General features: G+C 40.7%; 8 protein-coding genes and 1 long non-coding RNA gene across 11 annotated transcripts; 6 read left to right on the forward strand and 3 right to left on the reverse strand.

Annotated features, from left to right (window-relative positions):
* Positions 1–3,185: 3,185 nt before the first annotated feature.
* On the forward strand, positions 3,186–9,652 carry gapdhs (glyceraldehyde-3-phosphate dehydrogenase, spermatogenic). The gene is made up of 11 exons (XM_072460033.1): positions 3,186–3,226; positions 7,484–7,543; positions 7,642–7,738; positions 7,832–7,938; positions 8,047–8,137; positions 8,217–8,335; positions 8,396–8,477; positions 8,559–8,710; positions 8,776–8,938; positions 9,012–9,109; positions 9,206–9,652. The coding sequence occupies exons 2-11, from the start codon at positions 7,515–7,517 to the stop codon at positions 9,273–9,275; spliced, it is 1,008 nt and encodes a 335-aa protein (XP_072316134.1). The 5' UTR covers positions 3,186–3,226; positions 7,484–7,514; the 3' UTR covers positions 9,276–9,652.
* A 3,080-nt stretch (positions 9,653–12,732) lies between these two features.
* Positions 12,733–18,464, forward strand: LOC140374524 (transcription factor 7-like 2). Its single transcript, XM_072461455.1, has 5 exons — positions 12,733–12,767; positions 16,891–17,280; positions 17,383–17,491; positions 17,937–18,041; positions 18,262–18,464. Exons 4-5 carry the CDS (start codon positions 17,943–17,945, stop codon positions 18,451–18,453), a joined length of 291 nt encoding a protein of 96 aa, XP_072317556.1. The 5' UTR covers positions 12,733–12,767; positions 16,891–17,280; positions 17,383–17,491; positions 17,937–17,942; the 3' UTR covers positions 18,454–18,464.
* Positions 15,510–15,973, forward strand: LOC140373591 (uncharacterized). The gene is made up of 3 exons (XR_011929037.1): positions 15,510–15,563; positions 15,636–15,755; positions 15,823–15,973. It is a non-coding gene; the product is annotated as an uncharacterized lncRNA (long non-coding RNA).
* An 11,330-nt stretch (positions 18,465–29,794) lies between the features above and the next one.
* On the forward strand, positions 29,795–30,720 carry LOC140374317 (lymphocyte antigen 75-like). Its single transcript, XM_072461175.1, has 2 exons — positions 29,795–30,137; positions 30,427–30,720. The coding sequence occupies exons 1-2, from the start codon at positions 29,844–29,846 to the stop codon at positions 30,613–30,615; spliced, it is 483 nt and encodes a 160-aa protein (XP_072317276.1). The 5' UTR covers positions 29,795–29,843; the 3' UTR covers positions 30,616–30,720.
* A 3,701-nt stretch (positions 30,721–34,421) lies between these two features.
* On the reverse strand, positions 34,422–56,602 carry sult2st3 (sulfotransferase family 2, cytosolic sulfotransferase 3). Of its 2 annotated transcripts, none has more exons than XM_072461218.1 (6): positions 56,459–56,602; positions 36,132–36,340; positions 35,685–35,811; positions 35,320–35,414; positions 35,060–35,240; positions 34,422–34,657 (listed from the first exon to the last, which is right to left on the reverse strand). In XM_072461218.1, the coding sequence occupies exons 1-6, from the start codon at positions 56,589–56,591 to the stop codon at positions 34,542–34,544; spliced, it is 861 nt and encodes a 286-aa protein (XP_072317319.1). In that variant the 5' UTR covers positions 56,592–56,602; the 3' UTR covers positions 34,422–34,541. The 2 variants fall into 2 exon arrangements, with proteins under 2 accessions (XP_072317319.1, XP_072317318.1); XM_072461217.1 differs by lacking the exon at positions 56,459–56,602 and adding an exon at positions 47,228–47,428.
* Positions 56,603–59,963: 3,361 nt separating this feature from the next.
* On the reverse strand, positions 59,964–64,137 carry tmem147 (transmembrane protein 147). The gene is made up of 9 exons (XM_072460444.1): positions 64,061–64,137; positions 63,593–63,691; positions 61,877–61,946; positions 61,523–61,588; positions 61,301–61,437; positions 61,128–61,212; positions 60,938–61,059; positions 60,422–60,551; positions 59,964–60,376 (listed from the first exon to the last, which is right to left on the reverse strand). Exons 2-8 carry the CDS (start codon positions 63,667–63,669, stop codon positions 60,431–60,433), a joined length of 678 nt encoding a protein of 225 aa, XP_072316545.1. The 5' UTR covers positions 63,670–63,691; positions 64,061–64,137; the 3' UTR covers positions 59,964–60,376; positions 60,422–60,430.
* A 12,843-nt stretch (positions 64,138–76,980) lies between these two features.
* On the forward strand, positions 76,981–82,742 carry ncam3 (neural cell adhesion molecule 3). Its single transcript, XM_072461219.1, has 16 exons — positions 76,981–77,125; positions 77,298–77,369; positions 77,442–77,639; positions 77,762–77,899; positions 77,978–78,121; positions 78,197–78,314; positions 78,807–78,961; positions 79,030–79,163; positions 79,664–79,799; positions 80,480–80,647; positions 80,775–80,894; positions 81,362–81,489; positions 81,640–81,808; positions 81,881–82,076; positions 82,163–82,291; positions 82,487–82,742. The coding sequence occupies exons 1-16, from the start codon at positions 77,062–77,064 to the stop codon at positions 82,527–82,529; spliced, it is 2,112 nt and encodes a 703-aa protein (XP_072317320.1). The 5' UTR covers positions 76,981–77,061; the 3' UTR covers positions 82,530–82,742.
* Positions 82,743–83,317: 575 nt separating this feature from the next.
* On the forward strand, positions 83,318–109,568 carry mroh1 (maestro heat-like repeat family member 1). 2 transcript variants are annotated; one of them, XM_072460018.1, is made up of 45 exons: positions 83,318–83,468; positions 94,346–94,417; positions 94,493–94,638; positions 94,935–95,066; positions 95,186–95,348; positions 96,053–96,151; positions 96,233–96,384; positions 96,518–96,661; positions 96,747–96,839; positions 97,202–97,280; positions 97,513–97,626; positions 97,770–97,843; positions 97,963–98,085; positions 98,205–98,312; positions 98,398–98,542; positions 98,632–98,672; positions 98,738–98,879; positions 99,155–99,207; positions 100,227–100,334; positions 100,440–100,559; positions 100,636–100,758; positions 101,516–101,662; positions 101,782–101,808; positions 103,056–103,178; positions 103,253–103,332; positions 103,446–103,587; positions 103,651–103,746; positions 103,856–103,960; positions 104,039–104,174; positions 104,720–104,832; positions 105,148–105,300; positions 105,376–105,432; positions 106,178–106,275; positions 106,363–106,528; positions 106,613–106,779; positions 106,933–107,070; positions 107,144–107,258; positions 107,338–107,484; positions 108,006–108,072; positions 108,179–108,300; positions 108,375–108,524; positions 108,607–108,741; positions 109,132–109,234; positions 109,343–109,408; positions 109,481–109,568. In XM_072460018.1, the coding sequence occupies exons 2-45, from the start codon at positions 94,396–94,398 to the stop codon at positions 109,555–109,557; spliced, it is 4,911 nt and encodes a 1,636-aa protein (XP_072316119.1). In that variant the 5' UTR covers positions 83,318–83,468; positions 94,346–94,395; the 3' UTR covers positions 109,558–109,568. The 2 variants fall into 2 exon arrangements, with proteins under 2 accessions (XP_072316119.1, XP_072316120.1); XM_072460019.1 differs by lacking the exon at positions 101,782–101,808.
* Positions 109,569–111,660: 2,092 nt separating this feature from the next.
* ccka (cholecystokinin a) lies at positions 111,661–115,553 on the reverse strand. Its single transcript, XM_072460476.1, has 4 exons — positions 115,419–115,553; positions 113,671–113,750; positions 113,428–113,593; positions 111,661–112,179 (listed from the first exon to the last, which is right to left on the reverse strand). The coding sequence occupies exons 2-4, from the start codon at positions 113,746–113,748 to the stop codon at positions 112,040–112,042; spliced, it is 384 nt and encodes a 127-aa protein (XP_072316577.1). The 5' UTR covers positions 113,749–113,750; positions 115,419–115,553; the 3' UTR covers positions 111,661–112,039.
* Positions 115,554–143,129: the final 27,576 nt, after the last annotated feature.

Here is a 143,129-nt window from a genome sequence, read left to right on the forward strand (position 1 = left end):
AATTTTGTGTTTCCAACTCTGACATCCGGCCCAAACTTCTGCGCATTAAGATCAATTTAGGACATTTGAACTGCAAGTATAAGTTAAATGTTCTCCTGCGTTCTCAAGAACGAGTACCTGGTGGGGCCTTGGGTAATGCGAGGCACGGTACACGTCTGCCCTCTACTGACCCCAAAAAGTAATGCATGAGGATTTCTGTGGCCTTATACAAAAATTCCTACCCTCGCCTTAACAGTGTCGTGGTGACTTTGGACGAATACATCTTGATTCACTGGGTCTCGATTTAGTGTCTTGGCCCGGTGTGAATTCAAACCCAACATAATGAATGGTTGGGTCTATACGAGGCTTGAAATGGTTTTGTAAAGCTTTTGTTGCCAAGTTGGACCCTTTCCAGAAAACTTCATGGGTAAAAGAAAGGGATAGTGTTTCCACCTTTCTCTGCGCCGTTAGAGCCCAGAAGGGGCCTTGCAGGGCCAGTGTCTATTCTGCTGCGTCTACTCAACAGAACCTCAGAGAGATTCTTTTAAAACCCCAAGGGTCTGTCTGGGTTTTTGCTCTTTTACAGAAGATGGACGTGAGTTTCGTCTTTTATCCACAAGATAGAGCCAGAGTCTCTATATTCAGTGGCTGGCTGCAGTGTCTGTGGGTACAGCATGTTCTTGCAACTGCACAGTAAAAATAGACCTGCATGAGAACTGTACATTGCATGGATTATAAAGGCAACTCATTCCTTTATTTGTCATTATAGAAAATATACTTGTTTCAGAAGTTGGTAGTTCCTATAGTTGCTTCCTATAGTGTGTATCTGTATCCTATATGTTGTCAGAGGGCATATGCTATATATAGGCCTGTTGTATTTTTTACAAGAAACTTACAATTAGGTTGGTGTTGTGGGCAAGCCTTTTAATATGGCTTATCAACCACTGCCAGAAGCCAGTACAAACTCAAAGCAGATAGGCTACTTCTGTGCTATTATTATTTTATTTATTTTATTATTATTTTGTGTGTTTATAGTATGTATGTATGTTAATAGAAATACACGACACGCCAGATTGTCGCCATGGGATAATTTTCATGTCCCGCATTCACTCTCACACCACACCTTAGTTTAATAGATCCACGCACCACTCTCATTCAAGCACCTGCACTGCCGCGGGTGGCCGCTGGAGAGAAGTGATGCCTTGTGGCCTCTAGTGGTCGCTGAGGGCACTGCAGGGATTTCCCGCGTGAAGGGTGATGACGCTTCTCTGACGCTTCTCCGTATTTTCTTTTCCCCCCTTTATTATTGTAATGTGTTTTTTAAACAAACAGTATAACAAACAATATAACAGCCAAAGCTTAAACAATTATATTTCATACATCACAAATATTTGGAGATATATAATTTCCATAAGTAAATATGTTTTTTTGGTTAAACTTTTGGATATGGTGAGCAAATATGCTTCCATTTATTTAATAAGAACAGGGGGGAAAGGGATACGAATAACAAAAAAATACTTTTATGAATGTATTGAATTTTATGACATTTATGAATTAATTCCACATTGTGTCATGAAAATCAAAAATGATTATTCAAATTTTAATCTAAAGTTGGAATCAATGTCAAGTATTATAAATTCTAAAAAAAAAATCGAAAACGTTTTTATAATAGTGCGATCTAAAAAAGACGACTTGTTGTTTCAGTATATCAGTTAAGGTCAATTGTTTTAATATATCTTAGCATACATTGATTAGTGTGGTAAATTTTATGAATACATTTAAAAGAGACATTTTTCATCTTATTGTTTATTTAAAAAAAAAAAAAAAACATTGATTCAAAGTCCATCCTTTTTTCCATATAATGTCCGGTACAAAGTTTCTCCTGTAGAAAATAGCCGAGGGCACAGAGACTACTGCTTGTTGAAATAGAGCACGTATTTTTCTGTTGTTCTCGGTGTGTTACTGACCCACCAGTAGGATTTTGTGGCAAACCAATGAGGATTTTTGTATAAGATGTATTTGTTATTCCAGATTAAAAAAAAGTTAATAGGAGAAAAATTATGTTTGTATACAAGTGTCTAAGCAATAAGTGTCTGTCTGTGGAATGCAGATGATTTCAGTGGCATTTTGTCCAGCTTCTCTGTCCGATCTACGCGGAAGTGCCGCACATCTCCGACGCACACGGCAGCCAATCAGAACGCTTGCGGCTCTTGCCCTGCAGCGTACGTCACGTAGAGGTGCCGTGGACCACAAGGGCTGTGATTGGTTGATCCACACGGACTATTTGGAAAACTAATTAAATACAGCTTAGAACTGCTAAGGGGTGGCACAGCAATGTTTGCATGTGAGCCTAATGTGATTATCGCGCCAGTAAATATATGAATGCAGAATAACAAGTAATTCCCACAACGCACCTGGAGTCGGATGAACTCCGCAGACGCTGGAATGATTCAGGTCTGCGTGAGCCCGGGTGCACGTGACTGCTGCGAGATGAGGGAGAAGCATTCATGAGCCTTTACACCCGGTTTACACCGCAGTCGCAGTACGCACTCTTCCTCACGTAGCCCTGATGTCATCCCCACACGTGCTGCAGCATGAGAGGGCAAACTGGCCCCATCAGCATCACGCATCCAGATAACAGCAGCGTGGACATGGGTCTGGGTTTAGGGTTTAGGGTTTAGCCTGTACGAGGGCAATTGGCCCAATTGTTGATGGGTAAACTGAAGACCAGACTGTCTCCATGGAAACAGATGCTTAGCTAAGTGGGCTCATTCAGAAAAGCAGACAGTGGGAGAATTCATTATGAACCCTATGAACTCAAGAGAGGGTCCACATTGCGCCATCGGACACAGTAATGAATAACATTAAATGTAATTAAGGCTACCACTCCCCTAATGGAGGCTGGGTCACATTCTGTGGAATGCTAACACTACGTCCATTGAACTTATGCAATGGATACGTTTCTCAAAATAATCACATGGTTCTTTAAATGTTTCTTATGTTATAATTAATATGTTGATATGTTTGTAAAACCAATAAGGGGCATTGAGTAAGGCCTTTCATCCTCTGTCTGTGGCCTGCCTATGAGCCGCCGTGACTCCGGCCTCGTGTCCAATGGCACGAGCTGCGGAGGATGTGGTGACGTCACGTTACCAGGGTGACCGTCCTCCTGGAGGCACGTGGCCAGTATAAAGCCTGTCCGTGGCTCCGTTTGCTGCGCACACTCGTAAGACGTGTCAGGAGAGAGGTAAGTTCTCATCTTTTCTATGATAGAAGGGTCTATATTGCATCATACGCAGACATAGGAATCATATCTTATCATAATGTTGTGAACGAGGCTTTTTGTCACTGCGCTTCAGCTTCATGAAGCAGAACAATGAAGATTCCTTTCATCCGTGAATTTGACCGGCAATAGCTGCGTTGTTCTGCGAAATGATGCACATTCCACCGCCTTTATTCGTCTTTTCTGAAATGAAAAGCACATCCAAGTGCGCAACGTGACATTTGTGAACATGCAGGGATCTGCTCGACTTAAAGCAAAACCTTTTACCTGGTGAAAATGACGCAGTTCTTAGTGAAGAGCTCAGATAGGGCCAGCGGCACCTCGTTTACAGGACCGACTGTGCCTCTGAACAGGAGGATGACGCTGCACCGTGATGTGCAGGAGGCCTCAGTGACTGGTGCTGTGGTGTAATGCAGTATCCAGCCTTTTCATTGCATCATTTATCAAACCATCGTCAAAGCAAAAGCCTCCATTAGTACAGGGAATGCAATGAAATGTCTGTCTAAAATAAGAAAATGGCCGCCGTGAGGCTGAAGCCTGTCGTGACATTGGAGGAGAGCGAGCAGTGGATTAACGTTATGTAATCACTGTCTTGTACAGCGCTGTTTTACTTCGTGTATATCCTCATTAGCATATCTGAAGCTGTGCTAAACAGAGGTTAAAGCATCTAAATGTGATGTTTTGTTAAATGGGCCCCTCTCACTGATGCAGTCTGGTTTGTGTCTACATCATAGTGTTGTGCAGGTGGAGCAGGTGGAGGAGGCTACGTGACTCTGTGATGAAGCCACAGCTTTCATATATAATCTGATGAATGATGGGCTGAAGTTGGTCCTTGACGGTTCACTAAAGCTGAACTATGAGTAATCCCGTTTGGACAGGGTGAGGGGTGTAGCTCTGCTTTAGTCCTGGTGCGTTTGAAGGACACAGGGAGCGGCGGAGAAAGTGGTGTCGCATGATTCTGCCGCAGACTCCACACAGACCTGTTGATGCGTCTAATCTAGCAGAGGACTCTACTCAGTGCACACTCACTGCACGGTTCTCTAACTAAACTTATCATGTAGAGTCATCTTAATGCTGTGGTAATAATATGAGGTAATCTCATTTATCAGAGTTATGTGACATTGTGATATATGTGACATTAGAAGTGCGTCCTAAATGCTATTTTTGTTCAATTAATGAAATGACCCTTCACTTCCTGGATGTGATGCCGCCATGTCTGGCTCCTGAAGGTCATCACTGCGGAGGGGGAAGGTCACAAAAGGCTTGGGCTTCAGGATGCAGCACATCACTATGACATAACATTTATGCTGAAACAGTATGCCTAAACACTGCATACTGCATTAATAAGTAGACTGATAACAGACTAAAACCATTCAGATTAAGATCTTAGAAATAAATATTTATTGCACACATTCATTTAAACTGTGGGGGCAAACGAATAGGGAATACAGTTTGATACACTAAATGTATCCTACATACATAATAATTGCAGATGACAACATTGACTTTTTTTCAATTGATAGCTTATAAATCTGTTGTCGTGTTGGTCACATGAGCCAATCACATTTACCTCAAAGCTTTTGTGGATGTTGGAGGCCTAGTTGGACGTGATACAACAAGATAAACACAGGACTAACATGTGAAGGTTTTGCTATGGAAGCCATCTTATTCTACTCATTCAGTTCAGGATGTGCGTCCCGTGACTCAGCTAAATGTTCCCAACCAAAGGCCCCTTGTCATGGAGGGGAGGTGGTCTTTACAAGGGAAATCATTATTAGACCATGAGACACTTAATCAATATTGTGATACATTTAAAGCATTTTTAAACCATGGGCTTGATAAACAAGAGTGTCTGTCCAGCAGTGCCCTTGTCTGTGCTACTCAATACCCTCATTATTTATTCATCACAGTTTCTCTCTATCAAATTCATTATAAGTGGCAAAACCATAATGGAATAAGGGTCATGTTAATATATTTGTATTCATGCTTCATAAGCCTTTCACTGAGGTGAGATTCTGTATTTCTGTAGTCAAATGTGTAATATGATTGAGCGTGTCTTTTATGTTCTATTGTGTTACTCATGACGTTAAACAGAAATGACAGCCAGACCCCCGTCTGTGCCACAGTCAGCAGGGTAACACCACCTGTCCAGCCTCTGGTGTAGTTTTTGCCTATACTAATACTTCAAACGTGAATTCTATACTATGGCTCAATACTGATTTTGATACCGTAATGATAAAAAACAAAAACAAAATGACAATAGAATTTACTTTTTAACACAAAAGAATATTATTTTCTAATATTACCATGTGTTTTTTACTAGTGTTTTACTATTCCCAATTTTATCCAATTAATTTATACAAAGATTTGATCAATCTTTGTTCAAATTTGTTTCTAGGTTCAATACTAGTTTTAGTGTTGATAAGTATCTGAGTATCGAAAGAGCATTGAAGGAGTAATGCTGAGGGAAACAGAGAAATCTTGTTCAAATTCTACAAAAGTTGGAGGTGTGCAAAAAGCAGAAATCTAATTGGCTAGTCATTCTGGCTCTTGGCCAATCATGTTGTTGCAGTTGAAAACTTCCCTGGAATGTTAGAATAAGCAACAGGCAGAGAGACAATGACAGCGGGCGAGAAGGGGCTTGAGGCCGGAGGGAGGAGGGAGTCAAAGAGTTCATTGGGCACTGACAGATTTCCAATACTCACTCTAAAATGTACTGAACCAGAGCAGTAAAGCTGCAGAGACGTGTGGATGCTAACAGATACATGAGAACGTTCAACACAGGCACAGCAACTCAAATAGACAACACCACAACTGTAATCTCCACATAAAGACCAATGAGATCCATGATCAAGACACTGAAAGGAGAGGAAGGGCATCTGGATTAAAGTCAAACCTTGACTGTAAGTACCTAAATGAATAGCTATCAGCTGAAAGAGTCAATCACTTAACCAGAATCGCGCTTTATGTCATTTGGTGCTTCTCACTGTGTTAAATAGATAGAAGCCTAACTATTTGATGTCATTCAATTCTAAAATAACATTGCACATTTAAACCTTCGAAACTTTTTCAATGGTTTGGCCCCGTCTGGTCCGTTGGTTGAGCGCCATCTTCTTCCCGATGCACAAACATGTCTGGCAGCTCTGCCTCTCTACAGCGTGCTTTTTGTTGGGTATAATTGGGTCAAAGCTTTTGGGGAGGGGTGTGTCAAATGAGAACAGCGAGGGGGACAAGCAGAGCTGAATGTCAAGTGGCCTGGCCTGATAGAAACAATACATCTGGTTATTGCAGAGATGTACATGCAAACTATTAGAAAAAGAACTGTAGAAACTCATCACTGCATTGATAGATAAAGGGTTCAATATGGTTTTGTTGTATGGACATCACCAGATGGAACTAAATCTGTGTCTAAACCGATTAGTCACTGTGTACTTGATTTTAGGAATAGGAGCAACTTACTTACTGTTAATTATACATCTAAACTGATTAGATCATTTTGCGGAAAGGGAAGGATACATAGACCTCCTATAATAACTTTAAATTATTGTCTTATTGTCTGACCTCAGTGACCTAAATGCAATTCATCCGGAACGTGTGTAAAACATCTTCTGCCGCTAAAGAGAATAAAGAAAGGTGTTTTTAGAAGACTCAGCATTAAAAAGTCCTGCGAAAGAAGAGGGAACCAAACTTTTCCAGGCCAACAGCGTCACACCAGTGTCCTTTAATGGTTTTGATGAGATGAGCTGTTCCAGTTTTTACTTTTGTCTATTTAAAGTGCTCCCATAATGCATTTCACCAGATCGACAGCGTGCACTTCATGACCCATGCTCAGTCTCACACACAAAGAGATTAGGAGATTACAGTCGTGTACTACCAACCAGTTGCAAGGACAACCAGCTGGATCAAGTTTACTGCCCTACAGCAAAACAGTTAAAGTAGTGTTTGAGCATCTTGTTGCTTCGTGCCGACACTCAATGAGACTGCAATGAGACCAACAACTCATAGTATATCAGAGCAATTTTGCTGTTAATAAAAATCAACAACTTTTAAATCTGGGAATAGTTTGGACATCATTCCAGCACATTCATGTGTGAAAACATGGCAGAAAAGTCACAGCACTTTCACCAGGAGGAGATTTATGCTCAATATGTCTTAAACTTATCTAAAATGTTATGGGAAATGTTATGCATATCTAATGTAACATAACTTTTCTATTTGCAGATAACGCACACCACCCAAAGCAACAGCAATCATGTCAGACTTATGTGTTGGAATCAATGGGTGAGTTAATAAATGAAAAATGATATAATTTGACGTCCTGTAAGTTTACAGTTTTTCTTCATGATCCACTCCAACAATGGCCTGTTTTTTTTCTACAGCTTTGGCCGCATTGGTCGCCTGGTTTTGAGGGCTTGCCTTCAAAAGGGTATCAAGGTTGTAGCCATCAACGACCCTTTCATTGACCTCCAGTACATGGTGATTAGATAAAATATTTGTATTACTCAAATCGTCTGTATGTTTTCGAAGCTATCATCTGCTCAACCTAATATTTGAACCTTTTGGTTTTAGGTCTACATGTTCAAGTATGACTCCACACATGGCCGCCACAAAGGAGAAGTCTACCATGACGGCTCTAAACTGTTTGTGGATGGTCAGGCCATCAGTGTCTTTCAGTAGTAAGTGTAATTAATAGTGATTTGTGTTGGCTTTAAACCCCAGTTTTTACACTAAAATATAATAACAACAACAATAATAAATCTAACCAATGCATGATGTCCTACCAGTAGGGCACCAGCCGAAATCCCATGGGGCCAAGCTGGGGCCAAGTATGTTGTTGAGTCCACTGGTGTGTTCCTGAGTGTGGAAAAGGCCTCTGTAAGTACATCGTTTACTCAGGTTAAAGTCACTGAATAAAAACAGTCATTAAACCAGTTCTCTCCTCTGTCATTCTAAGTCCCACATCCAGGGCGGTGCTCAGCGTGTGGTGGTCTCTGCCCCCTCCCCTGATGCACCTATGTTTGTCATGGGAGTAAATGAGGACAAATATGACCCATCATCTATGACCATTGTCAGGTAATCACTTCATTACTGGAAATGTTAGTTAGGGTGATTTTAATGTTCTCTTTTTGGTAGCAATGCCTCTTGCACCACCAACTGCCTGGCCCCTCTGGCCAAAGTGATCAACGATAACTTTGGCATTGAGGAGGCTCTCATGGTGAGTCAGACTCTTGTTCATTGACTGTGGTTTTTGTCTGTGTTGATAAATGATAATTAAGTAACTTGCTCGTTCCTGTAGACCACAGTCCATGCATACACAGCCACTCAGAAGACTGTGGATGGTCCCAGTGGAAAGGCCTGGCGTGACGGCCGTGGTGCTCATCAGAACATCATCCCCGCCTCCACTGGAGCAGCTAAAGCTGTGGGTAAAGTCATCCCCGAACTCAATGGGTAAGAGCCTCATCAAACAAAGCTATTTAAAACACACAAGACCTACATTGTTCATATCTCTGCAGCAAGCTGACAGGCATGGCGTTCAGAGTGCCAGTGGCCGATGTGTCAGTGGTGGACCTGACCTGCCGTCTGAACAAACCTGCCTCTTACGCTGAGATCAAGGAGGCTGTGAAGAAAGCCGCTCATGGGCCTCTGCACGGAATCCTTGGATACACTGACGACCAGGTAAATGCATTCATTCATTAAACAGCAAAGATGTTGATAAAGTTTTTACTAAAATCATGTTTAAATTGTGTAGGTGGTGTCCTCGGATTTCATTGGTGACACTCACTCCTCCATCTTTGATGCCGGTGCTGGAATTTCTCTCAATGACAACTTTGTCAAACTTATTACTTGGTTAGTGTTAAATCTTTTCATTATTAGATACATTAGACTTTTTTCTGGTTTAAAGTAAAACATTTTGACCTGTTTCTTTCTGATCTCCTCCTGCAGGTATGATAATGAGTTTGGCTACAGTCACCGTGTTGCTGATCTGCTGCTCTACATGTACTCAAAAGAGTAGAGAGTTTAGCAGGGAAATTAAGTAAAGGGACCACCCAATATTTTTGCCCACCTCCCCTCTCTTTTACATACACCTGCCCCGCCCATAGCACAGTTATAGCTCTACTATTGTAAAAGTAGGCTGCGGCACCAGTGTTTTTGAGTGTTCTGAGTTTATGTCTTGTTCCTTTAAGAGACAATGAGTTAGTGATGGTGTTTGTGTCCGTGTGCCCCTCCACCTCCTACTGCCACTAGATGTGTTGTCATGGCTCGGTACTATGAAACTGCTGTATCCATCTTCCTGTTGGTGTAATTTAAAAGCTTATCACGGGCTTAAGGATGATGAGAGCTACTGTAACGCTTCAGAGTAACTAAAGAGAAATAAAACATTTAAAACTCGACTTCTCCATACTCACTTTTTTAATACATTTTGGGAGCATTTGTTCTTTGTTGCTTGAATTTAATGAAGAGGTAGGGAGTCTGTCTAGTCACTCGTGACGTAAGAGGCTGCTGAAAGTAACATTTTAATAGAATATTAAAACTATATTTTTAAAGAAGACAGTTAATAGAACCAATCTCTAAACAAGCGCTTATGTGAGGTGGCAGGCACATGACATCTTCATCTGTCTGCCTCAGGGCAGATGTGGTACAAAAGTACCTCACCAAAGTGACTGAGGAGAAAGAACTTTCCCGTAGATGTGCACTTCTGAGTCATGTATTTATTCTTTTCACCTTATTCCAGAAGCCCGTGTGGGCGCCGCCATACGCCACGTAATCCTTCTTCCAGTTGTATTAGTTAACTTAGGGCTGCAGACCTCCAGAGAAAATAAGTTCTACACAGACTAAAAAGCTGTTTTCGGGCCGCCCAGGGAATCGGTGCATTGTTGACTTGTTGGTCACGTGAACATTGGATATTTTACACAAATCAATCTACTTTATAGCATATTTTAGACTTCCCTCGTTCTCCTTTTAAACGTAAGGAGTTCCCGCTGGATCGGAAGTGTCATTACAACAAAAGTGCCGATCACGTTGGAAAAGAGAGAAAAGTGGGCGGGGCGGAATAGGGTCAAAAAGAGGCCTGGTTTGTTTGAGAAACCTCATATTACCTGATATGGACAGAACAGAAAGTGTCATTGTTCATAACTGAAAACAATAAGAAAAAACTATTTAACATACATAGTAATTTCTTACAATGAACACATCAACCTGTGTTTGGCTCCTGCTTTGTTAAAGTTGATATAAAACCCAGTATAAATGATCAATAATCAGTAGCTCGATTGTCACTGCAGCAGAATAATCCTGGTTTAATTATTGCTCTCAGACAAACATACTTGGAAAATTTTACAAGCAAAGCAAATGGAGCTGGGTTTCGATTCAAATTTCAAGAATCGATTCGATTCCGATTTTTACATTTCAAAATCGATTTTTTCCGATTTTCTCAGATTCCATCCGATTCGATCCGATTTCGATCTGATTTCCGATTCGATCAGATTTCGATTCAATCCGAGGGTTAATGTTATTAAAAATGAAAAATGGATTTGAACCGTTTCCTTCACTTCATGACGCAACATATTAAAACTAGTATTATATCAATATTAAACAGCAAATCTTACAAGTATTGGTAGTTACTGATGGCTGGAAGACTGATGAAAAGGTTAAGGGTCAATCTACCTTCAAGAAAGATAATTCAGGACAATAAATGGAGGACATCATTGAGGTGACTACATCTGCAACAGTGGATTCCTACTGGGACACTAACCAGTGCATTATTATTATGCTTGAAAATAATTAAGAATTCACCCAAAAGCGGTCCCAGGACAGGTTAGGGTGATGCCGCCGCAGATGATTCTTTAAGTGCTTTACCTCAATTCCGCACTTTTTGCAGACCGCTTTACTTTTGTCCAGCTCGTTGGTCCCTTCTATTTCCCGGAACCCGAAATTCCTCCAAATCTGCGCCTTCAGTGTCTCAGGTGTCTCAAGTGTTAAGGAAAAAAAAAAAAATCGATCTTTGGACGTTCGAATCGATAATCGGTCATTAATATGCGAATCGATTAAAAATCGGAAAATCGATTTTTTCAACCCAGCTCTAAAAGCAAACATTAGCATTGAGCAAACAATTGATTATCTTTTGACAGTTGTACTTGAGAGGCTGGTTCATGACCTACAGGGACGGATCAGTTGCCCAGGAGCCGAATGATGCAGTTTCTTGAACTTGTCATTTTCACCAGAAGACTGTGCAGGCCTGGAAACCCTGTGTCCTTGTGGAAGGTTGCTTTCAAGATCTGCTGGAAACAAGGCTCTGCTTCTTTACAAACTGCAATGCTCTGTTGGCTTCTGCAATCCTCCTCGATTCTTCAGGAGAAGAAACGAATGGACGGGGGTCTCAGATGTTATCGTATCAGTGCATGGTGTGTGAAGATGCTTTTTCTTGATTTCTTTTCCGCTTGGTACTCAGAAACAGCATCAGAGAGAGTCAGTTGCCTGTGCCAGTCTTCACCTGATGCTTGACAAGAAGACGTCGAGCAGCTTAATCACGTGGCAGACATCTGAAACTACATGGACAGAAGAGTTGTCATAAGAATGAGGAAAGGAGGGATGGAGAAATGGCACGATGAGCCATCACAGGTTAATGAAAATATTCTTCCCCCGATGCTGTGCAGGCCAAAGAGGCATTCCTTTGCCACTTTCTTCACCTGTTGGTGAATCTATGAAGAAATGTGCCACTGGAAGTACCAGTTTTCCCATCACATGATAATCACACCTTCAAAACAGTTGTTTTGTGTAATCTAGTTAGAATTGATCCCAATCATCAATCAGAAGTCAAATCTGTTCATTGTGAAAATGAAGAATGTCAGTTGTTTATGTTGTCTTTTATGCTTACTTGACTTAAATACTGAGCTATTCAGTAGTATTAATACTAAAAACAATAATAAGCAGTACACAGAAGACTCCAAGACTCCTCTTAATAAGGGAGGCCCAAATTATAGCTTTAAAATGCAACTCAAACTGTAGATAAACTCAAACCAGTCATGTGATCATTTCTTTGTGTTGTATTAACCTTCTATTTGTATGTTTTATTGTTTTGTTCCCTGCCTTAAGGACTGCAGATCAAATTGGAGTTGTAGCTATTATTCCACAGAAGTTCATTCAAGTTCATGATTCCTATTAAATAAATTAATAAGCAGATATGATTTACATTTATTAAAGATTAAAGACAACAATTCATAGCTTTCAGCTGGAAACAGCATTGTCCAATCCACATCTAAAGATGTTGCATTTTTAAACGTAATCAACTAGCTTTTAAATATTGTGTCCAGAATCGTACAGGGAGACAAACTTACAAACTGCATAAATGGTAAAATAGTCCAGCAGCAGAGCAAGAGGCAGAAAAATGGCCAGGTCAGAGTTGAGAGGATTATTGGTACTTGCTGTGCAATGCAAATATCTGTTGTTGTCAATGTGTTATTTTTCTATTTGTCCACAGAGGGGCGCTGCAGTGCTGCTGTTGTCACAGGTATATGAGCCAGGTGAAGACAAGTTGTTAGGAGGGGTTGGCTTACCAGATTTTTGGCCCTGTGTTTATGTGCATTTTAATCACTATGCAATAAAATGGAAGATTTCACAATGTAACAGTTCAATGGATTAACTGGATGAATCGTTGCAGTGGCCTGTGGTGGCCTATGATCCCTTCTCTTCCGTCTCTCACTCTTTGCGCTATGGCCCAAACATCCTATAAGAACAATTATTAAAAGTTCATATTAATACAAGTTTTAAGTGCAGGCATGTCTTTGTAATTCAACTTTGTATTGTGTAAATGGTTTGAGTAGGAATAGTATGTCTGAAAAAAGGCACAATCAAATGGGGCAAAGCAAGCAAGCAAGTCAGTCATTTCTGTGAAAGGTCACACTCACTTTGTCAAGAAATGTCATTTTAAACATACGTAAATGGGAGAAAACACTGCCCTGTCAAACCCTCATAGGCTATTAGGTGAGTGTATTGGACCTTCAAAGACTGCATTTTGCACCAGTCCATTTGTTTGTTGGTTATTTAGTTTATATAGATTTGCATGGCACATTTACGCTGTAAAGGTTTTGAATATCAGCTTTCTCACCTGGTTCTAGAGTGACCTCTGCACTCTCCAAATGTTGGCCCATGTCGCCGTCCTCTTCAACGCTCCCTCTTTGTGCTCTGATGGAAAGGGTACAAAATTTTGTACCCTTTGAATTGATGGCGAAAGTAATCATTTTTGTTTGTTAAATACCCATGGCGGGCCAAACTATTTTAAATAAGTGTATCTGTGTAAAACTTACATAGTGAATAGGGGTAAAACAGAATTATGGGAGAGTTATTTTGACTGTCAGCCTCATTTTGGCCTGTGTCTGTGTCTCCTTCATCTCTCCCTCTGTGTGCTAATCAGGCATCAAAACAATACATATCTTAGGCAAGGTAAATCATAAATGTTTTTACACAAAACATACACGACTACCCTGCAAGCCATTAAAATACTGCACTGCAAAATTCTGATTGCTTAAAAAGTATTGATGGAATAGCCAAGAAACAATGCTAATGCTAGCCAATGCTAGCCAAACCAGTGTTAGCTTGACACTGGTCACGTTGAATAAAGTTTACAAACTCTCACAAACTGATTAACCACCACGAGCTTTTGAGTGTTTAAGCTGTGCCTGTCTCGTTGTTAGCCTAAACTCTCTGGAGCGGCGGTGTGCGCTGGAGCCGTTGCCTTGCCCTGTTGATATGATCTGTGCCCTGTGTTGTCCAGATCCACTGGACTCTTAAAAGACTATACATCCACGCATAAAGAACTGACAAACTGTGTTGTTACCTAAGCCTGTGTTAAAGTATTTATTAATTTAATAGCCTGTTAAATAAATTACATGTGAAACTGGAATCTGCCTCTGTATAATCAAGAACGAATCTGTGTGTCCTTTTAGTTAGTTTCCGGGTGTAAGCCCGGTGGCGTTGTTGGTTTTATTTTCTTTATTTTTATTTAATGTAAATTAGTTTAAAACATTTATAGTACCACCGGAATGCCACGTTTTGGCGTACGCTGGCAGGATCTTTGATTTTAAAAATACAGAGGCAAGGTTTCCAGTGTATATTGTTGGTGGTGCTATCCCAGTGAGCTAAATAGCCTGACTAGAGTGTTTGTACATGTGTTGGTCTAAACCTGCATTGATCGTCAGTGTTCTGTTTTTCTTTTGTTTTCAATGTGTACATTTGCATGCATTTTCATGTTTGGTTTGTTTTTTTGCTTTAGTTTAATGTACATTTTGTTTTCAATAGCCAAAACATGTTGGTCATTTGACATGGTTGCTTTATCTGACACTTGTGGAATACTTGAGCTAAGGTTAAAGTATAGCTGTGTAGCTCAAAATTGGTAACCTGTGTAACTTTATTTGTGTCGTGTTTAAGGGCAAGGCAACGGAGGAGTGGTCGTGGACTGTGGGAGTGTGTGGGTCACAGCAGCTTTGTCCAAGCGGCAAGTGCTGTGCCTGGCGGCCTCCAGTGGGTGGCTCATACCCCCCAGCAGTGGTATGTGAGATGAGATGAAGGATGCCTCGCTTACGGTCGGCGACAAGCCAGCTACTGTTACAGTTTTGTCAGAGGGGAAGAGCCTGAGTACAGCTTTAGCAAGTATGGGGCAAAGTAAATTTTTAGGGTGTGTAACGTTGAACCACTGGGGGTCTTAAGGACACTTCATCTAGCTCCAGGAGTGAGTAGAGGATGAAGAGGCGGCTAGGAAGCTGTACCAGTTGGGGTGGATGTCTTTGTGAAGTGTTTAGGGCTGAGCAACCGTTGCCTTAAGGGAGGTAGCTCACTGCGCCCAAATGTCACCCAGGTCTGTGTGATCTGATTGAACCGGCCATGTCATTTCAGGTGCTGGCTGAGTAAAGTTGCCGTCAAGGCCCCTCATCTGTATTGAGAGTGTAAGATGAGGTAGCTGTAGCTTACAGCTTAGGCGGTTGGAGAATCCGACTTGCGTCATTTTAAATGTTTTTAACCTTGCAGAGGTGTATTTGACAACCCTGTTCCCGTTCGGTTAGTTTAATGGTTATAGTTGACCTATGTGTACGAATTTGTGTGTGTGTGTGAGGCCTAAATATCGTCGGGACGCCGATTAAATGTTGGGGGGATAGATGTGGCAGTATGGCCTGCGGGCAGACCATGCCACTTCCTATTGGCTGATCATTAGGGCCGTTGGCCAATAAAATGTTGTTCCGTTTTGTCATTCATCCTCTGACCTACGCACTTCCTGGGTCTGGGTGTTGCTCCACGTACCTCCGCTCTCCAGGTAGTAGTTGTCCCTTTTGATAATGCGATTTGATCGTGTAGTTTTACTCATAAAATGGTTTCTGTGGTTTAGTGCCGTGGCCTGTCACCTGGCGCCGCTTTGTTAACGCTCCGATGTGATCTCTGCTGACTCGGGATTGTTGTGGTCTCGCTGTCATAGCCCCACAACGCGTGGTCCCGGGCAGCTAACGTGGTACGTCCTGAGCGTGATATCCCGGGAGCCTAGTGTTCAGGTTAGCGTTAACCAGGTCTCTTTTCAGATGTAACCTAAACTCTCTGGAGCGGCGGTGTGCGCTGGAGCCGTTGCCTTGCCCTCTGTTATGGATGTCTGTGCCCTGTGTTGTCCAGATCCACTGGACTCTTAAAAGACTATACATCCACGCATAAAGAACTGATACAAACTATTGTTACCTAAGCCTGTGTTAAAGTATTTATTAATTTAATAGCCGGTTAAATAAATTACATGTGAAACTGGAATCTGCCTCTGTATAATCAAGAACGAATCTGTGTCCTTTTAGTTAGTTTCCGGGTGTAAGCCCGGTGGCGTTGTTGGTTTTATTTTCTTTATTTTTATTTAATGTAAATTAGTTTAAAACATTTATAGTACCATCCGAATGCCACATTAGCTAACTCGATGTGCCAATGGAACAGCCACTTTCAAATAAATAACTGACAGGTTCAGACCAGAATCCGCTCTCATCTCATGAGCAACATCTGACAAGAACTCCTCCATCTCAAACATACAGTTCCATCTGAGTGTGATTTGGTGAGGACTTATTTTAACTACTGTTTTCAGTTCATTTTCTTTTCTTTTTTCAGTCTCCAAATGTTTATACAATTGTTTCAAATGTTCAAGTAGTTCATCCTTTTCAATCACCAGAGTTGTGAGGGTTCAAAACGCTGCTCTTGATAATTCATTAATGTTGTTCTAGCGTGTTTGTCACTGCTTGAGGACAGGTCAACACATGCTTATTGTATGACATTGTGTTCTGGTAATCCGTCAACATAAAAGATAAAAATGAACCGTAATCAAAACAATGTAGAACAAATATGAGAAGGTTGTTTGAGTTGAAATTAGTAAAATGTGATCATGTTTTACTTTTGGGGATTTTGCAGACAGACAAGGTTAAGACAACTTCAATGCAACATGCCTTTAGAGCAGATTTAAAAGACTTATCATGGACATAAACTGTTCCACAGTCTGGGGCCAGCCACGGCAAAGGCCTAGAAACCAAATATTAATCATTACGAACTGAGATTGACATTATTTGATATTTTGTGACTGTTTTCTTCCCATAAACAGAAACAATACATTTATGTTTTTCCAGTTTTCCAAATATCTCAAATATGGAGTCAGCAAGCATGACGGACTTCAGTATGGGGGACTTCATAAGTCTTTGGAAAGACGTCCATCACGTTGAGGACCCGGCATATCTGGATACGCCTGTGACTCCATCTGCTGCACTGAGGCGCAAGAGGAACCATCATGTGACCTTCGTGTGGCTTTGGAGGACTTTTTAGCCACAGCGGAACTCGTGCCAAATGAGTCTTTGTTTGTGGAAGAGATCTTTGTAGATGTTTTGATCGCTTCTGACCCAGATGAAAGCGACTTGCGTCCCAGTCCACAAAAGAAGAGCGTGTCAGATAGCCGGCCGACCAACCATCAGGACACGTGTGCAGTACCCTCCCACCTCTGCTACAGACGATGCAGCTTCAAGGTAAATAAAATTTTTAAAAAGTGAATATCATGATTAGTCAGTGTTCATATTAACATAATTCTCCTTTTTATATCGTTCTAACATATTGTCTTGTATTTGTAGGAAGAGGAAACTGGATGAGACTGAGGGCAAACCCTACATTAAAAAGCCTCCCAATGCCTTCATGCTGCTCAAGGCTGATTAGAGGCACAACGTGGTGCTCGGCCAAAGGGTGAGTAGACCTAGGACTAACTCAGGTCATTTACAGTGGTTTTACTATTGGAAGGTTGGTGGGAAGATCCCAGTTTGGACTATTGTATAATGTTGTGTCCTTGGGCAGGATATTTCACTCACTTTGCACAAATGTGGTGTAAGAGTGACTGACTCCTCCAACACTCACACAGCACATCATCAGGTTTAGAGCCATATGAGACTGATGGTGAAAAAGGACTTTTAAGGGCCACTTGTTCAGATGTTTATCAGGATGTACATTCACATTTGTGCGGATTGCTTTCAAAACATTGTTGCTTCTAAACCTTTTTTAAATTATCCTTTTTAAAATCTTTACCATTATTTTATGACCACAATAAGCATGATAAAAATGTAACTGATATGTCATTCTGGGTATTACATCCTCTGGAACACTTTAGTGAACATGCTTCTTGTTTGTTTTCCAGTGGAACATGATGTCAGACCAGGAGCAGGCGCCATATTTTGAACATGCTCACCGAGAACGAAGAGCTCACCAGGCCAAGTACCCGGGATGGTCCCCCAAAGACAACGTAAGTGCTTCAATACACCAACACACAAGCTATGCTTTTAAAGATGGTGTTTGTACACATACTGTGGATGCTCTCCAACAAACACACACACACTTCCAGTATATATTTATTATATCACAAAAGAAAATAACTAAATTAATCACCTAATTAAATGATAATGAATACTAAAATACTTTAAAAAACAAAAACAAATGATTGATTTCATCTCTTTTCATTTTAGTGCAACAAGGCCAAGAGGAGGAAAGCTGAGAAGATTGCAGTTCCTCCAAACCACCACCACTTTGCCATTCCTGCCAATCAACAGCCTGTGAGCCAGAAAATCCAGATGCCCTTCCATGAACTTTCCACGGAGACCATCATCTTCAATGGCATCTCCATCCCCCTTGAGGCCTTTTTGATCTTGCCTCATTGATGACCTTTTATATTGAGACTTTTAGCCTTTTTATAATATAGTGTATATTTAATGTAATGTATAATAAAAATATTATTTTTATAATGCATCCTTGCTTTTGGCTCTTGGCTTCTGAAGACCAGGCATCTGTCCAGCTCCTTTTGGACCAGTTGAGTGGGCACTATTTTTTTCTTATAACCATTGGATACTGGAATTTAATAAAAATATTCACCAACTTCTCTGTACATGGTTGCTGTGTTGCCGGTATCAATATTTTGGAGCAAAAAAATTACATTTGAACAATTTGTCTTTCCCGTCAATCTGTTAACGCATATATTATAGTATTAGGCAGGTTCAAACATAATTCAGACAAATTCACTTGTAAGTAGCTTAGTACCGTTTTACAATTCAAACAACCCAAGATACAGGCCATTTTATTTATGAAAAGCATTTCGGGGCAATTTTACGACCGTAAACCTACAAACCTCATTGGACTAGTCAAATTGCTTGTATTTTTATTGGTACTATATTCATAAAAATAAAAAAATACGTTCCTATTAACATGGATAATTTGATGGTCTACCTACACTACAATGTTTTAAAACTAAATCTTTTCCCTGTAAATGTAAAATGGATGGAAAGGAATAAACCGTGCTTCCCGGTGGTGGAGTAGTTAAAGTGTAGCGCCCATGCCAGACTCCAAGTGGAGCCGGCCGCAGTGTCGTGAGTTTGATTCCCGGCTCCGACAATGTACTGCATGTCCTCCCAAATCTCTCATCCCAATTTAACAATAAAAGCTGTCCGTTCTATTAAAGCCTACAAGCAAAAAATCCTTAGGAAAAAAAAAGAAAAATAGGAAAGGAATAAACCAATATAAGGCCGGATGACTATACATACATATATAACACCTATATTTTTCCTTGAGTCATAAAAGGTTCAGGAAAATAGGAATACACGGTTTCAGCATGGTGTAAATACTGACCATCTTTATTTAAAACACTGTGTTCACCCGTCTGTTCAGTTTAGCATTTACAAAGCCAAATCTGAAATAAAAAATCCAGAGTGAAAAAGTACAAACAGCTGAGCAGTCCAAAATCAAGTGGCAGTTTGTGAAGAAAATTTGACAACTAGAAGCTATTCAAAGGCAAGAAGCAATTGCGAGTGACTGCGTAGTGCATGGCTGTATCCTAGTTGCCCTGGTCATTGAATGACGAAAACACTGCATACGACAGGTACTAGAAGTAGTTCACCCTGGAGAGACTCAGACACAGAAAGCAGGAAAGATGTTTTAACAAACTTTATTGCAAAGTTTATTTGGCGCCCTGTGATAAAATGTGAATATATGATTATATTTCTGTCATGTATTTTATCTGCATAATAGTGATATTTTATCTGCATCATTAGTCTAAGAGAAGAACGGGTGTGTGACAGCATTTGTTTGTGAAGGTCGTAAAGATGGGATGTTTACCCGAGGGGGGGTGACAGCCCAGAGGAGTTTGGGTAATGAAGCCTGCGTAAATTCAGCCTGGAAGACCTAACTCCATCCATCTACGTCAAGGCCTCCATGGAAGGATCCCTCTCCCCAGCGCCATCATCGCACTCAAGCGGGCGCCCGCCTGTCCGTCTGTGAGAGTCAGATCCCTCACTTCACCATGGACTCTCCCAGGTTTCTGCGCTTATCCCAAAGAGGTTATGCAGTTTTTCCTGGCCAAAGAAGTAGGGTGAAAGGTCAGGGGGCGTCTGTACCATGGCCCTCGCACCTGCTCCTCATCCCCAATCAACGCTCCCAGTGACTCCTCCCTGCTCCCAATCAGCGCCCAGGCGGTCGCATTTAAGCCCTCAGGCAGATGGCTCGGCCGCTCAAACCGTACTGCGACCCACCACCTCCCCAGCTCCTCCTCTACATTCCCCTCATCCTCTACCTTCTCTTCACATCTACCACCACCAGTCTCCAGGCTCCGGGGGGAGACGTCTAATACAAATAGATCATGGAGTGCCCATGATTGCAACGTCTTCCGCCGGGGTCTGAGCGCCAAATAACTCGCGAATAAAGCTTGCTAAACAGTCCATTCTCGTGGTCTCTTTGTCTCTCCAGGGTGAAATGTTTACCCAAGGCTTGATCTCTAGGAAAAATACCAAGTGCCTTGATGTGAAGCTGACCAATGAGAAATGTGACCCGCCTATTCCAGAATATCTAATAAAACCAACCAGCATGGGAAAAAACGGGGTGAGACACAGGAGGATCACGCAGGCTGCGTACCACAGCTTGCGTGATCAGTCCCCGCGTTTTCTCCCAAGCTTGCCATATAAATGTCTGATATTTCTGTGCCGTTTCGTATTCTAAGTTGAATTGTGTTCTCGATGTGTTACGGAATAGCATCGGTGTATGTCTCATTCCATGACACGCTCAGACCCCGGTGGAAGGCATAGCGATCATGGGCACTTCATGATCTGATTGAATTAGATACCTTCCCCCCGGAGCCTGGAGACTGGTGGTGGTAGATGTAGAGAGAAGGTAGAGGATGAGGGGAATGCAGAGGAGGAGCTGGGGAGGTGGTGGGTCGCAGTACAGTTTGAAGCGGCCGAGCCATCTGCCTGAGGGCTTAAATGCAACCGCCTGAGGGCTTAAATGCGACCGCCTGGGCACTGATTGGGAGCAGGGAGGAGCGACTTGAGATTGTTGATTGGGGATGAGGAGCAGGTGCGGGGCCATGATGCAGACGTCCCCTGTCCTTCCACCCTCCTTCTTGGCCGGGAAAAACTGCAAAAACCTCTTTGGGATAAAAACAGAAACCTGGAAGACTCCATGGTGAAGTGAGGGATCTGACTCTCACAGACGGACAGGCGGACGCCCACTTGAGTGCGATGATGGAGCTGGGGAGAGGGGTCCTTCCATGGAGGCCGACGCAGATTTAAGTTAAGTCTTCCAGGTGAACTTACGCAGGCTTCATTTCTACTACTACTATTCTGCCATTCTAAATGACAGGAAAAATTGCAACTTTGACGATGAATCCTGAAAAAACTACAAGATAGAATACCAAAAGTAGTAACACCCTTGAGACGTAAAATATCTACAGAAAAAACTTTGAATAACAAAAATCGGATGAAACGCGAGTGTCTGCATTCTTCCGTAAAAGTACTACATGTGTGTAATAAAAACTCTATTCTTGTTAGGCTTGAGCCAGGGAAGGGAATGTTCATTCCATGGAATGCTCGGGTCTATTGTTCTTCCCCTGGTTTCTTATTCCTATTATTCCTATTCTTCATGTTCATACTCTGACATTTTTGCCCCCCTGAACATTGATGAAGGTCACATATGGGACATAGACGCGATCGGCTCGGCCCGACTCGAATAAAATGGAGCTTGCCGCGTGGATCCACACGGCCCCCCGGCGCGCCGTACTCCCCCGCAGGGCCGGCCCAGCCTATAAGCGAACTAAGCAGCCGCGTAGGGCCCCGAGGCGTTAATAGGGCCCCCAATCTGGCAACCCGTCTTATGAGAAGTGCAAGCGCAGCGTGCGCCACTAGTGTAGTAGCGCTGCTGGCGCGGCAGCGCACACAGCGGTAACATATAACACACAAACCGCATTTATTTGTGATTGACAATCTGGCAACCAAGACACCAAACCTGCGCTGATTGGGCAACTTCATTGTGCGCGAGGAGCTCGAGAGCAAAACATAAACACAACAGAACGTGGTCCCTGCGTGGTCCTCATGTCCAGAGGAATATATCCCCCCGATGCCGAAAAACGAAAGAAGAAACTTCTTGACGATGTAAAGAAACTGCAAACTCAACAACACTCTCCAGGTATTGAACTTCTCTTACAAAGAGACGGTTAATGCTGCTGTTTGAAACAACACGATTCTGTCACGTTAGTTCGCTCAGGCTGGAGGCGACGAGAGCTCTGCCCCGCGCACAATAATATGTCTGAATGAAAGATAATAAGCTTAACATTTACACCAGCCCGGTAGTGTCAGCTGCAGGTGAGGCCGGTGAGGGGCGTCCATGGCCCGGGTCACTAAGAGGAGATCCGGTCTGGACGAGCGCCGTCTCGTCCAGAACCTCTGACGTGAGACTTGTGAACAGTGTGCGGCTCCTGTCCCGGGCCCCTGTCCCGGGCCCCTGTGCAGCCTCACTTAGAGATGAGCGGGTTTGAGTTTGCGTCCCTCTCTCTCACATCACCATGTGTGAGATCAATCGTGACTCGTGATGTCTGTTTTACTTTGACTTCTTAACGTGGATTGAGAGGAACGTAAAGGTTTATGCACGTGAGGTCCATCAGCCAATCACATCGCAGCATTGTTTCATGCAGGAGTCCAGTGTGTGGTGTTCTGATCAGAACAAACATTTATATTGTAATTCACTTTTAATAGAGCAATAAAACATTTAAATTTATTTAAAAAGCATCATTAGACTATTTGTTATAAATTAGAATAAATTGATAGTGAAAAATAACCAGACATATTATGATTACGTCTGTTATAGAATAATACTATATATTTTTATATAAAAGTGGCAAAGTTGCAGAAACGCAGTCTCTTCACTATAGCGAGGTTTGGACCTTCACTTCTTGTTCTGTTCATTCTCTGGGAATAACATGTTTGTTTTATCAGTGTTAATTGTTAATCAGGCAATGCTTATGCCATTTGTTTAATTTAATATAACTTGTTTTGTCACTTTAGCAAGAAGGAACAGTTGGGAGCTGTAAAAGATAAATTAGTAAGGATAACTATTAATTTTACATTTTCAGTTAAAATGAATCAATTTGATCATAATTATTTTTCATAGCCAATATTGTATTGAGTAATTAAGTACACTAATGTATTAATAACTGGCTTTAGTCATATTCTCCTGGCACAGTTTCATCACATCATCATTTTATAGCATTACAACCTCGACATTTTACTCTTACTTTAGCCGGCTGGACCACATTAAAATGCAGCAGAAGACCCAAAAAAGGTCTGAAAATCTCTGGGGGAGAGCCCCCAGACCCCCCCTGTTCATTAATTTAAACTAATGTGTTAATGTGGCTGTAGACCCTTAACGCCCAAAAACATATCTGGGACGTGTGTTATTTGTACAGGGAGTAGAGGTGATGTCAGCGGAATACCAATTTGTATTGTGGGATTTAAGTTATCAATATTTGAGCTTGTGAGGTGCTGAGAATAAACTAACTGGCAAACAGATGCCCTGGAGTTTTGGTGCGCTTTGTTTGCGTTGAAGAAAGTTCCCATATGTGAATTGTTTACTGACAATGGCAATAAAACTGATTCTGACGACGTGGTGAGGGGCCCCCAAAATTTTTTTTCGCTTAGGGCCCCCTGAAGGCTTGGGCCGGCCCTGCTCCCCCGCATGGGACACGGCGCGCCATGCTCCCCGCACGCACCCGCACCCACGCACCGCGCACCGCACCCCTCCTCCCTGTAGAGACGCTAAGCATTAGCGTTAGCGTTAGCATTAGCATTAGAAATTTACTTTTGTAAATACTGAAAAAAAGTATGGTATGTAAAATGTCAAAAGCAATACCCCCAAAAGCGATCGTAAAGAGGTATAACTTGTTGAAATCGGTGAAAGTGTTAAAGGCGTACACTGAGGGAACTATATTATGATAGATCAATGCGCGGTTTAGACATGCGGAAACTGCTGCTCTCATAGGGACTCTCATAGGTGAGCACGCGGCTGCAGGTGAGCGGTAGGTGCGTTTTATGATTGATATGTGGCAGGACTAATCGGGAGTCCACGCCACGAGGAAATGAGACTCAGATTTGGGCCAAAAAAATCATCCATTCAACCTTTAAGGAGTTGAAACGCGTCAAAAATCCTACAATCCAAAAATACAAGAATATATAGTGTCTGCTTTATGACATAAGCAGACGCTCAATAATAAAGATCTTCAACAGAGTTCTACAACAGATTACCATAATAGATCCATGCAGAGTACCTCCATCTATGTCATTAAAAAGTGTAATCGCACAAAAAATGCAGAAACAAAATAAACGTGTGGTCAGGTGTAATTGCTTGTCAAATCATACTATTATGATTTAAATGGATTTTGGCCCTTGTTGTGGAATTACCTCCACCTATGTCGTATTTTCTGCTCATGTCCAACCAGGAAGTAACATTATAAACGTCACTAAAATTGCAAAAAAATTAATAAAAATGTTTTAATTATTACAAGGTACAGGGCAGAAACAACGTTTTTGTTAGATTGCTATCCACAGGTTTAATCCCCTCGATCTCTCTGGTGTACTCACTTTCTGCCACTAGGGGGCGCGTGAAAGCCAAAAATCCCGGTAAAACACTTTCAGTGTTTGCCGCCCGGTTTGCCGACAATCTTTGCGTTGCTGAACTGATAATATAATGGATCCATGTGCTGAACACAAATTACAATATCAACAAGCAAAGTAAATGCAATGAAACACATTGGTAAAACAAAAGGAGTGAATGACCAAAAGCATCAACGCACAACAAAAGAACTCAATAGTGAACTCAACAAAATAGTGGTGTAGATTTTTTTTTTCTCAAGTAATGTGTATAGTCAAGTAATGTGTGTGTGTATATATATATATATATATATATATATATATATATATATATATATATATATATATAGTAGTTCTAAATAGCTATACACTATATATACTCGATATTTTAAGTTTTTAGATTTGAAGGGATTACTGTATTGCACTATTTTGTTTCAAAAAGATATATATAGATATTTATTTAGCAAAACCCTACACACAATTAGCACAACCTCAAACCCAATTAGCAAAACACTTTAGCTCCTTTGCAAAATGAAACACTCTTGTAAAAAACTTTACACTAATTTATCAAAACCATATTTTCTTACCATTTGAAACACACACGTTGCATATGATTTAACTATGTTTGCACCAGTTACACGCTGCTGTTGAAAACCTTAAACACTTTCGGCTAATTCTGCTTCTAAGTGCATAGAGTCGTATGGGTGAAGTACACCGTGAATTTGCAAAACATGGCTCGGATTTGCACAACTGTAAACACAATGTCTGCTCACACTTTGCAAAACAACACACACAGTGAACACTACACACACTTGTGTGCATGACTGACACCACACAGGACACAAGACGAATGCTGTTGACAACGTCATTTATTTTTTTTCCATATACTCAAGCCAACATGGCGAAAAAGAAAAAAAATCCCAGTTTTCATGAACATTACATTTTATCCAGAACAAAAAAGAACACTCCCAAACTCCTCCCCCTCTTCCTCCTGCTTGAAGTCTTCCTCTTCCTCTTCCTCTTCCTTTACCCCTACCTCGACCTCGACCTCTGGCACGGCCTCTGCCTCCTTCTTCTCCTTCTCCTCTTCCTCCTTCTCATCTTCACTCTTCTTTTTCCTCTTCCTTCCATTTTGGTTCAGTTTGGTGAACTCACCTGCTGCATTTTTATAGTGCTTAAACCTGATTGGTGTGTCTACAATTAAGCGATCTTGTGTTTGGTCACCTAATGACAGTGTTCAATAGATTGACACATGGGTGTGGTCATTTGAAAGTCAGTGCTTTAGAATTGCAAAGAAGTGACATCTTGATAAACTTCTGTGTCTAAATGCACAAGTGTGTTCAGAGTTGTAAATCACTGTGTGTATTGTTTTGCACAAAGTGTGAACTGACTTATTGTGTTTACAGTGGTGCAGATCTGAGGCCGAGTTTTGCTCCTTGAGTGTAAGGTTTTGATAATTGGGCTAAACTTTAGATTTTAGTGTTTATTCAATCGTAAAAAACTGTAACAATGTAATTTATTTTTTTCCGTATATTCAAGCCAACATGGCTTCCCAGTTTTCATGAACATTCTATCCAGTACAAAAAGAACCCCCAAAAAAGAAAACACAGTACAGTTGGACCTCTTCTCCTTTCAGCTTCACCTCCTCCTGCTTGAAGTCTTCCTCTTCCTCTACCTCTACTTCTACCTCGACCTCAACCTCGACCTCGACCTCTGGCACGGCCTCTGCCTCCTTCTCCTCCTCCTCCGATTCCCCCTCTCATCCTCACTCTTCCTTTTCCTCTTCCTTCCATTTTGGTTCAGTTTGGTGAACTCACCTGCTGCATTTTTATAGTGCTTAAACCTGATTGGTGTGTCTACAATAAGCGATCTTGTGTTTGCGCGCCTGATGACAGTGTTCAATGAGCTGGCACATGGGTGTGGTCATTTGACAGTCAGTGCTTTAAAATAGCAAGAAAGTGACAGTTTGATAAACTTCTGTGTCTAAATTCATACAAGTGTGTTCAGTGTAGTAAACCACTGTGTATTGTTTTGCACAAAGTGTGAACTGACTTATTGTGTTTACAGTGGTGCAGATCTGAGGCCGATAATTAGGCAAAACTTTAGATTTTAGTGTTTATTCAATCGTAAAAAACTGTAAGTTTTACTCCCCCCCGATTTACGAAAGTATTTTTTCAACTGCAACTGATAAAAGTATGATACATTTTTCTCACCAAACACAATTTGTAGGTATCTGTCAGTGGCGTCCGGTCAGGCCAATAAAGGCAATCAGTGTTTGACCAATAACATCTAAAATGGCCGCATGTCACAGTTATATTGAATTGTTTAGCTCAGTAGGAGAGGCATTTGCCCTTCACGTGAGAGGCTGGTGTTCAAAGCTCCATTTTGTGTAAGTATAATTTGTTTTTACTAAAATAAAATTATCCATAAAAGTCACTTCTATTGCACATTTTATGAGATCTGCTGAAATGGCTGAGGGGTTAATTTTATAGCAAATTCATAGTGACATCTCAGCTGATGGCAGATTGAGTTAAAGAGTAAAAAAATATTGTTGACTAGATCAAACCAACAAGAAAGACCTAAAATCAAATTTTTTTCACAATTCAAGACAACTACATTTTAACCTTTGATAGCTCTCAAAATATTTGTGAAGAATTACAAAGTACTTATTAAGTTACAGTATTGAGTATTTACAATGAAAAATGAGTTCTTGAATGTAAATACATTGTAAGGTTAGACTGGGGCCTCATTTGCCGGTGGAGCATGAAAAGGACAATTTTGAATGTTGAGGATTTGAATGAGCCACGCGACGTTTAGAGTTACTGTCTGCACAATTTGGTTCTGTTTTGTTTCTCATTTGTCATTTATGTTGACTGTCAGATACTAAACAAAAGGCAAATATTTGTGATCACAGATACCGGTGCTCTGAATTGTAAGGCGCCTGGCTGAAACCTTCTGTGGAAATTTGAACCTCTTTTGAATGGACCTTATTGAGGATGATATGCACAATACTCTTTTATTTAAAATCAACCAATGATACCATTGGTGGCACTAAGAATAGTTGTTTTAGGCAATAGAATAAAAAAAAAAATGGAAGTAGAAACATTATGTAAAAAGTTTTTGTAATGAAGAATGAAGTACAATCTGCATACTTGCAAATACAGATATGATTAAAAAAAATGTGATAAATGTTTTAAAAAAATAAATAAACAAATATATATATATATATATATATATATATATATAGATAGATATATATGTATATATATATATATATATATATATATATATATATATATATATATATATATATATATATATATATATATATATATATATATATATATATCCTTTATACCCTTCTTTTAAGTAATACATTTGAAATAATCTCACTTTAAAGTTGGCCTGACTTCTGACCATATCACATGTTGGTATGCTATTGTGCTTTACAAATAAATATTTAAATAATCCTTTTTTCTTGTAGAACAATTTCTTTCTTAATGCCCAAATGACACAGAAAGTCAGTCGTTTTTATATTCACAAGTCATAATGGGTAAAATTAAACTAATTTTGAGAGAAACTTACTCCGTCCATACTTCCATACTTAAATTACAAACAATGTTACAAAAGTAATATCAATCCTTTTCTACTCCAAAAGAAGGCTTATAGAACTATATCACACAGACTATTTTGCACCAACAAGGTATAAAACATTATTTTTTGAAAACCAAACTAAATGATCCATGTATTTTGTCTGTATAGAGAGTAATGTATAGCGTTCTATGTGATGTCCTGTTGATGCTGACATGCTGCTTCCATGGAATTCTGTGCTTTAAAGTTAAATAGGGCTCGGCATAATACATCTTTATTACTTCAGCCTAAACCCTTTCAGTCATGTCTCTTATGATTGCTTTGTACATTTTAATAGTTTCTCTTTTTGACTTATTTATTGTTCATTGTTTTATGTTGTACCGAATCACAAACCTTGTAAACCTTGTTTACTTGTATTGGTGTACTACTACTACTACTACTACTACTACTACAAAAAAAAAAAAAAAAAAGCATTAACATTTGTCATATAGGCCTATACCAACTAGTAGTCTACCTTGTGGGAGGGGCAAGTGTTTGCAACTATAAAAGAAACACTGGAGCAGTTGGTCTCTACTTTTGGCTGATGGTGGAAAATCCTGATGGAGAGACAGCTCCTTCTTCCTTTGCTCATCACTGCGATGATTTGCAAAGCATCACACGCTATAACACATGGGTATTATTTGTTGGTGGAGAATGTCGCAGACCCAGAAACTCAACCTTTGAACATGACTTGGTCGGAGGCATTATATAAGTGCAGGACTGGCTACAGTGACATGTTGACTTTGGACATTATGACGTCTTCCACTCTTAACTCTGTCACTGACGGACTGAGTGTGGTCTGGATGGGTCTGCAGAGGGACAAGAGGAACGACTCAGAATGGCACTGGATCGACACTACGTATGTATATAAAATGTTGCAGTTACTCAAGAACAACTCGGTAGATAGAATACAATGGAAAGAACTGTCAGTAATAAAACTTAGTGAGAGTAGGCCTAATTCAATATGTTGCTAATATATTTGTGAGGGGTTCACAGAGAATGAAAACTGAAATGTAAACCTGAGTTTCAAAAGAGGGGTTGAACATTTTTTTCAAGCCAAAACCAGACCAAAGGAATGGCCTTAATACCATTGTGTTTTTTTTTTTGAGATCGCTTATGAATATTTGCCTGATGAATTTAAATTTTGTTGCTAAATCATTCATTTATTTGCATTTACTTACTTACATTTCAGAATTGCAAATCCAACCACAGATGATTTCTCCCAGAACCTTGAATGGACTGACCAAGGCAACAGCAGCCACTGTGCATATGTTAACTCTGATTCAACCTGGTCCAGCAAAAGATGTGCTGAAAAACACCCCTTCTACTGCACTTCAAATGACATACTATACAATAGGGAAAGTCTCTCCTGGCAAGATGCACGAAATTTGTGCCATGATAACAAGGGCGAGCTACCGACCATCACTGAAAATAGAATTGAATGGGAGCATTTTATGACAACAGAGAAGGTTAAGTCTGGGTGGATTGGGCTTTATAGAGTAGGAGGTGACACCTGGATGTGGGCTACAGGAGAAATATTAAGTTCTGCTGCATGGGGAATCGGGGAACCAGTTACTAATGACTGTGGAGCATTTGATGGAGTCAACAAAAAGTGGCAGAGCTACCCTTGTGACACGCCTCTAAACGTTTTGTGCTTCGTGGACACGCTGGTGGTGGTGCATGAGAGGAAGACGTGGGAGGAGGCTTTGGAGCACTGCAAAAGTCTGGAGATCCAACATAACCTCGTGACAGTGGAGAGCGAGCTTGATTACATTCGTGTGGGAAAGAGGATCTACATGGCAACCGAAGAGGTAAGACCAGTGAATAGGTTACAAAGACAATATGCCAGTCGTAATGACGCCAGTGTATTGCCAAGTATTGTTGTGGCTAATATTAAGGCTTATTCTGGCTACAGAAGATTCGGTAGTAAACATACATTCTTATATTTAGCTTATCATTGCAACAATCCTGCATCATACCTTTCAAAGAAAAAAAGGTTTTATCAAAGAAATCATTCAGTCATTTGATAAAAAAAAAACACAAATGCACACTATATGATTGATAAATGATGTTTACTGTGTCTATATTTTGTTTCCTCAGGTTTGGACTGGTCTTCGGTTCCTGGGGGGGCAGTGGTGGTGGGTGAACGGAGAGCCGCTGAATAATCAAATGTTACCAAGTTGTCCAGAACCTCTGAGCCACTGTGGGGCCTTCTCCAAAACCAACAATGACATTTTGCTCATGGACTGCACAAAGAAACTCCACTTTATCTGCCAAAGAATCATTTAAAAGATTGTGGTTTAAACATTTCACTTGTGATTGCTTTCTCCCTCAATCCCCCAAATAGAAACGCATTTACAGTGTGAGAATATAGGCTACATTTACTTGTATTTGACTATTGTTCTTGTTGTTATGTTTGATTATGTCATAATATTACCTACCGGGTTAAGAAAGGGTTTTTCTTTTTTTATTATAGTTTTTCTTCTCTGATGGAAATGTTTAATCAATTTGTGCTAAAATTTATGCTAGCATTTTCAGTTGTCTTACAAAGCTTATAAAATCTGTTAAGTGAATGCTGTTCTATAGTAGAAAAAGCTTCAGTTATAGTCATCTGGACTCAGTTTGAAAAAGTAGACGTTTCGACTCTCATCCAAGAGTCATTGTCAATAACAGAATTTAGGTCGAGAACTCCGATATTAATACTGTTCTGTGGTAAGACCCGCCCATTGGGCGGAGCCTTCCTGAAGTAGAAAGAGTTGTATGTTTCAACAGAAACTCCCCCCTTGTATCTACCGAGCTAGCCTATTCAGAATCTTAATGGGCTATTAGAGTCCTCTTTGTCTTAGTGAGACCCTGGCTCAACCACCCTGAGTACCTGATTAGCATCTGAATGTCCTGGTCCTTTACCTTTCCAGGGGTTCAGTAACCCATTATAAATAACAGGAAGATTAAACCTAAGCCCTCCATTTCTGTTTAAAGAAGGTCTTTCTTTTTTAACAAAAATAGCTTCCTTAACTCCTCTTTCAAACCATCTTTTCTCCCTGCTTAAAACCTTCACCTCCCCGTCTTCAAACGAGTGATTAGAGGCTTCAAGATGGAGATGCACGGCGCTCTGAGGTCCTGAACTAGTATTTCTTCTGTGCTGATAAAGCCTCTTGTGTAGAGGCTGTTTCGTCTCACCTATGTAACGTTCTTTACAGCTTTCTTTACTGCATTGGATCGAATAAACTACATTGCTCTGTTTTTGAGTCGGCAATTTGTCCTTTGGGTAAACCAGTTTTTGTCTTAAAGTGTTTCCTGGTTTAAAATAAACAGGGACTTCGTGTTGTCTAAAAATTCTCTGCAGTTTTTCCGACAGGCCAGACACATAAGGGATAGAAACACCCTTCCTTCTCTGTTCAGTTTCCCTTTTGTCCTGCTTCTTGGTTCTCTTCACTCTGTTGAGAGCCCAAGCGGGGTAACCACAGGCTGAGAGGGCATTACGGACATGTTTTTCCTCTTTCTTCTTGCCCTCTGAGCTGGTGGGCACACCTTGAGCTCTGTGTTGTAAGGTTCTGATCACCCCCAGCTTGTGCTGTAGTGGGTGGTTGGAACCAAAGAGCAGATACTGGTCCGTGTGTGTAGGTTTCCTATATACTTCTATTTGGAGTTTCCCGTCCTCTCCTCTGATCGTGGAACAATCAAGAAAGGCCAAGCGATTCTCCTTAGCGTCTTCTCTTGTAAACCTAATATGTGGGTCCACAGCATTGATGTGATCAGAGAAGGTTTCCAGCTCTTGTTTCTTGATTGTTACAAAAGTATCATCGACATAGCGGAGCCACAGTTTTGGAGCTATGCCTGAGAATGAGGACAGTGCCTTCTTCTCAAAGTGCTCCATGTACAGGTTGGCCACTATGGGAGAGACGGGCGAGCCCATGGCGCAGCCATGAATCTGTCTGTAAAATTGTCCCCGGAATTGAAAGTAAGTGGTGTTCAGACAGATGTCCAACAGTTTACATATGTGTTCAGGTGTCAGTTTGGTCCTTTCCTGTAGGGTGGTGTCTTCCTGCAGTCTGATCCTCACCGCTGCTACTGCATCAGAGGTCGGGATGCAGGTGAACAGGGACACAACATCATATGAAACCATGAGGTCATCTGGGTCCAGTTGGAGATGTTTCACTTTATCCACAAAGTTGTGCGTGTTTTCCACATGATGTTCCGAATTCCCCACAAGCGGAGCCAATATAGTTGTTAAATGCTTGGCCACATTGTAAGTGATGGAATCTGTGCTGCACACTATGGGTCTGAGTGGAACCTCCTTTTTGTGTATTTTTGGAAGGCCATAAATGCAAGGCATGGCTTCACCAGGATACAGTCTGTAATACAGAGGCCGGTCTATCACTTCCTCTTTTTCCAGCCTTTGTAAACAGTCTATCACTTTCTTCTTGTAACCACTGGTCGGATCTCTTTTCAAGCGCTCGTATGTGGTCGTGTCCTCGAGGAGGTTGTGGACTTTGGCTTCGTAATCAGCTGCGTTGAGAATCACAGTGCAACGTCCCTTGTCTGCTGGGAGGATGTTGATGCTATGATCTTTTTCCAGTGCTGAAAGTGCTTTTTCTCTCTTCAGATGTGATATTTGAAGGAGGTGGTTTGGCACTCTTCAGAGTCGCTGTGACACGTAACCTCAGGTCTGCAGCCTCCGATTCAGTCATTTTGTTGTTTCTAATTGCCGTTTCAGTGGCTGTGATGTAGTCCTCTGTAGGGATGTGTTTAGAGGTGACAGAAAAGTTGAGCCCTTTAGAGAGCACCTCCTTTTCTGCCTGTGTCAGAACACGATCTGATAGGTTCTTAATCCAATTGTTTTTGCTGGTCGCTAATTTGTCTGTCTCAGTCCTAATGTCTAGCTCGACCTCACCTGCATTCTTTTTGTTCAAAAGAATGTTGAACTTCTTGATTTGGCGTTCTTTGCTCTTCTTGTGCTTTGCTTCTTGTGCTGTCTGTGTAAAATCCAGCACTCTTTTGAAAGCTTCTTCAGGGAGTATGCTGGTTAATTTCTCCTGTAAAGTTCCTGTTCTGCCTTTCAATTTATCAATTCTGACGTTGTTTTCCTGGATCCTTTCACTGAGCATCTGCATAAGGCTCCCGAAACGTCTACTTTTTCAAACTGAGTCCAGATGACTACAACTGAAGCTTTTTCTACTATGGAACACGCCTGGACGAATGAGGGATTACACTGAATGCTGTTCTGTTACAATGGTTTCACTGAATGTATACTGTTGACTTCTCTTGTTCTAGAAATGCTGAAATTACAGAAATGTTATGGTCTTACATTTAGAATAGACTTGAAATAAAGCTTAAGAACAAGTTTCTGTCCGTAGCATGTTTTTTAAGTAGCATGAAAATCCACAATAATACAAAATACAGTACATTTGATAATCATTTTATTTACTGAGTCAACTTGTCGGTACATGACTATCCCTAAAGGGAGTGCATTTGCCCGTTGCTGCTGCTGCTGCTGCTGCAGCATGAATGTTGAAACATGTTTTGACTTGTTTACCAACTCACGTGGCCCTGAGTCATGCTGAAGTCATGCGCCAAGGTTTAAGTAAATGAGACGCAGCATAGGTCTACTAAAGTGATTCCTCCCTTATTTTGACCTAAAGGAGTAAACTGCTGGTGACACAAAATATCGGCAGATCCGACCAAGAACACTATTTCTAACCCATGTTGAAAGTCATAGAGAAACAACATGACAGAATGATAGGCAGAGTCAGGTTTTGATGGTGACTGAGCAAAAATAAGCCTGACATTCCACTTTAAAATTATTAATGTCCACAAAAAAGATTCTTTCAAAATTCTATTTATTTAGCTTACCCAAATGTGTTAAAAATAAATATTATAATAGATAAAACAGAGGAGGGATAGAGAGGGTTCAGAGGAGGAATAGAGATTAACTAGAACAAAGGAGGAGAGAAGGTGGTCAAAGACCTACTGCAGCCACCTCCAGGTAGAGACTTCTCTCCTCCGTCTTTAGGGAGGCCACAAGATGGAGACAACTCTAACTCTAATATTAATTTGACACAGTTGAAGCAAAACATCCTACAGTGTGTATCATCATCTCAAAAGGCTCAATAGAAAATGTACAATGTAAATGTACAATGTACAATACTATATTGTGAATACAATGTGAAAAAGTGACAGAATCCATTTAACGTAATGTTAAATATAATTTGTGGTTAGTCGAGGCTCCAGGGCAGAGTGAAGCTCTCTCCCTCCAGATCTTTGCTGATGATGGACCTGAAACGACTAAGTTGCTCAGAGGTGAAGTGTTTTCTCCAATCTCCAGCAACACCTGAAACACCAATAGTATTTATAAAACTTCAGTAGGATTAAGAAATAATACCCATATTTAAAGCAAATATATGCGAAATGTGATTCACTTTTAGCTCTTTTTTCTTTCTTTCTGAATTTCTTTTTTTCTGGTGTTATGGTTTGAATATTCTCATTTGCTCAATCAGTTACTCTCTATATGGTTATAACAGAAGAGAAGATTAGGCTGATGTTAATGGTCACACAATGTGTTCACGGTCTCTGCCTTTACTGATGCTAAATCACAGTTTCCTGACTTAAATGTTCGAAATCTCAATCCTCTGCTTTACATTTATAGGTTAACACATGTTTTCCTTATTTTGTGTCTAAAATAGATTCAGGCTACAGTCATTGAAATTGTCTTGGTGAAGTAGTATTTACTGACCTTTTCTGAGAAATTGAGACTTGTCAGAGTCCATGTAAACCTTTGGTACCAAACTGAAGTTGGACATGGGATTGTTTTTCATGGCATCAAAGCTGCAGTGCTCTGCTATCTTATGGATCACTTCCTCACTCAGATTCTTCCCTAAGAAAGTGGACATCCTTCTCACAGCAGCAGGCAGATCCTGAGACACATGAAAAGGTAAATACTACGGTAATCAAATTATATTGTTTTGTTTTTCCTTAAGAAGCAGCATCCTTTACCTCCTTCATTTCTTCAAATGAGATAAACATGATGCGATCTCCCAGTTTGGCGTTTTTCCAGCTTTTTACGTGGTCTGTCCATTTCCCAAATGCCACTTAGGAAAACACATACTGGTAGTTTTTCACAAAAAGTGTGAAATAACATTTCATCAATGGGAGTGTCTACAGAGCTGCGGCGCGCGGCAAAAACTGCTAGGCTATTTGACCGCGCCGGGTTAGGGTTAGGGTCAGGGTCAGGGTCAGGGTCAGGCTTAGGGTCAGGGTTAGCCATGAGGCTATGGCCGTGCCACGGCTCCTGAAACTACTGGGCCATTTGACCGCGCCGCGGCTCTGTAGCCACGGCCTTCATCAATTGATCAACTTACATTTTCCATCAAGAAATTTGTCCAAAAACTCATCAAATGTTCCTGGATCCTCCAGAAAGCCAGCCATCTGATGGAAGTAATAGAATGAAACAATGACGTCTTTGGGGTTCCTCATCACATAGATGACCTGTGATGGAGCATAAAATTTAACAATGAACGGGTGGTTTTAATGAAGTGGTTCTCATATTGTGCAGCTTGTTATTGTGCACCAACATTCATTCTTTGCCTCCTTTTTTCAAAGACACTATATCCACTGCTGGTCTTCTCAGTTATAATGTAATACATACCATACTTTTATCACTATTTAATGCACAATCAGACTTGAATTGTCAGTATCGCCACAATATGTAATAACCACATCTCTTTGTCTTCTCTGTTTAAACTAGGACTCCAATGAACTACATTTCTCAAGCAACTCTAAAAAAATGTAATACCAAACAGTCTTGCCTTTGCCTTGGACTGATGAAAGGAGGCCGGCATGAGGTCATAGTGGAAATGTGTAACCAGCCCTCGAGGTGGTTTAAGTTGGTCCACTACGAGAGATAATCTAGTCTCCTCCAACCATGGGGTCCTGTCCCAGTTGGGGATGGTCTGGATTGGGGTCAGGTCACCATCATTCAGGATCAGAGGGAGGATTTCCTGCATCCAGACTGTACCTGCGAGAAAAAATCAGACATTCTAATTATGACTCTAGCCATTTAATCACAGTGGAGTTCTCTACGTAAACAGGCGCCATTACCAAGGAGAAATGGTATGTTTTACCGGTAGTTCTTATATAGTTCTATCACTTAGACATATACTGTCTAAAGTAAACTATTACTATTATACTATTATGATTAAATGTCTTTTATTGAGTGTCTGCGTGATGTCACGCAGGCACTATATGTTCTTGTATTTCACGTATTTTTTATTATTATATTTTCCATGATTTTCCATTTAGCCAGTTTCAACTCCTTAACGCTTCAACCGATTTCAACATGTTATACCTCATTATGATCGCTTTCACAGTATTACGTGTGCTATTACTTTTGACATTTGAACAACTTGTACTTTTTGCAGAATCTTCAAAAGTATTAGTACTTACTAGACTATACTAATTAGACTATACTGTACTAACAGTACAGTATAGTCAACCATGTATCAAAAAAAAGAACAAAGTCATTAATTAAGTCATTAATTAACGAGAATACTGTCTAATAATTAATTAAAATACTCTCATAATTGATAAAGAATAAAGGCCGTTTCACAAGTTTCACTTTCAGCACCAGGGCCAGGACGCAAATGGCGCTTGACTTGGATGGGTTAAAAGTTAAAACAAAAGCCCACAATAGATGTTGATCTTTGTAGTATGCGGGCCTTTTAGACATCACAAATCAACATAGTGCCATAAACACATATGTTTATATATTTTTCGCCACAATTTGTACATTTATACGCATAGACAACAGTTTTTTTTAGGCCCGAGCCCCAGCAGGGCGGAGGGCCTATTGCTCCCGCAACGCTGCCGAAGGCAGCGTTGCAACTGTCTGACCAAACATGCGGGCGCAGCCCGCATGTTTGGTACCCCGTCGCCCCTGGCAAGGACAGTGAACTAGCCCATGCCGAAGGCATGGATCATGCATACTTACTCCTGCTATGACAGAAATAGTCAACAATTAGTGAATGGGCGTAGCCCATTCCAAAAACCCTCCTGGCATCGTCCCGTACGCGAGAATCCATGCCGCAGGCATGGGCCATGCTTGTATCTGCTCAAATCAATGGAAGTCTATGGGGAGTGGGCGGGGCATCCCGACGGAATAGGGAGTGACGAGCGCGTAAGCGCTCGTAATGATGATTCCACCCCATGGCGGCATCGGGAAGGCTTAGAGCTTTCAAACGATGTATAATTTGTTGTTATAGTGGAAACGGCTATATTGTTTTTGCTAAAAATATTATTATTTTTCTTGTTCTTCTGCTTTTTGAACTCTAATTTGACCCCCTGAACATGCTCAAAAACTCACCAAACTTTGCCCAAAATTCAGAATCGGTGAAAAATTTTGTTTTTTCTGGGCCATTTTTTTTTTCGTTAAAAAATGGCGCGACAGCGCCACCGACAAAAGTCAAAATACATTGCGCCTATGGGAGATGCCCCGAGGTCAACTTTGTCGTAAAGCTACGAAATTCGGGACACGCATTCCTCTCATGAGGACAAAAAAAAAAAATCATTGTGGCCATGCCCCCAGACTTACCCTATGGCCGCCATCTTCCTTTGAAAATGAAAACACGCTGTGTTAGCCATTTTGTTCACGTCAAACTTTGACGAACTCCTCCTAGGGCGTTTTGCCCACCGACTTCAAAATCGGCGTACGTCCTCTGGACAAGTGGGGCATCTAAAGTTATCCAATTTTTTGAGATACCTTTTACGGTCTGTGTGCGGCGCAGCCGCAAAGTTGGACAACTTATTTTGGAATATTGCAGATCTAAAAATTGCTCCCATTTGATCAAAACGAGTCCGATTAGGACCAAATTTGAATCAGTTGTTAAACTTTCTAGTTTGGACCAGTTTATGATGACAAAATTGAAATGGGCGCGATAGCGCCCCCTACAGAGTGACCTTTAAATTAACATTGAAGGTCAAAAATTAGTTTTACCAAAATGTTCTAAACTTTACCCAAAATTCTATTTTGCCGTCCCGATCAAAAACCAATCAGACAAATGCCTTATTTTTTACGGCGTAGTCGTAGCGATGACAGAAACCTCCCATGTTATCCCTATGGGAAAACCGCAAAATCTCTCAAATATCCACATTTTTATGTTTCACACTTTAACGAACTCCTCCTAGTGCGTTTTGCCCACGAACCTCAAAATCGGTGTACGTCCTCTAGACAAGTGGGGCATCTAAAGTTATCCAAATTTTAAGGATAACTTTTACGGTCTCTGTGCGACGGAGCCGCAAACGTTTCCCAGAATTCTGACTATTTGGCCTTCAGAGTGGCCTATAAACAATAGAGCTTTTCCAAATGACATGATATTTTGAACAAAATTCTAATTTGCCATCCTTATCATAAAAGTATGAGCGCCAAAGTCATATTTTGTACAGCGTAGCCGTAGCGATGACAGAAACATCCCATGTTATCCCTATGGGGAAACCGCTAAATCTCTAAAATGACCACATTTTTACGCTTCACACTTTAACAAACTCCTCCTAGGGCGATTACCCGATCAAGTTCATATTTGGGGAAAATCATCTACACAAGCGGAGCATCAAAAGTTATCCATATTTTGATTTTAAGTACTAGGGTCTCTCTGCGGTAGAGCCGCAAATATATGTCACAAATGGGAAAAACGCCAAATCCTTGAAATGTTCACATTTATGCTTCACACTTTAATGACCTCCTCTGTGGGCAATAGCTCGATCAAGCTCATATTTTGGGGAAAATCATCTACACAAGCGGAGCATCAAAAGTTATCCATATTTTTATTCCAAGTGTCACGGTCTCTGTGCGCTGGAGCCGCACATTTGACCGACATTTGTGTTCATTTGCACTGGTTAAGCACAGCATTGTACATGTCCAATGTGTCGCTGTCCTAGTTCTTAGACAATTGCGTTAGCGCCATCTCTGTAAAATGCAGAGAGCAGAGTCGGAAGGCCGGCGGCCCGCGAGGGCCGTTGGATGCCGCTTGCGGCTTTAATTTCTTCTTGCATCACAAACAATCATTTCCCTGGTGCAGTTTCAGGAGCCGCGGCGTGGCAATATAGCCTCATGGCTAACCCTAACCCTGACCCTAACCCTAACCTTAACCCTGACCCTGACCCTGACCCTGACCCTAACCTGGCGCGGGTTTAACCCGGCCTGGTCAAATAGCCCAGCAGTTTCAGGAGCCGCGGCGCAAAATAACATGGCAGTTTCGGCCGCGCGCCGCGGCTCTGTAGACACTCCCCCCATGCCCGGTCCTGGACAGGACACCGGGCAGGACACTCACCGCACTCAGACCGCAGCAGGCGAGGGAGTCTCGGACCATTTTCACCAATAACCTTTGTACAACGTCACTGTGCATTATGTGTAACATGACGTACTCCGGTGTTGGTGCACTTGTGTTGGAGCTGCGCTCATGCCGTGGCCATACGCACTATATGTCTTTATAGTATCTCTCATTGTAGTCATCAGCCTGGGCTACATGGCTGTTTGGCTGGAGTTGTGTTACTCAGCTGTAAGAGGTGGAGTGAGTTGTATGGATGATGCGTTTGACAGGAGGAGCTCCTGGGAGCGCAGACTGCAGACAGATGTTTTGTGTTCGATGAGAATAAAGTTTGGCACAGTCAAAAAGCGATGTTTTACGCACATTAATTATTGACAGGGGGGGTTGGCCCTACATTATAACTTAAGATGCGTAATTTTACATTATTTCACAACATATGTTACTTATCACAACATATGTTACTTACAGCTGCTAAAAAAGCTGCAAAAAGTAACATACTCTATCATGCAGCCTGTCCCAAAGGTCTTGTAAGCGCCATTTTATATGGTTTGATATTTTACATTCTTAATTTTATGTTATTCATAATAACTCATTTGTGTTTTATTTAAAAGAAGTTTGCATGTGTGTGAATGTCCTGGACGCTTGGGGGCGCACTACTGTTACCTGTCATGTAAAACAGGTGAAGAAGTTTTGTTGTAAAACTCTGTTAATAAAGAGAGATGGCTGGAGCAACACGGTCGTTTTACCGTGCTGCGACTACACCAGTGGTCCTACGCGTAAAACAGGCTCATGCAGTCATTATTTTCCGAAGAGGTTAAAACCAAGGAACAAAGAACTAGGATTAGCCTCTACATTAAGTAAAACGACCTCGCTCAACCAGAGCACGAGCCGTGGAGGAGCCCAACATCGTGGCAAGATAACAAGAAAAAACTACGAACTGGTAACCTGCGCTACAACAGGAATGTTGTAGTCTTTGTTAGATGACACTCAAGAAGAAAGCAAAGCACACTTTGTGTCATAGACTACTTTATTTGAACTGCTGTTGATTGCCAATGAACATTTGCAGGCTAATTTGAGCCAAAATGGAGGACGACATGACGCAGGAAACGAGTGAAAGAAAATGAGTGCAGTGTCGAGGATGTCCACAAGAGGGCGTCAAGGTACACGGAAAAAGGGTTGGAGGACGCGCCGCACAGACAAATGAACGCAAGAAGAGCAAAGCTTGCTCAATTGACTGCGAAAATGAACAAGATAAGTACTATGATGAAAAATAGTGAAAATCCTGACACAGTTGATGAACATTTAAACGAGTTTTCAAAACTTATGACTGGACTTTGTTCAGTCAAACGAAAATGTACTTCAGCTGTTGTGTGAGGAAGAAAAGGAAGCTGATCAGACATACTGGTTCCTACCTAAAAAGGACCAGTACAACAGTTTCACCATGGAAGCTGAAAACTGGACTATTTCTTCAAGACAACTGAGACAGGACGACGTGGGTCCAGATGACGGCGCATCGATGACCAGTGTATCAAGGAAGCGGCGACCGGGATCCTGCGTGTCCGGGACCAGGGCCAGCTGTTGCGGTTCAACTACATCGTCTACATCATCTACATCTGCTGCACGTCGTAAGGAACAAGCAGAACGAGCTGCTCTTGTTGCTCAAGCAGAGAAGCTCAAAGAAAAACAAGCTTTGGAGTTTGAGGAGCTGAAGTTAAAGGCCAAGAAAGAGCAGCTAGAAATGGAAACTCAGATTGCTGCTTCTACAGCAAAGATAAAGGTGCTGGAGGAATGTGAGTATGAAGAAGGTGAAAATGGAAGTGTAACCAGCCAACGTGAACACTCACCTAGGGGTTACAAGAAGATCAGAGTTCCCTCTGTTGTGACTAATAATGAACAGCCAAATGCTCACAGCTTAAATAGACCTCAAATGTTTAAACAGGAGATCCCCACTCAACAAGTAGAAATGGACAATACAGTTAACTTGTGTGAAGTAATGCTAAAACAGAATGACGTTACAGAAATGTTGGTAAAGCAACAAAGACTCACAAACTTACCTCAGAGAGATGTGCCTATTTTCAGTGGTGATCCTTTAGAGTTCAAACCTTTTCTAAGAGCATTTGAACACACAATCAGTAGCAAAACTGATGATGACAGTGACAGGATTTATTATCTTGAACAGTTTACAAGAGGTGAACCAAAAGACTTAGTTAGAAGTTGTCAGCACATGATGCCTCAGCTTGGGTACCAAGAAGCAATGAAACTTCTACACTATCACTATGGCAATGAGATCAAAATTGCAAATGCTTACCTGAATAGAGCTGTAAACTGGCCTCAGGTAAAGGCAGATGATGCAAAAACTCTACACAGTTACTCTCTATTTCTTACTGGTTGTAACAATGCAATGCAGGACATTAATCACCTTGAGGAACTTGACAACCCAACAAACCTAAGAGTTGTAGTTTCCAAGTTACCTTACAAGATGAGAGAAATGTGGAGTCTTTGCCTTTGACATTCAGGAAACATCTGGGAGGAGAGAGTAAGTTTTCAGATCTAGTTCGATTTGTGAACAGACAAGCTAAATTAGCTTCAGATCCTTTATTTGGTAACATTAAAGATGCTGATGACAAAGTCAAGCAAAACATAAATCCAAATAGGGCATTTAGACCAAAGGGCAGTGCTTTTGCTACTAGTGTGGCACCTGCAACAAGAGAAAGCATGCCAGATGCTAATAAAGGCAACTTGCGTCCTACAGTTGATGCGTTTCAAAAACCATGCACGTACTGTGAGAAAAGTCACTCACTAACAGATTGTCAGAAAATAAGAAAACTGCCTCAAAAGGAAAGAATAGAGTGTCTTAAGGGAAAAGGAATCTGTTTTTCGTGTTTGACACAAGGGCATATGAGTAAAGACTGTAAGAAACAAATCCAATGTGACTATTGTTCCAAGAGACATCCAAATATGCTTCATTACGATAAAACAGTGGATGAAGCTGTACAGGACAATCTCAACAATGCCACTGTAAACTCAAGCACTGAAGTCACGAGTCCTATTCCAGTCACAGGTGGTACATGTGGTGCTACCGGGGCCGGTAGCAGCAGTAGAGTTTTGGCGGTTGTGCCAGTTCATATTAAGCTTAAGAAAAACAACAAAACAGTAGAAACATATGCATTTTTGGACAATGGCAGTGAAGCAACTTTCTGCTAAGAGAAACTTATGAGACAACTTGGCATAGAAGGAAAGAAAACACAAATCCTTCTTCGCACCATGGGTCAGAAAAAGGTAGAGCCTAGTTTTATAGTTTCAGGCTTAGAAGTTTGTGGTGTAAAAGAGAATGTGTACATTGATTTACCTGACACGTACACTCACAAGGACATCCCAGTTTCTAAAGAAAGCATTCCTATGCAACAAGACATTGAAAAGTGGCCACATTTGTATTGTGTAGAACTGCCAGAAGTAGATGCAGATGTTGGACTTTTGATTGGAGCAAATGCTTACAAGGCTATGGAACCTTGGGAAATCATCCACAGCATAGATGATGGTCCCTATGCAGTTAAAACAATCTTAGGCTGAGTAATAAATGGCCCATTGAAAGGAAATGAAACTGACCAAAGTGCTTCTGTAAATCGCATTTCAATGTCAGAAATAGAAACCCTGTGTTTGAAACAGATTAATCACGACTTTCCAGAAAAAGCCTCTGATGAGAGGCAGGAAATGTCTCGTGAGGATTTACAATTCACGGACTTTGTTAAGGACACTGTTAAAAGGGTTGACGGTCACTTTCGTGTGGGCCTACCTCTAAAGAACAAATCTGTCAAACTACCAAACAATCGCTCAGTAGTTGTGCAGAGAGCAGAAAGCCTTAAAAGGAAAATGCTCAAAAACAATGATTTACTCAAAGAGTACAAGGCATTCATGTCTGACCTAATAGACAAAGGATATGCCGTTCCTGTGCCACAAGAACAAATTGATCGTGACGATGGACAAGTATGGTACATACCTCATCACGGGGTGTACCACCCACAGAAAAGAAAGCTGCGTGTTGTTTTCGATTGTACAGTCTCATATCAGGGCAGATCACTGAACCAGGAACTCTTACAAGGTCCTGATTTGACTAATACACTAATAGGAGTATTAACTCGATTCAGACATGATCACATTGCTTTGATGTCAGACATAGAAGCAATGTATCATCAGGTTAAGGTACAGCCAGAGGACACAGACATGTTACGCTTTCTCTGGTGGCCTGAAGGAAACTTGGATAAACCCCTGCAGGAGTTTAAAATGACAGTGCATTTGTTTGGTGCAACATCTTCACCCAGTTGCGCTAATTTTGCCTTATGGAAAACTGCAGAAGACGCTACAGAAGAAGTGGCACCCATGGCTGTGAGTGCAGTGCAGAATAACTTTTATGTAGACGACTGTCTCTTCTCAGTGTCAAATGAAAGCGATGCCTGTACCATGGTAAAAGAACTGACAGAACTTTGTGCAAATGGAGGCTTTCGTCTCACTAAGTGGAATAGCAACAGCAGAGTTGTTTTGGCCTCCATACCTGAAACAGAAAGAGCGTCTGAGGTCAAGACATTAGATCTCTGTCATGACAATCTACCGGATGAACGAGTTTTAGGAGTAATCTGGTGTATTGAAACCGACTCATTTAAAATTAAGATCAATGCAAAGCCAATGGAAAAAAACAGGCGTGGCATTTTGTCATTTGTGAGTTCAATCTATGATCCATTAGGGTTCCTGTCCCCAGTTATTCTCCCTGCAAAAATTATCTTGCAAGAACTGTGTGGACAGAAATTCTCTTGGGATGAGGACATACCTGAAGAACTTGCTCAGAAGTCACAGGCTTGGATATCAGACCTTGAAAAGCTACAAGGTTTCACAGTTGACAGGTGTTTCAAACCAGTCGGATATGGCAATGTTACATCTGCACAACTGCATCATTTTGCAGATGCGAGTGAACGTGGGTACGGAGTGGTTACATATCTTCGACTGACAAACGAAAAGGGCGAAGCTCACTGTTCGTTCGTAATGGGCAAGTCCAGAGTATCGCCTCTGAAACAAACAACGATTCCTAGGTTAGCGCTAACGGCTGCTGCTGTGGCTGTAAAGATGGACAAACTAATGAAAAATGAGCTACAAATGCCATTGAAAGAATCAGTGTTCTGGACTGATAGTACTACAGTGCTAAGGTACGTTGCAAATGACGGTCTCAGATTTAAGACTTTTGTTGCAAACAGAGTGTCACTTATCAGAGATCATTCCAATGTCAGTCAGTGCAGATATGTGAACTCTGAGTTGAACCCTGCTGACCATACTTCGAGGGGCATGAAAACCTCTGAGTTCCTTTCAAACAAATCTTGGATTGATGGACCGGACTTTCTGAGTAAAGACAGTACACACTGGCCTGTGTCACCAATAATATCAAAGGACGTTCAAAATGATGCTGAGGTGAAGGGTATGAGTGTTAATGTTGACATTGTGCAAGCTGATCCAATCAGTAAACTTATCAGTCACTACTCAGACTGGCACAGATTAAAGAAAGCTGTTGCCTGGATGCTGAGACTAAAACAGCTTCTTTAAAGAAAAGACTCAAGAGAGAAAAGTTAGTGATGTTCAATGTCCAAGCAAAAATGTCACAAAAAGCAAAGGCTTAAGTCAAAAACGATCAAACGTTATTTGACAGTAGCAGAATTGGAAAATGCTGAGATTGAGATTGTGAAGTTTTGTCAAAGTCAAAGCTACAAAGATGAGATACAAACTTTGCCAAAGGGTGAAAAGGTTAAAAGAACGAGTCATATTGTCAAACTAGATCCTGTATTGGACAATGGTGTTTTAAGAGTTGGAGGAAGGTTACATCAATCTGCATTACCATTCAGTATGAAACATCCTGTAATACTTCATCAAGACCACTATGTGTCCACTTTGATTTTCAGACATGTTCACAAACAAACTGGGCACAGCGGTAGAAACATAATGTTATCCAAACTGAGAGAAAAATATTGGATTCCGAAAGCTGATGCAGCTCTAAGAAAAGTATTGTCAAAATGTGTACAATGCAGAATGTTGTCAGATAAACCTGGTGAACAGAGAATGGCTAACTTACCACATGACAGACTTGTCCCAGACAATCCCCTTTTCACTAATGTAGGGATAGACTACTTTGGACCTTTTGATGTGAAATGTGGCAGAAGTAATGTAAAAAGATATGGTGTTTTGTTTACATGCCTTACCACAAGAGCTGTTCATATAGAGGTGGCCAAGTCACTTGAAACAGACTCTTGTATTAACGCATTTAGGAGGTTTGTTGCAAGGAGAGGTCAGGTTTCTGTAATGAGATCAGATAATGGTACAAACCTGGTGGGTGCGGAAAAGGAAATGCGTGAATCACTTAAAAGTTGGAATCAGTCAAAAATTGCTGAATCTTTGAGTCAAAAAGGTATCACATGGACGTTCAATCCATCAGCTGGATCTCACTTTGGTGGCATTTGGGAAAGACAGATACGTTCTGTAAGGAGAATCCTTATCCAGTTATTGAGACAGCAGACTCTTGATGATGAGCGTCTCCACACTTTGTTTTGTGAAGTGGAGTCCATTATCAATGATAGACCGATTACGAGAGTCTCTAACGATCCAAATGACATTGAAGCATTGACTCCAAATCATTTGCTTCTCCTAAAAAGAAAACCAGTATTTCCACCTGGTGTGTTCCAGAAGGAGGACTTGTACTCAAGGAGACGTTGGCGTCAGGTTCAATACCTGTCAGATATTTTTTGGAAACGTTGGACCAAAGAATATCTCCCACTTTTGCAAGAGAGACAAAAATGGTTAAATGCCAAAAGAAACCTGAAACCCGGTGATGTTGTTCTTATAGTAGATGATGAGTGCACCAAGAGGTTCATGGTTGATGGGAAAAGTTGAAAAATCTATCTGTGATTCCAAAGGTCATGTGAGAAGGGTTTTGGTAAAAACTAAAAGCAGTGTTTTGGAAAGACCAGTAGACAAACTGTGTCTGTTGCTTGAAATGGAGTAATGTATTTGTGTTTGTTAAAGCCATAAATATGGTATGGATGAAACAAGTTTCATGTTTCAAATGTTTATTTACAGACGAAATGTCGCTTTGTATTTTTGTTTTGGTAATTGTTATTCCCCAGAAGTAACAATTAGGGGCCGGAATGTAAGCGCCATTTTATATGGTTTGATATTTTACATTCTTAATTTTATGTTATTCATAATAACTCATTTGTGTTTTATTTAAAAGAAGTTTGCATGTGTGTGCATGTCCTGGACGCTTGGGGGCGCACTACTGTTACCTGTCATGTAAAACAGGTGAAGAAGTTTTGTTGTAAAACTCTGTTAATAAAGAGAGATGGCTGGAGCAACACGGTCGTTTTACCGTGCTGCGACTACACCAGTGGTCCTACGCCTAAAACAGGCTCATGCAGTCATTATTTTCCGAAGAGGTTAAAACGAAGGAACAAAGAACTAGGATTAGCCTCTACAGGTCTCTATAAAACGTTTGTAATAAAGTTGAAACTTTAATTACATTATATCTAGATTGCGGCATATGGATCACTGACCTGACTTCGGAAATGTAACAGCTAATACATCGTCGTCTTCAAACTTGAATTCATGCACAAAGTTTAAACTGTCCACTGACTGCGTCTCTCTCGGCAGGACCAGTCCTTGAAACTGAAGGTAAAATGTATCAAGGGACATGATTGCTTGGTCCTAGTACCGCGGTTAGTTTCACGCTTGACGTTGACAGCTGGACGTTAACACAACTGCAGCGGTAACTTGCTGTGTGTTCATCATGGTGTTCATAGCCCATGGTCCTGGGCGCCTCATGCCCCGCCCCGCGCCCGCAGGAGCACAGAGCGAGAAGCTGTGAAGTGCCGCTTGGTACGCCAGTTAAGGACCGTCTCTAAATAACTGTTGCAGTGGCAAGCATTTGTTTAAAAATGTGTTGTCTTGAAAAATATCATACACATTGATGAAACAACAAAACAAACAAACAAAATTAAGTGTAATCCTTGTTAATCCTAGTCGCTAATTTCCTTTTCGTTTCTCAATTTAACCTTTATGGAATTTTAAGTAATAATCTTGAAAAATCAAGGATTTCAATCACAGAAATTTCAATCCAATTCATTGTTGTAGGTTTAGTCTACAGGTATCTCTCCATTTCTCTTCTCACAGTGGAATCTCCAGGAGTGCCCCCTGCTCTGACCCAGGATCATCCCATCTAAGGAATATCATCTGGCACCACAAGCAAAAATGCATGTAATAATAATGTTTTTAATGTAGGCCAGTCATTTTCTAAGTCTTCTTAGTCTCAGTGTTTGTTCTGGTGGTAACGCATGTACAGTAAATTATCATCATACTACCTTTATAGCAAGTAAGTTGATTTTATTTGTGTAGCACCTTTCACAGACAGAAGTCACAAAGTTCTTCACAAAACAGTTAATAGACAAACAATCGCATCTCTCGTCTCCATCCGTCGCGCTAATAAACAAATGAGGCAACAAGGCTGTTGTGCGCTTCCGCACGGGGGTGAGTGCGCATGCGGACTTCCGCTTGAGTTCGCTAATCGGGGAAAAATCCTCCATTATTCCTTTAACTGTGTTTAAAGTACACATTTAAAGCTTAAAGGCGTAATGGACGATTTTTTGGCCCAAATCTGAGTCTCATTTCCTCATGGCGTGGACTGCTGTTTAGTCCTGCCACGTATCAATCATAGGATGCACCTACTGCTCATCTGCAGCCTCGTCCCCAGGAGAGGAGCAGGTTTCTCTGTGTCTAAGCGCATGGATCTATCATAATATAGTTCCCTCAGTGTACGGGACAAAATTAAGACAGAGAAAGACAGTTCGAGCTGTCTCAGAAGAGACGGAAATATACGGAGACGAGAGATGCGATGTGATCCATCGCTCTAATAAACAAACGCACGTCTAGCCGCGAGGTTTTCTCTGCTTCCGCACGCCGCTTGAGTTCTCAAATCGGCGAAAAATCGTCCATTACGCCTTTAAACTCAGACAAGACTGAAATAATCGTTTTTGGCCCACAGAAACTAAGAGAAAGTGTCAGTGGTCACCTCCAGAGTCTCGCTCTAAAACCTACAAACCAAGTTAGAAATCTGGGGGTAATAATAAGATAAGATAATCCTTTATTGTCTCACATGGGGAAATTTCATTGTTGCAACGCAGGTAGATACAGAGGTAGATAAAGAAAAAAACAGATAACTTATAGGAAGTCTGAAAAAAAAAACTCTCAATAGAAGATCTCTTATAAACAAAAACTCCTATAGACAAAACCTCCCATTTCCCAACAAGGGATGAGGGGAAAAATAATAAAGATAAAAATAAATAAATAAATACCATTGCATGTGATCACGACAGTAATTGCACATGAATATGTGTCACGACAATAATTGCACATGAATTGCACAGTAATTGCACATGAATCACGACAGTAATTGCACATGAATATGACACTATTGCGAGTGTTCAGGACTAACAGTGTTTGTTGTAAAGTCTGACAGCAGCAGGAAGGAAAGACCTACGGAACCTTTCCCTCACACAGCGAGGGTGGATCAGTCTCTCACTGAAGCTGCTCTCCAGAGCGGACAGAGTGTCCTACAGGGGGCGACACTCATGGTCCAGCATAGATGTGAATCTAGCCAGGACCCTCCTGTCCCCCACCTCCTGCACCGAGTCCAGAGCACAGCCCAGGACGGAGCTGGACTTCTTGATGACTCTGTCCAGCTTCCTCCTCTCCCTCTCTGTGATGCTGCTGCTCCAGCAGGCCACACTCCTGTACGGACTCAGACTTGAATAATGGACTCAGACTTGAATTTTAACAGCCACATCAAATCAATAACATCAGCAGCTTTTTACCATCTAAAACATTGCCAAAATCAAAAATATAGTGTCTAAACCAGATTTAGAGAGACTTATCCATGTGTTTGTCTCCAGTAGATTAGACTACTGTAACGGCCTGCTCACTGGCCTCTCCAAACGAGCTGTAAAACAGCTGCAGTACATCCAGAACGCTGCTGCTCGGGTCCTGACTAGAACCAGGAAGTACAATCACATTAGTCCTGTTCTCAGGTCTCTGCACTGGCTCCTGTGGCTCAGAGAATAGACTTTAAAGCAGCTCTGCTTGTGTACAAGTCTCTCTATGGCCTAGCACCAAAGCACATCTCGGACATGTTAGTGCCATATGAACCATCTCGGACTCTGAGGACCTCAGGGACCGGCCTCCTGCTGGTGCCAGAGTCAGGACTAAACATGGACCGGCCTCCTGCTGGTGCCAGAGTCAGGACTAAACATGGACCGGCCTCCTGCTGGTGCCAGAGTCAGGACTAAACATGGACCGGCCTCCTGCTGGTGCCAGAGTCAGGACTAAACATGGACTGGCCTCCTGCTGGTGCCAGAGTCAGGACTAAACATGGACCGGCCTCCTGCTGGTGCCAGAGTCAGGACTAAACAGGGACCGGCCTCCTGCTGGTGCCAGAGTCAGGACTAAACATGGACCGGCCTCCTGCTGATGCCAGAGTCAGGACTAAACAGGGACCGGCCTCCTGCTGGTGCCAGAGTCAGGACTAAACATGGACCGGCCTCCTGCTGGTGCCAGAGTCAGGACTAAACAGGGACCGGCCTCCTGCTGATGCCAGAGTCAGGACTAAACATGGACCGGCCTCCTGCTGGTGCCAGAGTCAGGACTAAACAGGGGCCGGCCTCCTGCTGGTGCCATAGTCAGGACTAAACATGGACCGGCCTCCTGCTGGTGCCAGAGTCAGGACTAAACAGGGACCGGCCTCCTGCTGGTGCCAGAGTCAGGACTAAACATGGACCGGCCTCCTGCTGATGCCAGAGTCAGGACTAAACATGGACCGGCCTTCTGCTGGTGCCAGAGTCAGGACTAAACATAGACTGGCCTCCTGCTGGTGCCAGAGTCAGGACTAAACATGGACCGGCCTCCTGCTGATGCCAGAGTCAGGACTAAACATGGACCGGCCTCCTGCTGGTGCCAGAGTCAGGACTAAACAGGGGCCGGCCTCCTGCTGGTGCCATAGTCAGGACTAAACATGGACCGGCCTCCTGCTGGTGCCAGAGTCAGGACTAAACAGGGACCGGCCTCCTGCTGGTGCCAGAGTCAGGACTAAACATGGACCGGCCTCCTGCTGATGCCAGAGTCAGGACTAAACAGGGACCGGCCTCCTGCTGATGCCAGAGACAGGACTAAACATGGACCGGCCTCCTGCTGGTGCCAGAGTCAGGACTAAACATAGACTGGCCTCCTGCTGGTGCCAGAGTCAGGACTAAACATGGACCGGCCTCCTGCTGATGCCAGAGTCAGGACTAAACATGGACCGGCCTCCTGCTGGTGCCAGAGTCAGGACTAAACAGGGACCGGCCTCCTGCTGATGCCAGAGTCAGGACTAAACATGGACCGGCCTCCTGCTGGTGCCAGAGTCAGGACTAAACAGGGGCCGGCCTCCTGCTGGTGCCATAGTCAGGACTAAACATGGACCGGCCTCCTGCTGGTGCCAGAGTCAGGACTAAACATGGACCGGCCTCCTGCTGATGCCAGAGTCAGGACTAAACAGGGACCGGCCTCCTGCTGATGCCAGAGACAGGACTAAACATGGACCGGCCTCCTGCTGGTGCCAGAGTCAGGACTAAACATAGACTGGCCTCCTGCTGGTGCCAGAGTCAGGACTAAACATGGACCGGCCTCCTGCTGATGCCAGAGTCAGGACTAAACATGGACCGGCCTCCTGCTGGTGCCAGAGTCAGGACTAAACATGGACCGGCCTCCTGCTGGTGCCAGAGTCAGGACTAAACATGGACTGGCCTCCTGCTGGTGCCAGAGTCAGGACTAAACATGGACCGGCCTCCTGCTGGTGCCAGAGTCAGGACTAAACAGGGACCGGCCTCCTGCTGGTGCCAGAGTCAGGACTAAACATGGACCGGCCTCCTGCTGATGCCAGAGTCAGGACTAAACAGGGACCGGCCTCCTGCTGGTGCCAGAGTCAGGACTAAACATGGACCGGCCTCCTGCTGGTGCCAGAGTCAGGACTAAACAGGGACCGGCCTCCTGCTGATGCCAGAGTCAGGACTAAACATGGACCGGCCTCCTGCTGGTGCCAGAGTCAGGACTAAACAGGGACCGGCCTCCTGCTGGTGCCAGAGTCAGGACTAAACATGGACCGGCCTCTTGCTGGTGCCAGAGTCAGGACTAAACATGGACCGGCCTCCTGCTGGTGCCAGAGTCAGGACTAAACAGGGACCGGCCTCCTGCTGGTGCCAGAGTCAGGACTAAACATGGACCGGCCTCTTGCTGGTGCCAGAGTCAGGACTAAACATGGACCGGCCTCCTGCTGGTGCCAGAGTCAGGACTAAACATGGACCGGCCTCCTGCTGGTGCCAGAGTCAGGAGTAAACATGGACCGGCCTCCTGCTGGTGCCCAGAGTCAGGAGTAAACATGGACCGGCCTCCTGCTGGTGCCAGAGTCAGGACTAAACATGGGGAATATGCATTTCAGTTTTATGCAGCTAAAATCTGGAACAGTCTTCCTGAAGATGTGAGACAGGCTTCAACTCTGACAATGTTCAAATCTAAGCTAAAAACAGTTTTGTTTAGCTGCGCATATGAATGAAAGGATTTTTTCTTTGCACTCTTCTCTTTTGTTTGTGATTTCATTAGTTTAGATAATCAGTTGGACTGATTTAAAAAGGATTTAAAAAGGAGTTGGACTCCAAAAACACGTGTTGCTTTGTGGCTAGGTGTTCTTTATTTTATTTTTATTTTTTTATTTAGTAAATTTTATTGTATTTCTGTTTCTGTAATTTATTTGTGATTTGAATGCATTTTTCCTGCTGTGTGAAGCACTTTGAATTGCCTTGTGTATGAAATGTGCTCTACAAATAAACTTGCAAAAATGAGATATGATGGTATTTATTTGTAAATATATTTACCAATCTAAGGTAAGACATAAATATATTTCTCTAGTGTTCTTCTGACAGTTCACAGTTCAGTTTAACTGATAAAAACACAGTAACTGTGCAATGTAAGGCAGTCAAAGGTAATTAAATGTAACACCTAATGTCCAGATACTAAAGGTCTGCAGGCCGTTGTAATATCACACGATGCGCGAAGATGAACTTTGTGTTATTAAGATAGGACAAAGTACAATGAATCTGTCATGACCCTAATCTATCAAGGCCTTGTCCCCATTTACTGGTGTTAACTGGCCAGCCGAGAGACATAGTCCCTCCAGCGTGTCCTGGGTCTTCCCCGGGGGCCTCTTCCTGGTCGGACATTTCCAAAACACCTCCCCCAGGGAAGCGCCCACCTCAGCTGGCTCCTTTCGACATTGAAGAGCAGCAGCTCTACTCCGAGCTCCTCCCGTATGACTGAGCTCCTCACCCCATCTCTAAGGGAGCGCCCAGCCACCCGGCGGAGGAAACTCATTTCGACCGCATGTATCCGCGATCTTGTCCTTTCGGTCATTACCCAAAGCTCATGACCGTAGGAGCGTAGATTGACCGGTAAATCAAGAGCTTGTCTTTCGACTGAGCTTCTTTTTCACCACAACAGTCCCCTGCAACGACCTCATTACTGCAGCCGCTGCAACGATCCGACAGTCATTCTCACGTTCCATCCTTCCCTCACTCGTGAACAAGACCCTGAGATACTTGAACTCCTCCACTTGGAACAAGGACACCCCACCACCTGGAGAGGGAAAGCCACCTTTTTCCATTTGAGAACCATGGCCTCCGATTTGGAGGTGCTGATTCTCATCCCAGCTGCTTCACACTCCCAGTGCATGTTGCAGGTCCGGGTTTGATGGAGCCATCAGGACAACATCGTCTGCAAACAGCAGAGATGTCCCAAACCGGACACCCTCCGACCCCTGACTGCACCTAGAAATTCTGTCCATAAAAACTATGAACAGAACCGGTGACAAAGGGCAGCCCTGGCGGAGTCCAACATGCACTGGGAACAGGTCTGACTTCTGGCGAACACAGATCCTGCTCCAGTCATACAGGGACCGTACAGCCAGTGCCAGTGTCAATTAACAAAATTCACAAACATAGGAACTTGCATTGGTCATTCAGGGCAAAATATTAATTAAAAAAAAAAAAAAACGCATGCATCAAAGAAAAACTATTTAGATTCACTATTAGATAAAACTACAGTAATCTAGCTCTCGACACCTTCCAGCTAAATCCATACTTTGCATATTTGTAGCTCTCTCTGTCACCGGCCCTGTGCACTGCTGCCTCCTTCTGCTGCCTTAACTGTCTCAGCGTCCGTGTACTCATCCAAACTATCTGTGGCCGCTCCCAGTCTGTAATATCCAAACATGCATGTAGCTGCCTCATTGGTCCACTTCTTAGAAGTCCTAACTACAGGTTTGGAGAGCTTCAGCCTCTATCTGTACGTGAGGGGTACGTGCACACTGTAAACTAAAAAAATCATAACGATTGGACTAAAAAGAACTCAAGTTTTCATTTTTAGACTTTCAATAGAAAATCCTTCCAAACTGAATTTCGTCCAACTTGCTGATCCAGTAACAAGGCTGTTTTCAGAGATGAGGGGCGGCATCACATGTTGGGCAAATCTTTAAAGTTGATAAAATATCAAGAATAATAACTACAGCTAAATAAAATTGAAAAGAGGAAACTGTAATTGTACTGTAAAAAGAAAACGGTTGTTGTTAGCAGGCTCCAAGTGCAGCTGGCGAGTTAATTTACTGCATGTCCTCCCTTCTCTCTCATCCCCATTTCACACTCTTCTCTCCTCTCTAATAAAGCCAATGGGCAAATATTATATATTAAATATTATGCAAAGCATCAGAATCTATTAGTTTCTCAGGGTAATCTCAAAACATTACAAACATGAAATAGGCCAAGTAAACCGAGCTGGTATAAAGTTAATTACTGAGTGTTCTGCAGATTATTAAAGATTGAGTTGTTTTGATGAACAGCAAACATCAACATCAAAAACTTGGTACAATTCAGGTTTTGTGATTCCAGACAGGACCCTTACTGTCCCCAATGTTGTCACAAAAATATGTGTTTATACATGAAATAAATCTTTAAGTCTTTCAATAGAAAATCCACAACAGAAGTACAACCAAATCACATACTTGCTTTTAAAACTTCTAGTCTGAAGTGTGGCTGAATGAAAAAGCACGACCTGATTTGGGAAATGTCACAGCAATTGCCAAGTTCACTGAACCGCCATGACATCTGCCGGCACAAGAGAACATTGACCGTTTAAGTTTTCATTTTGTTGTTGTTTTTTAGCGGTTGGTATCCAAGTGTTACATTACCGCTAGACTTTATTCTTTAGACTTCATTTTTCAGAGTCCGACCGGCTTTATGTTGTTGTTGTTTTGGTTGTTGTTGTTGTTTTGGTTGTTGTTGTTGTTGTTGTGGTTGTTTTGGTAGTAGTAGTAGTATGGCGATTGGCATCCAAGTGTTACATTACCGCCAGACGTTACTCTTCAGACTTCATTTTTCAGAGTCCGACCGGCTTTATGTTGTTGTTGTTTTGGTTGTTGTTTTGGTTGTTGTTGTTTTGGTTGTTGTTGTTTTGGTTGTTTTGGTTGTTGTTGTTTTGGTTGTGGTTGTTTTGGTTGTTGTTGTTTTGGTTGTGGTTGTGGTTGTTTTGGTAGTAGTAGTAGTAGTAGTATGGCAATTGGCATCCAAGTGTTACATTACCGCCAGACGTTACTCTTCAGACTTCATTTTTCAGAGTCCGGCCGGCTTTATTCCAGGGTTGACGCTTCTTCATCTTCCTCTCCTTCCTTGATGTTCGGTACAGCTTCATTCTTTAGGCTGTCGTTGCTTGGCAGCCGTGCATCTACTAGAGTGGGCAACCTACCGAACCTACCAGTGAAGTGATACCATGGCGATCAAACTTTCTGCGTTGGTCACGTGAGTCGTGACTCAAACTGTTAACTCTGATTGGCTGTCCGATAGTAAATTCGTTTGCTCAAAGTTTGGCCACCAGAGGGCGCTCCAGGGTAACGTAAGGGTCGAGCACTGTCTGCGTTTTGTGTTATATGCTGCATACGTTCCTAAATATAAATATACATATACAAACATATTACTACCCGCATTCATTTATTTACCGCATCCACCCACACACAAGAACTTGAGGATGACCACGCGTTAATAAAGAGTGGTAAAGTAAACACTGGCGTCCTTGTTCTGGCCGAACAGTGGCGATTGAGGATTAATCAAGTTAGGCAATATACAGTCCATTCAAAGGTCCCAAGGTTGGGTTTCCTTCCAAACACCTCAATTACAGCCATTGACGAACGAATGGTGGCTTCAAAGGCTTGAATTAGTTTCAAGTAATGTTTAAAGAGCTAACCTGTTCGATGAGACTTAATGTTTGTCCTCAGGCAAGCCCTAATTATTTATTCAGTATAAGGGACAAGAAAACAAAGCATCAGAATCTATTAGTGTCTCAGGATAATATCAAAACATTACAAAAAATAAAATAGTCTAAGTAAATGCAGCTGGTATAAAGTTAATTACGATTGAAAAATGTAATTGAATTAAATCAAAAACGATTTTTTTAAAGTTTTATTTGATCAAACTTGTTACAATTCTGGTTTTGTGATTCCAGACAGGATCATTACTGTCCAGATATAGTCACAAACATATCTGTTTATACATGTCATTCTTTAACTTCATTAGAAAATCCACAACAGAAGCACAACAAAATCACATAAGGGCACATGTGTTAAAACGTCTAGTCTGATGTGTGGCAGAATGAAAAAGCATTACCGGATTTGGGAAATGTCACAGCAAATACATCCGTGTCCTCCACTGGGAAGTTTTCAGCAAATTCCAGGCTCTCTTTGGTGTGGGCCACTGGAGGCAAAAGATAATATCGATACTTGACATATAGTACAGACATGTTGACTTTACAAACAATTCTCCCAACTGCAGACGGAGCTGGAGGCTCTTTCCTTTTGTCGTCAGGGGCCGGGCTAGTCAGGGACTACAGTACAACAAATTTGAGTCAGATTATGCAGGACCTACGGGAATGCGAGCTTTCCCTTTGCCCGTTGAATCACATGATTGGCAAAGCATTTTATTTCTTATATTAAAATTATTTTCGATTACATTTATTTTTGTAACACCCAAAATCTCAACAGCATGTGCCTCGGAGGACGAAAGTGAAAAAGGGATTAAACAGTGTCCATAGGGACGAGAGGTCCCCCTGAGGTCCCCTGTCCTTAGACCCTCCTTCTCAGCCAGGAAACGCTACAGAAAACTTGATTTTTGGGTGCCCGGACTCTCACACAGAGACATCCAGGACAGATGTGATCTATGTAAATTAAACTTCAAAATGCTGCGTAATTTATTACAGCCCAACTCATATTCACTGAAACATTAATCTAATGAGGAAATGCATTTGGACGCGTCTTAAACGCCACATTTTACACGAGGAGCGCGAACATACTTGCCTGACCAGCCATTCCCAACACGTTTTGACAGATTTAGAATGTGGGAGGCACTGGCGGGTCAGGCAACGAACATGATATAAAGTAGTGAGTATTTTATAATCCGCCCTTCAATGAAATGAGAATTTCTAGACCCAAGGGCAGAGAGTATAAGGGCCAACCAAACAAAAATAAATGCGGGGCACTACGAGAATAAATTAATGACTTTATTCTCGTTAAAAAATCTCAAAATTTAAAGAGAATAAAGGCTGATACGCGGTTCACTTTCAGCACCATGTTACCCCCCCAGTGTTACATAATGGTACAGTCCAGGAACAGCCGTGTTTAGTGTGAACTGTGTTTAAAACTATGAAGCTGATCTGAGTCAGATGCATCTGGAGTCTTTATTACACAAACACACCACCACCAGGACGCAAATGGCGCTTGGTTAAAAGTGAATACAAAAGCCCACAATAGATCGATCTTTATGAAGCGGGTCTTTTAAACATCACAAACAATCATGTCCCCGGTGCAGTGTCCCCATGTCGGGTCCTGGACCTGTAAAATGATGTACTCCGGTGTTGGTGCGCGCGTGTGTTGGAGCTCATGCCATGATGTATGGATGATGTATGGATGATGCATGGATGATGCATGGATGATGCATGGATGATGTATGGATGATGCATGGATGATGCATGGATGATGCATGGATGATGTATGGATGATGCATGGATGATGTATGGATGATGCATGGATGATGTATGGATGATGCATGGATGATGCATGGATGATGTATGGATGATGCATGGATGATGTATGGATGATGTATGGATGATGCATGGATGATGTATGGATGATGTATGGATGATGTATGGATGATGCATGTGTGTAAAACATATCGCTTTTAGGCTGTGCCAAACACGATCCAGGCGTCAGGAGGAGCTAAGAGGAAGCGCAGACGGATGTTTGTGTTCTGTGTGTTTTACTGAGTTTGTCCAAAGGGATGACAAAAGGTTAGAATCCGGGCATAAAACTTAAGTGCACACAATGAGCACGTGAGAATAGTGACTGTGCTCGAAGTGCCCACGTAGAGAAACAACACTATAGAGGAGCAGAACATGAATATAAGACCGAGGCTGCTCCTCCTGTCTCCGGGCAGCTGTGGCGCGGAGCACGGCTGCTGTTTGAGCCCATGATGCACTAGAGCTGCACCATGGAGAAAGTAAAGAGTTTATTATAACAGTTTGAATGATGCGTAGCAGGAAAGGTGCCGCTAAACGCAGTGTCTTGTCTTGTAATAAACACACGTAAGACATCGTTTTAAAGGCCAGGAAACACTTTAACATCTATTTCAGGCTTTTATGTAGTTCTAAACTGTCAACTCACCCAAGCCCGTTCTTGTGCGTCCTGACCGTGGGACTGAAAGTGAACTGATCACGGATTTTTATTAAGGATTTTTTTTTTCTCATGAATGACTTTTTTCTCGTTATATGATGAGTTTATTGTCGTTAATTTACGACTTTTTTCTCATTAATTACTTTATTCTCGTAGTGCAGCGCATTTTCTTTTGATTGGCCCTTATATGTCGTTAGGGTCAAAAGATCACTAGTGTTCTCTCCATCCTCTGTCCTACTCTTAAGTTCTGTGGACCAGTAAACGGAGGATAGACCCTGCCGTTTTTCAAAACTGTGTAGGGATTAAAACACCAACAAACACAAAGACCGGTTGCTACAGCCTTCATGAAAATGAAAGGCTTATTAGTGGCCAATCATTCAGAAAGACATTTTGATTTGCATTTTTATTTAAAAAATAAAATAAAAAATCCTTAAGAAAAAATATGTGTAATATAATACTAAGGCCTAATAATATCATATTTGTATTACTGATAATAATAATAAGCTTAGTTCATAAATAACTGCCCCTGAAATGTCTTAAGTGTTTATAGGCATTCACCATCCCCCCTTACAACAAACTCAGAGATCCGCCCCTGCAAATGAATGTATGGTCACTACCATCTATGTTAACAGTGTATCAGAGGCAACAACTCACCATTGTGGCCTTATCACAATGGGAGCTTTGAGAGTTGTAATACCTGGCTAAGAGAGGATAATAGGGGAAGTAAGGGGAGACCGAGAGGAGAGTGAGAAAGACAGAGGGCATGAGAGGGCAAATGTGGAAAAATCGCAAACTATTTCTAATACTGTAAAGACGTTTATATACATTGAACAAAATTAAAAAGGACCACATAAGTTGACAAGACAATTCGGCAGTTTTATCAATGATGACATGAAATCAATGCAAGGGGCATGCTCTTTCAGACCAGGGATCACAATGGGATACACCCCCCTTGCATATGTGAATACGCCTCCACCCCACACTGGACGCACAGGTTTGTTTTGTCCGAGCTCTGACCCCAAACAGAGACATTCTCATAACAATTAGCCCAGGGCCTCCAATATCTTGCCCTGTAAGATCATGCATCACAGTCACAAGTTGTAACAGTACAGACGCACTAGAAGATTCCTGCTATTAAGATTGTGCAGCACTACTTGAACCTCTTGTGTGGTGTACAGGTATTGCTGCAGCTATACAATATCAAAGACATTGATAAAAAGGCAGAGAAATTAGGTAACTGATATAGAGGTGAAAAATATTAAATTGTTATCTTTTCCTTTTGTAAAACCTCATACAACGATCTGCTCAGATTCTTTTACAGAACCCTGACTTCTTTCACACTGTGGACATGTAACTTGAGCTTTGTGGGAGAAGCAGTACCTTTAGTCGAATATAAAAGCCTCAGACAAAAAGAGGGGGAAAAAAAACACCAGCAAAAGATACGATACTTATTCTATCAAAGTTAGTTTAATGTACACAGCACAATGACTTGCAAAGACAATATTTAGCACAGGTCAGTTAATTTATGATTTATCCATATGCTTTTAACAGAGACTTGGCAAGCGTGACAGAGTGTCTGATTAACTTCAGACACAATACTGCCATTGAATTTGTTAGAAATCTCTCTACCCGTCTCTAATTTTACAACAGATTATAATATACTTATAAAAAGGTAGTACAAAACCAAACCATTACAGCATCAGTTTGTATTGAGATGTCAAAATTGAGGAGTCACTCAAGACTGTTTCTTAGTTAACCATCTTAGAGCAGTCGATTGGTCTATTATGTCACATTTATGTGTAATGTATTGAACCTCAGTCCAGCCTTGAGCAATAAAGGATCTTCCCTGATGGTTGTTGTAGTGGGGAAATAGGCCATGTCATGTCAAACCTATAACATTGCCAAGTTACTATCTTCAGTTACTGTGAACCAAGGTGACGAATAGAAAGAGTGAACAAAGTGAAATGGCACCAGTCACCAAAGCTTTCACCAAGAGTACGGTCCAGCTGCCCAACAGGAAAATGTGCACAAACAACCTGAAAACACACACAGCACACAAGGTCAGATAATGCATAATCTGTGGACAATACACAGTACCAATATTCAGGTACAACCTTGACAAAAAACGCAAAAATGTATTTGTGTGTAACCTTTGTGCATTCAAAAATTTAATTTGTAAATTGTGTATGGAGCATCTCTTTCCACAGATAATACCTGGTTTGAAAAGTTTGACTGACTAGTTAGGAATTACATTATGGAAAACCCTTGACAATGCTGTTCTTGTAACATTTGGACAATGACAACAGGATTTGGAGAGTCAAGTGAAACTAAGTATATTACTGAAAATAATGCCATTTCTATTCCTTGTTAAGTGACAAATTATGATGGCCTCTCTGGTATGCGTCCGATTAGCACGACTTACTCCATGAGAAAGGCCTTGTAGACGCACAGAGCCAGCAGCACGGTGACCGGCAGCCTGTAGCTTTTAGGGAGGTCGTATCTGGTGAACATCCACACAACTGCAGCCATTGCGATGTAGTGGACCTAAAAGCATTCCAGATCAGTTTAAATGCATTATAAGAACTAGACTAAGCATTAAACAAGATACTCACCAAGCTAATGTTGGAGTCAAAGCTCATCTGAATGTATTTCCAGTCAAACTCGATGCCTCTGGCGCCAACCCACAAAGGAAGGCATCTGAACAGCCAATAAAAGAGTAAATTTGTGCGATAGTCACGTTGCTTTGATGCCAAAAATAACACCAAGTTAAAATCAGACAGATCACCTGGACATTATGAGTTCAGCAGTTGCCCAGCCCATTGCTGCCACCATGATTTTATACTCTCCTTTACCAGCATTACGGGACATGACCAGATGGAGGCCCAGCAGATCGGCCAAATCTACTGTTGCTTTCATAAATTCCTGGAGACAAACAACGTATGTCACATCACATGACAAAAAAAAAGTGGAGGAAAAACTAAAATAAAATAACTCATGTAAAACATACCCCAACAAAGTCATAGACTCCAGCTCCTCCTTCCCATGTTGGAAAAAATGTTGCCAAGAACAACATCTGAAGCAAATACAGATGTACTTAGAGACAGCGTGCAGAAACAGTGGAGGACATATTGCTTTGTTAAATCTTACATCTAAATCTTGACACAAAAGAAAAACTGTTTAAAGATACATTTAGTGCTCCAAGTTAGAGAGACTTTGGAGCTCGCCTCTCGCCTCTGCAGTCTATTGTTTTAATTGGGTTGCAGTGACATTTATGTTTTCTTGGCCTTAAGATTTTGAGCAGGCCTGTATCAATTATTTTCGTTTGTACAGTATATAAAGTAAAAACAGGGAGTTATCTTGCCTTACAAAGCTGCACAAAAAGATAGGTGGCTCCAGCCTGAACACACCTCCAGAAAGCATTGTACTCTGACCTGAAGAGAGAACACAAAGTTTAACTCGGCAATGATCGGCAAAATATACTCAAAACTCAAAACATGTATTGTGCGATCCATTATTGATTTTAAGAGCAATGTTTGTGTTGCATTGCAGAAATGGGTATAGTTTTGGGGGAGCAAATACTAAAAAGTCTGCACAAGTCTGCCCTGTGTGTGCTCGCAAGTGGCACAGTGGTCTAAGGCAGTGGTTCTCAAACTTTTCAGCACTGGGGCACCCCTGCATGTACCTTTCCTAAGCTGAGGCATCCCTATGTTTTACACTACATTTCGTTTTAAATAAGCAAAGTGTTTTGAGATTTTACATAATATAAAAGCAGGCATAAAGGTTAATTTGAATGCTAGTTTCAAAGCATTTGATTTATATACAACGTAAGATGTAAATCACATGTAGAGAATTTAACTGAGGCAATTGGGATCTTGTCTCATTGTTTTTACCAACCAAAAAACACAATGTGTGACTCTGGGTCTGTCCTCTTTGCTCACTCCTCTTTCAGGATGATCACAGTTATGGGAGGCAGCTTCTGTTCTTATTTTAAAGGCCAATATCACTGACCTGTTTAAAAACGCGTGAGTTACCGCAGATCGATCATGATTATCGGCGCAGCATATACCTTCACTCTCAGATTAAGAATATTGCTGTCCCTCGCTCCATCATTTCTGGGTTGTTTTACATTATATAAAAACCGTCAAAACGTTTCAATCTCCTCTGATGTCAGTTTTTGCTCATCATAAGCGCTATGAGGAGAGAGGGAAAGGCACACGTTTCCACAGCTGTTCGATCCAATCTTTTTTTTTTATTATAAACAAATTGTTATATGAAGTAGGCAAATATTGTGACAAAACCTTTATGTGACAATCACAAATTATTTGAAGTGAACATTTTTGTTTCCTGGAAATCACCTTCAGATGTGATTTAGTTTCTCTCATTTTAGTGTCTGCCATTTTAAAATCACATATTTTGAGCGTTCATTTTTAATTTTTATTGTTGTCCTTCCAAATGCATTATCTAATACATAATTCATGTAATATTTTACTTTTAATTTTATGTTCAGTTACTAATACATTTACCGGAGTATATCATTTTACAAAAATATTTTTTTTAATTACTCAAGTAGATTTGGAGCACTACTTTGTAATTTTACTTGGGTAATATTATTTTGAAGTAATATTACTCCTACTTGAGTACAATCTTTGACTACTCTAGCCACCACTGATGGCCAATCCAAACCTGGCAAGTTTATTTGTAGAGCACAATTCATACAAAAGGCAATTCAAAGTACTTCACACAACAGGAAGAAAATGCATTAAAAACCCACAGACATCACAAAAAAGTTAAGAATTTAAGTTTAAGAGTGCAAAGAAAATAATTTCAGTCATGCTAAACAAAAATGTTTTTAGCTTAGATATGAACCTGGAATTCATAACTTCATATACATGCATTGTCGTACAGATTGTATTGTAGCGCCCTCTACAGGCAGTACTCGACACAGTTTTAAGTAGATTAAGCCTCCTGCAAACTGCTGACCCCTCTTAAACATATTTAACCTTTTCATCCTCCTCAAGACAACTAAAATACAGTAGGCAAGTCTACTCCGTTTATAATATTTTAGAGACACACTTACAGGCCACTGCACTTGTAGGTTATAAAATACGGGAAATAGGCCAAGGCAAAGCAGTTTCCGAAATGAAATAACGTCATGGCTCTTTATGGGGCACCTCAGCTGTAGAGAGAAACAAACACACAGAAAACAAGTGAAAAATTGGTTTAATAAACATATCTCTTTCCAATTTATTTTGAGGCACGAATTTGTTTAGATTTGGTTAATTTCAACAATCGGGCAATCGCAACACACAAACATTAATTTTGCTGCGACATTGTCAGAATCGGTACTTATGTTTACAATAAAAAAAAAGCTCGGGTTGACAGTGCTGTGGCTAATGCTAACTTATGCTCATGTGAAACGCGTATGGTATGGGCTGGTGGTGAAGAGAGCCCTCGTCCTTTATTCCTACGACTATAAATGCAATATTTGATGTCCCTTGGTAGCAGAGAAAGTGTCAAAAAACATTGCAATTAAAACATTCCTTACTTATATCCAGAAAAAGAGCCCGTCGTCTAAAAATCCTAAATGAATGACAGACGGAAAGTCCAGCCCGGAATAGACTCCGACTTGGAGCATAAGCAACTGAACAATGGTTCCGGTGAAGCCCCTGCTTTACCTTTCTTTATTATCCATCGAGTATTTATTATAACTTGTGATTGTTAAATTATTATAACAAAGATTCAGCCTATATTCCTCTGCAGTAGACCAAATGCATGTTATGACATTGGCATTGAAGCTCTGGTTCTCGGGTATATTAGGGATCAGTCAGATTTAATAATTTAATAAGGTAAGTTTAATAAGTGACAAATTGTGCAGGCTTTTTGAGTCGTTCACTCAAGATAATGACTAAAAATATGATTACAGTTACTTTGAATCGTATCAACTGCTACAGTCCTTATGGCATTACTGATGATTGATTAAATTGAAGTAATTACAAGTACTTTCTGTTAAAAATATTTCTGCTTTCTTGTGATTTAAATGGGTTATTAGTGAGATATTGCATTCTTTGAAAACAACACATCTTTACAACATCACAAAGACATGACAGAAACAAACTTTAATAAATTGTATCAGCATTTTTTTTGTGAGCAACACAAAGTTCCACACAATTGTGAGGTTCAGAAGTTGCCTTATGATTGCTGAAAGATTGAATGTTTACCTAATGATTCAATAGAGTCCACCTTTGTGTATTCTAAGTCTAAAGCTGTTCTGTGAAGTTTGTTAAGAGAATGTTGTGGAGTAAACCAGCATCATTAAGTCCAAGGAACACACCAGACAGGTCGGGGAGAAAGTTGAGGAGACGTTCGAAGCAGGGTTAGGTTATAAAACGATTTGCAAAACTTTGAACATTTTACGGGCACTACTACAAACCCACCGAGACATTGCAGTGATCAAAAATGTTCACGCTGAACTAGGAGAGCACTAATCAGAGGTCCACGGTAACTCTGGAGGAGCTGCATAGATCCACAGCTCAGGTGGACAGGGAATCTGTCCACAGGATGACTACACAAATGCACTACACAAATCTGGCCTTTAACGAAGAGCAGCAAGAAGAAAGCCATTGTTGGAAAAAAAAGAAAAGAAAAAAGCCATTCCCCTGGAAATGAATGCAAGTCAGAGTAATATCTCCAAATAATAATATAATGTAACTTAATATATGTGCGTGTGTAGTGAGGTTTCCTATAGTCCTGTCCGGGAATCATTGGACGTGTAATGAGAAACCTTAACAAAACATTTGCTGCTTAAAACAAACACAAACTGGCCTGGTACACTGAATAAAAAACAGTGCACCAATAAAACCACAAAGACAGAATATAAATAATACTGGAAATGTTTTAAATCCCTACAAAATATCCCCACTGGTCAATTCTGAAGAGGAACTCCAAGACGTTTTAGATTCCACCTACTTCTTCCACAAGAGGGAGACATTTCTGCAAATTCCAAGGATTTTATGAATACTGTAGATTGCAATGCATAATAAGATAAGATAAGATAAGATAATCCTTTATTGTCCCACATGGGGAAATTCCATTGATGCTTCAGGGCACACATACTTTATCGTGCCAATTGGAAGATGACTGATCGTGTTTACAACAGTTTGAATAAAATAAAGGGGTAACAACAATGATCATACTTTAATTTATATATTTCTATATAGCTGCTTTCACATGCTGTTGTTTCTTGGGGAAGAGTCTGAGTGATGAAGTGAGTTATAAAAGCGCTGCAATTTCACAGTAAACTCTTTGAGTTTGGTACTGTCAGTCAAGATTTTCATGGATTTTAAAGTCTTTTTAATGTTACCAACCAGCCACCCACCAGAGGTTATTGTGGAATACATCAGTGGCAACTTCAGGACACCAGACACAGCTAAGAATTCTTAGAAATCTTTGAGGCAATATCCTCGGCTTTACAACTTGTTATGACAATCGAGTGACAAGACCCATACGAGCTGAGACAACCTTCACTAAATACAACATTTTCCTCAAAACAAACCCAAAATGCAGGACATTGCAACCATATTAAAGAGGACCTTAACAGAGTGTTTCACCCAATGGATAAAGAGGGTGAGTTAGGGGAGTTTTAAGTGAAAATCAAGGCTTGCCAACAGAGAGGAGCAGCGGCTACCTGAACAAAACAGCCTTTTTCCAGGAGAAAATGGAGTTGGTGAAGACACAGCAGGAGCTATTGGCCCAAATGAGAGCATATAAAGAGAGTTAGGTGCAGGGGAAAGTAGAAGAGTTGGTCATGGAGACAGTTTACCAACAGAGAGAGAGTCATAAACAAAATGCTCGGCTAGAAGAGACGAAAGAAAGGCGTTGGTACATGAGGGGGAAAAATAAGGTCTACAAAGATATAAAGGAGCAAGTTACAAATGCATAGGGCTACCTACAGTGAGAGGAGCATGGCTTGAAAAGAGGATGGAAGGGGAAAAAATGTATGATGAACGACAGGGCCAAAAAAAAAAAAAAGACAGATCAGGAAAGGAATTAAGAGAAAATCGAGTTTGAGAAGAGAGAAATGGAGTTGACAAACAAACAAAATATTTTGTCAATGTAAAGAAAACCACTGCAGGACTTTGTAAATGTGGAAATCTCCTCAACAAACCTTTAAGGAATTGAAGCCACAGGAAAAAGTAGAGTTTGAAATTGAGGCACTAACAAGAACCACAGAACACGGCTTCAAAAAGTCAAAACAAGAACCAGTTACAACCCAAAGCAGCCACATCTGAAATGCCACAGCACACCACCAGCAATATCAAAATAAAAGGTCAAGATCCCAAAAAATCCTCAGTCAAGATGGTTCCAAAAACTAAGACCAACAACAGTAAGAGAAGAACATGTTCACTGGACTTTCAAGCCAATAAAAAATATTTTTTATTTTATTAATCAGGGTTGTTAGGGGCAGTTGGTACTGATTTAGTTGTTTTGGGGGGGTTTTCCGGACGCACCAAATAAAATATTCGATGAGACAATGAATCAGAAAAATCTTGAAACGTGCATCTAACTGTCTTAAACTTAACTGTCGGTTGATGTTAAAGTATCCCACCAAAAATAATTCAACTGTAGAAACTGCATCTCCAATTATACAATTGCTGTTCCATACTAGTAAAGACAATAGCCCTCATTGTTTCTGTCTTCACTTCACTAAAAGTAAACTGCAAGAAAATAATATTATACTCAACCAATGCATAAGGAGAAAGTCAACATATACTGTTCACATTCAAATGTATGTCATTGTCATATAGTGAAGTGAAAATATTTTGGATAAAACATTTAAGCATTTGATGACTGTGTTTGTGTGCCCCTCCCATGCCTCTCCCCTGGGCAGTGACACTGGATCACACTGGACACACCAAAGCCTTTAACTTCACAGTGTGTGTGGTTTGAGTTTAGTATCTGCAGACCCTGTGGTGCCTGCCCCGGGACACCCACCTCGCCGCATGCCCCTCGCAGCCTGCCCCTTGTCTTGCCAGGACTACCCCCACAGGATGCCCCTACACTTTGATGCTCTTTCCTCATCAGCACACGACATTATGGGACCAATACAGAGACTTGTGATCTTCTAAACGTTTGTATCGTTCATTTGGTCCAAGTCTGACGGGCTTCCTCCACCTTGAACCATGCACAAACAGAGAGACCATGTTTAGATCAATCTGTATTTCCAATTAGTTTCATAAGATTAGGCAAATTGCAACTGACATAACCGGACATTGATAGGTCGGACTACTTTTTCTCTCCACATAATTTGCAATTTGTCTACGTTGTACTGTAGGAATGTCACAATATCAAATTTTTGTGTGACAATGATTGTCAGGAAAAACATCACGACAAACAACAGTTCAAATCTTAAATTGTTTTCAATTCCCATTGTTTTATATGCCACCTTTATCCATTTTATGACCAACTGTATGAAATCAAACTGTATGAATGACAACATTTTGCTTCTAAAAAGTGACAATTTGTATTTGTTTGTAAAATCACACACCACTAACTTATAGAAAAGCAAAAGTATTTTAAAGGGTGTAAATGTTCTTGACAATGGCTGAATTCTTTGATGTCGACACAGACCATTGCTGGCTCTCCAGGGGCCACATAACGCCTCTATATACATCTGATGGGCAGATAGCATACAGTGAAACATCTAAACATCCTCCTTTTAATTTTCTTTATGTCTCAACAATGTCATTAGTCTCAAATTATCAGCCACAGCATGTAGACAGAACATCCATGAGTTTGAAGGGGATAACTCAGGGCCAAGAAGATTTATCTACATTTTTCACTTCCTTATTGTTAAATTATCTAAAATTCAGAAAGGCTATATCGTGTTGAGCTGTACACGTGAACACTGTGAGAGATGAAGCCTACCTGCCCATATTTTGGTCCAATACGTCAAAGTTTTAGTGGAACACACTCCTGGGTCGCGCCCTGTCCTGGGTGTCTGCTTAGATCCGGGCAGTGGGGCAATTAGCCGTAATGGCAGGAAGCTTGTTAGTGTTATCTGCAGCAGCGGGCGGCCTGCACTGACTCTCACAGACCAGGGATCAGTCACGTAGAGGGGCAGACAGTCCGACAGAGAGCCCAGGGGGAAGGGACACAGCCTGCAGCCAACTGCCCCAGAGAAGCACAATCATCTCTGCTTCCTGCAAGATTTAGGCTTAGAGACTCTACTGTATTTACAGTCGCAGCGTGTTGGAATGAGTTATAAATGGATCCTAAGCATAATTTTAAGGCAGACATGGCCCACGATGCATGAAACTGAACTGAGGCTGAACATAGGAAAAGGGGTAACAACTGCTAAACGTATTGATAACAGCAGCAGTTTTATTTCTAATATTAAGTTTTATTTCTAATATTAGAGGTAATAGTGTTGATAACAGCAGCAGTATAAGTGCTTGTGCCACAGACTCCATCTCGATACTTCCTGCATGCATGGCAGCGAGCACATGTCCAGCAGTGGGTGGCTGTGTGTGTGTGTGTGTGTGTGTGTGTGTCTGTGAGCTGTGGGTGTGCGTGTGTGTGTGTGTGTGTGTGTGTGGGTGGGTGGCTGTGTGTGTGTGTGTCTGTGAGCTGTGGGTGTGCGTGTGTGTGTGTGGGTGTGCGTGTGTGTGTGTGTGTGTGTGGGTGGCTGTGTGTGTGTGTGTGTGTCTGTGAGCTGTGGGTGTGCGTGTGCGTGTGTGTGTGTGCGTGTGCGTGTGTGTGTGTGTGTGTGTGTGTGTGTGTGTGGGTGGCTGTGTGTGTGTGTGTGTGTGTCTGTGAGCTGTGGGTGTGCGTGTGTGTGTGTGTGTGTGTCTGTGAGCTGTGGGTGTGCGTGTGTGTGTGTGTGTGTGTGTGTGTCTGTGAGCTGTGGGTGTGCGTGTGTGCGTGTGTGCGTGTGCGTGTGTGTGTGTGTGTGTGTGTGTGGGTGGCTGTGTGTGTGTGTGTGTGTCTGTGAGCTGTGGGTGTGCGTGTGTGTGTGTGTGTGTGTGTGTCTGTGAGCTGTGGGTGTGCGTGTGTGTGTGTGTGTGTGTGTGTCTGTGAGCTGTGGGTGTGCGTGTGTGCGTGTGTGCGTGTGTGCGTGTGTGTGTGTGTGTGTGAGCTGTGGGTGGACCACTTGAATGATGGTAAGAGTAGCACTAAGGAGCACAAAGTGGCCAGGAAAACCTCAAATTAAAGAAAACAAACAGTAAAGTTTAGACACAACAAGAGTCACGTAGGTTTTTCACCAGTTTTAGGTCACAAATGCACTCTTTGATTTTATTTACGCAAAGGCTCACGTCAACATCCTTCACATCTGTATCTTCAAAAGACTAAAGAGATGTAGAGGGACTTACTGGCAGTGTGTCGATGTCCAATGTAAAAGAATGAGCTGCAATCAGCATGTTAGACGGATCAGATGAGTGGAATGATAAGTGTAGTAGAACAATTATTGAGGAAAGAAGAGGTTTTAGAAGTTGTAAATGGCATTTAATTGGTGGCATAAAGTTAAAGGTTGAATGGACGATTTTTTTGGCCCAAATCTGAGTCTTATTTCTTCGTGGCGTGGACTGCCGATTAGTCCTGCCACGTATCAATCATAAAATGCACCTACCGCTCACCTGCAGCTGGTCTGCGGCTCGTCCCACATTTCCGCGTGTCTAAGTGCATTGATCTATCATAATATAGTTCCCTCAGTGTACGGGGCAAAATGAAGACGGAGAAAGACAGTTCGAGCTGACTCAGAAGTAGACGGAAATCTACGGGAGACGAAAGATGCAATGCGATCTTTCGCGCTAATAAACAAACGCACGTGTGTGTTGTATCAGTCCGCACGGGGGAGTGCGCATGCGCACTTCTGCCTGCGTTCTCAAATCGCCGAAAAATCGTCCATTGCGCCTTTAATGTCTCTTCATTCAGCTTTTTCAGAAAAATAAAGCTATGATACCACCAAAAGAACGACAATCAGGTTCTTTTGGTGGTATCATACGACTCTTTTTAATGAATATTGTAAAACAGGATGATGGAGAATCAAGCAGTTTAAATTAGCTAGCTCCTTTCAGCCAATTTGAGCAGTGAAAGGATTCTAGTGACGGTGTGTGGATTTTAAAAACAGAGAGGAGCCCTTCCTGAACAGTCTCTGCAGAGAGAACATTCATATAGAGAACGTACAAACACAATTATTCAAACCTTTGTCCAACCAAGAGTAAACAGAACATGAAACTATTGGTATGTTAAAAAACTAAATTTAATTCAGTTTCACACACGTCTTAAAAGTTTATTTTTTAGGTAAGTGACAATTTAGTAAGTGTTATGTATAAAAACATCCTTAAAGGAAACTTTTGTTGAATATCAAGTTCCAGCAGCAATCTGTATTGTTTAGGCCTGAATTTATCCAGTCATGAACAACAAACCATGAGTCAAATAAACAGAGTCGTTTGTGTGTGTAAGCAGTCCGACCCAGTGCATGTAAACTCTCCTAAATTAAATAAAATGATGTTACTGGATAACGTCTACATGGTGAAATAAAAACATACATTTAATTTTTTTTTTTTTTAAATGTGGAAAAAATGTTATTATGGAACTTGAGTAGATACTGTACTTTTGCTATGTTTTAGTTAGGGTACTCACTAATTAATACTGTAAAACAATAATAATAATAATAATAATAATAATAATAATAATAATAATAATAATAATGTATAAATAATCTTCAAGTTAGCTAAGTAGCTAAGTTGTGTCTCTAAATGCTTTTCTGTGAAAGTGTGTTATTTTGGCATGTTTCAAGGAAAGAGTTCAGGAGGAAACACATTATTAAATGATTAGATGAGTAGCTGTGATAACGAGGTGCAGACATCTGGCTAAATGAATGTCTCTGAATAGACCGCCTTGCAAAAGTAAATAATAAACAGACGCAAATGCACCGTTACGCATTGCTTGTTTATTAGTTGTTTATGGATAACAATGGTTGGCAAAAACAGATTTTGATGGCCCCGGGGCGCCACTCTCAATGGCTTTTCTACTTGTAAATAAAAGCTGGATAAATATAGGGGCTGAAGGAAGATAGAAGGAAATGTTGCTTTTGTGTGGAGTCCAGACCTTTGCTATTTCAGTAACAGAGGAGTCAGGAAGGTGACTGCCCCTGCGTGACACGAGAACTGATACTGCTGATCACGTGCACTTTGACACTTGAGCAACAAGGGTGTCCCTGCATCACCTTATTCTAAACACAGTATTATCATTAATAGTGATAAAAGAAGATAATATATGTATAAAAGTGACAATTACAACATATTCGCCCAATTTGAACACATAAACCGTTAGTTCTGCGGGTTTAAAATAAAGTAAAATTGTTCAATTCACAAAATAATTCTAATCAAACTGACGGCAAACTACTAATACTAGTGGAAAAGCTAACTACAGTAGGCTGTCAAAAATATCAGAAATCAGATACTAATCGATTCTAGAACTAGTGTTGTTGATTAACAGAACAACATTTGACTTTGAACAGTTTCAAAATTATTTGGAGCTTTATCAGAACTATTTTGAGACCACAATGTTTAACAAATAAAGCACTTTATTATTTCATTTTGTGCTGAAAATGTCTAAAAAAAAGTTTTTTTTTTATTGTGGTACAGAAATTAATATTAAGAGTTGTGTATATTGGCTAGTATCAAAATTGAGTTTGAAATACTTTAATACAACAGAGGGGAAAAAAACTTTTGTCATAATGTATAATAAACTTCGATCGATATTATAATCATAATTGCATAAAACTGGTTTGAAACTGTAGAGGAAATGTCAATAAATGAATTTCATTTCATCGCCTTCCATTGTAGTTTGACACTGTTCACACTCATTTTACTTTACTATTGGGATTTAGATGAATAAAAAGGAAGTCCAGAAAATGGACACCAAGGCCTAGTCTACTGTCAACATTGTTTTGGCTCAGTTAAGTTTTTTAGTCTCTTGTATTGTCTAGCTGTTTGCTTGTTCCATTGTTACATCTAGAGGCTAAACACTCCTGTAGTACGACGATGACGGTATAGAGAACAGACTGAGGCTGATAAACATCTGACTACATGCACAGAGGACTTCCTGCATTGTGCTGTAGGGCCACGACATGGAAGCAGTCCAGAGTAAGCAACTTTTATTTCAATAGAGTTTGGTAATATTGTTCATTGTAAAAGTGAGGATGAATTTAAAACAAAATATAGTTAACTGATTTTGAAACATTTAAGTATAAAATGTACAAGTGGACGGTTTCAAGTAATGAACACCCACTTAATTGTAGTTGTTTTTATCTTGAGTGTGGTGGTAAATTTAAGTTTTTGTTTTGTTTTTATTTGACCAGTGACTATTTAGACAAATATAGTACGTTATATGTCCTACAGTGGGAGGAGGGTGTGTCAGTTGCAGTCACGACATGCAGTGGCTGTCTCATTGTCCTTCCTGTCTGTCGCGTCCTCCTGTCTTCTCTCTAAGCATTGTTTTTCCCTACAGTGTTTGTGCATTAACATGGTCTATTTTCATGTATCATAGATGGCTCTACAGTTGAATAAACCCAGCCTGAGGTACACAATGCCAGTTATTGCCTAATTTTACAAGACTATTTGGAGCAGATGCTCTAAACACCCTTCTGTTGTTGTGTCCTTGGATAAGACACTAAACCCCCCAAGGCCACTCCAGTCACAGTAATATGACAGGTGGAGCAAAACAATGGTCAATTCACAGTGGAGACACCTGAAAGTGGGAACAGCTAAATTATAAAAAAAAGAAACAAAGAAGGGAAAAACATTTTTCACTAATGCTGGTATAGTTTAGTTTAGTTTATTAAGATCCCATTAGCTCTTGCAAACCAGTTGCTATTCTTCTTGGGGTCTCCTCAAATTCATTGCATACATTTCTATGTATACCCCACCCACCCCTATACACAGACACACACTCACACTCATATATATATATATATATATATATATATATATATATATATATATATATATATATATATATATATACATATATATATACATACATACATACATACATATATATATATATATATATATATATATATATAATGTATATACACACCCACACCCACACCCACATATATATATATATATATATATATATATATATATATATATATATATATATATATATATATATATGTATGTATGTATATATATATGTATGTATGTATGTATGTATGTATATGTAACACCAACAAACAACTCATTCATTAAAACAGAAAAATAACAATAACATAATATTATGATGAATTATACTACCACTATCATTACCATAATTATAATCAAATCTTGACTCTATCCTTAAAGCGCATTTTTTGTGTAAAAAGGAAAAGCCTTAACTTTTTTTGAAATAACTTTTTGTTATTTTCGAGCAACAAAAAAACAGGCAATGCATTCCATGCGACCATGGCACGATAAATAACAGTGCATTGCATTTGATTAGTTCTGCAAACAGGTAGCACACAGTTCATAATTGTATGTGCATTATGTTTTATTTATTCAACCACTGGAATTTGGTATGTTATTTTCAGGGTCCACATGTCTTAAATGGTAAGAGAACCTGGAGTGTCCAAAGGACAGGCATGGGAAGAACATACAAAAGGCCCAGCGTCACGTGGGAATAGAACCCCGGACCTTCTTACAGTGAGACTGAAGTGGTAAATGCTGCGGTACTACAATACTAACTCACTGTTCCTGATTGTCAAATAACTAACTGTGCCCATGACTCACATTGGACTGGACTATTACCCGTGTTATTTGTTCTACGCCTAACCAGTACATGTATGTGTTAGGCCGTCATTGCTTATAATGAAGTTATTTCCGTTGAACCTACCTATTCTTTCCTTTTTCCTTTTAGGGGCTCTGTGTAGGAAAGCAAACTAACTTTGGCCCTTAGATGTGGCACACATTGGCCAGAAGGAGCAGAGCTGCTGCTGCTGCATAGCAACATTTACTCTTGTTGCAACTGTATCTAATACATTCATAAAACAAGAAACTCACAGATCCACTACACTAAACTTTTGTGTGAAGAATTGCGATGACACAGAGTAAGACTTGAAGAACTGTATTTTTGTAATGCAGCTGTGAGGGCCCAGCCTTGTTGATGGCTCTTGTTTGTGGACGTTGTGAGCACACTCCATTGTAATGAGCCATAATGGCCATTTCTGATAATCGAGGTGATAGGTGGCCTCTACGGACTCTGGACCCTTTGATTGGTCAACTGTGCCATCACAAGGGAGGTGGGAGGGTCATCCTGGCTGTGGGCCAATAGAAGTTATAAGACCCAGTGGAGCTGAGCGCTTGAGTCTGATTAGATTAAGGGCAGTGATGCATTACAAGTTTTTTACAAGATCACTAAAATGATCCAGATGCTAATGGTTGAGAGTAAAAATTCACAAAATCTTTTGCTATAATGTAGTGACTTTGATTTAGGTTGCAACATTTCCTCATTTTATTCTATATTGATATATTATATTGATTGAGATGATTATTTCAAAATGGTAGTTTTCTACGTTTACTGTTACTGTCTCTTTGCTTTTTGACCCTTATGACAGTACAACCAGAAATGAGGCAACGAGTGGGGAAAGACATTTAGTGCACTGAGACTCAATCTCAGAAGTGTTCAGGTTGTCCAATGAGCTACATGGGAGCGCTTTAGTGTCGATTTTAGTTCTGTAGTACATTTTATATACTTTAGAATGTTTTGAAGGTTTTTGGAAATTGGATAAAACAAGAAAAAAAGAAAATAAATGATTGATACTAGAGCTGGATATAGATATTTAGATGATAAAGTGAATGTTACTAGTATATAAACTGGTATATTGTTTAATAGTAAAAAATGCTACAATAAAAATGGTAAGATATTGTGTTATGTAAATGTTGTTATTATTAAAGTTATTGACTTTGAAATAAGGGTATAAGGTGATTCCTGCACTTTTGTGATTCATTTTACAGTCTTAACCTGTAATGTGCAGTGACTTATGGATGGGCAAGCAGACTTGGGGTGTTCAATATTTATGATATTATATTCAATATATTTTGTGCCCGTAGGCTTTATTGATAGGTAAATAGCGTGAAATGGGGAATGGGAGAGAAGGGAGGACATGCAGTAAATTGTCAGAGTCGGTAATCAAACTCGCGATACTGCGGCCGGCTGCACTTGGAGCCTGGCATACGTGTGCTTAAGCACTCGACCACCGTGCAAATGCCTTTCCTATTGAGCTAAACTCCCATTCCGATCTAGATGCTGAATTGCTTGAGTAAGATTACTTCACCGACCAATTCATTACACAAATAAGCATTTTATTTTGTTAAATTCTAACTAACGTCTAATCATTAGAAATGTGAACAGAGCCTTAGCTACAAACACAGGCAAAACAATTTATATATAGTTCTAACACACGGTAATTTTTTTATATTTTATTGGTCAATCATTGCTTGACCTGACCGCACGCCACCGCATGTTTAAAGACATGTTTTAACCCATTTCTGTTGTTTGTGTTACATTCTGTTATTGTTTCCGGGATTATCCCCAAATTTTTGTTTTATTTTTTTAATAGAGATATTAGATAGATTTGTTTGGCAATATTGCCCACCACTATACTACTATAGTTATAAATACACTACATATAGTGTTTCTGCCTAACATGTGAGTTTAGGGGTACTCTACTAACCACTGCTTACGGTGCAACACTATTGCTACATACCGTATATCGCATTTATTTGGCATCATGTCTGACAATTTATTTCTAGGAAAACAAACAGCATGGGTGGGCATTTATTTGCATGCACTTTGTTGTTTGACCCCCTTTTTTGAATGAGCAGGCGATAAAAATATCACTCTCATCTCTAGTTCCCCAAGGGCAGCAACCTCCCCTGCTTCATCCGGAGAAGCAAACACTGTTGTGCAGGACGGGGTCAAATCATGCCAAGTGTGTTTTAGGGCTATTTAAGTTGAATGAAGAATAAAAGATAATTAAATGTGTAAAATAAGTGTTATCCTAAATAGGTTCTGCATTCTAAAGAGTAGTGTCAGAGCTAGACTCTTGACCATCAACCCTATATTCCTTATTGTTTCCGGAAAAAGGTGAAAAAAATCAAAAAAATAAAGAAAACACTCGAAAAAACGTACTACTTCTTTTGTTGCTTAAGTCAGATATAAAAATTAGAAATAATAATTCTGATTTGCTCGGTCTTCATTGTTTGGTTGCGCTCTACTGCAGTACTCACTCACACTGCAAACTACAAAACCAGAGTTTAATTAAAGTTTAAAATGTTTGATGAATGACAATAAAGCCGTGGACCAGTGTTGAACAAGTGGTCACTTCCTTCACTGCTTTTGCTTTCTGCTGTGGCACACCTCTCTCACTTCCTCATCAGCCCATATATAACTCCAACAAGACCCACCAAACCTCATCCATCAAGCCCACTTGTATCTTTCTCACCAAAACTCCAGGGTCCATCACCATTTTCAGGATTTGTTCAGTTTTAGGTGGATGCAATGAAGAAATCTATATCTTTGTGGACAACAGCATCACTTTTGGTGATAATAAGTTGCAGCTCAGGTAAGACTAATCAACTTTAGTCCTATTACAGAAATGTGGGGGGCCACTGGAGAAGTTATTTATTATAAAGACATATATGATGTTTGGGACAGTGAAAAAATATAATCATATATGTAAATATGAAATATGTAAATGGGGCAGAATGCATCATTTATTGTTTCTTCTTTTTAAGATGCTAAGTTAGATATAATAACAACAAAGCAAGACATCCAGATGGGAGAGGAGGTCTTGATGTTGTGCAAAGGTGAGTACTTTCACTCTTATACAAACAAAGCATACAGTGTACAATGTTTCTTATTTTTTGATAACTTCTTAGCGAGTGGAGAAGGTGAGATAACATGGCACAAAGATGGAGAAGAAATAGATGATGAAGACAAAGTGTCTAAAGTGGATGAAACCTCCTCTAAACTGCACATTACCAAGGCTACGCTGAAGGACGCTGGAAAATATGTCTGCAAGTGTGAATTTGAATCGGGACACACAGATGAAGCCCAGACTCAGCTTTTTATTTATGGTAAGTAAAAATACTGTTATGGTATCAATACGTGTACTATGGCGGTTACTGTAAACTATATTTGCTTTCCAATAAGAGCCGCAAAGTTAACATTGATTTATTTACTTATTTTTCTTTAACAGATGGTCCATCATTTGGAAGCACGGCTAGTTACCATGAGTTTTTGGAGGGAACAGATGGGGTGGTCCCATGTCTGGTGTCTGGACAGCCAGCAGTGGATGTCGTGTGGCTCAGAGACAAACAGGAGGTTTCCAGAAACAGTATGTCTAAAATACAAATGTGAATTAGTTAATGTATTGTACTATTTTGTACTATTGTAACAATTACAATCACTTTAGGTGAAAGACGTGTATGGCAGCAGAAAGATAACACTCTTTTCATCGGGCAAGTGAAGAGAGAGGATGCAGGGACGTACATGTGCCAGGCTCAAATCAGGGGGAGGTTGATCTTTCTGTCACTATCTGTATCTGTGGTCATCAATGGTCAGTATGTTCTACTGCAATATACTAAATGTTGGCTGGCCTGGCCAATAAACTAATACCATGCACCTTTTGCAGCTCCTCCAAAAGTACATCTGAAAGAAGATGTTAAGAAGGTGTTGGCTGGTCCAGAGGCCAATGTTTCCTTATTGTGCTTAGTTGATGGCCTCCCAAAACCCAACATCACTTGGACCATGTAAGAAAAAATGTAGACCTACTGTACTATTTTGTATTAGAAAAGCTCAATAATAGCCCATGGACAAATGGTTACTTGTGGTGCATGTTCAGACAACTGTCATGTATACCAAAGTGTACTGGTTTATAGGTAAAAGTAAAATAGACGAGTGTTCAATGAACCTTTACTGAAGCTTGATGTAGTTTTTCACTTGCCTGACCGGCGAGTCCCTATAAAGAAAGAAAGAAAGAAAGAAAGAAAGAAAACATTAGCATTTTAAATGTGCTTTATGTAACTTTTAAAATGGAGGTTCTGCCATCAGTTTGTAACCATAGAGAGATGATTGCTTGCCTGGAATATTCTACAGTATGGCATCACACTTACAAATCGCCATGTAGGAGGTGATACCAGGCCAAGTTACTTGGCATATTTTTTTAGAATTAGCCTATTAAGACAGCAAGGCACAAGAATAGCTCATTTGAACGACATACTTGTATTTGGTGCTTCTTCCAGGCCAGTGCCCTCTGACCCGTCTCGGCATCAGTTCAACTCAGATCGCAGTGAGTTCAGCATCCTGTCCGTGACAAGAGAGGACTACGGAGAGTATGTCTGCACCGCCAAGAATAAGATCGGAGAGAGCGCTGCCACTATTAAGCTTCATGTTTTTGGTGAGTTAAAACGATGAAAAGAAAAGTATTGATTAAGAATAAATGAACACAAAGTGATGTACTTTCAGAGGCCCCAGAGGTGTTTGTCTCACCTGAGCAGCAGAGAGCGTCTGTGGGTGACCGCGTGTCCGTCTCCTGTAATGTCTCTGGCCATCCGAACCCAGAGCTCCACTGGCTCAACAAAATCAATGGACAGCCAATAGTAAGATTAAATGTACTTTTTCCTTAAGCCTTTGCATTCCCTTACTTGTTGTATACAGAGGTATTCAAACATTTTACTCAAATATGAGTAAAGTTAGATAAATATTAGTAGTGGTCCAAGGAAGAGTAAGAATTTGGGGAAACTATTGCTCAAGTATGAGCAGGAACTTTAAGAGTAACTGTCTGTGTAACATCTGGTTTACAATTTGAAGTTTATGACATTGGAAGTATAACATGAAAAAAGTATGAGATCTGTTTTTTTCAAAATATAGCAGATACAAAAACTAGACAGACTAAATCATATCTAAAGGAGATATGTTGTTGACAAAGCTTGTCACTTACTCTTAAGAGGAACCAAACCTTTTGCATAATTTAGATTAGGCTGTAGTAGAAGTTACTTCTCCAAGAAGTAACATTTATTTAAAAAGTTACTCAAGTAAATGTAACTGAGTATTATATTACCCACCTCTGTATACTTATGGAGTGATGTGTTGGGGCCAGGTTCAAGACTCAGGTCGTGTTCACGTGGTGGAAGGGGTGTTGATGATTGACGATATAGTGCCCTCTGATGGCGGCTTGTATTCCTGCATGGCAGTGAGCAGCTCAGGGAATGCCTCCAGGGACGTTGCCATCCACAGTAAGTTTTTATCTGGACAATATATATTTCTATATGTTGGGTAAATATGGGTAAAGTGGGACGGATTCAATTTGTTATTTTAGATACAAAGAAAACGCCAAATACTTGGATACATTTTACATCAGTGAAATATTGGAAAATGTATGTTTGTCCCAAGTCAGATGTTTGAGACACTAGTCATTTGTAAAGTGGGACACAACAAATATTTTCATTTTTCATAGTGAAAACACTGAAACATAAATTCAATGTTTCTTATAACCATTACAGCAACACCTGCATTTATTATTCATTTAAAGAGGCTACAGATTTAATTAACCATTTCCAGGTTTCATTTAATCAATTATAACATTCAATTCTAATCTGCATTTTGCACACATCAATGATTAGTATAAGGTGAGTTGTAAGCTTGTTTACTGTTTAATTGAAGAGACAATTTAAAAACAAAAAGAGCATTTTATCCAGTAGTATACAATCACACATTTACATATTGCAAAGCTGCACATTTGATTCCATACACAAGATGCTACACTGAGCTTATCAAAAGAGAAGCAAACATCTAAGTTACAAAAGTGCAAACATTTTTAAATACACAATATCAAACTTGACCGTTCCGCTTTACCCATTTTTTAAAGTAAATGAGTAAAAGAGTGTAAAATCTGATCACTTTGCCCGGTTTGCAGCTCAGCCCGGACCTCCGCTTTACCTTTCTGTCATACCTGGGCCCACATCAGTCCTCTTCAACCTCAAAACCCTGCCTTTCAATGGAGGAACACTTATCACAAGTTTTGTCCTGCAGTGGAGACAAAGTCCAAACGAACAATGGAAAGAGAGGACTGTCCCAGTTTCAGGTAATTTATGTAGGTTGATTTAGAGATTCAATTTCAGTTCAGCCTGTCTTTAGAGGTTAATAGACTACCTGTCCTAATGAATGTGCTTATGCAGTAGTTTAACTTTTATCTAACATTTTGTTCCTAGATGCTTTGGCCATCACATCCTTAAAGCCGTACACAAAGTATACCGTGCGCCTGGCAGCCCTCAATGCTGTAGGCGTGGGAGAGTTCTCAGAAGGCAACAACGTCCGCACTCAGGGGATTCGTAAGTGGATTTATACCCATGCTTAGCCATTAACAATTAAAAATGATATTGCCTATAATATAATGAAGAAAGCCACAAAAGGAGCTGATTAATAAAACAAAATTACTGTCAAATAAGTGTGATATTGCCGCACTTTAGTGGATTATTTTATAGTCCATTCAAAAAACGTTCTGAAGATCATCACAATAAAATATTGAGATTTTTTCCCCCAGTATCCCCCACTCCTACTACAATTATTTAAGTTATTTAAACATTTAGGTCTGCCCACAGTCATTAATGTCATCTGACTTTTTGTAACTCTTTATCCCCATGTTTGTGTTCTCCCCATCTTTGCATGATCTGCTGCTGCCTTCAATCATCTGGCTGATGCAAACTCATAGAAGGTAGAGTGCTGCTAAAGTAAAAGTGCTAGTTTGTTATGCGTGTCAAGTGTCAGATGTTAATAACTGATGTACATTTGTTTGTAGGAGAGCCGGACAGTCCAATCCTGTCGACCAATCAAATAAAAATCGAAGACAACTCTTTCTTTATTCCATTCAAACAAAGTGATGATGGTGGATCTCCTTTGTTAAACTTCAGTGTGCGCTACAAACAGGTAAAGCCAGTCTGCTGAAATTATTTTATGCATACATGAAATTAAAATTCGTTAAGGCTTCATAATAAATACTGAAGTGTCTGACGAATACGGATGTGTCTTTTGCTTATAATGCAAGAATAGTAAAGTGTACGTTTTCATCCTTCCCAGGACACTGAGGCAGCTGAGTGGAAAGAGATTCAGTTGTCTAAAAATGCAGATTCAGTTTTCCTCCAGAATCTTTCTTTTGGCTCTGACTATGATCTGGAGGTGATGGCCGTGAATGCTAATGGTTCCTCTTTGCCCTCTCGCTTCAACTTCACCATTGCAGAGCGGCCAAGTGAGTATTGTCTTATTGCAGACCGTTGCCACAGAACTGAAACAAACCAAAAATTAATGCCTCATTTTGCAGATAAAGGCAGCAGTATGACCAAAGGCAGCATAGTTGGCATTGTGTTGGTGATCTTCTTGGTGGTTTTCTTGGTAGTCGATGCTACTTGTTGCTACAGAAACCATTGTGGGTTCCTCATGACCATTGCAGTAAAGATCTTTGGCCAGAAAGTACCTGGGCTTAAAATGCTTGAAGAGGGGGACGCAACCTTTAATGGGTATGGGGGGACTTTTCGCTAAAGTAATTCTAAGATCTCTGAGAAGTTATACATGTGTAAGCCTATAATGTGGGGCCTTGTTGCAGAGTGAAGCTGAAGGGAATCACCTCGAGGGGAAGCTCACACCAGCTGGCTCAGCTCGCTCTTCAGGCCTCAAAGGAACTAGGACAGCGCAAAGACGGCACCTGTGACAAGGCACCACTCACCAAAAATGAGTATGCACACATCCTAAACGCACATTTATCAGTTTAGTAAGATTGCAAATAAGTTAATGAATAAGCATTTCATTGCTTCATATGTGATGTGAAGATTTTGGGTTAGGGTTAGATTTTGGGTTAGGGTTTCACTCAGTGTAATATTTTAACAAATTATTACCATAAATTGCATTATTGTCATTTTTTTTTTTTTAGGAAAAAACAAGCAGGCCGTGAGCTGTCCAATGCAGATGCATGAGATCCGATACAGAGGAGAGAAGGGCATCCTCCAGTCTGAACTGCTGCTACTTGAGCAAACATCTCCTGTATCTTTACCAGACAGCAGCACCATGTTTCATGGTTTAAATTAAAACGGGCATTTACAGGGTAATAAATGTGTGTACCTCAATATAGTAGGCTGATTTCATTATACATTGGCAACACCCCATTTTTGACAAGAATGCTGATATTTATTGTGATTGCTGCTTTGTTTTGAGCATTTTCTAACAGTGTTTTATATTTGTTGTTGACAAAATTAATGATGAATTCCTAAATTGTGCATTATCAATTAACTATTACTGTTTAATATTGGTGTGGCTATGTGATATGACTATTTGTGCACCTGTAAGTCAGTTTACATAGCATAACTACAGTGGACATTTAATCATATACCGATTTTCAAATATGCAAAGATTTTGGCTTTCAACTTTGTGAATTGCCTTGCAAATTTATATAGAGGAAGTCTGTTGTTAAAATCACTGTAAGTAATTGTACATACACTGTATTTACATAAATGTGCAGATTGTGATTAAAGCTTTGGAATAAATGCAGCATGTTTTTGAATAGGCTTGTGTTTTTATGTTGCTTAATTGTTGCTTTATTGAGTCAATTCAGTTTAGAAACCTTAGCAAATAATGTATTAATGTTTATGTGTCATTAAGAAGTGTAAAATAAGATGGATTGATAAATGTGCTGTTAGTTTCCCACATGACAACTCCAGTGCGGCACAGACCATAGAGAGAACAATAGTCAGTGACAAGCCTGGACTGGAGTCACATGACCGGCTGTTTACACCTGCACGCTCGTGCGCACTCACTGTTCACACACTGTGGCGGAATGACAGCGAGGACATCTGCTTTCACACGGATCACTGTTAACGTGGAGATTACTTTGTGAAGTGAGCAGTCACAGAGGGTTGGTAAGTGAAGCTTTTGTGAAATTTGTTGTGTTTTCTGCGTAACCCCTGGACTTCCGTAGCCGCAGCTGCTAATGTAGCATTAGCCTAACGTTAGCTCAATCCACAGCATCAGTGGACTGTACAGTAGATAAGCTAGACATGTAGAATTGACATTCGTAGATAAAGGCAAGGCAAGGCAAGTTTATTTGTAGAGCACATTTCATACACAAGGCAATTCAAAGTGCTTCACACAGCAGGAAAAAATGCATTCAAATCACAAAGAAATTAACCGCGGTGAAGTTAGTTTCACGTTGGACGTTGGACATTCGCCTCCGCAACTAGAGCGGGAGCTTCTTCTGAGTGTGCCCCGCCTGCAGTAGCTCGACGCGGGGAGCTGCGCGCTGAAGTGCCGCTTGGTGCGCCAGTTAGGGACCGACTCTAAAGTACCGTTTGTTTAAAAATGTTATCTTAAAAAAATATCAAACGTATTTATATTTAAAAAAAAAACAATATTGAGCATGAATCCAAGTTGCTAATATTAGATGCATTAGTCCTTTTGGGCTGAAAATTTTCAGCTGAAGATTATTTTCAATAGCTCCTAAATCAGCTAGCCTAGATAGTAAACGCTAAGTGATTATGGTAGTTTGAGTCTCCAGGTATCACACACACCTTTTACTTTTTCAAATTAACCCTTTATAGATTTTTGAAAGAATTTTTTTTTCGTCAATCAAGGATTCTTTTCAATAGCTCCTAAGTCAGCTGACCTAGAAAGTCAAACCCAAGTTATTATAGTAGTTGTGGTCTCCAGGTATCACGCACACCTTTTACTTTTTCAATTTAACCCTTTTATAGATTTTTAAGGAATATTTTTCGTCAAAAATCAAGGATTCTCTTCAATAGCTCCTAAGTCAGCTGACCTAGAAAGTCAAACCCAAGTGATTATAGTAGTTGTGGTCTCCAGGTATCATGCACACCTTTTACTTTTTCAAATTAACCCTTTGTAGATTTTTAAGGAATATTTTTTGTCAAAAAACAAGGATTCTTTTCAATAGCTTCTAAGTCAGCTGACCTAGAAAGTCAAACCCAAGTGATTATAGTAGTTGTGGTCTCCAGGTATCACGCACACCTTTTACTTTTTCAAATTAACCCTTTATAGATTTTTAAGGAATATTTTTCATCAAAAAACAAGGATTCTTTTCAATAGCTCCTAAGTTGGCAAACCTAGATAGTAAATGCTAAGTGATTATAGTAGTTGTGGTCTCCAGGTATCACGCACACCTTTTACTTTTTCAAATTAACCCTTTGTAGATTTTTAAGGAATATTTTTCGTCAAAAAACAAGGATTCTTTTCAATAGCTTCTAAGTCAGCTGACCTAGAAAGTCAAACCCAAGTGATTATAGTAGTTGTGGTCTCCAGGTATCACGCACACCTTTTACTTTTTCAATTTAACCCTTTTATAGATTTTTAAGGAATATTTTTTGTCAAAAATCAAGGATTCTTTTCAATAGCTCCTAAGTTAGCAAACCTAGATAGTAAACGCTAAGTGATTATAGTAGTTGTGGTCTCCAGGTATCACGCACACATTTTACTTTTTCAAATTAACCCTTTATAGATTTTTAAGGAATATTTTTCATCAAAAAACAAGGATTCTTTTCAATAGCTCCTAAGTTGGCAAACCTAGATAGTAAATGCTAAGTGATTATAGTAGTTGTGGTCTCCAGGTATCACGCACACCTTTTACTTTTTCAAATTAACCCTTTCTAGATTTTTAAGGAATATTTTTTGTCAAAAAAAAAGGATTATTTTCAATAGTTCCTAAGTCAGCTGACCTAGAAAGTCAAACCCAAGTTATTATAGTAGATTGAGTCTCCAGGTAACACGTACACCTTTTACTTTTTCAATTTAACCCTTTTTGAATTTTAAGGAATATTTTTCGCCAAAAATCAAGGATTATTTTAGCAGTTAGCAAACACCGTAGAGTTGCTGAACTGACTGATAAACGGTCAAGGAAACGGCCTGTGCTACTGGACCCTGGACCACAGAATGTCAGCAGAGCTTTGAGGCCTTAAAAGCCAAGCTCACCACAGCCCCGGTACTTTGCCTACTCTGACTTCTCCCTCCCATTCATTCTGGAGGTTGGTGCAAGTCATGCTGGATTGGAGGCAGTGCTCTCCCAGGACCAGGAAGGGAAGGTGCGACCTCTTGCGTACGCCAGTCGAGGCCTGCGCCCAACTGAGCGCAACATGTCCAACTACAGCTCCATGAAGCTAGAGTTGTGGGCCCTTAAGTGGGCCCTGACTGAGAAATTCAGGGAGTAACTGCTAGGACACAAATGCGTGACAACAATCCCCTGAGTCATCCCTCCTCAGACACACTGGGAGCTGTTAAGCAGCGCTGGGCCGCCCAGTTGGCCTCTTTTGATTTTGAATCAAAATATCGTTCAGGTGTAAGTGTAACCAAAATGCTGACACTTTGTCTCGCCAGCCTGGCACTTCCTTACAGGAAGTGGCAACGGGAACTTGGGGCACATGTCTGCCTGGGCAGTTAAAACAAGCCCTACAAGGAATGGTTACACAGGCAACACAGTCCCTTGTGACTTTTCTACCGCAAGTTGCCCCTGCTGACCTCCGCGAGCTTCAGCAGTCTGACCCCGCCATACAGGAGATCCTGACCTTTTGGCAACAAAATCGACAGCCCACTCGTGAAGAGCGACGAGCCCTCTTTTCGACTGCCCTCTTAGTGCTGGCCCAGTGGGACCGCCTGGTAGAGTTAGAGGGGCTGCTGTATCGGCAGGTGTTTCGTCCTGACGGTGGTGGGGCTGTGTATCAACTCCTTCTGCCTAAAGCCTTGGTCCAGAATGTCCTCACCCAGGTCCATCAGGAGCATGGACACCAAGGAATAGAGAGGACTCTGGCCTTGCTGTGTTCCCGGTGCTATTGGCCAGGTATATCACGGGAGGTAGCCCAATGGTGCCAGGCTTGCGAGGGATGTCAGCATGCAAAGGACAACCAATCGGTTCCTCACGCCTTTATGGGCCACTTACTGGCTTCACAGCCAAACGAGATCCTAGCTATCGACTTTACCCTGTTAGAGCAGACCTCCACTGGTCTGGAAAACGTGCTGGTCATGACTGACGTTTTTAGCAAATACACACTTGTAGTTCCAACCCGCAACAAGCACGCTTCCACTGTGGCGCAAGTCCTGGTCACAGAGTGGTTTGCAAAGTTTGGTGTGCCGGCACGCATACACTCGGACCAGGGACGAAACTTTGAGAGCACTCTCATCCAGCAGTTGTGTAAGCTGTATGAGATTACAAAGTCTCGGATATTGAACTATTGGCTATTGGCATGAGGCCATATTATCTGCCCCGGGAGTTCTCGCATGTGATTTTGATCGTAGTCTATGTGGCCCCGTCTGCCAATGCTGAATATGCTTGTGAAGCACTGCTCTCCTGCACTTGTAGGCTGCAAACACAGCATCCACAGGCTCTCTTCCTCATCTCTGGTGACTTTAACCACGCTTCTCCCTCTTCTGTTCTACCAACATACACCCAGTATGTCATCTGCCCCACCAGAAACAATAGAACATTGGACTTGTTTTTTGCCAACACCAAAGAGGCTTATTCTTCTTCCCCCCTCCCTCCCCTGGGCAGCTCGGACCACAACCTTGTACATCTGAGGCCTGTGTATGAACCCATCATGCACAGGCAGCCTGTGGTGTCCCGTGTGGTGAGGATGTGGTCTGCTGAGAGCGAGGAGGCTCTGAGGGACTGCTTCAGCACCACTGTCAGGACTGAGCTTTACGGCCATGGGGAGGACATCAACACCATCAGAGAGTGCATCACGGACTACATCAACTTTCGTTTTGAGAACATTGTTCCCTCCCGGACGGTGCTGTGTTTTCCAAACAACAAGCCATGGATTACCCGTGAACTGAAGGCTCTGCTGAAGGAGAAGAAGAGAGCCTTCAGGTCAGGGAACAAGGAGGAGCTGAGGACTGTGCAGAAAAAGCTGAGGAGGAAGATCAGGCAGGCTGAAGCCGGCTACAAGAGGAGGATGGAGGAGCAGCTGCAGCAGAAGAACATTCAGGGAGTGTGGAGAAGCCTGAAAACCATCTCGGGCTTCAAAATCCCCCCTGCCCAGACAGAGGGGGGTCTACAGTGGGTGAATGATTTAAATGCTCACTTCTTGAGATTTGATTGGTCACCCGCCCCTCCCCCTGCACAGCTGCATGCTCCCTCTTCCACAGCTGGACAATGTCCTGCATCCGTTCCTCTTCATTTCTCCGCCCCGGACCATCAGCTCCCCACTTCTCCTGGACTCACCCATCCCCCCAGCACACAGTCCCCCTGCCAACCACTGACTGTCACAGCAGCACAGGTGAGGAGTGAGCTGAAGAGGATTAAAGTGAGGAAGGCAGCAGGACCTGACGGCATCAGCCCCAGGCTCCTTAAGTCCTGCGCAGATGAACTGTGTGGAGTTATGGAGCATGTCTTCAACATGAGCCTGAAGCTGAGGGTGGTAACACAGGTCTGGAAGACCTCCTGTCTGGTACCTGTGCCCAAGACACCGCGCGCCAAAGACCTCAACAGCTTCAGGCCGGTGGCTCTCACGTCCCATCTGATGAAGACACTGGAGCGGCTGGTCCTGGACCACCTCCACTCCACCGTGAGCTCAGTCATGGACCCGCTGCAGTTTGTATACCGGCCTGGCATTGGAGTGGAGGACGCCATCATCTCCCTGCTGCACCGCTCTCTCTCTCACCTGGAAAAGCCTGGCAGCTCTGTGAGGATCCTGTTCTTCAATCTTTCCAGCCCCTTCAACACCATCAGCTCCTGAGGGACAAGCTGGAGACTGCTGGTGTGGAGTATGACCTGGCAGAGTGGATCCTGGACTACCTCACGGACCAACCCCAGTTTGTGAGAGCACGGGACTGTGTGTCTTACACTCGGACCTGCAGTGTGGGGGCGCCCCAGGGCACTGTCCTTGCGCCCTTTCTCTTCACCCTTTACACTGCAGACTTCAGACACGACACTGCAGAAGTTCTCTGATGACTCTGCCATCATCTGACTCATCACGGACGACGATGATCCAGAGTACAGGGGACTGGCGCAGTACTTTGTGGACTGGTGTCAGCGAAACCACCTCCTCATCAACGCGGGGAAGACCAAGGAGATGGTGGTGGATTTCCGCAGACGCCACCCCACTGCCCCCTTACCAGTGAACATCCAGGGAAGGGCCATTGAGAGAGTGGACTCATACAAGTACCTGGGTGTTCATCTGAACCACAAACTGGACTGGACTCATAACACAGACGCACTGTACAGGAAGAGCCAGAGTCTGCTCTACCTCCTGAGGAGACTCAGGTCTTTTGGAGTGACAGGGCCACTCCTGAAGACCTTCTATGACTCTGTGGTGGCATCAGCCCTCCTGTACGGTGTGGCCTGCTGGAGCAGCAGCATCGCAGAGAGGGAGAGGAAGAGGCTGGACAGAGTCATCAAGAAGTCCAGCTCCGTCCTGGGCTGCGCTCTGGACTCGGTGCAGGAGGTGGGGGACAGAAGGGTCCTGGCTGGATTCACATCTATGCTAGATCATGAGTGCCACCCCCTGCAGTCCGCTCTGGAGAGCAGCTTCAGTGAGAGACTGATCCACCCTCGCTGTGTGAAGGAAAGGTTTTGCAGGTCTTTCCTTCCTGCTGCTATCAGACTTTATAACTGTGATAAAATGTGAATATATGATTATATTTCTGTGATATATTTTATCTGCATAATAGTGATATTTTATCTGCATCATTAGTCTAAGAGTAGAACGGGTGTGTGACAAACTGCATTTGTGAAGGGGTCGTAAAGATGGGCCAAAGGATGTTGCCCCAGGAGGGGGTGTGACAGCCCAGAGGAGTTTGGGTAATGTTTACCCAAGGCTTGATCTCTAGGAAAAATACCAGCTGTAAAACAAGTGCCTTGATGTGAGGCTGACCAATGAGAAATGTGACCCGCCTATTCCAGAATATCTAATAAAACCAACCAGCATGGGAAAAAACGGGGTGAGACGCAGGAGGATCACGCAGGCTGCGTACCACAGCCTGCGTGATCAGTCCCGGCGTTTTCTCCCAAGCTTGCCATACAAATGTCTGATATTTCTGTGTCGTTTCATGTTCTAAGTTGAATTGTGTTCTTGATGTGTTACGGAATAGCATCGGTGTTTGTCTAATTCCATGACAATAACTAACACTGTTAGTCCTGAACACTCGCAATACTGACTTAACAATGTGCAATTCCGTCATATGTGCAATGTGTGCCGTCGTGACACATATTCATGTGGAATTACTGTCATGATCACATGCAATGGTATTTATGTATTTATGTATTTATTTATTTTTATCTTCCCCTCCATCCCTTGTTGGGTAATGGGAGTTTTTGTTTATAAGAGATCTTCTACTGAAAGTGTTTTTCAAACTTCCTATAAGTGATCTGTTCTTTTCTTCTGTATCTACCTCTGTATCTACCTGCGTTGCATCAATGAAATTTCCCCATGTGGGACAATAAAGGAATATATTATCTTGTCTTATCTTACTCCGTACCACCCAGCAGGAAATGGGCAGTGTGAGCGGTTCAATCGAACACTTCACAATATGTTGCGTGCTCTTCCTGCATCCCGTAAGAGGGACTGGAGTGGTTGCTTACCCCAGGTGCTCTACGCATATAACACCACTCCCCACCAGTCCACTGGTGAGTCTCCATTCTTCCTGATGTTTGGGCAAGAACCACGTCTGCCTATTGATTTCTTGTTGGGTAGGGTGCAAGACCCCGTGGGGGGGAAGTGTGCATGAGTGGGTGTTACGACCACCTGGCTCAACGGCAGCCAAACAAAGAGGGGAGTCCACACAGCATTCACAATAATTAATAGTATATTTCTATTATAAATAATCAGGCCCTGACAAAAGAAACTAATGTATCTGTGTAGATGGCAACTAACTAAGTGTAGTGTGATATGTATCGTTGCAATGAAAATGTGCAAAAATAAACAGAAATAAAACTGTGCTGCCACACAGTACAGCAACCAGTCTTGGGGCGCGGCGAGAGAGAGAGAGACTGCTCCCACCAGCCTCCCTTATATCCAGGCTGGCTCCACTCAAGCCAAACGATCCTAAGGTGTGTTAGGAGGGACCTGCAGTGGAGAGAATCACCTGGCAACCAGGAGAGGGTGCTGACTCCCACTGCCCAGGGAGCTGACACCCCTACAGAATCCCTAGGTTCGTAACAGTGGGTGAAAAGAGCACCAGACGCGTCTTCAGGTGGCTTTCAACGGGCCAAGAGAAAGATTGCGTCTGGCGGCCTCACGCAGAAAGGCAAATCATGACCAACGGGTCAGAGATGTGCCATTTAAGGAAGGCCAGCTGGTGCTACTTCGCGATTACAGTGCTAGGGGTTGTCGGAAGACCCAAGACCTGTGGGGTCCTCAACCTATGTTGTCCTGCAAGCCCCAAGGGAAGATGATGTGGTACACGGTGGTACACGGTGGCTCCTGTGGATCAACAAACCAAGGTAAAAAGGGTCCACCGATCCCTGTTGAAGGTCCTGCTTTGCAGTGACTCCCCTGCCACTGTCCCTGGTGTGAATCCTCCGGATGCACCTGTAGCACCAATCGTAGAAGATGAACAGTCATTTGAGGATGATTTGTTTTTACAGCCGCCGGTGCGGCAGCCAACAGTTGTGCCCCAAAACTCATCCCACGTCCCATTACACGTGCCGAGTGCTCAAGAACCATTAGTTGCTCTCCCCACCGTGGTCACTGACCAGGCTCCGCCAGCAATTGACCCTGTGGCCAATCCTGGCTTCAGCGAGGCATCTGTACGCCGGTCCACTCGCACGACTGCTGGCCAATACCTAAATCCCCACCGTATTCCAAGGTCCCTAGTTGAACAACCATCCGGCCAAGGTGCTCCTGTGTCACCCTCCAGGCTGACACAAGCAGTTTTTAGGCCTTGGTGTTAAGTTGTGTTTCATCGTCGGGGCGACGATGCATTTCGGGGGGGGGGGTGGAATGTGGCAATATGGGCTGTAGAGGCCTGTGCTGAGGGTACACTTACCTGCCGCTCCGTGGCGCTCAGCTGGCAGACTATTTAAGCGCGCCCTCCTCATCCGCCTCTCGTTTTGCCCACACGCTCTTCCGGGCCTTGGTTGTTGGCCACTCCGTCCTCCATTCCAGGTAATGACAATCCCGCGGCTTCGATTCATTCATTTCACAAATTCATGAATTAAATTCTTCCGGTAGTGCTGCTGCAGTGCCACAGGCACCCATAATCCAGTCCGGGGCTCTGGCAAATCACCTAGCAGGTAATGAACTCCCAATTCTCCTCAGTCATTCAGTTTCAATGCTCCTAAATCCCGGTTTGCCCCAGATACACCGGTCAAGTACACCCGTTTGGCTTTTAACGCCTTGTCCATGACCACGCGCCGCAGATTGGGGCGAAGGCGCTGTTGTGCGGCAAAAGCTGGCCAACGTTGCGTGCGCTGGTCCACTCAGTTTGGATGTAGCCTGTGGTGTGGCGCGATCCCATTGAGCAGCTAAGGAAGTATCGTGTGCTACTCCGTCAACCATGCCCGGTATGTGCCGAGAATTTATTAAGATCAGTTTCGATTGAATGTAGTAATTCCACTGGTAATATTGCAGGTCTCCTGTGGTGGTCCGCAGCGGCTTGGGCACGCCCCCCTCTGCTGTTTAGTTCCTTCTTGGCTTCTTTTTGTTTTGTTTCTGCTCTGTTCTGATCCTGTATTGTGCCTATTTTGCCGTCCTGTTTTGTTCCTGTTTTGTCCCTATTTTGTTCTTATTTCGCCTACTATTATAATAACTTGGGTTTGACTTTCTAGGTCAGCTGATTTAGGAGCTATTGAAAAGAATTCTTGTTTTTTGACGAAAAATATTCCTTAAAAAGCTACAAAGGGTTAATTTGAAAAAGTAAAAGGTGTGCGTGATACCAGGAGACTACAACTACTATAATCACTTAGCATTTACTATCTAGGTTTGCTAACTTAGGAGCTATTGAAAAGAATCCTTGATTTTTGACGAAAAATATTCCTTAAAAATCAACAAAGGATCAATTTGAAAAAGTAAAAGGTGTGCGTGATACCTGGAGACTCAATCTACTATAATAACTTGGGGTTGACTTTCTAGGTTACCCGATTTAGGAGCTATTGAAAAGAATCCTTGATTTTTGACGAAAAATATTCCTTAAAAATCTACAAAGAGTTAAATTGAAAAAGTAAAAGGTGTGCTTTATACCTGGAGACCACAACTACTATAATCACTTAGCATTTACTATCTAGGTTTGCTAACTTAGGAACTATTGAAAAGAATCCTTGTTTTTTGACGAAAAATATTCCTTAAAAATCTACAAAGGGTTAATTTGAAAAAGTAAAAGGTGTGCGTGATACCTGGAGACCACAACTACTATAATTACTTGGGTTTGACTTTCTAGGTCAGCTGACCTAGGAGCTATTGAAGAGAATCCTTGATTTTTGACGAAAAATATTCCTTAAAAATCTATAAAGGGTTAAATTGAAAAAGTAAAAGGTGTGCGTGATACCTGGCGACTCAAACTACTATAATCACTTAGCGTTTACTATCAAGGCTAGCTGATTTAGGAGCTATTGAAAAGAATCCTTGTTTTTTGACGAAAAATATTCCTTAAAAATCAACAAAGGATCAATTTGAAAAAGTAAAAGGTGTGCGTGATACCTGGACACTCAATCTACTATAATAACTTGGGGTTGACTTTCTAGGTTACCCGATTTAGGAGCTATTGAAAAGAATCCTTGATTTTTGACGAAAAATATTCCTTAAAAATCTACAAAGAGTTAAATTGAAAAAGTAAAAGGTGTGCTTTATACCTGGAGACCACAACTACTATAATCACTTAGCATTTACTATCTAGGTTTGCTAACTTAGGAACTATTGAAAATAATCCTTGTTTTTTGACGAAAAATATTCCTTAAAAATCTACAAAGGGTTATTAATTTGAAAAAGTAAAAGGTGTGCGTGATACCTGGAGACCACAACTACTATAATCACTTAGCTTTTACTATCTAGGTTTGCTAACTTAGAAGCTATTGAAAAGAATCCTTGTTTTTTGACGAAAAATATTCCTTAAAAATCTACAAAGGGTTAAATAGAAAAGGTTAAAGGTGTGCGTGATACCTGGAGACTACAACTACTATAATCACTTAGCATTTACTATCTAGGTTTGCTAACTTAGGAGCTATTGAAAAGAATCCTTGTTTTTTGACGAAAAATATTCCTTAAAAATCTACAAAGGGTTAATTTGAAAAAGTAAAAGGTGTGCGTTGTACCTGGAGACTCAAACTACTATAATCACTTAGCGTTTACTATCTAGGTTCGCTCATTTAGGAGCTATTGAAAATAATCCTTGTTTTTTGACGAAAAATATTCTTTAAAAATCTCAAAGGGTTAATTTTTTAGCCCAAAAGGACTATGACATCTAGGATTAGCAACTTGGATTCATGCTCAAAGTTCTTGTTTTTTTTATAAATATGTTTATATTTTTAAGATAACAAACGGTACTTTAGAGACGGTCCCTAACTGGCGCACCAAGCGGCACTTCAGCGCGCAGCTCCCGCATCGAGCTACTGCAGGCGGGGCACACTCAGAGGAAGCTCCCGCTCAAGTTGCGGAGGCGAATATCCAACGTCCAACGTGAAACTAACTTCACCGCGGTAAGAAATTACAGAAACAGAACAGAATAAAGTATAGCAATAATTTCTTTAGACATGTATAATTAGTTTAGATGTGTGTCATTGCAGAAAACATCAACATCAGTAGATTTATTTTGAATGGCAGGATTTGAGTGACACAAACTTTTCCCTCAGCTCCTCTTCCAGACTAAGCCAAGCTGCTATAGTCCCCTCAGTCCCTGGAGACTCCCTGCACCATGGAGGACACAGATGTGGAACGTAAGATTTTCCTTTGGATGAATGAAAAATGATTGAGTTCATAATTCATGCCTTTGTCATTTCTTTCAACCCTAGAGATGACACTGGCTTTATTAGATGCTGCCAATGACAAAGACACAGGGGTCCAGGAGCAGGTTAGGAAGTCTGTGCTGACCCTGGGGAAGCAGCAGCCAGAGCGAGTCCTCGCCATGTGCCAAGACTATCTGCTCAATCACCCAAAGGTAGGACTGTTTCTTGTACTGTGAAGAAACTGTAAAGGCAGTCCAGATCGATGACAATATATTTGCTTTGGCTGTCCAGGAAGCATGACCAAAAATGGTTTGCTTAATCTTCTCCCGTCGTTGTCATGTGATTTCTTAAAGTCAATTTGTTTCCTTCATTGCTTTCCCGTTACAAAGGCATTTATCTTTCACAATATGTTATATCCAATAATATGTCTAAATGTATGTTTTTTCTATTATTACATGTGTTTTTGAATGTGCCCTTATTATTGTGCGTATATGTTTTTGCTGTTTAGCTCATTGTGAGCCACAGAGTTGTGGTTCTTCGAACAATTGAACTGATTGTTGACAGCAAAATAGAAGAGATCAGTTCCAATAAGATTAAAAGCATCATCTCGCTTGCGTCCGATGAAATGACACGTTCAAAGGTAATTATATTGATAGTTACATATGTTTACTTGGTGTTGCACACAAGCTGTATTCGCTAAATTTCTAAAACCTTCCCATTGCGCTGAAAGTCATTCACTTTTGTTCCTGCTTGAAACAGGATGTCATCCCTGATTGGCAACAGGCAGCAAGTAATATTTTGGTTGCTGTGGGTAACAAGCACATAAATGACATCATGGAGGAGATTTTGAGCAAGTTTCAGCCTGGAGTCCTGCCCCACTTCTTTGTTGTCCAGACATTGGCCAATCTGTCAGACTCAAATGGTAAGAATGAGCAACCAAAATACAATATTAGTTTGCACAGCATAAGTCAACTCTCTCACAAAATCCTCATGACCGGAATCCAAAAGTTATTCTTGTTGGGAAAGACTTGCTAAACCTGTCTAAAGGCGTTAAACTTGTATGTAAACAAGTCTCAGCAGACCTGACTATGGTACTCATCTTACTTGATTGCGCAATATAATTTAACAAAGCAATTTGGGGGGGGGAATTACTGAATAGCATCCCTGCCAGTTAAGACCTGTGCTCTTTTGATGATTTTTACTTAAATACATTATTAATAAGTACACATCTTTTATACCTTATGAATGAGGACTGAAATTATTGCAGAGATAGCAGCTTCAGTGACAGACAGATCTCCCTGTGTGAAGGAGAGGTTTGACAGGTCTTTCCTTCCCGCTGCTGTCAGACTCTACAACAAACACTGTTAGTCCTGAACATGTGTCATTCACCTTTTTATAATCATGTGCAATACTGTCATAATCATGTGCAATACTGTGACACAATGTTCCTGGTGCAATATTTCTTAATATTTATTATTATTAAGGTTATAATTGTTTTTTTTCTAAATCATCTAAGCTTGTATTATTATACTTCTGTTCCTAATCTATCTAACCTGTGTTGCAACACTGGAATGTCCTCATTGTGGGACAAATAAAGGTTATTCACCATCTCTCCTTTTTGTTTAGTTTTTGGTATGGTGCCTTTCTTGAATGCCATATTGGGCACAATGCTACCCATGCTCAACATGGCCAAACATGACAACATGAAGTGGGTGTTTTCCTCTGGTAAGACCTCACAAGGACAAGACTATTACAGTATCTTATATATTATACAATGATGTATTTTCTTTGTTTTTTTCACTCTAGCACTCCGTCATTTCACCGACAGCATCCTGGAGTATCTGGCAAACCTTGATAAAGCTCCAGATCCCACAGTTAGAAAAGACACCTTTTCTAATGAAATCTGTTCTGCTTTTGACATACTTTTCCAGAATTGGTTACAAACTAGAGAGCCTAAGGTAAGATCTTTTACATGATAAACTAGCAGTATATTTTTGCCTCTGGTTGTGTTGCTGCCAAAAAAAATTCACTCTTTACATAACCACTTTATCTAATGTTTACATAAACCAAGTAACTTTCTTGTGTTTCCAGTTGCGGCTCACTGTGGCTGAGGCACTGGGTTCTATGTGCCACCTGATGGCAAGTGACAAACTGGAGGAGCACATTCCAAAACTTATTCCCGCAATTTTGTCTTTGTATAAAAAACACAACAATGAACATTATATTATAAGCAAGGTAATGTTACTGTATCCCTTTTATGGGTATTATTTGGCCCTCTTCTAAGCAAAACATTATTACTTTATTATTTTGCTGCATTTAGAGTCTGTGCCAAGTGCTTGATGCCTCTGTCAATATGGGCAGCAGAGTGTTGGAGACACAACTGGACAGTTTACTCTTTGCTCTTCATCATCAGGTACAACAAACATTCCCCATAATGCTCAGCATTGTTAAAACAAATCTGTCTTTGCTGACAATTGTACTTGTGACAAACTGCTGTTTTAGTCATCTGTGAGTCAGCTGACCATTTGCGTTATGTTTTGATTGTTGTGACGTTAAACCACAGTGACTGAGAAAGGGATGTGATACTGCTGCTATTATGTGCAGATGAGAAATACAGTTTCATTTCAAACCTTTCACTACATCAATATTTTTGCTGTTCTGTGTTACGTTGTCATGAGCATTAACATGCTCCACTCATTTTACAAATACCTTTGGCCCACATTATTTTGATTAACATATCATATCATAACATGAACATTACTTTCTTGTATTCAGGTGTCTGTCCCAGTGGATTACAGTAACCCTCCAACAGTAAAGAACCACAACGAGGTCCTCCGCTGCTTCAGTTTGCTCGGTATAGTGATCTTCACGTGTAATACAAGGACAGTCCAGTGTTTTCTAACTGTTTTAGCTCTACAGAGTCACAAGAGCACTAATGAGATCATGCATTAGTGACAGAGACTCTGTGTCCTGACAAGATAATCATATTAACTGGGATAGTTTCTTCTTCACTTCATGTTTAGTCTGTTCTTTTCTCCTACTTTCTTTGGTATAGCTCACTTTTAAACTTACTTTTACATTGACAGCAAACACATTTCCAGACCGGTTGATTTTGTTCATACTCCAGAGGTTGGAAAACACCAATGAAAGAAGTAGACTGGGCTCTCTGGCTGTGCTGCGCCACCTGATCAACTCTACTAGTGAGGAAATCAATGTTTTTTAAACTTTTACTTGAACAGCATGAGTGCATAAGTCTAAACATTATCAGTATTAGCAATGCAATTTTAGTTTGCAATATTGATTTACTACCACTTATGTGTAAAGTGCACATTTTTCCTTCCAGCTTCCACAATGGAGACCAAAAAGCTCATGATATTATCCAGCATTAGACAACCAATGGCTGACCACAGCAATAAGGTAATGCATTCAGTTCATAACTTTCTACATTTCTTGTGGTAGTAACAGTAATATGGCCATGGGACAGTTTAGGTGCAGGTTTTAGTAAAGCTGATTTAATTGTTTCCTGATTCTTGTAGGTGAAGAAGCGAGTGGTACAGGTGATTAGTGCCATGGCTCATCACGGTTATCTCGAGTTGGAAGGAGGAGAGTTACTGGTTCGGTTCATTGTTCAAAACTGTGCGCTTCCTGACACGTACCATGTAAATATTCTGTGTATTGTATAATCTTCAAAACTCTATTCAGTTTTTCGTTCATAAACATAATTACGAGTATAACAGTGTAATAAAATGTAAATAAAAAGTGTGTCAATTATTTTCAGCGTGGACAAAGAAGCACAGATCCAGAAGAGGTGACAAATGAGGCCCTTAGATCGATGTGTGACAACACTCTCCATCTGCTCACCACCACTGTTGGACAACTCGCAGACGTGCGTAGAGATATGGTTAATACTCCAACAATTGTCTGCACGTTTTGAGCTTTTTAAAAAATGTTATTTGTTCTTGTGTTTGCAGGTTCTTTGGCCAAAGCTTTTGTATTTCCTGACTCCTCCACAGTACAGCAGTGCCACCACTCCTCTGTGTAAAAGTTTAGTTGTTCTGGGAAATAAGAAGAAGGTTAACCAGGAGAGCAGTTTCAAAATAGACTTCACACAAGAAGGTTAATATTAATAGTTTTCCGGTATTGTGTTTTCATGTGCTTTTGAAAAGGTAAAAAAGAAAGATCATGCTTGGCTTTTTCTTTTACAGTTAATCTACCTACCCCTCAAACACTATTCATACGGTTGCTGGTGAGTGTGGGTTAACAGGATTCATATTCACATTTTGACGCAATTTTAATTCCCTTTTTTTATAGGTCAATGCAGCCTTTCCATTCAATAGTCGAGACCACGGCGCTCCGTCATTCTCTCTGCTGCAAGTTCTTAGCACCAACATCCATCCAAAGTTAGAGACACTATGGGACAATGAGATACCCCCATTACTATCACTTTTAGAGGGTATGATCAGATTTTCTTTTATGTCAAATTTTTCATTAACTTGCTGTTAAAATGTGATTATCTTAAGATTTGTTTGTTATAAGATTATTAAAGTGACATGTAAACGGCAAAATAATCTAATTTATTTTTGATCATGGTCCCTCAAATTAATTTTGCGGTTTGCATGTACTTTAAATAAGATCATTTAATTTATTTATAAACCTTTCTTTGACCTGGTAAAAAATAATAATATTGAGATTGAAACCTCTTCATTGTTTAACTTTATTTATTTTCAGACTCTTCAGTTGAAAGTCTTGACCAGAAAAACTGGGAAGATAAGTTACTAAAGGTAAATACATGTGTTTAATCAACTGTAGAATACTATATGACAGTTAGAGTGCACATTTCACTAAAACGTAGTCAACATAATTTTATTTTAGATTTTATTAAACATTTTACCCTTTTGTCCCCCAGTGTGACAATTTTTTAATATTTTTTTTTAATTTTACTTCCTGGTTGAACATGGACAGCAAATATCACACAGTTATAGGTAAATCCACAACTTTTACCTCGCAACCATACTGTAAATAAGGTGATGCAACACACAGGTGCGTTTGTTTATTAGCGCGACGGATCGCATCGCATCTCTCGTCTTCAATTTGTCCAGTACACTGAGGGAAATATATTATGATAGATCAATCCGCTTAGACACGCGGAAACGTGCTGCTCTCATGGGGACGAGCCGCACACGGCTGCAGGTGAGCGGTAGGTGCGTTTTATGATTGATACGTGGCAGGACTAATTGGCAGTCCACGCCACGAGGAAATAAGACTCAGATTTGGGCCAAAAAAAACCATTCAACCTTTTAAGTTATTTCAGTCTACTCCTTGATAGTCGGCTCCATCTATGTCATCCCTTTTTTTTGCTGCTACAAAGTACACTCCACAGGTATCCATCAATCATGTGCTTTGTTGGAGTTTTACATCAGAGATACATTGTTTTAAATTAAATATTGGTGTTAAAGAGCTGCCAGTGCCTCATTAATCTTGGTCCAGTATTTATGAATAATAGGGCAGTCACACACAAAAAAAAATGTGATGAGCCACTTGACAACCACAGTTTCTCCAACAACCAGTATTTCCCTGTTAATATGTGCACTTTGACATGGTGTTATGAAATGTGATACATTTTTCCAACAGAATTCTTTCCAAACATTTTTATGCTTCTCCATTGGCATGAGTTGTTATGTCACAGTTGCTTTCTTTTTCGCATATACCAGTACCTCTGATGTAAAGTATGAAATTCTTATGATGTGATTTTTGGCATGATAAGTTAAGTGATGTCTAATTAGCATGATATGTCTTTCAGTTCTTATCCATAACACTAGCTACTTTTGAAGATAACACATGGGTTTGTCAGTTGGCATCTGAAGCAACTCGGTATCTCTCCACTTATAACAATGCCTTAGCGGAAAAGGTAAAGCTTCTCCTTAACAGAATGTTTTACATTATTTATCTGTACTGTTATGTTTGAGTTATGAGTGCTCAATAATAATCCATATTCTGTACGTCTTGTCTGCAGAGCTTCCTTTATCGGTGTATAGGGGTGATTCTTCAGCACAATTTCAACAAAGAACAAGTTAAAAAGCAGCTGCATGAAATTCTCCTAGCAGCACACCACAATGACGCCATTGAGAGAGAGGTAATGACCATGTTAACCAACAATGAAGGTAGATTTAGTAAATTTCTCTAATCCTTGGTCTGTTGCTGCATTATAGGGAGTCGCGATGGGTGTCGGTCTGTGCGCAAACAGCCACCTGGAGGGCACTCTGGCTAAACTGGAGGCATTTGGCAAATCAGAAGCATTTAAGAAGTCACCAAGCATCTTCAACTTGCTAAAAGTAATTTACATTTACATATTTTTAACTACTCAGAGGTTTTTGCAAGTGTCAAGTCCCAAGTCAATGGTCCAAGTCCTCTACATTGCCTTCAAGTCTTTGTTCCAATTTACCCGTACAGAAAATGGCTCATATCACCAATGTATATGATTTTTTGTGAATGGTTCTTTTTTAAAAAGTCCTGGTCATAGTTACAGTAAGTATTGACAGTAATGAGAAAGTGGTTTATACATTTTTATTTTTATTTTTTTGAGAAGAACCACCAAATCCTCTGACGTCGGAGGGCTCCAAGTCCAAGTCATCAGCCTTTAAATCATTAGCCTTTAAGTCCCAAGTCTTAGTAAATTTTTTAAGTTAAGTCTCAAGTAATCAAAATAGTGTCACAATCAATCAAATTAGTTCGCATAATTCATACAAAAGCCATTCAAAAACCCATAAAAGACACGTCAAAATCACAATATAATAAACAATCTAAATGTAAATGTAAAACCATAAATAATCGCATTGCTTTTGCTTTTGCTTTCAACTCCGTCTATACTGTGAAAATATCATTCTGAAAGTTTGCTTTCCTGAATGGGACACTTGCTAGAGAAATGGTGAGTTATTATACAATGGGAATGAATGGGAGTGAATTGAGGATTACAGTTTTTTTTAATGAAGAATCATGAATAATCACTCAAGCGTGGGTGTTTTCTTCTCACAATAATTGTGAAATTTGTGACATCCTTATATGGTAGTTTTTTTGTTACTCTATTTTCAGGATCGCAATGAGGTTGAGGTGGAGAAAGTGAAGAGTACTTTAATTCTGTGCTACGGTCAAGTGGCTCTGCATGCGCCGCCGGAGAAGATCCTGAACCGCATTGACCAGGACATCCTCCAAAACATCAATAAACACTTCAATACTAAGGTAATGATGAAAAGGTAATGTAAGGTAATGCAATTAATTATTTTTGTAGGTTTTGCAGACAGACAAAGGTAGGTGTAGTAGTACGATCTTATGACCATTGTCACCTCTACTCCACACAGGTTCTGGGGATTAAAGTAGAGACTAAGGTATTGTCATCGAACTTCATGGGGTTTCTTCTAGTTTTATTATAATAAGTAACTTTGCGCCTGCAGTTTTCTGTCTATCTGTATCTTACATTGGTTTCTTGTACTTTTAAGCATTGTGGCTGCTAAAAGGTCAAACCAAACGTGCTGTGCTACTGGCCTTTTACCCTTTAAAGCTACATTTCAAAGTATCACAGTGTAGTTTATTAGGTTCCTTTAGAATACAGTTTTAGAAATGGAATATAATGTTTTTCAATTTTATTATTTCATATTTCTGTATTAATTTCATTAATTAAATCATTACCAATTAGGGTGTGATTTGTCCCAAAAAACAGAGGGGGAGATGTTTTTTTTCTTTCATGGCCTATTGCCTGGGCTTGCATTGTCCCCTCAGAAAGACTAGCAATCTTATGTGCCCCTTTTTTCAGCTTATACTTAACACTGAGTTTAGAACATCACACTACAGTTTATAATGTAAACTTTTTACTAGTGTGTCATGTCATTTGATGTAGCCAGTTGTTGTAGCCAACATTTGTGAATTGTAAAACACACTTCTGCTATGTAGCTTTAAAGGAAATATCACACACAAAAATCTAGTGTTGGCTATATGTTTTTCTTTATGTTGTTGAAGAGCAGCTAAAATTGACGATTTCAATTTAAAACATTTTCGTGAATTAAGATTAATTCCCCATGAACAGGTAATGGTCATGCTGCTAGATTACAGTCTGTCAATTGCATTGCTACTCTGCTCTTCTGCACCAAAAAGAATACAGTAAAGCCTGTCTTATTTTGAAATTCAACCCACTAATCTAATTTAAAATTTTTATATTTTTAGTTTCAGGCTTCCCTTGATTTGATTGAAAAAAAAAACTTTGCTGTCTTCCTTTCCTCTCAGGTGTCTTCTGTATAGCTTTGTTATTAAAATTTAAGTCAGTGATGTGGTTCAAGGTGAGAAATTATCATCTTTATTTCTAGACTTGAGCCTGTAGTTTTAGCTGGTGGTTTGCCGCTGAAACCCATCTCCACTAATAACACTCAATCTCTCAGTAGCTTCTCTTAAAACCTTTTTGATCTAGCTGGATCTTTGGTTCAAGTAGAGCTTTGCTTTTGCTCAGCCTCTAAATTAAATTATTCTGTGCCTCGTGATGTGCATTTTTATAATTATGAAGCTGCTCTAAATTTAACCTCTTGGGCTTGACTTTAATCTGTTTCTTTAATTTTGTCATGTATTTTTCTTTTTTTTGCTGCAGGACATGACCATGAAGTTGAGTTTGATCCAGAGTGTTGGTTTTATTGCTAAAGCCATCAGCGAGTGTGTGAAGAAACAGGGCTATGTTTTCACACGGAAACAAGAACTCATCACAACTATGTTGGTCAGTAAAATCTATTTAAAAATAAATAAATTATTATTATTTATCCAATATTAATCTACCAATTTTCATGAAAGGATTTCATAAAGGCTGAGGCAACTGATTCTTTGAGGACACCAGTGCGCCATCTAGTGATGACAACTTGTGCCACCCTGATGTATCCTTCAGGCTGGACTAGGACACAGAATTGGCTCAGCAGGACTCTACTGGGACGCTCAAATAAATAAATTCAAAAATAGACACTAGATTATCTTTAACTCTTTAACCCAGCACTCTTGATCCTGCTATGAGTGAAAATGAGACATTTGATTTGTTGAAGATTTGTGTGAATAATGTGTTTTCATTGCCACCGGAGACACACACACCAGAGAAAGTTAAAGAAGAGGAAATCCTTGATCCTACACAAAGACAGGTACAAAAAATATGTTCACATTTTTTATTTATTTGGGGAAATTATCTATCAAAATCTGTGCAGATGCTTTACAAAGCCACGTTAGCTGCACTTCAAGATCTGCTTAAGAGTGTCCTGTCCAGGGATCCCACTCCAGACGGCCTTCAGAGTGTTTTCAAGGTGAAGTCTGGGGTCAACATGACGTTTCTCATTTCCTTGTGGCATGTTTTTTCAGCTCTTTGTTATTTTTGTAATTGAGCTTTTATAGAATTTGATTTGTGTTTTTCAGCACCTTGAATCTTGGTTAAGTTCAAGTCAGGATCACGAGAGGGACAGGGCGGTTTCCGTTACTGCTAACATACTAGCATACTATCTAGATATCCTCACAGTCAAGGTAAACCTATGACACAGTAAAGACATACATTTACTGCCATGACAAAGATAACCACATGCTTTTTGACATTGTTTTTAGAATATGGTAACTTTCCACAATCTGGGAGCTCTTCTGGGTCGATTATGTCCTCGTTGCTCTGACCCGATTCCCACTGTGCGAATCACTGCTATTGACTGTCTGTACACTCTGCTGTATATACAACTACGATATGAAGGTAAAGTCAAACTAAAGTTCTCACCACACTATATAAAATACATGCACATCTAATAAAATATTGAAAATACAAATGCTTAAGGTAGACAATGGAGGTGAATTGGAAAAAAATATACCGTATTTTTCGGACTATAAGTCGCACCTTTTTTCATAGTTTTGCGATTTATGCTTAATTTATACTTAAACTTACACTCCGTAGCGACTTATATGGGATATTATTTGTTATTTTCACACTTGTAACCGCATTTCATACTCCAGTGTGACTTATATATGTTTTTTTCTTTATTATGGATTTTTTTTGGCTGGTGCGACCTATAGTCCGGCTAATACGGTATATTTTTTCCAATTCATCTCCATTATCTGCCTTAAGCATTTGTATTTTCAATATTTTATACTGATCTTTAGGTCTCTGGGGGAGAAAAAAGCGTTTTGAGAAAACTACCTTTCAAGTTACAATGTCCCTTATGAATCTATAAATGCAATCAACTAAAATGAAAGAAAAATGAAAGAAAGAAGAACCTGATCACAATTTTCTCCATTTTGCAGGATTTGCTCTGGATTATAAGGATGAAGGTGTGGACAGTTTGCTCCAATTAAAAGAGAGCCTAGAAAACCCAGACCATGCAATCTTGTATAAAACCTGTTCAGATATCACCAAGGTACTGTGATGCACATTATTTTCCCTTGCTATAATGAAAAAGTGGACTATGTAACTTGTATCTAGGCTTCTCTCCATATAGCTGTTGCTGCTTTGCCTGGAATGTGTCGCAGTATGGCATTTAACCTGATGCTACCAGACCAAATGGCAGGTCTGTGTGAGGCAATAAAAACACCTGTAGATAAGTTAAATGCCATACTGTGGAACATTCATGGCAAAAGCAATAACATCCTCATAGCAAAACACAGAAAAGTCACATAGTGTACCTTTAAGTGGCATCATATTTAACATACCGGTATCTAACTTCTCATTTTAGGTTATGAGTAAAAGATTGCCACAGCAGCAGTTGACCACACTGGTTTTCATGTTGTTTGAGGGACTCGTGGACAGCCAGGCAAACTGCTGCAGAGCCTCTTCTGTCGTCCTCAATACTCTCCTCAAGAGTCGAGGAGGTGGGCTGCAAGATCTGGTAACACCCAGGAGGACAAACAGAGGCATTTTTGTCTTGAAAGTCTTTTTATACTTATAATCCTGTCCATCTTAGGTCCCAGAGATACTTGAAGTGCTACATGTGCGTCTGCAGAACATTACAGAGGAACAGGTAACATGTTATATATAAAGAATATATATAAGCAAAGAGATGAGATAACCTTTATTTGTACCACAATGGGGACATTCCAGTGTGAAAAGTCAAAGCACTTATGCAAAACTCAGCTTTTTGAGCTTTTAACTACGTTATACTATTGTTTCATTATTAAAAACATATCTAGAGTTGTATTTTGCTTCATTCACGCTTGTTTGATCAATATTCTTTTGTAAGTCCTCTCCCCTCAAATTCATAGATTTGTGACTTATAGCTCATAGCTAGAGCTCCTATTTGCATCTATCTGCTGTTTATAAGTCCATAACAAATTGCCTGACTCGTTCTAAGCATACATGCCATCGTCAAATTGTGTTCATTACAACTGCATGCTTACATTAGCATGGTCATGCATTAGCTACGTTTGTTTATCTCCTCTTTGTAATTCCCAGTAGATGGCAGCAAAGGGAAGGCCTGGCAGCTTTTAATTCTAGACTTGGGATACATTCTAAAACCGTAACAATCCTATTAATGCATATTTGTTCTTTAGGTCTGTGATATGCTCTAATTAAATTGTATTATCATTTTTAGTTTCATGTTGGATGTTCTACCGTCTCATAGAAAGATGCATTGAAAAACTTGTATTATTAATCTGACAATAGGAGATGAAAAGCTCTATAAAAGATAGACATCCCTTATTGTACCAGTACCAAATGTGGCTTCAAGTTATCGCATTATCTTGTGACCTGCGTTCATGATTTTGTAGGTAAGAGTCGCGGTGGGACAGACAGTACTGATCTTGGCTTCTCAGCATCTACAAACTGTGGTCAACACACTGATAAACCAGCTACTTCCATACGACGGGTACAAACCATAACACAAGAGCTGGTTGTATTATACAGTATTATGAAAAATACTTAATTGTCAAATTTGTGCATATCTTATTTCAAGTTGGACCAGTGAGATGTGGATGGCTTTGGGATCAGACACTGTCGTTGCCAAACAAATAATGGAAATGGTGATGGAAAAACTGCTCATTTTGCCTCCATACGTTGACCGCAAAGAGGGAATGATCAGAGGAGGAACTACTAAGATAGCCACAAACCAACCTCTTGCTGTAAGCCACGGGAACAAACGCAAAATAATTTAAATTAACAACGAAAGTTCAGATTGTATGTGATTTTATGGGCCTTTCTTCCAGATGACATGTGGACTCAAAGACTTACTGTTGAATAGCCAAAGTCAAGAACCTGCTCTGAGCTTGTTCCCACAGCTTTTCTCATGTCTCATCATCAGAATTGGGGCAAGTGTCGGTGTTGCCGCCCCAAAAGACAATGCAAAACAGGCTGGGTCTGTCCATGTAGCAGGGTGGGTAAACTTATACAAGTAGTTGGAGTACAACAATAGCAGTATACTGTTAAGACATTAGGTATATCCTGCATTAAAAGAACATGGATGTTTTCATCACTACTGTAGGTCATTTAATAGGCTGATATAATTGTCCATGTTATTTGTGTACAGGGTTGCAGCTGATGCACTGAGGATCTTGTTGGCACGAGCTCAGATGGATGAAGTGATGAAAAGATTAGATGAAGATAATGCCTGGGATGCAATGAGAGAGCCCAGTTCACACATAAGCGGAGTTACACTACTGGCCAGGTTTGCTCCTACTACTTACTGTAACTATGCAGCTGTCATCATAACGTAATTAATAGCGTGCCTTTTTAAATAGAGCTGTAGCTAAACACGCTGGTCCACGATTACCTGCGATTGTCGAGTGCTTGTGTCCGTCTCTAAATAATATCTATGAATGCCAGAGGATTACTGTCACAGCATTCTTTTCCGAGGTAACACTTGATAGGAGGTTTTATTGCTCCAGTTGGGATTGTACCAGGTTTAACTGAACACACTTGTCCTCTCCTGCAGCTCTTGAACCATCACGTGGTGACAGAGCTGATGCTGATTGACGTGTTAATGAACAACATGATGGAGAGGATCTCGGACCACTGCAGCACGGTCCGAATGTTGGCTGTGAGGGGTTTGGGCAACTTAGCTGTGGGCTCACCTGAAAAGGTACAAGTTTAATTTCGTTCACATCATTAAGATAGTAGAGAGAAATGTGAATGTATTCCTGAGTGCAATTCAAAGGACGTGTAAATTGTATACAGCCTGATTGTAGATATTGTAGTGTTTCCCATTAAGAGATGAGACTATTCAAATGTTTGCGCCATACTCGCAAATGTGGGGAATACAAATTATGCATTATGCTTGTGCTATTGTCATACACATGTGGAAGTATTTAATCTGTAATTGTTTTTTTTGTCCAGTAGAGGCAATAAGTGACATTTAAACAATTCAAATATGGATCGTGTATACTGAATTATGTACCAGTACATTTTATTCTCACTTTTCAGTCCAATTAGGTTCATTAGGTCTTCATGTCTTATAGTCTTATAGTCAGACCGGTATTTTCAAGGTAAGACATGATAAGACATCCAAAAGAAAATGTCACTTTTCCTTTGTTTTATGATTAATGAATTAGCACAGTTTATCAAAATGCATGATATGTATAATTATTAATATCAACCTTCCAGGTGAATAAGTATGCAAAGGAGCTGCTGGCGGCTATGAGCTCAGCCATGGAGGAGAAGGACGATCCTGGTATACTATAAAAAGCTTTCTTTCCAAATAGAAGACTATGACAGTAGACACCTTTTATTTCTTTTATTATCCACGTTTTCTAATCATTCGTTCTTTTTTCCTTCAGGTAAATTGATCACTCTTGAGGCCATGTCTGGTCTGTCAAAAGTTCTCCTTTACCTCGATAAGAAAAATGTTCATTTACTTGTCGTCTATATCTTCATGAAGATTAAGCCATTCTTGGAGAGTGTAAGATCTCGTCAATGTGAATAATTATTTCATTGATTTTTTTAAATTTGTGATTCTATTTTACCTCTATCCAGGAGAATGATGAGATTCGCTGTGCTTCCATACATCTGATGGGAAACTTGTCAAAGTTCGGATCTGGAGAGCCCGTCTTCAAAGACCAGATACATAATGTCATGGTGAGCCTCCTTCTGCACCTGGTCGACCCAAACCCGGAGGTTGTTAAGGTAAGAAAAACTCCAGAAGGATCCATTCACGTCATATCATACGTTGATCTCAAAATGGTTGTGTTTTGTGTTCTTTTCCTAGGCCTGCAAGTATGCGATGCGTATCTGTGCTCCTGTGGTGGGCTCGGAGCAGATCACGTCCATGTTTCAAAACCATCTTCATGAAGACAAGAACCTGCACTACGGAGAGTTCATCAATGACCTCACTAAATACCTGGTGAGAGTGATCATGAATAGCGAGTGTATTCCTTAAGGCCTTGTAGAACTATTCAGAAGGCCTGTCGTGATTTAAAAATGATTTGATCTCCTACAGCTCAAAAAAAAAAAAAAAGTAATTTATTATTATATATAATATATATTATATTATATATATTTAATTTATTACCGTGATAGGCCTATCTAGGAGAAATACTGAGCTTACACTCATACACTCCTACTGCGCATTAGAATTTGGACAATTTGTTTACTCTTTTAGTTTTTACTTTTTTACTTAGTCAATTATGTTGTGTAGCACGCTAAGACTTAATTATAAGAGATTAGATTTGCTTCCTCCATCATGTGTATTTTTAATTTTTAAAAGGCTTAGTAAATAGACATTTGTTTGCAGATCCAGGACTTCCCAAGCATGTTAAACTTCTATCACATCTCCGTGATCCAGTTCTTCAAAAGTAACTGGCCTGAAGTCAGAGCTGGAGCCGCCATGTTTATAGGTAATAACAGCAGCTTTACCTGCTTTACCAGCTTTACCTAAAAAACGTATTAGCAATAGCTGCAAGTAACCTTTGAATAAACGTTTAAGTGTTGCTATTGTTAATCAGGATTTCTGCTCGGGAACCTACAAGAGGAGGATCTCTCCCACCTCAACATGGGCACCATCACTAAAGGTACAAACATCACCCTTTTTTCTTTTTGAAACATCAACCTTATTTTGATTTGATGCATGTTGCTTTCAAAAGGTCTTGTGATGCTGCTTCAAGATCCAGATCCCGTTGTGAGAGTAAAAGCTGCTGAGGCCATGGGGCATTTTCACTGACACAAAATAAGTGAAATAAGAAATAACTGGAAGACTGCTATACTTTGATTCGTTTATAGGCATGACAATAATTACAAGTAATAGGATATTAGTGTCTCACAAAGGACCTTGTACAGTCTTGTAGTACAGAAATATATATTATATTATTATATTATAGTTAGCTGTCAAAGGTTTACGTTGAACTCTGGTACCTGAATGAACTTTCTTTTAGTGACCAAAGCAGCATTTAGGGCAATAAATGTCAGTGTTTTGTCTTTGTGCAAATTGCAACATCACATTTTAGAAGAAAAATGCAAGAAAGATGAATTATTTTATAACGTGAGGTGTAAAATCTAGGATGAAGGTCTATATTTAGTACTTGGCAATGTTCTGGAGGTAGCTAAAAGTGTGTGAGTATTTAAGTTACTGGTTCAGTAGTGTTTTGTGATGAATGGCTGCTTAATTGGGAGATAGGGCAGTGTGTCTGTTCGTAAAGTTCTGTAAATGGTAAATATCTGCCTTACACTAAAATCTACAACTACAAATTGGACTGAAATTTCCAATGAACCAAAACATATTAGTTATCTTGGATGTCTCAAAAGTGCAGAGGACTCAGTGGCCAAAGTAAATGCATTTTGGCCAGTCACCAGTGTACAAATTGGCACTAGTCCTGTGTGAATTTGAGAAAAGTGTAGCCTCAGTTGGTGCCAAACCTTCATTGTCATCCAACTTTAAGCATGATCATAATTCAAACGAAATGCCTTTGTACATAGATGTAATCCATGTTTAGAGAAAATTATGTCTTATTTTGTGTGAATACTCTGAACATATCCATGTTAATAATAATGTTACACAAACTTTAATCAGACTGTAATCACGGCGACTTACGTTGTTTTCATTTGCACTTTCTAAGGTTGTTAAATAATCCCTTAAATTGAGGCGTGTTGTTGTTTATGCAACATGTTATTCTAGAGCTGACAACCAGTTCAAATTCAAAGATTATAAATCACTATAAAAGTTCTAATAAAATATTTTTTGAGAGGAGCTGGTGCCACTCTAATGTCTTAGTATTGGGGTTTGGGTACATGGTTTGAATCTTTTAGCTCTGAAGTAAAATAAGGTAATATTTTAATTATACCTGTCTTGTGCTATTTTATTCAGTGTCATTTATTTCTAAAAAAGCAAGAGGCTTAAATGTGAACTGGTAGAAACATTTAAATAAAACCATTTTCTTAAAATGTAAACGTGTGGCCGGTTTGTTGGTACTGCATTTACGTTTTTTAACCTTTTGAGGGCAGTAAAGTAACAGTTTGGGCTTTGCTTGCAGAGTGAACATGGTTTAATTTCATCAAATTACTTTGTGGAAGAATAGTAAATCAACACCATAACAACTGTAAATTTCCCAAAGCACCCCTTACGATATTCTACTAATGGTCAGTCCTTTTTGTCTCGTAGCTAAATTAACCCACTTTCCAAAAAGTTGATCATGAGTTACACACAGCAGTGAGGCAGTACAGTTTTATTAATGAATGAATAATTATTCCATTCCTGGATAGACATTAGTTAATAATTTATACAATGTACACATTTAAATTAAAATAAAAACCTTCATTAAATAAATGATGTTTGGCGGATTTCCAACACATTTGGGTTTCCAGGATATTATTTGAAATGCAAATACAAGATAATGTGTTCATTTCTAGAGGATTAATGAGCACGGCTTGGCTTTGATGAAAAATAGTGTCCCCTTTTTGATTACACCAAACACGCATAATGTTGATCTACTTCACTGCTCCTCTCTAAAACAAGGAGGTGCTTGGGATCAGCCACTCAATGTGAAACGGGCCAAAAGTAACAACTATATTGGATTGAGAGACTGATTTCGAGCAGAGATGATTGCAAGTTCCTTCACATTACCAGCTATTCCCTTAGGCAAGGCAAGGCAAGTTTATTTGTAGAGCACATTTCATACACAAGGCAATTCAAAGTGCTTCACAGCAGGAAAAATGCATTCAAATCACAAAGAAATTACAGAAACAGAAATACAATAAAATTAACTAAATTAAAAATTATCAATCCAAATGATTTTCTAAACTAATAAAATCACAAACAAAAGAGTACACAGTGCTTTTGTATTTGTAAGTTCGGTAAAATAGGGCAGCACATCATATTGAACATTAAATCTACAATAAAAGTAGACATTGTGAGTCGTTATTTTCCCCTTTGCAGAGGTTGTATTTCTTTATACAGACTTCCATTTAGGACATTATAGAGATTTAATTAAAAAACATTTCATTATATGACACTAGGAGTGCATTTTTAATATTGTGCAGCACCAGTGGATACATTCACTTGACACATCTGAAAATAAAACACAGTTTATAGAATAAGTGACCTGAATATATGATTAAACTTACTTGATACAGTGTGTTGTGGAATTAAGTGCATTGAGAAAAGGCCTTATTTCTGTGGACGTTGATGGTTGTAGGACGAGACGGGTCTTTTAAGAGGCGTATTCATACTCTTCAGCGCTGCGTCTCCCAAAGTCCATCCAGCCCAGGTAGTCTCTGTCCTTTATCCTGTGTCCTGGGGCCGGCCCGCTGGCTCTGCTGCTCAGGGAAGAACGAGGTTGGTTCGCTGCAGCTGGAAAAGACAAAAAGGACTTATCAATCAAGCAAAACATTTTGACCACAGACGACTGACAAGTGAATAATACAAAGTCTCTCAATCAGTGCATCCGTGGGAGGCTCGGATGTACGGGAATAGGCACCAACCAGTAAGTAAGTGATAAAGGTGATGCTCAAGGGCTGATCCAGCAGACAAGTTTATAGATGAGATTATGTATTTATGTATGTATTATTGTGAAAAAAAACAAGACAAACAGTGCATCAGTGGGTCAAAAATGGTGCTCTGCAGGTGATCTACAAGGGTGAGGCCAGTGAAATGCTAAAACTGATGATGCAGACTGGCTTTGCTTTAACAAGGGACTTTTTCACACTACCTCTGTTTCGTTCTGACTGCTGCCATGAGACAAGCCAGTCTTCTGTTTAGTATTCTTATTGTATTGGTTCTTAAATAAAATGCCGCCAACTTTGATGACCAGTAATGCAAAACGGTTTGTGGTGAGGTTTATCCTATAACTCCTACTGGCTTGTTTGTACAGATCCAAATGGAAATCAATAAGCTCAGCAGGTGAAAGTAAAAGCCAGGTCCATTGGGAAAGTGATATGCAAAAAGATGACCTATGAGAACAAGTGGCAGTGGTGAGACGAGGGAATGTAAAATGACAGACGGGGGCAGCTCAGAGGGAGGGGGCCGTGGAGGTGGGACAGATGGAGGGACGGCAGCACAGCATGAGTGACGATGGATCACACTGAGAGAAACAGAAAACTGTGTTTACGCATTGACCTGATCCCTGTATATTTAAATGGCTTTACTAAGATTATATGGGCAGGACAAACATTATTCTAAGATAAAAATATGCCCACTTTATAGGACGTGTATTTTTTCTATTTCTGATTAATTAACAGTATTTGAAGATGTAGTTAAAAGCGATAGAAAAATATATTTGTCTCGTCAATTTGTTTTTATTTTGAAATGTTTTAATTAGAGTCAGGAAATATGATGACTAACACACTACAACCATTAGACTAGAAGCAAGCATAGATCTGACATAAGTAGCTCTCTGACATGCATTTAGATGTGTATTCTGATTGTTCATCATATTTTTGTAATACTTCATTGGATATATAAAGTAAGATTAGAAAACTGTTATTGGTCCCACATCGAGCACAATATTGTCAGCTTTAGACATCACAATGAAATATGACAGGGTTCTCCAAAGATGAGAGTATGCCTAAATAAAAGTAACCAAAGCCCTCTGCTGCTCACCTTTCCTGGAGAGCAGCCTCGCCAGAAGCTGGTTGAGAGAGTTGCGTGCCTCTGAGTCGTCCTGGGACGGCTCCGAGCTCACGGAGCGAACCTGGCGTTTGTGGCTGACCTCGAGGGGCAGGGCCAGAGCTTCTGACACCTGTGGATCTATCTCTGTATTCTGTGACTGGAGAAATTACAGTATATTCAATAACAAACACACAATCTCATATCAATTTATTACATGTTTGAGAATGGTTTTACCGTGGATTGTGAAGGCAGACTCAAGGAGCTGCTGAAGAGAGCAGCCAGAAGGACACACACTCTCAAACCTATATTCATGTCTGGCCAACAAAATGAAGAGACATTTGTTGTAAATGATGTTAACATGCCACCATAAGGACATTATACCAACCTCTTTAGTACATACTAAGTCAAATATGTGTTTGTTGTAAGTGTTGTGTTGCCATTAATGATTATAATCTTATTTTGGCCTTGACGTTACACCATAGATGCCCAACCACAATCCTGCCCTATCCAGCTGGTACTGGCAGATAGAAACCGTATTGTGACCTTCTGTTGTCTATGTATTTGAGTCTATGTGGCAAAAATGTCAGTGCCAAACCTACCTAATTTTACTTTTTGACAAAGTGAGCATACTGTGCTACTAAAAGAGCAGCCCGCTTTTCCCCACAGACTATCTGTGTTTGTGTTGTGATGAATGCAATCTGGCAACAGCTACATCCCGAAGGGAATCTGCCAATTAGCTGAAAATCTTAATTTTTCCGAATGCACAATGTTTGTCTGTTTGCTTTTTTCACATAAAAATCCGCTTCATACCCCAGAAGGATTCATTTATGTGTCCAAGACTTTTCATTCGCATAAGCAATCTACAAAAATGCACTGGTGGTTTGAAGGCACTGGGCAAGTTTCATTTGTTTTGGTTACACAATTGTCGATACAGATATATTTACTACTTGATGACTTGGTGAGTAGAAAGTTTAAAGCAATATCATCATTCCAGGGGTTTGCTAATTGCCCACTGGTTTAACACAGTTATTTGTAATAAATGAAGCCATGTTAAGAATTCCCGCTCATCCAAACCAAATGATCCAATTAAATAAAAGCAATAGCTCCAGCCGCTTCAAGGCTTTTGGCTCGACTAATTCAAGCTTCAATATGTTCAATAAGAGCTTTTATAATCTCTGTTTCACACAGGGGAGAGCAATACATCCAATCCAATCAATAATTTAGACAAAATGATGAAAATCTAAACTCCATGTAAAATGTACTGCATAGATTGAGTGCATATGGAGGAAAATGCATTGATCTTTATTTATTTTTACTTTAATTATTGTATGAGAAGCCATGCAATGTTAAGAGTTGAACAATTTCCTAAAATATGCTTACACTAACCAATTGTTAAAAGCAAATTGTATGGATTTATAAATTAAAAGTCTTTAACTCTGGTGCACGTTTCTTGGCCAAAGTGTGACATATAAAGCAGTCAATATATACATGCAAACATAATTCCAGTTAGCAGCTGGACATCGATGCTCATTCATTATTCAATTGGCTGGTAATGATGTGGTCGCGCTCCACTTATGCATGTGCCCGCGCAAAATTACGGTTAATTACCTTAAATGTAACGATCAATACTTGTGTACACTTTTGTTAATCTATTCATTAGACAAATTAAGATTGGTGAGGAAACACAATCCAAAACAGATAATTAAATTGCTCTGAAATGTGTTATGCAATAAATAGATTAGATAGATACTTAAAAGAAATCAAACATAAAAACAAATCAAACATTATCCAAAAATGAATTTACCCAGTCAGTTCTAAATTTAAAATGTTCAGTGTTTCTGCATTTTCTAATTTCAAAGTTGAGTGATATGGTTGTGTAAATGATAGTAATTGTAGAGCATGTTTAAAAGCATTCAGAATAATATTTAAAAGTTTAGTCTGTTAGGTTAGTGGGTTTTTGGCAATTGAATGTATTTTCTTACCTGCAGTAGATGTGGAGGAGGACCAGGCAGAAGAGGCAGACGTTTTGCACCAGTGATCAGTTCAAGTCTGAGGCTCAGAGGAGGAGGTGGCTTTTATAGTACCACACAGGAAGGGTGAGGGCCGTCTGAAGGGGGCGGGGCTTGATGCTGGCGCAGAAAGTCAACTGACGCAATTCAGAACGCAATCATGCCCCATAAAAAATCTCCCATATTACATAAAAAGCACACACAAACAGAAAGGCGAAATGAGGAAAAACGTGAACATAACTCCTGAAAAAAAAGAAAAGTTGACCAACTTCAATCAGTGCTTGAAAAGTGTATATTAATTGTGAGATTGCTGTAGTACTAGAAGAAAGTATGTATTTCAGTTCACAGAATATTTGGTTCTGAATGTCTTCAAGGAATCCCATGCATAGAAGTAGCAGAAGTAATCTAAAAGTCATCTCAAAGTGGCAATAAACAAATAGCAGAAGTAGAAGTAATACTAAATATAGCCGCAAGCGGCAATGATCGGCCCTCGCCACGCCGCCGCCACACCGCCGCCACGCCGCAAGAGGAGGGGGCGCTAACGCGCCCCAATTGTCCTTTTATTACGCCTACTGCTGAATCTGTGACGCTGTCACATCTTCTCCCCTTTGTTTTACCATCAAAAAGCTATTTTATTTTGAATTCTTGGCAAAATGTGCGGCTTTGCCGCACAGACACCGTGACTCTTTGAATGAAAATGTGGATAACTTTTGATGGTCCACCCCTGAAGATGAGTCTCACCAAATTTCAGGTTAATAGGGCTGACGCCCTGGGAGGAGTTTGTGAAAGTCTAAAGTGTAAACATGTTCTGGCGATTTCCCCATTGGAATAACATGAAAGGTTTCGGTCATCGTTACGGCAACGCCATAACAATTATGACATGGGTCTCATTGACTTTTTTGATGGGGATATTAAAATTGAGTTGTGTGTCAAATTTCATATAATTTCGCAAAACTAAACATTTAACCTCCATATAAAATCTGTAGGGGGCGCTGTGGCGCCAAATGAATTTATTTCACTTCAAGTAGGTTTAGGGCAAAGAGTTTAACAACTGATTCTAATTTGACGCAATTCGGACTTTATCTGCGCAAACGGCAGAAATTTTAAATATGGGAGATTTCTGAAATTCTTGCTACAGTTTGCGGCTTCGCCGCACAGAGACCGTGAGAGGTATCAATGTAATTTGGATAACTTTTGATGTCCCACTCCTCAGTAGCATTTTCACCAAATTTCAGCTTTTTAGGGCCAACGCCCTGGGAGGAGTTCGTAAAAGTACGACGTTTGGAAAAACTCCGAAGTCATGTTTAGCCATTTTTGAAGCAATATGGCCGACATTTGGTTGGGCGGACGGCGTTGCCGTAATAATATTTTTTACTTCTCTTGTCACCATCTACCTCTGCGCCAAATTTCATGATTCTACGATCAGATTTTTTTGGGGTCATTTCCCATCTCTCAATGCATTTTTGGTACATTTGGGGGCGCTGACGCGCCAATTTTTTTATTTTAGAAAAGGGAAATAGCCAGAATGTAGAGAGGCACGATTTTTAGAGGTGTGAACATTTTTGTGACTTTTCGTCAATGTTCACTGGGTGAAAAATAGGGGGGTTGGTCCCGAGAAGAAGAAGAAGAAGAAGAAGAAAGAATTAAAGCCGCAAACGGCATCCAACGGCCCTCGCGGGCCGCCGGCCTTCCGACTCTGCTCTCTGCATTTTACAGAGATGGCGCTAACGCAATTGTCTAAGAACTAAGACAGCGACACATTGTACATGTACAATGCTGTGCTTAACCAGTGCAAATGAACACAAATGTCGGTCAAATGTGCAGCTCCAGCGCACAGAGACTGTGACACTTGGAATAAAAATATGGATAACTTTTGATGCTCCGCTTGTGTAGATTATTTTCCCAAAATATGAGCTTGATCGAGCTATTGCCCACAGAGGAGTTCATTAAAGTGTGAAGCGTAAATGTGAACATTTCAAGGATTTGGCGTTTTTCCCATTTGTGACATATATTTGCGGCTCTACCGCACAGAGACCCTAGTACTTAAAATCAAAATATGGATAACTTTTGATGCCCCGCTTGTGTAGATGATTCTCCCCAAATATCAACTTGATCGGGCTTTCGCCCTAGGAGGAGTTTCTTAAAGTGTGAAGTGTAAAAATGTGGTCATTTTAGAGATTTTGCGGTTTCCCCATAGGGATAACATGGGATGTTTCTGTCATCGCTACGGCTACGCTGTACAAAATATGACTTTGGCTCTCATACTTTTATTTTGGGGATGGCAATTGAGAATTTTGTGCAAAATGTCATGTCATTTGGAAAAACTCTATTGTTTATAGGCTACTCTGAAGGCCAAATAGTCAGAATTCTGGGAAACGTTTGCGGCTCCGTCGCACAAAGACCGTAAAAGTTATCCTTAAAATTTGGATAACTTTAGATACACCACTTGTCTAGAGGACGTACACCGATTTTGAGGTTGGTGGGCAAAACGCACTAGGAGGACTTCGTTAAAGTGTAAAACATAAAAATGTGGTAATTTGAGAGATTTTGTGGTTTTCCCATAGGGATAACATGGGAGGTTTCTGTCATCGCTACGACTACGGCGTAAAAATTTAGGCATTTTTGTGATTGGCTTTTGTGATCGGGACGGCAAAATAGAATTTTGGGTAAAGTTTAGACAATTTTGGTAAAACTAATTTTTGACCTTCAATGTTAATTTAAAGGTCACTCTGTAGGGGGCGCTATCACTGCCATTTCAATTTTGTCAGCCTAAACTGGTCCAAACTAGAAAGTTTAACAAATGATTCAAATTTGGTCCTAATCGGACTGGTTTTGATCAAATGGGAGCAATTTTTAGACCTGCAATATTCCAAAATAAGTTGTCCAACTTTGCGGCTGCGCCGCACACAGACCGTAAAAGGTATCTCAAAAAATTGAATAACTTTAGATGCCCCACTTGTCCAGAGGACGTACGCCGATTTTGAAGTCGGTGGGCAAAACGCCCTAGGAGGAGTTCGTCAAAGTTTGACGTGAACAAAATGGCTAACACAGCGTGTTTTCATTTTCAAAGGAAGATGGTGGCCATAGGGTAAGTCTGGGGGCGTGGCCACAATAATATTTTTTTTTTGTCCTCACAAGAGGAATGCGTGTCCTGAATTTCGTAGCTCTACGACAAAGTTGACCTCGGGGCGTCTTCCATAGGCGCAATGTATTTTGACTTTTGTCGGTGGCGCTGTCGCGCCATTTTTTAACGCAAAAAAAATGGCCCTGAAAAAACAAAATTTTTCGCCGATTCTGAATTTTGGGCAAAGTTTGGTGAGTTTTTGAGCATGTTCAGGGGGTCAAATTAGAGATCAAAGCGCTGAAGAAGAACAAGAAAAATTAAAGCCGCAAGCGGCATCCAACGGCCCTCGCGGGCCGCCGGCCTTCCGACTCTGCGCTTTCGACTTGATAAAGATGGCGCCCTTATTGTGTCTTGAATAAAAAAAGAACTTGACAGACGGCGACACATTGGACATGGCCAATCCAGTGCAAATGAACACAAGTGTCAGTCAAATTTGCTGCGCCGCCGCACAGAGACCGTAGCACTTGGAATAAAAATATGGATAACTTTTGATGCCGCGCTTGTGTAGATGATTTTTCCCAAAGTAAAGCTTGATCGAGCTATTGCCCACGGAGGAGTTTGTTAAAGTGTGAAGCGTAAATGTGAACATTTCAAGGATTTGGCGTTTTTCCCATTTGTGACAGTATATTTGCAGCTCCACGGCACAGAGACCGTACCACTTAAAATCAAAATATGGATAACTTTTGATGCCCCGTTTGTGTAGATGATTTTCCCCAAATATGAGCTTGATCGGGCAATCGCCCTAGGAGGAGTTCGTTAAAGTGTGAAGCGTAAAAATGTGGTGATTTTAGAGATTTCGCTGTTTTCCCATTTCTGACATATATTTGCGGGTCCGCCACACAGAGACCGTAGCACTTAGAATCAAAATATGGGTAAGTTTTGATGCCCCGCTTGTGTAGATGATATTCTCCAAATATGAACTTGATCGGACAATCGCCCTAGGAGGAGTTCATTAAAGTGTGAAGCGTAAAAATGTGGTGATTTGAGCGATTCTACGATTTTCCCATAAGGATAACATGGGATGTTTCTGTCAACGCTACGGTTACGCCGTACAAAATATGACTTTGGCTCTCATACTTTTATGATCAGGATGGCAAATTAGAATTTTGTTCAAAATATCATGTCATTTGGAAAAACTCTATTGTTTATAGGCCACTCTGAAGGCCAAATAGTCAGAATTCTGGGAAACGTTTGCGGCTCCGTCGCACAAAGACCGTAAAAGTTATCCTTAAAATTTGGATAACTTTAGATACACCACTTGTCTAGAGGACGTACACCGATTTTGAGGTTGGTGGGCAAAACGCACTAGGAGGACTTCGTTAAAGTGTAAAACATAAAAATGTGGTAATTTGAGAGATTTTGTGGTTTTCCCATAGGGATAACATGGGAGGTTTCTGTCATCGCTACGACTACGGCGTAAAAATTTAGGCATTTTTGTGATTGGCTTTTGTGATCGGGACGGCAAAATTGAATTTTGGGTAAAGTTTAGACAATTTTGGTAAAACTAATTTTTGACCTTCAATGTTAATTTAAAGGTCACTCTGTAGGGGGCGCTATCACTGTCATTTCAATTTTGTCAGCCTAAACTGGTCCAAACTAGAAAGTTTAACAACTGATTCAAATTTGGTCCTAATCGGACTGGTTTTGATCAAATGGGAGCAATTTTTAGACCTGCAATATTCCAAAATAAGTTGTCCAACTTTGCGGCTGCGCCGCACACAGACCGTAAAAGGTATCTCAAAAAATTGAATAACTTTAGATGCCCCACTTGTCCAGAGGACGTACGCCGATTTTGAAGTCGGTGGGCAAAACGCCCTAGGAGGAGTTCGTCAAAGTTTGACGTAAACAAAATGGCTAACTCAGCTTGTTTTCATTTTCAAAGGAAGATGGCGGCCATAGGGTAAGTTTGGGGGCGTGGCCACAATGTTTTTTTTTGTTTATCCTCACGAGAGGAATGCGTGTCCCGAATTTCGTAGCTTTACGCCAAAGTTGACCTCGGGGCGTCTCCCATAGGCGCAATGTATTTTGACTTTTGTCGGTGGCGCTGTCGCGCCATTTTTTAACGAAAAAAAAAATGGCCCAGAAAAAATAAAATTTTTCACCGATTCTGAATTTTGGGCAAAGTTTGGTGAGTTTTTGAGCATGTTCAGGGGGTCAAATTAGAGATCAAAGCGCTGAAGAAGAACAAGAAAAATTAAAGCCGCAAGCGGCATCCAACGGCCCTCGCGGGCCGCCGGCCTTCCGACTCTGCTCTCTGCATTTTACAGAGATGGCGCTAACGCAATTATCTAAGAACTAAGACAGCGACACATTGGACATGTGGACAACCAGTGCAAATGAACACAAATGTCGGTCAAATATGCAGCTCCAGCGCACAGAGACCGTGACACTTGGAATAAAAATATGGATAACTTTTGATGCTCCGCTTGTGTAGATTATTTTTCCCAAATATGAGCTTGATCGAGCTATTGCCCACAGAGTAGTTCATTAAAGTGTGAAGCATAAATGTGAACATTTCAAGGATTTGGCGTTTTTCCCATTTGTGACAGTATATTTGCAGCTCCACGGCACAGAGACCGTACCACTTAAAATCAAAATATGGATAACTTTTGATGCCCCGTTTGTGTAGATGATTTTCCCCAAATATGAGCTTGATCGGGCAATCGCCCTGGGAGGAGTTCGTTAAAGTGTGAAGCGTAAAAATGTGGTCATTTTAGAGATTTCGCTGTTTTCCCATTTCTGACATATATTTGCGGGTCCGCCACACAGAGACCGTAGCACTTAGAATCAAAATATGGATACGTTTTGATGCCCCGCTTGTGTAGATGATATTCTCCAAATATGAACTTGATCGGACAATCGCCCTAGGAGGAGTTCATTAAAGTGTGAAGCGTAAAAATGTGGTGATTTGAGCGATTCTACGATTTTCCCATAAGGATAACATGGGATGTTTCTGTCATCGCTACGGTTACGCCGTACAAAATATGACTTTGGCTCTCATACTTTCATGATCAGGATGGCAAATTAGAATTTTGTTCAAAATATCATGTCATTTGGAAAAACTCTATTGCTTATAGGCCACTCTGAAGGCCAAATAGTCAGAATTCTGGGAAACGTTTGCGGCTCCGTCGCACAGAAATCGTAAAAGCTATCCTTAAAATTTGGATAACTTTAGATGCCCCACTTGTCTAGAGGACGTACACCGATTTTGAGGTTGGTGGGCAAAACGCACTAGGAGGAGTTCGTTGAAGTGTAAAACATAAAAATGTGGTAATTTGAGAGATTTGGTGGTTTTCCCATAGGGATAACATGGGAGGTTTCTGTCATCGCTACGACTACGCCGTAAAAATTTAGGCATTTTTGTGATTGGCTTTTGTGATCGGGACGGCAAAATAGAATTTTGGGTAAAGTTTAGACAATTTTGGTAAAACTAATTTTTGACCTTCAATGTTAATTTAAAGGTCACTCTGTAGGGGGCGCTATCGCGGCCATTTCAATTTTGTCAGCCTAAACTGGTCCAAACTAGAAAGTTTAACAACTGATTCAAATTTGGTCCTAATCGGACTGGTTTTGATCAAATGGGAGCAATTTTTAGATCTGCAATATTCCAAAATAAGTTGTCCAACTTTGCGGCTGCGCCGCACACAGACCGTTAAAGGTATCTCAAAAAATTGAATAACTTTAGATGCCCCACTTGTCCAGAGGACGTCCGCCGATTTTGAAGTCGGTGGGCAAAACGCCCTAGGAGGAGTTCGTCAAAGTTTGACGTGAACAAAATGACTAACACAGCGTATTTTCATTTTCAAAGGAAGATGGCGGCCATAGGGTAAGTCTGGGGGCGTGGCCACAATGATTTTTTTTGTTCGTCCTCACGAGAGGAATGCGTGTCCCGAATTTCGTAGCTTTACGCCAAAGTTGACCTCGGGGCGTCTCCCATAGGCGCAATGTATTTTGACTTTTGTCGGTGGCGCTGTCGCGCCATTTTTTAAGAAAAAAAAAAATGGCCCAGAAAAAATAAAATTTTTCGCCGATTCTGAATTTTGGGCAAAGTTTGGTGAGTTTTTGAGCATGTTCAGGGGGTCAAATTAGAGATCAAAGCGCTGAAGAAGAACAAGAAAAATTAAAGCCGCAAGCGGCATCCAACGGCCCTCGCGGGCCGCCGGCCTTCCGACTCTGCGCTTTCGACTTGATAAAGATGGCGCCCTTATTGTGTGTTGAATTAAAAAAGAACTTGACAGACGGCGACACATTGGACATGGCCAATCCAGTAGAAATGACACAAATGTCGGTCAAATGTGCGGGTCCGCCGCACAGAGACCGTGACACTTGGAATAAAAATATGGATAAGTTTTGATGCCCCGCTTGTGTAGATGATTTTCCCCAAATATGAGTTTGATCGGACAATCGCCCTAGGAGGAGTTCGTTAAAGTGTGAAGCGTAAAAATGTGGTGATTTGAGCAATTCTACGATTTTCTCATAAGGATAACATGGGATGTTTCTGTCATCGCTACGGTTACGCCGTACAAAATATGACTTTGGCTCTCATACTTGTATGATCAGGATGGCAAATAAGAATTTTGTGCAAAATATCATGTCATTTGGAAAAACTCTATTGTTTATAGGCTACTCTGAAGGCCAAATAGTCAGAATTCTGGGAAACGTTTGCGGCTCCGTCGCACAGAGACCGTAAAAGTTATCCTTAAAATTTGGATAACTTTAGATGCCCCACTTGTCTAGAGGACGTACACCGATTTTGAGGTTGGTGGGCAAAACGCACTAGGAGGAGTTCGTTAAAGTGTGAAACATAAAAATGTGGTAATTTGAGAGATTTAGCGGTTTTCCCATAGGGATAACATGGGATGTTTCTGTCATCGCTACGACTACGGCGTAAAAATTAAGGCATTTGTCTGATTGGCTTTTGTGATCGGGACGGCAAAATAGAATTTTGGGTAAAGTTTAGACAATTTTGGTAAAACTAATTTTAGACCTTCAATGTTAATTTAAAGGTCACTCTGTAGGGGGCGCTATCGCGGCCATTTCAATTTTGTCAGCCTAAACTGGTCCAAACTAGAAAGTTTAACAACTGATTCAAATTTGGCCCTAATCGGACTGGTTTTGATCAAATGGGAGCAATTTTTAGACCTGCAATATTCCAAAATAAGTTGTCCAACTTTGCGGCTGCGCCGCACACAGACCATAAAAGGTATCTCAAAAAATTGAATAACTTTAGATGCCCCACTTGTCCAGAGGACGTACGCCGATTTTGAAGTCGGTGTGTTTTTGGCCCTCTATACAATAATAATGTTCATTTTTTGCATTACATGCTTATATGCACGGAACATGCAAGAGATGGGGAACGTATTCGTGAGGTACTTAGCGCAAATGAGTGCTTTATATGGGGATGACGACCGCTTCGCGGTCGTCATCTCAATGTAAAGTGCTCGTTTAGTGCGCACTTTTGCACGGGCTTCGCCCGTTTACAACGGTAATGTTCCATTTTCCTACTACTAATTAGTATGCACGGGGCGTGCATGAGTGAAGGAGTGCGTTAGTGAGTGTTTGGAAGTGGGCGAGCGCTTCGCGCTCGATTTCGTGCGCATTACGTGCGCACTTTCGCAGCTGTGCTTCGCACGGCCTTACGAGATTAATAGGCCTCTCGCCAGCTTGTGGCGCTCGGGCCTAATAATACTAATAATATACAGTACACATTTAAGGTATAACTCAATGTGCTTGAAAACTTTGAATTTTGAAACAGTTTAAGTGCAGCTCACTCACACACTGGCTGGGGGTGACACAATATTGACATTCCCTCTTCATATTTGCATCAGTCTTCGCAGACAGCAAGAGGCAGGCTGTGGCACAATCTAATATCGTGCTGTGGGAAAAACGTCTGATGTGATCCACAGTGAGGTTCTTTCAGAAACGTGGAGAAACAGACATCACATCATTGGGCTCAAACCAGGATCAAACCACATCCGTTCTTCACTGTCGCCCTCCAAGACAACCGCTGTTGTGATTTTGGGCGTTACAAAAAATTATTGAATTGAATTGAACTAGTCCAAAAACTAGACCAAAGAGTTGACCCTGGGATTGATCGCTAAACCCTTCCCTCTCTCATCCTTGTTTCACGCTGCACTGTCCTGTCAAGTGAAGCCTATGGCAAAACAAACAATTAGTAGCAAAGAAACTAGCAGTGTTATTTTTTTCAGTATTCTCTGATAATGAATTTACTACAGATGAATTTATTACTTCATAATCAGAAAAGGTTTAGTGCCATTGTCATTGAACACAGTTCGCAGACATAGAAACTCAATAAATAAAACAATAAATAATCAAATAATAATATTAATTTATGTACCATTTCGAGGTGGATGGTATTGATACAGTGAAAATCACATTCAACCCACAATCACAAGGTACGTTGGTTATATGGTCTATATAAAGCTGCTTTATTTCACTATCGACTCAAGGGTCGTTGACTTGCTAATTACTCATTAACCCACACTGGTGTCAAATGTAGAAGTCAGAATATTTTCCAATGAACACTTATCACTCTAATAATAAGTACAAATATAGCCGCAAGCGGCAATGATCGGCCCTCGCCACGCCGCATGCATTTTTGGTACATTTGGGGGCGCTGACGCGCCAATTTTTTTTATTTTAGAAAAGGGAAATAGCCAGAATGTAGAGAGGCACGATTTTTAGAGGTGTGCAAATTTTTGTGACTTTTCGTCAATGTTCACTGGGTGAAAAATAGGGGGGTTGGTCCCGAGAAGAAAGAAAGAAAGAAAGAAAGAAGAAAGAATAATATTCCGATGCGAAAACAATGTTTCCCATTTTTCAAATATCATAAACTATACATTTTCGGAAAGCGCTCGCGCTTTCCTACCTCATGGTGTGGGTCCCTGCTCACTGACGGGTACTTTCGTTAATTTTGAGTGGGCTCCGCCCACTTTGTGTTTTTGGCCCTCTATACAGTAATAATGTTCAATTTTTGCATTACATGCTTATATGCACGGAACATGCAAGAGATGGGGAACGTATTCGTGAGCCACTTAGCGCAAATAAGTGCTTTATATGGGGATGACATGACAATGGGTCGTCATCCCATTGTAAAGTGCTCATTTAGTGCGCATTTAGTGCGCACTTTTGCACGGGCTTCGCCGGTTTACAACGGTAATGTTCCATTTTCCTACTACTAATTAGTATGCAAGGGGCGTGCATGAGTGGAGGAGTGCGTTAGTGAGTGTTTGGAAGTGGGCGAGCGCTTCGCGCTCGATTTCGTGCACCTCACCAGCTTGTGGCGCTCGGGCCTAATTAATAAGAAAAATAAACATAGCATATTGTGCAAAATAAAAGAACGAGCTGGAACTTCTGAATTTCAACTAGTCTTCTCATTAAGGAACAGGCTAGGGCTGTTTTTTATTGTTTATGTTACATAGCCAGGTTAAATAAATATGAATTATCAGTGAAAGTTTTCAGTAAATGATCCTTACTAATTCACCTTATTTCGAACTGTCCTTGGTGCTGACTGTGCTCTGTATACGTCTATTTATGATGTGTGTCAGAGAGCAATCCTGTGTGTTTGGCTCTATACTCCAGCATGCTAATGAGGCTAACATTAGCCTGTGTCCTAACACTGCAGGTGACAGCTGAGTTGGATGGGCAGCTTCCTCTCTCTGTTTCCCTGTCACTGACACCTGTCTAAGTCCAGCCGGGCACACTGGCCCAATTCTGTTTCCTGACTACAAGAGCCTAAAATCTATTCAATGTTCTCATTTCCTTCAATACTTTTGAGACACTACTGATTTACAATATGTTACCAGATTGTGTGTGGATAAAAACAACATACAGTATTGAATGCATAAAACAGGAGGTGAGCGGATGTACAGAATGTCTCTGGTTTCTGCAATTTTATTTCAAATGAAAGAAACAAGTCCTGCTGCATTTTTACTTGGATTAAACAACCTTATTATTATATTCTTTAGATTTACTAATCAGTGATGAATGGTTGGACCTTTTTATCTTAACGCTGTTCTCTTGTCAGTCAGCTGAGCTCTTGACTTAATTGCAGCGTGTTGAGTCATCGGCTGGGTAACCAACTGTCTGTGCGAAGAGGGATTAAACCCATTTAAAACGTACACATAAAAGAGAAACAAGACAATTATTCATTGTAGTGTGTTATTCAGATACTGATAGTGAGACTGGTAAAAGGGCATCACAGATCAAAAGTACTTCACGTTTGACACAGATCATTTGGATTTAGTTAGGACATCCAAATACTGTAGTTGAACTTTTAACTTGAGGCAGATCTAGAAACATCAGGAACACCAACCAGCTTGTCTTATAGGGAATAAGTACTATATTTTATTCACGTGTCAGTCAGTATATTTTAATATTTATTTTTTTTCAGTCGATGGCAGAGATTAGAGAACATGAATCTTAATGATGGACTGGATAATTTAATGGAGCGTTGAGAGGTCAAAGATTATGGTCAGTGTTTGTTGCTGGTCTGGTTTTGTGCTCTGAAGATGATCAGACCAGCAAATGTACATTTTTAAAATTAATTTCCTGCTAATCTTTGCATTAAACAAAATGCAAACAGCACAAAATAATGTCTGACTATTTTGGAACGACACATTCTAAGGTGTTTGTTTTAAAGTTGTGGCTGTAAATGATAGGTCTAGAGCCTGTTTACCTCTGGGGAAATAACATACGACCAAAACACCTCTCTCTGGTACACAATTTCATCATCACTAATACTTCTCTGTGGACAATAAGAAAGGTTTAATAAACGGCAAGTACTTGAACAGAAAACTATAATTGTCATATAGCTCATAGAGTCATATAATGCTAATAAGAGAACAAACATAAAGGGATCATTTATTTAAACAAAAAGTAGTAGCATTAGTACTGATACCTACATTTACTTTTGTTTGTGTAGGAAAATATGTTATTTCTATTCTAGACCAAAATACAAATACTTTCTCAATAAAAAACAAGTTGCATTGGATTCAACTCTCTCTTTCTTTAGTGTAAAGACCATGATGTTTTAATATAAGGGATGTGTAGGTGAATAAACGGTAAGAGCACAAGATTAAAATGTCTTTGAATTAAGAAACATTCAATTAGCTATTCAATTACCATCAAATAATTAACCTTTGCATTGCACAAAGGTGGAACAATAGTGACGCAGCATCTTCTTGATGCCCTTTACTACTCTGAGATCCTCTGCTCGCTCTTGTTTTGACAGTTAGTTTAGACAGCTTTATTGCGAGCCCCGAGTGGTCTGTCACTTGCAGGAAATAGACGAGTTTTCCTGCTGCAATGAAGAAAATGTGCTGTTGGAAATGTGGCCATTAGAGAGGTGGTGTACACTGTAAAGTAATAACAGGCTTTGTTTATTGGCTAAAATATTGTTTGTATGGCTCATTTTGCATAAGAAACACAGCTGTAAATATTGACAATGAATGTCCAGTGGCCAATTATAATTCAGACATTCTTTTTCATGGATAACATATAAAACATTGGCATTAACATTGCATATTGTTGCTCAGATTTGTTTTCCTTAAGGGCATTCTCTCTGTTGTTTCATTTTAAGAAACACGTATCTCTTCAGCGTTCATTTGTAAGATATCGGGATAATGCCTCTTTTATGAGTGGTTACAAGAAGGTCCGAGATTGGCTGGTGTGGTTAGTCCGGGAGCACTTTTCCTGTTCAGTGGAGAAAAGAACAGTGTTGTGACGAGAAGAGGTTTTTACAGTAGAAGTCTGTCGCCGTGAGAGACAGTCAAATATAAACAATTGCTATTACGGCTGTGTAATTTATTCAGTTAAGTGTAGCATTTCTGGTGCATTCATGTGGTCCTCTGGTGATGATAAATTGGAATTCCAACTGGTTTGCGTTCATAAGCTTTTAAGTCAGAAAGTAGGGCACCTAATGTAAGTTTTGTCACAATAGCATTTAACAAGAGGGACAACAACCAGTACCTCTTTTGGCTAAAACATTTTAAAATCAAATACTTATTGTTGACCAGCATCTTTTTTTTCAATAATATTATAACCTTTACCAGTTTGTTCTACCACCCAGAGTTGTTACAATTCACCATCAATCACTTTCTATTGATGGTTAGAATGAAACAATGACCCAAAAAGGACAACTAGCATCACAGCACTGCAGGCCGAGACGGATGAGTAACAAAAAACTGCAAAAATACACCAACAAAATGTTTATATTTATCCTCCAGTTTTCTATGTCCAAAAATCAATACCCTATGACAAAAAGGCAGCGCTCAGGTTTGTGATTAACCAGTAGGGAGCGGCTGTATTGTGTAGCACCCACAGGGTGAGTTAAGAGTCACACCGTGTGGGTGCTGCTGCGTCTCTCTGCTTTTCTCTGTGCCTCGGGCAGCATTGCACCAATCAAAAGGTGACAGAGATGCGCCATTGAAAAGACGGACTCGCATGATAGAAGTAAAGACATCACGGTGGACAGCAGCTGCAGGGCGTGTAAGTCCAGAGAAAGTTTATTGTACTACTCTGTTAGTGCTGTTATTACCTGAGTCTTCAACAAAAAATACACGTCTGCTGAGGTAAACGCTTCAATATAACGGTTCAGAGGTCAGACATTGTCCACACAGTAATAAGGCGGGGTTTTAAGGCTCATTATGTGACATGAAGAAGAAACAAAGACTTCACTTAAAGGTTCATGACCTGAACAATGAATGGGGCACTATATACCTTTTCTGGTGGAGGGTATGTTGAATGAATGAATGTTCAACAGTAGTGCATTTAATCAAACAGGTGTTTTTATTGCTCAAAAAGTGTCCTGAGAAATATGCATTCTTATTGTGAGTGGGCTTGCCTCTCCACAGATCTGACCTGTCATATGGCCTGGTTTCGTCACCTGCTTATCTCCATTATCATTAAGTTAAAGGCACGTCCTTGTATTAGGCTACACGTGAAATGGCAGTTATCTATGGACAACTAACAGTTTAAAAGCCCTGTCTATATGTGGTGAAAAACAATGTGTCTATGCGCAGTGTAAAAATAAATGAACATTGCTTTGTTTCTGCCTAATCTGTCAGGATGAAGCTATATATTCATAGTAACACACTACACTTCTGTTAAGCATAAAGATAAGCAGAAACGAGGCCACTATATTGTAAATTGAAACTTTAATTTGAAGCCATGGGTTGGAGAAAATTAACCTTTTGTGAGTTCAATTTGTAGCTACACTCGTCACAATAGCACAATATCTCCTTGCTAGACTGTGCTTATTTGGATTGGAGCCCTGACGTCTTATTTTGCTCCAATATAAAGAGGCTCAGTAGAACATGAATTTTGTAGATTGAATAAAACAAAAGCGTGATAATCCCCACACTTTGCTTTGTAGCCTGTCCCATTTGTTGCCATGTCTCTTACCTAACATTGACACAGCATTGACAGATAGCATTAGTCACTGTTAAGTACATTTCCTCAGTTTTACCTTCACAATAGCACACACGTTCATTCTCACTGACCATGCAGCCAAGATACGCACATCAATGTAGAGCATTAGTCATAAACCCACAAGCAATACACGCAAAGATGTATGTCCGCAAACTCGCATCTATTCTTTTACATACAGGGTTAGACAGGGCACTCAAACATCTGCGGTCGGTAGTGATCGTTCATTTCAGTGAGAGTGAATCACTAGATCAACAGCCCCCATTGTTACCTATGTCGAGTGTGTTTTTGATGGAGAGCAGCTGAATGTCTGTTGCCGTGCTCAATCAAGATGGATTTATTTATTATGGGAGCCTGTTTATTCAATATATATACTTGTTTAAATGTAATGCAAATATCTAAAGGAATATCTTATCTTATCTTACAGGAAAAGAATACATAGTAAATTCCATTACGACACAGAGGAAATAAGCTTTAAGAAAAAAATAATAATAATAATTAAAGCCGCAAGCGGCATCCAACGGCCCTCGCGGGCCGCCGGCCTTCCGACTCTGCACTTTCGACTTGATAAAGATGGCGCCCTTATTGTGTTGAATTAAAAAAGAACTTGACAGACGGCGACACATTGGACATGGCCAATACAGTGCAAATCAACACAAGTGTCAGTCAAATTTGCTGCTCCGCCGCACAGAGACCGTAGCACTTAGAATATTAATGTGGATAACTTTTGATGCCCCGCTTGTGTAGATGATATTCCCAAAAGTTGAGCTTGATCGGGCTATTGCCCACGGAGGAGTTTGTTAAAGTGTGAAGCGTAAAATGTGAACATTTCATAGATTTAGCGCTTTTCCCATTTGTGACAGTATATTTGCAGCTCCACGGCACAGAGACCGTACCACTTAAAATCAAAATATGGATAACTTTTGATGCCTCGTTTGTGTAGATGATTTTCCCCAAATATGAACTTGATCGGGCAATCGCCTCAGGAGGAGTTCGTTAAAGTGTGAAGCGTAAAAATGTGTTGATTTGAGCGATTCTGCAATTTTCCCATAAGGATTCATCGCTACGGTTACGCCGTACAAAATATGACTTTGGCTCTCATACTTGTATGATCAGGATGGCAAATTAGAATTTTGTGCAAAATGTCATGTCACTTGGGAAAACTCTATTGTTTATAGGCCACTCTGAAGGCCAAATAGTCAGAATTCTGGGAAACGTTTGCGGCTCCGTCGCACAGAGACCGTAAAAGCTATCCTTAAAATTTGGATAACTTTAGATGCACCACTTGTCTAGAGGACGTACACCGATATTGAGGTTGGTGGGCAAAACGCACTAGGAGGAGTGTAAAACATAAAAATGTGGTAATTTGAGAGATTTAGCGGTTTTCCCATAGGGATAACATGGGAGGTTTCTGTCATCGCTACGACTACGCCGTAAAAATGTAGGCATTTTTGTGATTGGCTTTTGTGATCGGGACGGCAAAATAGAATTTTGGGTAAAGTTTAGACAATTTTGGTAAAACTAATTTTTGACCTTCAATGTTAATTTAAAGGTCACTCTGTAGGGGGCGCTATCGCGTCCATTTCAATTTTGTCAGCCTAAACTGGTCCAAACTAGAAAGTTTAACAACTGATTCAAATTTGGTCCAAATCGGACTGGTTTTGATCAAATGGGAGCAATTTTTAGATCTGCAATATTCCAAAATAAGTTGTCAAACTTTGCGGCTGCGCCGCACACAGACCGTAAAAGGTATCTCAAAAAATTGGATAACTTTAGATGCCCCACTTGTCCAGAGAACGTCCGCCGATTTTGAAGTCGGTGGGCAAAACGCCCTAGGAGGAGTTCGTCAAAGTTTGACGTAAACAAAATGGCTAACTCAGCTTGTTTTCATTTTCAAAGGAAGATGGCGGCCATAGGGTAAGTCTGGGGGCGTGGCCACAATAATATTTTTTTTTTGTCCTCACGAGAGGAATGCGTGTCCCGAATTTCGTAGCTCTATGCCAAAGTTGACCTCGGGGCGTCTCCCATAGGCGCAATGTATTTTGACTTTTGTCGGTGGCGCTTTCGCGCCATTTTTTAACGAAAAAAAAATGGCCCAGAAAAAGTCAAATTTTTCGCCGATTCTGAATTTTGGGCAAAGTTTGGTGAGTTTTTGAGCATGTTCAGGGGGTCAAATTAGAGCTCAAAGCGCTGAAGAAGAACAAGAAAAATTAAAGCCGCAAGCGGCATCCAACGGCCCTCGCGGGCCGCCGGCCTTCCGACTCTGCTCTCTGCATTTTACAGAGATGGCGCTAACGCAATTGTCTAAGAACTAAGACAGTGACACATTGGACATGTTCAATGCTGTGCTTAACCAGTGCAAATGAACACAAATGTCGGTCAAATGTGCAGCTCCAGCGCACAGAGACCGTGACACTTGGAATAAAAATATGGATAACTTTTGATGCTCCGCTTGTGTAGATTATTTTCCCAAAATATGAGCTTGATTGAGCTATTGCCCACAGAGGAGTTCATTAAAGTGTGAAGCATAAATGTGAACATTTCAAGGATTTGGCGTTTTTCCCATTTGTGACATATATTTGCGGCTCTACCGCAGAGACCCTAGTACTTAAAATCAAAATATGGATAACTTTTGATGCCCCGCTTATGTAGATGATTCTCCCCAAATATGAACTTGATCGGGTAATCGCCCTAGGAGGAGTTTGTTAAAGTGAGAAGTGTAAAAATGTGGTCATTTTAGAGATTTTGCGGTTAACATGGGATGTTTCTGTCATCGCTACGGCTACGCTTTACCAAATATGACTTTGGCTCCCATACTTTTAATTTGGGGATGGCAAATGAGAATTGTGTGCAAAATGTCATGTCATTTGGAAAAACTCTTGTTTATAGGCCACTCTGAAGGCCAAATAGTCCAAATTCTGCGAAAAGTTTGCGGCTCAGCTGCACAGAGACCGTAAATGTTATCCATAAAATTTGGATAACTTTAGATGCCCCACTTGTCTAGAGGAGGTACACTGATTTTGAGATCGGTGGGCCAAACGCACTATGAGGAGTTTGTTAAAGTGTGAAGCGTAAATGTGAACATTTCAAGGATTTGGCGTTTTTCCCATTTGTGACAGTATATTTGCAGCTCCACGGCACAGAGACCGTACCACTTAAAATCAAAATATGGATAACTTTTGATGCCCCGTTTGTGTTGATGATTTTCCCCAAATATGAACTTGATCGAGCTATCGCCCTAGGAGGAGTTTGTTAAAGTGTGAAGCGTAAAAATTTGGTCATTTTAGAGATTTCGCTGTTTTCCCATTTGTGACATATATTTGCGGGTCCGCCACACAGAGACCGTAGCACTTAGAATCAAAATATGTATAACTTTTGATGCCCCGCTTGTGTAGATGATTTCCCCCAAATATGAGTTTGATCGGACAATCGCCTTAGGAGGAGTTTGTTAAAGTGTGAAGCGTAAAAATGTGGTGATTTGAGCGATTCTGCGATTTCCCCATAGGGATAACATGGGATGTTTCTGTCATCGCTACGGTTACGCCGTACAAAATATGACTTTGGCTCTCATACTTGTATGATCAGGATGGCAAATTAGAATTTTTTTTCAAAATATCATGTCATTTGGAAAAACTCTATTGTTTATAGGCCACTCTGAAGGCCAAATAGTCAGAATTCTGGGAAACGTTTGCGGCTCCGTCGCACAGAGACCGTAAAAGTTATCCTTAAAATTTGGATAACTTTAGATGCACCACTTGTCTAGAGGACGTACACCGATTTTGAGGTTGGTGGGCAAAACGCACTAGGAGGAGTTCGTTAAAGTGTAAAACATAAAAATGTGGTAATTTGAGAGATTTAGCGGTTTTCCCATAGGGATAACATGGGAGGTTTCTGTCATCGCTACGACTACGCCGTAAAAATGTAGGCATTTTTGTGATTGGCTTTTGTGATCGGGACGGCAAAATAGAATTTTGGGTAAAGTTTAGACAATTTTGGGAAAACTAATTTTTGACCTTCAATGTTAATTTAAAGGTCACTCTGTAGGGGGCGCTATCGTGGCCATTTCAATTTTGTCAGCCTAAACTGGTCCAAACAAGAAAGTTTAACAACTGATTCAAATTTGGTCCTAATCGGACTCGTTTTGATCAAATGGGAGCAATTTTTAGATCTGCAATATTCCAAAATAAGTTGTCCAACTTTGCGGCTGCGCCGCACACAGACCGTAAAAGGTATCTCAAAAAATTGGATAACTTTAGATGCCCCACTTGTCCAGAGGACGTACGCCAATTTTGAAGTCGGTGGGCAAAACGCCCTAGGAGGAGTTCGTCAAAGTTTGACGTAAACAAAATGGCTAACTCAGCTTGTTTTCATTTTCAAAGGAAGATGGCGGCCATAGGGTAAGTCTGGGGGCGTGGCCACAATAATATTTTTTTTTTGTCCTCACGAGAGGAATGCGTGTCCCGAATTTCGTAGCTTTACGCCAAAGTTGACCTCGGGGCGTCTCCCATAGGCGCAATGTATTTTGACTTTTGTCGGTGGCGCTGTCGCGCCATTTTTTAACGAAAAAAAAAATGGCCCAGAAAAAATAAAATTTTTCACCGATTCTGAATTTTGGGCAAAGTTTGGTGAGTTTTTGAGCATGTTCAGGGGGTCAAATTAGAGATCAAAGCGCTGAAGAAGAACAAGAAAAATTAAAGCCGCAAGCGGCATCCAACGGCCCTCGCGGGCCGCCGGCCTTCCGACTCTGCGCTTTTGACTTGATAAAGATGGCGCCCTTATTGTGTCTTGAATAAAAAAAGAACTTGACAGACGGCGACACATTGGACATGGCCAATCCAGTGCAAATCAACACAAGTGTCAGTCAAATTTGCTGCGCCGCCGCACAGAGACCGTAGCACTTGGAATAAAAATATGGATACCTTTTGATGCCCCGCTTGTGTAGATGATTTTTCCCAAAGTAAAGCTTGATCGAGCTATTGCCCACGGAGGAGTTTGTTAAAGTGTGAAGCGTAAATGTGAACATTTCAAGGATTTGGCGTTTTTCCCATTTGTGACAGTATATTTGCAGCTCCACGGCACAGAGACCGTACCACTTAAAATCAAAATATGGATAACTTTTGATGCCCCGTTTGTGTAGATGATTTTCCCCAAATATGAGCTTGATCGGGCAATCGCCCTAGGAGGAGTTCGTTAAAGTGTGAAGCATAAAAATGTGGTGATTTTAGAGATTTCGCTGTTTTCCCATTTCTGACATATATTTGCGGGTCCGCCACACAGAGACCGTAGCACTTAGAATCAAAATATGGGTAAGTTTTGATGCCCCGCTTGTGTAGATGATATTCTCCAAATATGAACTTGATCGGACAATCGCCCTAGGAGGAGTTCATTAAAGTGTGAAGCGTAAAAATGTGGTGATTTGAGCGATTCTACGATTTTCCCATAAGGATAACATGGGATGTTTCTGTCAACGCTACGGTTACGCCGTACAAAATATGACTTTGGCTCTCATACTTTTATGATCAGGATGGCAAATTAGAATTTTGTTCAAAATATCATGTCATTTGGAAAAACTCTATTGTTTATAGGCCACTCTGAAGGCCAAATAGTCAGAATTCTGGGAAACGTTTGCGGCTCCGTCGCACAAAGACCGTAAAAGTTATCCTTAAAATTTGGATAACTTTAGATGCCCCACTTGTCTAGAGGACGTACACCGATTTTGAGGTTGGTGGGCAAAACGCACTAGGAGGACTTCGTTAAAGTGTAAAACATAAAAATGTGGATATTTGAGAGATTTTGTGGTTTTCCCATAGGGATAACATGGGAGGTTTCTGTCATCGCTACGACTACGGCGTAAAAATTTAGGCATTTTTGTGATTGGCTTTTGTGATCGGGACGGCAAAATAGAATTTTGGGTAAAGTTTAGACAATTTTGGTAAAACAAATTTTTGACCTTCAATGTTAATTTAAAGGTCACTCTGTAGGGGGCGCTATCACTGCCATTTCAATTTTGTCAGCCTAAACTGGTCCAAACTAGAAAGTTTAACAACTGATTCAAATTTGGTCCTAATCGGACTGGTTTTGATCAAATGGGAGCAATTTTTAGACCTGCAATATTCCAAAATAAGTTGTCCAACTTTGCGGCTGCGCCGCACACAGACCGTAAAAGGTATCTCAAAAAATTGAATAACTTTAGATGCCCCACTTGTCCAGAGGACGTACGCCGATTTTGAAGTCGGTGGGCAAAACGCCCTAGGAGGAGTTCGTCAAAGTTTGACGTAAACAAAATGGCTAACTCAGCTTGTTTTCATTTTCAAAGGAAGATGGCGGCCATAGGGTAAGTTTGGGGGCGTGGCCACAATGTTTTTTTTTGTTTATCCTCACGAGAGGAATGCGTGTACCGAATTTCGTAGCTTTACGCCAAAGTTGACCTCGGGGCGTCTCCCATAGGCGCAATGTATTTTGACTTTTGTCGGTGGCGCTGTCGCGCCATTTTTTAACGAAAAAAAAAATGGCCCAGAAAAAATAAAATTTTTCACCGATTCTGAATTTTGGGCAAAGTTTGGTGAGTTTTTGAGCATGTTCAGGGGGTCAAATTAGAGATCAAAGCGCTGAAGAAGAACAAGAAAAATAATAATAATATTTTTAGCAAAAACAATATAGCCGTTTTTACTATAACAACAAATGATACATCGTTTGAAAGCTCTAAGCCTTCCCGATGCCGCCATGGGGTGGAATTATCATTACGAGCGCTTACGCGCTCGTCACTCCCTATTCCGTCGGGATGCCCCGCCCACTCCCCATAGACTTCCATTGATTTGAGCAGATACAAGCATGGCCCATGCCTGCGGCATGGATTCTCGCATACGGGACGATGCCAGGAGGGTTTTTGGAGGAATGCAGCGCTTCGCGCTGCTGTTGTCAACAATTAGTGAATGGGCTACGCCCATTCACTAATTGTTGACTATTTCTGTCATAGCAGGAGTAAGTATGCATGATCCATGCCTTCGGCATGGGCTAGTTCACTGTACTTGCCAGGGGCGACGGGGTACCAAACATGCGGGCTGCGCCCGCATGTTTGGTCAGACAGTTGCAACGCTGCCTTCGGCAGCGTTGCGGGAGCAATAGGCCCTCCCCCTGCTGGGGCTCGGGCCTAAAAATAAAAATAATAATATTTTTAGCAAAAACAATATAGCCGTTTCCACTATAACAACAAATGATACATCGTTTGAAAGCTCTAAGCCTTCCCGATGCCGCCATGGGGTGGAATCATCATTACGAGCGCTTACGCGCTCGTCACTCCCTATTCCGTCGGGATGCCCCGCCCACTCCCCATAGACTTCCATTGATTTGAGCAGATACAAGCATGGCCCATGCCTGCGGCATGGATTCTCGTGTACGGGACGATGCCAGGAGGGTTTTTGGAGGAATGCAGCGCTTCGCGCTGCTGTTGTCAACAATTAGTGAATGGGCTACACCCATTCACTAATTGTTGACTATTTCTGTCATAGCAGGAGTAAGTATGCATGATCCATGCCTTCGGCATGGGCTAGTTCACTGTACTTGCCAGGGGCGACGGGGTACCAAACATGCGGGCTGCGCCCGCATGTTTGGTCAGACAGTTGCAACGCTGCCTTCGGCAGCGTTGCGGGAGCAATAGGCCCTCCGCCCTGCTGGGGCTCGGGCCTAAATATAGCCGCAAGCGGCAATGATCGGCCCTCGCTACGCCGCCGCCACGCCGCAAGAGGAGGGGGCGCTAACGCGCCCCAATTGTCCTTTTATTACGCTTACTGCTGAATCTGTGACGCTGTCACATCTTCTCCCCTTTGTTTTACCATCAAAAAGCAATTTTATTTTGAATTCTTGGCAAAATGTGCGGCTTTGCCGCACAGACACCGTGACTCTTTGAATAAAAATGTGGATAACCTTTGATGGTCCACCCCTGAAGATGAGTCTCACCAAATTTCAGGTTAATATGTCTAACGCCCTAAGAGGAGTTTGTGAAAGTCTAAAGTGTAAACATGTTCTGGCGATTTCCCCATTGGAATAACATGGGAGGTTTTGGTCATCGCTACGGCAACGCCATAACAATTATGACATGGGTCTCATTGACTTTTTTGATGGGGCCAAAATTGAGTTGTGTGTCATATTTCATATAATTTCGCAAAACTAAATATTTAACCTCCATATAAAATCTGTAGGGGGCGCTGTGGCTCCAAATTAATTTATTTCACTTCAAGTAGGTTTAGGGCAAAGAGTTTAACAACTGATTCTAATTTGACGCAATTCGGACTTTATCTGCGCAAACGGCAGAAATGTTAAATTTGGGAGATTTCTGAAATTCTTGCTACAGTTTGCGGCTTTGCCGCACAGAGACCGTGACAGGTATCAATGTAATTTGGATAACTTTTGATGTCCCACTCCTCAGTAGCATTTTCACCAAATTTCAGCTTTTTAGGGCCAACGCCCTGGGAGGAGTTCGTAAAAGTACGACGTTTGGAAAAACTCCGAAGTCATGTTTAGCCATTTTTGAAGCAATATGGCCGACATTTGGTTGGGCGGATCAAAGCACACCACAGAGCTGCACTTTTACTGTATTGTCCAAGGTTATAAAAAGCATTTTAGAAAGCTGACAGACTTGCAGACTTGTCCTTTCCTGCCTGAGGTGTTCACCCACAAGGCCTGTCACAGCAGCTGATAGATTATGATTTAGCATTAGCGTTAACTGTCTGCTATGTCACTATGTAAACTTCTTCTCAGAGCGGTCGATAGCAGGCTTGCCCACTAAGTAGCTATCCATTACATTGTTCTCTCAGACTGTCAGCTAACGTTCCCTTTTGAAAGTTGTTAAGTGCTGAACCATTTGTAATCAAATAAACATTAGGCTATTTAGATTCAATTATGCCCAAATAGTAATTGTAATAAGTGAAGGGCTGCTCAGTTGATATCAGATGATGACTTATTCAGCAGAAAATTCTCTGTATGGAACTAACACGGGAGTCGGATCTCTCCATCACTGTGGAACTCCTCAAGGTTTCTACTTATTCCCAAAGAGGTTTGGTAGTTTTTCCTTGCTGGGAAGAAGGGTCTAAGGCAGGAGTGTCCAAACCGAGGGCAGCATTTTGAAACTTATACGGAGCAGAGGGCCACAAACAACCCAACAAGGTAGAATTTGTCGAATGACAAAGTGAATCATTTAAAATTTTGCATTTGACATTGTTTCGATGAGCCTCCATACCTTTAATAAGACTTACATTATAACATTAATATTAGGTTGGTATAACATCTAAAATTACTACTTTTTTGGTTTGGACCAACTTAGCAGGAAGACGGCGGGCTAACAAAAATTGGTCTGAGGGCTGCATTTGGCCCCCGGGCCGTAGTTTGGACACGCCTGGTCTAAGGACAGGGGACCTTGGGACATTTTTCTGTATTCTTGGTCGACTAAAGCCATGCCCTGCCGATTGATTTGTCAACTAAAGGGGAGCATGAAACTGCAAAAATTCTCATTTTTCAGTTTCTCTATGATCTGACCATATATCTGTAGCAGTTCATGCAAAAACAAGTAATTATACAGAAAATGACTTCTAACCTGGGTTTTTAATGTAAAAATGCAGATTAAACAAACTTCACTTCACAATCTTCATCTGACTCACTCCATTCCATCTTCTTTTTGCAGTTCTCCTTATAATATAAATTATAAGTCGACTAATAAAATTTTTGATTGAGGGATTAATCGACTAAACAACTTAAGCCCAACAGCCCTGCTGCTATTAGGGGGGAAATTGTGATGTACAATTTAATGGGAATCTCTTTGATCACATGGGTATTTGACTCACTACGGTAATAAAGACAAAAGTACATCTTTATACACCACAGCGCATTCATTCAGCCTCATATTTAAATTACTTTGAATTTCAGGCTCAACATGACAATATTGATTTTCTCAATTTCAGATCACATTAAAATTTATTGAACAATATGATACTGAAGCTGCGAAAAGTACTAAATATTGCATTGTCTGGTTTGGCTTCTCACTCCAAATGAATGATTATGAATGACTATTTAAAAAGCATGTCTGTATCTTTAGCCCTTTGCATGTGCGTGTAAATAATGAGGGCTATTTATAATCTGCAGCTGTCAAAATGTGGACTTCACACATGACCTGCTGTTTCAATGGCTTTTACCGTAATGCTTCCTCTGCTGTCTGTCGGGACGAGATCATTAAAGGCACCGGTATAAATCATGTTTAACACCGGTGAATTTTCATTAATAATAAACTCAAGCTAAACATCACCAGATTCAGGCCACAGCATGTAAATAATATATAACAGATGCAAAGGAACACAGAGGAAAGGGTCATACATTGGAAATAAATATGACAGATTTTGGGGTTGGAAGTCACTTTACATGTTTTTTGAGAAGTAGCTGTCTTTATCCCATCAAAGAGCACGCATTTATACAGAATTTATGATTATCCAGAGAATAACTCATTCTGTGGTACATGGCTTAAATCAATGTCTATCAATATGTTTCTATTTGTGGGCCAATGATGAAAACTTTTGAACGCAAAAATGTTTACAACTATAAGTATTCAGCTACATCGAATAGTATTTGCTTTTTACAGATGACTCCTGCACTGTAATTGTATTGAATCAATTGAAAAGGTTGTTGGCTCCTATAGGGATGTTGAAGTGATGTATGCTGAGTTCAAAGAAGATAAGTCAAGGTATTGCTTTTAAAGGTTCATTTTAATTATCAATGATAACTTTATAACAAAGTGCACCAGGGCTATTTGTGGTCAGTGGTTCTTTCCAACTAGAGTTGATATGACTGAAAGCTGAGGGGTCTACATCGCCATTGTTATTCTTTTCATGTGGCCATTAACGTCAAACTGAATTGTTGCGAAGTTCACGAGAATCCATCTGATTTGTTTTGAGTCCACACAACTTTTGGTTCAGAGCAGAGAGTGTGTATTCTCCGACAAAAAGGTTTTTGTAATACTTACTAACAAGGTACCAAGCATAGGAAACGGTAGGTATGAATCTGCACATTAATTTAACCCAAAGCGATATTGTTCTTATATCAAAGCATGTCAACTGGCACTGGCTGCTGTGATTGGCTAAAACTCTGCTGATACAATATTGTCGGGAGCCCTTCCAGATTGAATATTCAGTTCAGAGTGCTACACATAATAATCTGGCATTAGTTAATTGACGTCAGCATCTTTAAACTGAATTTGGACAAAAGAAAACGATCCACCTTTAAGTTGCAGACGTCGCAAAACAGGTGCTCAAATGCCCACGTTTTGTCTGACAAGATGTGGCTGTGTTTCATTGGAAGAACCAATGACTTTGATGGAAGTATTGAGTTTTCACGCCACATTAAGCACTGATGACGCCTCTGTATTTATTCACTTCATCTCTTTCTGACAATTAGAAACAACTGCACAATGCCATTATGACCTGACCACAAGAGCGAGGGGCCATAAACATACACAGAGGGACCCTAATGCTTCATAAACTACATAATCGTAGGAGGCAGCTGTCAAAAGGTCAAACTTGATAAGGAAAAGCCACCATTAGAGGATGGTCAGTAAATATACTTTACAATAAACCATGCTCTTAATAACTCCTCTAAGTTGAAGATGTTTCCTCTGAGAATCATTTACTTCAAGTCACCCTTGAAAAAGAGATCTCGATTTCAATGGGTTCTTACCTGGTTAAATAAAGGTTGATAATAATAATAATAATAATAATAATAATAATATTAATATTCACAGACTATAATGAGGTAAAGGTGCAAGGTAATTTAGTGAATCAATAAACATATGTACTTTTTTGCATCAGAGATCATTAATGGACAATGTAGGACTTCAGTTCTTCACTCAGAATACATTTTCTGTCATTAGGTAAATGTCACTATAAGGCAAGCAACTACATATTATAATATGTAGTTGTTTGCCTTATAGTGTCATTGTAAAAACAATGAGACAAAACAGACATTATTGATCTTCAGGGGAAATTATTTTGACACACTTATACACACAAAAATACAATATAAAGTAAGAATAGTAGCACTAAATAACAAAGAGCAAAAATAATTGGAATAAACGTGGCACAATTATACCAATATGCAATGTATGTACTGTGTTCTGACAGGAAGTGATGTAACCCAGAAAATAATGTAATCCACTCATAAATATGATGATTATTCAGGTTACGGATTTGCTGACATTGGGTACATTTACATGGTCAGCAAAAATCCGATAACCAGAACACCAGAACACATGCACAGGAGTGAAAAACAGAGTATTGTTTGACAGTATTTTCTGTGCATTACATCCTTCTGGTCTGAAAACAAATCCATTGGTGTGAACAAGCTTTAATGGCATCCTCCACCTCTCCTCGTGAGTCATGCTCTTGTTAGATTAGTTTTATGTTAATGCTTTTATTATGTTAGTGCCACCAATAATGCCATTCTGTCAGCTTCACCCATCATTCGCTCGAAATGTTTTACGCCTATCATGAAAATTTAACACAAAACACAAATTACATGCCAACTCGTGCACTGCCTGGGGCCACTTTTCTTTGCTTTTTTGCTTCTTTGCTTAACCCATAAACACAAATAGGCTGATGGATTGTTTGGGTCCACATTAGGGCACAGGGATTTCTGATTATCTAGATATCTTTGGAAGACAATCATTGCGTACACACAACTAACTACATCTCCTGTCTCCATCTTACAGCCAGATGACGCGGATGATTCAAGCTGTTATATATAAAAATGTCACCATGCAACAACATTCCCAAATATGACTGTGTTTCCAAATATGAGCGGGTTACATTGTGAACGCAGCTCACATCCGCTGTGGATATCTCCCATAATCACCGTTAGCTGTCTCTCAGTATTAAACTTTTATAGGGAATTGGGCACTAACCTCCTGTAAAAATAACACAGGGAAAAGTCAGCACAACGCGGTAACACAGATTAAACCAACCAGACCATGAGAACAAATGACTTAATAGATGTGGACTTTTTGACCCACAGGAAGGAAGCAACAAATCATACGCTATAATGAAGTCTTTACGCAGATTTATTCGATTGTTGCTGGG

This window comes from Eucyclogobius newberryi, unplaced genomic scaffold (assembly GCF_026437365.1).
Source record: "Eucyclogobius newberryi isolate DKJ021-1_F unplaced genomic scaffold, fEucNew1.0.hap1 SCAF_3, whole genome shotgun sequence".
Classification (NCBI taxonomy): Eukaryota; Metazoa; Chordata; class Actinopteri; order Gobiiformes; family Gobiidae; genus Eucyclogobius; species Eucyclogobius newberryi.

Excerpts from the sequence above, each read along its gene's own strand:
- gapdhs (XM_072460033.1), top strand. The coding sequence starts at position 7,515 with ATGTCAGACTTATGTGTTGGAATCAATGG. Across the intron at positions 8,138-8,216 it reads TGAGTGTGGAAAAGGCCTCT|TCCCACATCCAGGGCGGTGC; the intron begins GTAAGTACATCG and ends TGTCATTCTAAG. Across the intron at positions 9,110-9,205 it reads TTTGTCAAACTTATTACTTG|GTATGATAATGAGTTTGGCT; the intron begins GTTAGTGTTAAA and ends CTCCTCCTGCAG.
- LOC140374524 (XM_072461455.1), top strand. The coding sequence starts at position 17,943 with ATGATGTCAGACCAGGAGCAGGCGCCATATTTTGAACATGCTCACCGA. Across the intron at positions 18,042-18,261 it reads GATGGTCCCCCAAAGACAAC|TGCAACAAGGCCAAGAGGAG; the intron begins GTAAGTGCTTCA and ends TTTTCATTTTAG.
- LOC140374317 (XM_072461175.1), top strand. The coding sequence starts at position 29,844 with ATGTGGGCTACAGGAGAAATATTAAGTTCTGCTGCATGGGGAATCGGG. Across the intron at positions 30,138-30,426 it reads TCTACATGGCAACCGAAGAG|GTTTGGACTGGTCTTCGGTT; the intron begins GTAAGACCAGTG and ends TTGTTTCCTCAG.
- sult2st3 (XM_072461217.1), bottom strand. The coding sequence starts at position 47,366 with ATGTCCCTTGATACATTTTACCTTCAGTTTCAAGGACTGGTCCTGCCG. Across the intron at positions 36,341-47,227 it reads TGTTACATTTCCGAAGTCAG|GTACAGTCTGGATGCAGGAA; the intron begins GTCAGTGATCCA and ends TTTTTCTCGCAG. Across the intron at positions 35,415-35,684 it reads CAAATTTCTTGATGGAAAAT|TGGCATTTGGGAAATGGACA; the intron begins GTAAGTTGATCA and ends TGTTTTCCTAAG.
- tmem147 (XM_072460444.1), bottom strand. The coding sequence starts at position 63,669 with ATGACGTTATTTCATTTCGGAAACTGCTTTGCCTTGGCCTATTTCCCG. Across the intron at positions 61,947-63,592 it reads ACCTACAAGTGCAGTGGCCT|GTCAGAGTACAATGCTTTCT; the intron begins GTAAGTGTGTCT and ends TTCTCTCTTCAG. Across the intron at positions 61,213-61,300 it reads GCTGAACTCATAATGTCCAG|ATGCCTTCCTTTGTGGGTTG; the intron begins GTGATCTGTCTG and ends TTGGCTGTTCAG.
- ncam3 (XM_072461219.1), top strand. The coding sequence starts at position 77,062 with ATGAAGAAATCTATATCTTTGTGGACAACAGCATCACTTTTGGTGATA. Across the intron at positions 79,800-80,479 it reads CAGGGACGTTGCCATCCACA|CTCAGCCCGGACCTCCGCTT; the intron begins GTAAGTTTTTAT and ends CCCGGTTTGCAG. Across the intron at positions 81,809-81,880 it reads CACCATTGCAGAGCGGCCAA|ATAAAGGCAGCAGTATGACC; the intron begins GTGAGTATTGTC and ends CTCATTTTGCAG.
- mroh1 (XM_072460018.1), top strand. The coding sequence starts at position 94,396 with ATGGAGGACACAGATGTGGAAC. Across the intron at positions 94,639-94,934 it reads ATCTGCTCAATCACCCAAAG|CTCATTGTGAGCCACAGAGT; the intron begins GTAGGACTGTTT and ends TTTGCTGTTTAG. Across the intron at positions 104,833-105,147 it reads CCTGTTCAGATATCACCAAG|GTTATGAGTAAAAGATTGCC; the intron begins GTACTGTGATGC and ends TTCTCATTTTAG.
- ccka (XM_072460476.1), bottom strand. The coding sequence starts at position 113,748 with ATGAATATAGGTTTGAGAGTGTGTGTCCTTCTGGCTGCTCTCTTCAGC. Across the intron at positions 113,594-113,670 it reads GTCTGCCTTCACAATCCACG|TCACAGAATACAGAGATAGA; the intron begins GTAAAACCATTC and ends TAATTTCTCCAG. Across the intron at positions 112,180-113,427 it reads GAGGCTGCTCTCCAGGAAAG|CTGCAGCGAACCAACCTCGT; the intron begins GTGAGCAGCAGA and ends TGTCTTTTCCAG.